We start from the raw sequence: 105,655 nt of genomic DNA, 5'->3' as shown, positions 1-105,655 counted from the left end.
AACCTCTTTGATTTTACCCAAGTCCCTTTTGGTTATTCATTCGAATATTTATTGGCATTGTTTTGCCGTTATTCGACCAAAGCATAAATAAATTAAATTCCATGTTGAAAAATTTTTTTTGCACCAAAAGGTTTTTTATTCAAGTAATTACATTGGTTCAATAATGCTTAACCGTATAAAAAGTTTTTCATAAACTCTATCTGAACATTTTCAACCCGTCGATTCAACTAGGGACCAGAGACTGTTTCTCTTAAGTCAAGAGTCATGTTGTTAAGACTATGTGAAGTGGATCCGAAAGAGCAAAGCTCCTACTCAGTGAGAGGCAAAATATTAAAAGTAAAAAAATACCAAAAATCATAATATTATTATTAATTTTGATTATTTTTTTCAACTTTTAATAATTTGCCTCTCACTGAGTAGGAGTCCTGTAGTAGATGAGTGCGTTCGAACGTATTCAATATACATTCGTTTTGAGTCGAATGGGTTTAATTTTTTAACGGGGTTAAATCTCCTCTCGCCCCTTGCACATTTATTGCTCTGAAAAACAGGCTCCGCAATTTTGTATAACATAATTTTATTTAATCATGCTCCTGTTGTTCGATAATTTAATTTAAAATTACAATATTTTCATCTCGATTCGACAAAGTAACTTCTTGAATGAAATAATTCGAATAAACGTTTCACTTTATAACGCATAGTTTGATATACGGTACATATTCATGTTTATCGGAAATTTCATTGTCGATGTTAATTTCTGCCTTGCATGCATACCAACCAATTTCCATTGTCGATTCGAAAAGCTGGTGAAAATTAAATTGAAAACAAAATGCTATGTCAACCATATTCCAAAAATAATATGCCAAATTTTACAGCTCCACATAAAATGGTCGAAAAAGCCATGGCTTTTAATGGCTCATCAACAAATGCGTACAACAAAATTCGTTTACGTTGAATTAATGCGACACCGTCACTGAAATGTATTGAATAACAACGACCAATGACCATTCTCAAACAAACTATAGCAGAAACTTAATACAAATTCATTAAATTTTACTTCTCTCATTCTCGCTGTCATTCAATACGTTCGCCATGCTACGTTGAAACTTCGTGCGAAATAACAATATAAAAAACGACAACAACAACGCTGTTCAATTTTTAATGGTCGATACTGTTGTTGCATGCCATAACAAAATCAAAAAAAAAAAAAAAACCACCGGCTATCAAATTAAAATAGAGTTCAATAATTTTTTTTGCTTATAACTAGAAAAACCAGGCAACAAATACATTATGAAAATTATATATATTGAGCGAGCGTTCAAAATGTTTTTATTTTCATCATATTAGTGTTTATTTTTTAATAGAATTGGCCACGAAAATGTACGAACATTACATAAAAGAGAAGAATTACCACAAAATAAAGCGCATCAACACTTTGAATGGGTGTTTCAAGTTTTTTTTTTATGTTTAATATTTAGGATTTTATAAATTCCCAAATCAATTGCAGTGAGATGATGAGCAAAAAATGGCATTCTTCTGTCGCATTAAGTCGTGACACTGTCATTCATTCACATAATTTACCTTGCAGAAGTGTTTTTTTATAAGTGACGTATCGTCAGTGACATTACATGTATGTAGTAATTGTATGACTTGTAAGCTACCAACTGGTTCGATATGTAATCATGCGCGACGTATAGTATAGTTAGTCGATATAAGAGTACCGTACACTGTGTGTACAGATAGCACGCGGTTGAGTCAATTAAAATGGATCTTATCTATCTGGGAAAATTTATGTGTACTTTACTATTTTGGTACGACGTATCGAAAGAGCCAACAAAATACTCGTCTGTCTTCCATACAATACATTCTCTGTCACTCTTTTCGCCCCTATTGTCTATGTGGATTTCGTGTGCTTTCATATTGGTTAAATGACGCGCTTAGAATAAATTATAACCACTTTGTTTCATCGCAATATAATTCAAAATTATATAAAACTTTTCAACAGGTAATTAACCATCACATGATAGCGAGAAACAGAGCTTATATATTTTGCGACAAATCATTTTGTGTACGATAAAGTAGATATCAATGTACAGGCAGAGGTGGGCAGAGGGGGTTTCTATGTTTTCTATGATTTGCCCCGGTCTGCAGAACGAGAAAATTGCAACCATCTAAACTTTTCAAATCTTTTGATCTGTTTGGGTTTTTTGGCGAGAACGTGATGACCTTTTTTTTGCTTTTCACTTTTTTCGGATTTTCTTTCGATTTTTGCTGGTCAACCCATTACCGCCCCTCCTGCAGATGATACATGCCCCTTCAGCAGATATGATGAACATTAGTAGAAAATTCTCGGGACGATTGTAATAAAACTCTTTGTTGGATTCCTTGGTAAAACAGTATATTCGCAATATAAAATATATAATTTGATACATACTTGTTGGAAATGGTATGCGAATCAGGTTTTAGTTTGAATGATTCAATTCAGTCGTCGTACATGCTATGACTCGTGGAGAGTGTATGTGTCTGTGTGACTACCAGTCATCCTTGTCTTTTTCGCCATATCAAACCATTTGATTTCTCTGCTGAACATTTTCATTCACATGGTGTTGTTGCATTGAGTTTTGTGTCATGCATGCTATTTGATTTAATTCCATATCAAATAGATCATTTTCATTACTTTTATCTTTCTCTCTCTCTCTCTCCCTCTTGCCCTGGTATTATGTTCAGTCCAATATGTACGCGAGCACGTGAAAACATTGAACGGGTGCAATGAACATTTTGCCATTTAAAAATATGATAGCAAATACTGCCCGTGTAGTATACGGGCGCTAATTTGAAGTCGCAGGCACTCTTATTCGCGCTATCGGCGATTCCTCTTTAAACATTTTCGCATAAAGACACAGCAACAGAATATGAGTTATGCATACAGTACATACAGTCGACAGAGTCACTTACTAGCATAGCACACAATATGAATAGTATGCACAATGTGCATAGTGTGCTATGATATTGAGCGACTCTGTGGACTGTATGTACTGTATACATAACTCATATTCGGTTGCTGTGTCTTTATGCGAAAATGTTTAAAGAGAAATCCTCGATAGCGCGACAAAATATTTTGCGCTCTCGGTCATTCCTCTTCCAAAGCGCAAATAAGAGCGCCTGCGACTTCCATTTAGCGCCCGTATACTACACGGGTGGGATTCGTTTCAAATAGTTCTGCACATATTCTTTTTGCACTTTTCAAGAGGCACTTAATCTTTTGATGTTATGCAAGTGAAATGGATTGAAAGTGTTCTATTTGATTAGCATTAAATTTATGTGTGTACGGTTCTAGAAAATGTGGCTGCTTGATATGCGTTTATTTTCAGGAAGGATAATAAATTAACTGGCCGTTCAATGGAAAATTATAAATAAATGCAATTCAATCGAATGTGAATGGTAAAACCTATTTTAAACGTTATCTACCATTTAAACGTATAAATTCATGAATTCATATTCATTGAAAGCAGTATTCTTCGAAGAAAATTCAACATTTGCAAATAAAAAATGTTATTTGAAATAATTGTATAACATTGTGTGCAATTGCAATATATAATGAAAGTATTTTCATAATGCAATCTCGAAACACAAACAATTTTTCAATAGAATCGGTTTCAATAAAAACAAAAATTTTTGTTACCATTTTCTTTTGTTTCTTTTTATCGCATCGTTGCAGAAGGTTGATTGCACACCCATCGGCTGCAAATGAAATAAAGCTCCACTGTGTTATTCGTTTGATATCCAATTGTTTCTTTATTAGAGGCTGCTTTTGTTAAAGATTGCATAAACCTTGAAGCCCTTTTTGAACTCAAAAAAAAAAAAAAACGGACCGGCGCGGTATTGTTCCCTTCGATAATGAATTTTGCCAAATATAAATGTGAGAGAGCGGCAAAGCCGCAGATATGTACACACTCACCCATCGGATGGATAGAGTGTATGAAAAAAATGGGAAACTCCATTCATATGATAGAGAAAACTTCATTTTCATTGTATGGTTTAGTGGCAGGAAATTCAATTCGGTTGGTTTTTTTTACTTCTATTCTTTACATTGTTGTTTCTTTTCAAGCGCAATTACATTGATTGGCCTTGTTTTGTGACTTAGTTTTTACAATTATTATCTCTAATTTCTTCTTCGTCGTCGTCGACGTCGTTGTAGTCATCGTATGTTTTTATTCTATCATTTATCGGCAATTGTGGACTAAAGAGAAAGGTGGTAATAGTTTGCTACGATGAGAGAGCAATCCTAACGTTCATGTCATTCACACGATTCATAAATCAAGCCAGTCTTTGGCCGTAGGGCTTAATGGTAAATGTGGAGAAACAAACTAGTGTCCAAATGAAATCGGAATTTAAAGGATTTGATTTTTGAGAATTATTGAATTGAATTCAGCCCCGGGTGTTTTCTAATACATCTCTTTTACCACACAATTTAAAACATTAAGTTGTCACATTTTCCCTTCAAAAAGTTACACTTTTCCATAATATAATTCATTTGCGGAGTAATTTTGTCGATGGCGGGACTGTGCGGAGTTCGGCGGAGGTGGCATACAAACGTTGTGTGTACGAACGTAGCAGAACTTCTAGGATATGTGTATCATTCTTAAGTAGATGATTAGTAACTTAGCTGTGTGTCACAGCTACTAGGATGCAGGCTGTGTGTTTTGTATAATTTCAGCAGGCACTGCTATTTCTAGCACGATAGCTATGCTCTGCCTTTAAGTTTGATGCATTGCATACCGCATTGAAATCGATGCTCGTTTACAGTGTGTGTTCATTACGCGGCAATAGCGATACCGTGTATTACGCAGCATACATGCATGTTTATTGATGGTTTACGGTGTCGCTATTGCCGCGTAACGAACATACACTGCTTATAGCAGTCACCGATTTCAATGCGTCAAACTTAGGCAGAGCATAGCAATCGAGCTAGAAATAGCAGTGCCTGCTGAAATTTTACAGAACACACAGCCTGCCAGGATGTGCGTTTGAACAAAATAAATCTACGAACAGCACACAGAAACAAGTATTCGAGTACGCTTACTCGCACTTGCGGTGTTAGTAGAGACTTTACCCCTCAAAATGAGTTACACACTCTATTTTACTCTATTTTTGGTGTAAGTTTCATCGAACGTATGTGACGATACACTTAGCAATCATATTCGTTAGCGTATACACAGACTCATATGCACGCAACGAAATATAACTCGTTGAACGCATGCGGCAACGTACATATGTACTACACATGTATCTCTTTTTTCACTGTGATGCGTTTACTTCGATGAAACTAACACCAAAAATAGAGTTAAATACTTGTTTCTGTGCAAAGAATGCTGTTGGACTCGTACATATAGCGTTTGTATCCTAACTCCGCCAAACTCCGCACAATCCCGTGATCGACGAAATTACTCCGCAAATGAGCTATATGGGTTGAAAATTGACTTTGCCATCATTTCGTAAAACTGGCTCGCATGGGTCTCAAAAGTCAACTTTTCCCACAATTTTCTCAGGTTTCAACCAAATGACCGGCATAACCTACCACCAAACAAGTTTCATCTAGATTCAAAGTAATCAAACCCCTTTTTTATCCATCCAAAATAGTGTGATCGGCGTCGAAATCCGTTTAAAAAGTTTCCAAAACGACAATTTTGGACCACTAAAAACAGGATCAATCAATGAAAAAACTCACTGGAAAGCACTTACAGGGTTTTCCAAGCAAAATGAAATCAACTACGTTTCACATTAAGCACCCACGCGTTTGTTTGCTTGTATATGTATATTTGTGTAGGTACGATTTAATGACCGCCTATTTTTTTGTACATGTGTGCCTACACAATTTTTTTTTTATTCAATGAAGTTATTGTTGTTCAAAAATGATTCTTCTCCAAGAAGTCTTACCTAAATATATATTTTAAACGCTAACGAAAATGAAATGATGAGTACGACGAAGGAGTAAACGAACAAAAAGGCAGTAAACCTATATAATTTCGTATTTTTTTTCTCTATATTTTCTATATTGTTCATTTGAATTTATCGCTTGAAATCGATGGAGCGCAAAAATGCTTTTCCTTATCACTATCGTGATGAGGACAAAGCAGCAGAATAATCAGCAATTCATAAAGAACTTATTATACTGTGCGCACTGCGCACACGACATTGACTCATTCATGCACGTTTAAATGAATTGATCACCGTTGAGAACATTATGTTGAATTTAGTAATGAAAGCGACGCTATTGCACGTTGTTGTATGTTATCGTACATATTACATTGGAGGCACGGGCTTCATTAACAGATGCATTTCTTTTCATATGTTTGAAAAAATGTGTGTCCATTTGACGGTTGGTATCATTGAAATAAATGACCATTGTTACATTTTTCCACTTGGTGGATCCGTTAAACGATTAGCAGCTATGGAATTAGCGATAAGTTGTTCAATTAATAAGAACATTGAATAAATTAAATGGGTGTGTATGGGGATGCATATAATTTCTTAACACAATTCTAAATTATTGAGCTCCGCGTGTGCGAAATACATTGCGTTGCTATGGATTAAATGTAATGACGTGAATTAGCTTATATCATTTCCATTTTTATTATGAAACAGATAATAAGGTGAATAAGAAATCTAAAAATAATAATCATTGCGTTCAATGCGCACACTTCAAATCGCATTACATCGAATCATGTTTATAAATTGAAGGATTTGAATGAATCCTTTATGCTAAAATGATATAACGTGTACAAAAAAAGCAAGTCAAATCATAGATGGGAACGGTTTAAAATTGAGGGGGTCGAAAATCCAAGGGAGAATTTCTCTCGACAAAAACCAGGGATTTTTCTTGTGAGGAAAATGTTTTGACCAAACCTAAGGAGGATCTTCCTCAGCTTTCTTCTCCTCCTCATTTACCTCATCGCTGTTCCTCTTCCCCAGAAGAACAAAAACCATAGGGTTTTTCATTCCACTCGGATCAAAATTAATAACGAGGGGGGAAGAATTCGAAAGAAATTCTCAAGTGAAAAAATTCTCGGAAGATTTAAAGAGGGATACTTTACTCCTGGGGGACGGACACAAAATCTAGTAAAATCTTGTTTCATAGTTTACTGCTAATTTTGCTAATATTTTTCTAATACTAATAAAAAAATCTACTATTATAACTATACAGACATACTAATATTGCTAATATTGCTAATATTAGTTCACTAGTATAAACGTCAAACGTCAAATAGCTGATCTCAAAGTGAAATCATGTATGAATTTTCGATAAATTCTCAGATGAACATTTAACATTTTTTTTATTTTTCCTGGTTTAGAAAAAATAAAATTTATTTCTATTAAATACTAAAACACTTAAAGTGACAAAAAAAGTTTTCGGTGAGCAAAGTGCGCAATACTCTAACAAGCAATGGTGAAGCAAAACAAACTAATTTTTGCTAATATTCCGCTAATATTCTAATATGTATAATGGTGTCCGTCCCCTAGCTTCACTCCCCCTATGTCTCTGTATGAGAATGAGAATTCAACGAAAAATGATCAGAGAAACAAAATCGCATCGATGTTAAAAAATAGAGCTGTCGACCGAATCAAATTTGAATGGATATGAAATTAACCGGCACAATCTGTGCATCGAATTTCTCTTCACTTCTGACCTTCACACAGTTGCGTTCCACACAAAAAAAAATGTTGGCAATGAACATTCAACCTTTTACTCCAGTCAAATTTGCCACATTTGCACGCTTTCCACGCTCTAAATCAGATAATTAACTTTGAATTTGGCACATCTGGTTTATAAGCAATCAAAAGCAATGTCAGCCTTTATCTAATTTATATGTCTGCAAGTAGATGAAATTAATTTGGCATTCACAAAATGAACACGAATCACGTTACAACACTAATTGTATATATAAGAAAGTTAAGTCGTTTGCTACCATTGGATTCAGATGAAAAAAAAAAAAAACATTCCGTTCGCTTCAATCGAATTGTATGCTTTTGATTAAGGAAGCTTTGGGAAGTCTGAAAAGTTGCCATTGACCTATTGACAGTTTACTTATAGTTTGTACTAGCAACTGCTACCACCATCCAAACAAGTGCTCGTAGATTGTATTCATCTGACTTCTTTATGGCGTATTTGAGCTGCTCACATTGGGCATTCACTTATAGTTCATAGAATATACAAGTAGTATGTATAATATAATTTGGTAAAATGTAATTTTTAAATTATGTAAATTGAAATGGTTTTAATGTTATACTGTGCGAGAGAAAGAGAGCGTGTCCTAAATAATTAATTTGGAAGCAAGAATACCGTCAAAATTGCGAAGATTACATTTTTGAACTACCGCTTCACAAGCGGTTTAAAAAAATTTTTAATATTAAGGCGAATCTTTTTAATTAAAGAACAACACATTTCCTGTATGTGTAAACAGGAACACAAAAGCGTTCATAAAACAAAATGTTCTACAAAAGCGGCGACGATGAAACATTTGTTTGTTTGATATATTTTATTTATTCATCGTTCGAATCGCCACCGTGGTCGCAATCGCCGCTGTCATCGTCATTTTTATATGGTGTGTGCATGTATTTTGGGATTTTTAGTGAGCATGCGAGCGTGAGCACTACGTGCGTTCAATCATTAAGTCATTCATATACAATCATTAAGTCATTCATATACCTGTGTAAAATGAGAAACCGGCTAAATGCGATATGTGTATGTCTTTTTGTGTTCGCATTGAATTAGTAAAGTTTTTTTTTCTCTTTTTTCGAGAATTATTTATGTATACGTACGCTGCTAGCACGCAAACACAAATATGAGTGAACCAAATAATGTTCAATAAATCGATAAAAATTAGAATAAACCTATAAAATCCATGCACAAAAACATCTGTGTATTTTATTCATGCTTTTGTAGTCGAGACTATTGTCACTTATATCATGTCCATTTTTGGACACAAATCACATACTCTTTCATTTCAATTTTCTTTAATGTAAAAAATATATACTCAATGACATGACATATTTTTATTGATCATAGATTGAGCCCATCAAATTGGATCAATAAATTTGTATGTCTCTCCGTCTCTCTCTCTCTCTCTCTCTCTCTCTTTCTCTCTCTTTCTCTCTCTCCCTCTCTCTCTTTCTCTCTCTGTATGTATGTGTGTGTGTGTGCTAAGCGTCTTGAGATGGAGTTAGTAAAAAAAAGTGTTTTAGGCATGTTGGTTTTTCTTTGTTTCGTTATTTTTGAGTCATGTTCTCATTACGTGCAGTCTGTTAAAATGACGGCGGCGACAGCCTATAGGCGGTTAAAATGTAGTCAAAACTCAGTTGTCTCACTGCACATCGAATATTAAGCATATTTCATTAGGTAATATATGGTTTCGAAGTACTGTGCAGTAGAAAGTCTCTCTGTGTGCAATTCTGTGTAGAAAGAAAGATATCTAATTTTATTATGAAATTTTTTCTCTCTTTATGGATTTCACGTATGACCTAATCATTACACGTTTCCCACATGTACATTTACAATTCAATAGAATGTAGACTTAAGAATCTCCAACATTTACACTGAAGGTTCAGTCACATAAAAAACCATAAATTTATTATATGTTATCCAAACACCCCCTGCAATAACTCTATGCAACTGTAATTCTAGAGCGCTAAGCTAAAACCACTTAAAATACATCCAAAAAATGTAGCGCCGATTGCTATTGACATTTTCCATAGTATACGCATCTACAGGATATCACTATAATAAAAACAAGGATGGTTGATAGAAGGCTCAATAGAGCGCAAAAAGATCTCTATTTATTGTATTTGTAAACTAATCACCACTTATTAATTTGTGATAAATTTCGTTCTGTCTCATCGCGTTCGAGGTGAAGTTTCGTCATAACATATACCTATATTATAAAACTAAAATATCACCATCGTAATCAATATCTATGAAAATACGTCATCGAAATGTATGTACAGTAATACAGACATGGGTAACGAAACAAAAAAAAAAACAACATTACGCGCACACAAAAGCTTTGAATGTCTGTTCATAATAACAACAACAAACAACCGCAATAAACTCAAAGAAAGGCCGATATAGAATGAAGAAAAAATAGAAGTATGTGGCAATGGAAACAAAAGGTAAAAACTCCTTCGTCTTAAATGACGTTGATTTAGATTTATCGATTTCGTAATAATATGAGAGAAACAACAAAAAAAATTGCATTTGTGGTTGGAAATAGAAACAACGGAGGAAAAAAAATTTCAACGCGAAAGAGTAACAAGAAGACGCAAAGCAAGCAAAAGCACTAAAAAAACTGTGAAATAAGTATAAAATACAACAGCGAGTGTTAAGTGAAGAGGGATACCGACCAAACGGCAAAGGAGTCGCATCAGTTTGAGATGAAGAACAACAACAACCGCTGACACAACTGCACCATATCAACAGAGACAAACTGAATAGTATGCAAATCTAGAAATAGTACAGGTTATAAATATAATAGTAATCATTTTGTTGTTGTCGGCTGTCGAGCGCTTTTTAGCGATTGGTTTGTGTGTACGTTCACTCACTGTCTCCCAACCTTTCTATCACATTTTATTGATAGAATACATTGTTCCACTTTTTTTTCATCACAATTTCAAACCGCTGTGCAGTCGGTACAAACATAAATAAACAGCACACGGAAAGCGACAAAAACTTATACTAGAACCTGTGTGCCAGGCATGTACACACAATCATTATGATTTCGGACTGCATTTGTTACTAAGCAGGCTTTTGGAACGAACTACCGCCGTCAATACCACCACCACCGGGCGCACACTCTTACCTTCTTCTCACTCTACGTTATTTACGCTGAATTCTATGACATAGCATTGTTCGCCATTATTGAGTCGATGTTTACATACTTTTTACCCTTGTGAAAATACACAAAAGTAAAAAAAAAGGAAAAATAAATTATCACAAATGACAGCACACAGTCATGTAGTGCATACTTAGCGCATTAATATGTATTACCATTGAACTGACGTTCATATTATTTGTCATTAGTTCAATGAAGTGCTATTATTGTAGCAAATTGGTTATTTTCTATGCGCATCGAATGCATGTTTATTGACAATAATTCTTTTTCCAGTTTTTTTTGTTTTTGTTTAAATGCATTTTTGCTTTCAAATTTCTATTCAAGTTCATTTCATTTGGCAACGCACAAATTCTCTGTCGGTGTGTCTTTTTTCCACTCTCCGTTTTTGCTGAAGCGATCCCATCAAATTGAAGACATTTATTATTACGTTTCGGTTGGAATTGGATTCGAAGTACATTGCTGGGAAGCGAAAGCAATTCCAATGATTTCGATAAATACGAATGTTTCGTCATGGGACACATTTTGATGATTTCTGCATTTGTACCGAGTTGTACTCATGAGTTTAATAAGTTTTAGTTGGTTCCGTATATCATACAACCAAATGGTCTCTCGACTCTTGTCCACTGCAACGATGGAATTTATTTGGTTTTTCTTTCATTTTTTATTTATTTTTTGACCTTTATTATTAACAGCTTTTCGTTCTTTTGTCCATAAAAATAATTTGATTGACAGAGAAATTTGACACAGTGCATAAAAAAGTAACGCAAAAAAAATTGATGTGTAAACCCTCGAACCCAAATAAACAAGGAACATTCCTGATGTTGACAAACATATTTACTGAGTCTACGATGACACATATTTTCAAAGTATGGATCATCGACTAAAAGCAAATAGTATACGATATTTATCTCGATTTTGTTCTCTTTTCGACTGATGGCCATACACTTGAAATTGACTTATCAAAGAGAATATTTAATAAGAACCATGACATTTTGTCGTATTGTTTTTTTTTGTTCTCATTGATGAAAGGAAGAATAGTTCAAAGACGAAAAAAAAAATTGATCCACTCACCGTTCGCCATCATCGTTGAATGAAAAATCGCCCAAAAGCAGGTCCCGAAATCGATATCGTGTTGTTATTTTCGGTAAATTTGTAAAACTGCTGCTGCTGTGAAATGCCGTTTTCTTTGGACTGGTTGGTGATCCGGCTGATTCTTGTGATGGTAGTGCGGTTGATGCTGCTGCTGCTGTGGTTTCTGTGTTTGCGAGTGCTGCTGCTTGCATTGGTGCAATGTTAATTTTTTGATGTGCATATGAGTATCGTGATGCCGATTCGCCGGATGTTGTTGATCTCGCAGCGATTTGATCTTCATCATGATTGGTTTCATCGCTCGAGCTGCTCTCCACCACAATTGAATGATTGTCATGATTGTATAGTGGTTGATGTGACGGAGGACGACGATCGATATAAATGCCATCGAGGTCATCATCCGAATCATGTGTTTCGATGGAATCGATCTCACGACCGACTCGACCCAAAATATAACCTCTACCCGGGGCCTTTTTCGGCCGCGGGAATTTCAGTAATCGATTCAATACTGCGATTTATTTTACACTTCGGTCACAGCACTTTCTTAACCACTCTATCGATTTTTAATTAATCGTCCGTATCGTTGATTCTTTTTAATTTTCTTGATTCTTCTCTTTTTTCAATTAAATTTCAGTTTGTGTTCTTTTTTTTTGTTTTCACTCGATTTCAGTTACGTGCACTATTTTCGATTTGATTCACACACTTTTTAAATTGCTGTTGAATTAATTAAACGAAATTCGGCATTCGTGTCAATCTTCATTCACTATATAATTATGTGATAATATCCACCTTTAGCCTAAAGTGCTTTTTTGTATTGTGGCAGAAGTTGGTTAAATTAAAAAAAGAATGTTCATTTCGTTCGTGAATGTTGAATTGTTGCTATAATTCATAGCATCGAAGAAGATGCAACAACAGGTCGTTTAACAGGAATTTTACATTAAATAAACGTCATCACTTCAATTCCGAAAGTACGGATTTCTTTCGCTTTGTTTATTGATGTAAAGGAACGTTTATATCCCCGTTGACTATATGGAACTATACTCATTCACATAAACGCACGCATATTTGTCCACGCATATCACACTAAATTGGAAAATAGAGAAAGCCATAGCCAATCAATGTCTTTGTTTGGCTCTGATTTACTGCTTTGATAAATCGACAGTGAGTCCATTACATACAAAAAAGACCGTATCAAGTTTATGCTGCTATTTGAATGTACCGTTGAAGTAAAATTAGCTTGAATAAAGAGAGAGAGAGAGAGAGAGAGAGAGAGAGAGAGAGAGAAAAAAGTAAAGAAAATGAAAATGGGAATATATTTCATTCGAAATTACATTAAATTTCTTAAATCAACTTCGATTCCGTTTAACAAATACTTACCCAATGACTAAAGGCCACATTGCGGAGCAAAGTGCTTTAAATACGAAAGAGAGAGAAAGAGATGACGAGAGAAATACTCAATGCTGTTGAAGCGTGCCCGATCGTTCAATCTCGTCAAATTGAAGTATTTCGGATGATGCGTTGCCTTCAGGATTATGTAACAATTTCGGTTAATACACCAATTCAAATTTAAAGTGGCACACAACCAATGAGCGAATGTCAAGCGTATATTGCGTGCATTGCATCGGATGTAATAACCAAACGACCGAAGAGAAGACGAAAAAAAATAAACCATACACTTGACTCTTTATTTGTCCAAGTACCAAGTTTCATTTGGTTTTCACATCACGTTCACAAAATCCATCGAATGCATGATTTCCTTTTTTTTATTCCATTCCATTTGTTATTGGTTTATGTAAAAAAAAAGAACTCAATTTAAACGAACGATCAAATCAAACACCAAAGATCTTGTGCAAAGATTATGTTCAGACTTTATTACATTCAATTGATGATTAAATTAATCAATTAAATCGACATCACGAATGTTCACTAAAAGCGTACATAAACTTATTGGCGCACAATTGCGCCAAATAATGCCACCGAAATTGTCTGTTGACACATACAACACTTTTGTTTTTGATTAAATCGAATTGCTTTTGCACTAAAGAAACATAAAATTCTCAATGTGTACCCCCAATCGCTTGCTTTTTAAAACACAATACTCAACATTTTGCTTTATCACTTGACGAATATGCGTATGGTTATCAATCTTACAAAACATCGACCGAACAAACATCGAACATTTCGACGTCTTTATTCAAACTCGAAATAAACAATAGAAAATATTTTTTCGACAATTTGGTTTGATTTCCGCGCGAGGCCACATTGAAAGAAGAACTGTTTGAAATTTCCCTTTCATTTGATGGTAAACGGTACACAGTGGCGTGTAAATCGTGCATAGCCACTCACAATTGGATAAACTTCGATTGTGTATGGAAGAAACGAAATGATATGTATGTGAGATAGAGAATGTACGATGATGCATTTGTGTTGGTAGCGACAACGAGTGTGTAGCATAGACAACCGAACCCATACACCATTATGAATTGCGATACTGATTTTCGATTTAAATTTTCGCCGCCAACGCCGTATGCGATTCGATATGCCTGTTCCTGTTTCCATGTGCTTTTACTCGGCTAACGAACGAATGAAACAAAAACGGGGAAAATAATATGAGTTTCGATTTGATCAAACATTTATGACATCAGTTGCGCAGTTTCATTCATGGAATAGAGAGCTGGAGAAAAAGATTTTCCACCACCAACGCTTTTAACGACGCCATCTTTTGAAGGATAGATATATGTTCTGGATTAGCAAAATGTCGAACCAACACACAAATTGGAATTTCTGTAAAAATCATGAGAATAGTTAAGGTCTTTACTTGATTTTACACGACAAAAGCTAGTTTTTTTTTAATAAAATGCAAGATAATAGAGAAGTTTCGCTTCGAAGGTTCTATTTTTTGAAATATATGGCTAATAGCCACTTTTTAAAGAGAGTAATTAAAGTAGTCACTTCGAAAGCTATTGCTGAAGCTTCAGTGGAATTAAAGGAGAAAAATTGTGTTCCTTCCAAAATGTGTTCCCTTTATACGCATCAGATATGCGACGACTCACCATGCACACACAGACACACACACTCTTATAGTGATACAAATGAATATTGGTAGGGGACGTGAATAGGAACGAAATAAAATCCGTTGCGCCTCATACAACGGATGAGATTAAAGATGTTCTTCTCGTATATTTTAATTTTTAATTTCCTCGATCAAATTCGGCGACCTGTTTCGATAGAAGCTTGTAGCACAAATAAAATTTGCCCAACAAAAAATTGCAATCGAGAAAAAAAACCAATTTACGAAAGTTATTTTGTGATGAATTAATTCAATTTCACACCAGGAGCTTTTCACAGTTCGAAATTTGAATGATCACAACTACATACCAAGACCAAGATAACTACACACCTGATGCCAAAATGCGGATTTTATTCAATTCGTCATCCATTCCTATCCATCACGGTACACATAAAAATATATTCTATCCGCTTCATTTTACAGTTTTCTCTGTGGATTTTTCCATGTTGTGCATCAGCTTCGTCAACATGACACAAAAATATTCAATTACATTTTCACAATAATTTGGCTGAATAATAAAACAAAAATAGAGAGAATGAGATTTATTCAATTAGATGAAAACGTGTAAAGTGCATGGTGGTTTGAAGAATGTGACTTTTTAAATGAGCGTGCTCACGTGCGATATACATTTTACTTTGGAATGGATAATACTTTGAGTTTGCATTTTCCGCTTGATTAATTTTGTCACATTCACCGTACAATAATAATAAGAATAACAACGATGTCTTCAGTCGGTCGCATTTGCAACGCTAAATTAAAAGATTTGCATGCCACAGAACCACAGAGTGCCGGAAATTGTGAATTCACTAGTTAACTAGTTTTTGCACGACTCATCAGTTCCAAAAGTTTAATACGGAAATTGTTCGATTTTATTTTAAGAGCGAACAATCGCATGTACGATAAAATAAAATGCGATTAAATTATTATTAATGTCATATACACATTACACAGTTAGATGATAATATTCTTGCTGTCATCTTGACTTACTATTTTCGTTAGTCAAAGTGACACACTTTTAGCCGAAAAACTTTTTTTCGCTTCGAAGAAAAATGATACTTTAAATTGCAACTGCAATGGTAAATAATTGGGTTTTTTGGGTTAATAAATCATATGACAGTTTTTTTCTTCTCATCATTGATCATTGTATTGTTGCTTGTACTCGTACATGAATGCTAAACAATTTGAATAACCAGATCATATGTAAACATTAATGATTTTTCTTTCTTTCTCTTAAATCATTTTGAAGTATATTTGGAAATGGCTTATCATGGAGCTTTCAAGTGACGCATTACAACATATCGCCAGAAACTTTGAACGTAAGTGGTTTAGGTATGGGGTAAAAAAATTTGAATTTTTCATCAAACTGGCATTTCGGAACATTCAAAAGGTACTGCAATCATCGTTGGAAAGCTATAAGAGTCGCCCTTAAGTATCTAAGGTCAAAATGATTTTTTGTTTTTCAAAATCGTTTTTAGATATAATTTTTCAAAAATTTCCGCTTGGTTTGTGCTATTTTCTGGCAAAAATGATCTCAACTCTTTTCACATGGTCCAAATTTAATTAAAAAATGCGTTTCATAAAAATAAATATCCACATATTTGAATTTAGTCCCCAAATTAATCAAACTAAAGCATCGAAAAGTGGGGCAAAGTTAATGATAAGTCGAAAAATATCGTAATTTATCCTCGAAAAATGTTGGATTAGCCGGCGACACAATAACAACATTTTCTATGTATCTAAAAGAACATGTGCCTAAAAATGTATATCATCCGAACGTTATTATATCTGCTGTATTGCGTCAGATTGGAAACTTCCAAAAAAGTGTATTGTACTTATCATTGACACATTTAGCATGAATTTAACCACATTAATTTTAATTTTATTGACAAAGTTCGCAATTATATCAATTGGCAAACATAAAAGAAATATTGTGCAAAACTGGAGCTACATCAAAGTAGATTTCTTCAACTTGATGAATGTCACATGCAATAGCATCAGAAAATGTTCAACAACATCAATTATCATTTAGAATTTGAATGTATACATAAGTGCGTAAATCTTTTGTTAAGCGATTCGTAACGGTAAAATGAATTGCATAAACAACCAGCCGATCAAAGTGTGGCATCCAATGCTAACAAACTTCGAAAATAACCAACAAATAAAACTTTGATAAACTTTGAATGGCATTCGTTTGTGTATACATATTCTTTTTCCAATCACTGGCTTTACATTTTGTCCAAACACCTAACAGTGGATAATTTACGATGTGCTTGCATTATATTTATGGTGTGTACGAAATTAAATAGAAAATCGAATTCAATTGGGAATGAACGAACGTTCGGTTTCGGTAAGCGAATGAATCGAAATTGAGGGAACATCGACTACAATTAAGAAAATCAATGCGATAGCACACAATCTCAACGTACTTTCTCTTCCCTCTGTTATCAAAATACCCAACAAAGATATGGGATTGATGCGTTACACCACAATCATAAAATGAACGGAACAGAATGAGAAATAAATACCGTCGGATAATTTCGACGCAACTTTGCGTATTTGGTGAAATGACACGTTTCTCCTTCGGTCGGTTTGGTTTACTGTAACAGGATCGAGGTGATTTAGAATACATTTAGCGGCATCAACATTCAAAATAAATCGACCGGCAACTGACAACCAACTGATTGTTGCGTTTTTTTATCTAATCACACAAGGCCGCTTTTCGGTATTTACTGTAGCCGCATAAGGTGCATGGCCACAAATTTAGATTCACAACAACGCACATTTTACTAATCGTCAGTTAAAGTTTGAATATTGTTCGGCGACAGACTATGAATACCAATTATCTATTCATTCAAATGTCGATTTTCGTTTCGACCTTCTATTTTTTGGCATATTTATAGCCAGCATCCATGCTATTTTAAACGCACATAAATTTGATAAAGAAAACATCAACGTTTTATAACCTGATGCTGTGGCGATAAATTGTAAAACAATATCGCTTCCGAAACTCTCTTGTCAATATCCGCTGTAGCACAACATTTTCGATTTGAATTCACGATTCTCTTTTTTTTTTCGTTCTGCTTGTCTTCTTGCGCGTGTATCATTCGTTTGTGAATTTAAAATAATTTGGTCGTGCAATGTCGTACATTTGATATTGTGATAATCGATAATTAAAGAAGACGAATACGCAAACTTTGGCCATCAGTATTCAGTTAATGCGCAAAAAGTTCGAATCCATGCAGTTTTTCTTTTCATGTGATTCAGTTTTGGGGAATTGTTTTATGAAAAACAATAAAAGAAAAGACGAGATATCAGGCAGATAAATAAAGTGTATTAATGACACAAAATCGAGAAAAAAAACCACTTGAAAGAAAACATAAATATCCCAACTTACTGGGGTTGGCATTGTGTTGTCCCTCTTTTATAATCTATATAAAAAGAGCTTTTATTTCGCTTCATTCACTTAACTGGCTTATGATGTGATTAAAAATTTAACGAGGTTTTTCTATCAACCGCACACAAACCATATACATATCATACATAGTTTTCGTTATTCGGAATCGTATCCGACCAAAAAATATGTGCATCAGCACAAAAAAAACGCAATTCAAAATGGAGATGGAAATAAGAAGATTAAAGGAACTGTCGACCTTAATTTTATAATAATATAAATCAAAAAGTATGCGATTACTCTCTCGAAATAAACGTAATGGATGTGATTTTATTGCTCATTCAATTCAAATAAAAAAAAATTATAATGTCAATAAAATAAAATTATATATATATAGTTTTTTATATATTTGAATCAACTGTCACTGCTGGTGATATTGCTGATTACAAAGAATTCAGCTACAATTTTATCAACGAGTGAGACATAGAGCTTCGTATTTTAATTTAACGATTGAACGATTTGTCTGTCATTTTTCTCTCATTTTCAATTGAATGGAATTAATACAAATTATTCACGTCGACAAATGCTAATCACAATAAAGCAACCGCATCATGTGATTTTCCCTATTTAAATACACATCATTGCATTTTTTTTCCAACTGTGTGTCGCATGTCGCATTGACCATATAGTCTATTTATCGACGTCATTCAATTCACATTCATGTGGAAAATCGTTGAAAGACTTTTTTGAATTGCCTGCATGTACAACCTTTTTTTTATTATTATGATATTTGCACACAACAATTTCCATAATTATGACAGTTTTGTATGGTTTGTTGATTTGAGCAAACATATTTTTTATAAATGAATGAACAAAAAAAAAAATGTTTGGAAACTACCAAACACGTCTGATTAATGAGCAAAAATAAAAAAATGTATTAACAGAGATTTTTCTTTATTTCTTTTTTAAATAATGAATTTACTTCTCTTTCTCTCTCTTTTTTGTGTGTTTGTTCATTGTATGCGGGCCATTCCTATATGATTCCATGTAAAATGCATTTATTGATGATACATTAGAAATTAAATTTTGGTCATTTCCATGATATATCGACAAATTACTGAAAGAAATAAAGAATGACTTTTCCAGCTTTATACTGACACGAAACTTGTAACTACATCATCTTCTATTTGTTTCCAATTGAAGAATAAAAGCAAGATATTTACTTTTCTCTCTTTTCAAATAGTAAGTATTTTTACTTCCATAACAATATCTCCCAGAAAAAGTTCAATTTTAATTAAATTTCCATCTCTTTTGAAATTGAGTTTAATTTATAAAAATGGAAAGTTTCAAAATTCAAGTGAATACAAAACATTTTTCCATCGATCAGTCAATGTTTAAAGTTTTAATGTTCGAGTCAACATCTGAACAAATAAGAGTAAAATATTCAAATCCTCGATTCAAATGAATACAAAATATTTTCATTACGCAGTGTAAACTTTCTTAATCAACACATGAAAAAAAGACAAATTGGCGAATTTCGATATAAAAGGCTTACCGATACCGATAAAAACACATAAAACTAAACGAATTCACTAGGATTTTGTGTTTGCAAAGATGTTGGATCGAAAATTAATTATTTTGATGGTCATTGGAGTTTTCATTACGGCTATAATTGAGGCTAGAAATAGTCGAAAGAAAAAAATCACCACTGTTACATTTCCAGCCAGAGATAATGCTACCAATCGAACTATTGAGTATCGCATTGAGTTTTTGAATAGTTCAAAATATGATGAAGCAGTAGAATTATTGACTGAATATGATATCAATTCGCCATATGGCATTCGGTATGCTTCAACCTATAAATTTTTCCAATTTCTTGATAAAAAAACACTGAATAATTCGTTTAGATGTTGGCAGCGATCGTGCATCTGTTAATGAAGGCTTACTGGAGGCTTATAGTCGAAGAAAATAAGTCAATAGCTTGCTTCAAAGAAGGGTCAGATGACATAATTGGCTTAAACCTTTTGTATACGCAAGATTATATTCCGAAGACGGCGGTTGAAAGCTTAACTAAAGCGGTAAAAAACTGCAAATGAAAAATGAATTTTCATTTAATTTGATCGAATTTTCCATGATTTTCAGCCTAAAACCAGAAAACTAAAATTGATATCGGACGTTGTTGACTTAGTTGATATCGATGTTTTTGACGAATTTGGCAAATATCTGGGCAGCGCTGGCATTTTTGTTCGCAGAGAATATCGTCGCCGTAAGATTGGTGAACATTTGTTGAATTTTAGGTCAGTTTCATTGTTTTTCTATGTCATAAAATGGTTGTTTATAAAAAAAAAGAAATTGGAAATATTGATGGGAACATTTCAGAAAAGTGCGATTTTTCGCTTTACGACCGATGCAGCAAATGCAATGGCTGAAAAAGTTGGATATATAGACGACAAAATTAAAACGTAACCATAAAGAAAATAATGATGATGCTCATTAAATTAATCATTTCAATTTATGCGATTTTTAGCTATGCTGAAATTGCCGCAGAATTTCCAGAAATCGATTTAACAAAAATCGATGGCACATATTTGTCACATAAAACCATCAGATGTGGTAAATGAGTGTTGATCAAGTGATGGTCGATGGGAAAAATGTGAATGTTCTTTGGAACCAACATAAATGAAAGCTAATTACTTAGTAACCATGTATCAGTTTTACACTTTTTCTACAATATACGAATGTGTGTCAAAGTCAAGAATGTACCGCTTCTTAGCTGAATTCTGTTTCTCTTTGAATACTCTTTGAATAGTACTTGATGATATTTTGCTATTGATATAACCTCATCCAGCTTAGAAAAGTGAATCAATTTGTTCATTGAAACAAATTACTAATTTATTTTACAAAATTTCATTTCAAGTTTTATATTAATTTATTTTCTTAATTTATGGCAAAATGAACGTATTTATTTGCGTCATTTGTCGTCTGAACTAAAGACAGCTATTATTCTTTAATTATTATTGCTTTGTGGATATATTATACTAACACTTTGCGTCAATATTGGATATTAGGAGTAGACTTACCTCTTCTAACCTTTCTCATTTTACCAAGGGGGTAGACACGAATTATAAAACATTGAAACATGTGAATCACAGTGAATCAAATGAATCATTCAAATGTCAAACAAGCATCATTTATGGTTTTACTAACATGATCGTTCAACAAATTCTAAATATTATCGTTAATTTTTTTCTTTTGGAATTTACTAGAAAAACACGAAATAGATAAAAATAATGAGTTAATACATTTAAAAAAAAAAAACGTCAAGAAATCATTTTTTCGAAGACAAATAATTTTAATTGTGCAATAAATATTTCTCGTATGACACACAAAGGACATTTCAAATGTCATCTAAACAATCTGAATCTTTTGAATCAGATGAATCATGTCTACCCTCTAGCATTTTACGATCGTTGAATACTCATGAAATAATAAACATTCCTATAGCGTTGCGACTTGCTCTGCTAACCTACTAACGATCTGTAAACAACGAAATCGCTCACTGCTAAAGTACTCTGCTGTTATATTTTGAAAATGGTTAAAAATGGAGAAAACATCGATTTTCTATTATGAAATTTTCACTAAAGTCCACGATTTCTATAATTTATGAGAATTCAAAATTCACACGTCTACCCCTGGCGATATACGATAAGAAAACAAGCAAAATAGGAAAAGTAAGGAAAAAATAAATAATAAATATTTTTCGTGACGTACACTGTCATACAAATCAATGACCGAACAATTATAAAAGCGAAAATTGCAAAACATGTATATGTAATGATTAATTTCAATGATGTCCAGTGCAGTCATAATAAAATCGTACTAAATTGTCGTATCCGCAAAAGCTGACGTAATTAACCGGCAAAACAAGTGGATCGAAGACGCTGGCAATTGGTTCGAGTTGGTCGTTTTCACCATAAATGCGGACGGTGCCACCTGAATAGTACAAAAAAAAAATACACATATAGATTATCCAAAAATGGCAATAAGACATGTAAAAATGGTACATGCAGCGTCATTGAAATTGGTGACTATATACATCAAGAACTGAATATTCACCGCAAGGTACATGACGCTGATTGTCACATTTTCTAGGCCCCTTAAAAAGGACTGATTGAGAAAAAAGTAACGTACTGTTTGCAACTTCAACGATGAACTTTGTCGGTGTTTGAGCCGATAGAATAGGCGGAACAAATACTTGTTGCAATGGATTCGGATCACTTTTTTTGCGTCGAATTAAAACTCCTAAAGGAAGAAAAAAAAAACATAAAACAAAAAAAATAATTTTTACACTTTAAATTGAAATTGATTTTTGGTCGACAACTGAAGTAGTTCAGTACTTACGTGAGTTTACCCATCCACCGATGACTGTCGATGCGGCAAGCAACAGTATGTGAAACATTTTTCGAAACGGAAATTTTTCGTATTTGCAAAAAAGAGTTGGAAAAAGTTTAGTTTGTGTTTTCGATTGTATTCTGGTGAATGAAGGCAATAAAGATTTTCTGACCGAGGTCAGACACAATGTTTTCCGTTTCTTTTGCGTACATTCAACTTTCCACCCATCATCAAACTATAAATTAATTAAATAACTTACTGAACTCGTAGACAGGCTCGTTGATCAAGTCAGGGGTAGGTGTTCGTGACAATAGTACATGTGCGTTACGTGTGCCTTTAAATGAAATTACATGCAAAATGTAATACCCGTTCTGCATTTTTTTTGTACATATTTTTTTGCATTAAAGTTGAACCTACCTTGTGCGTAGAACGCCAATCTTACTACATAGCCGTTTGGTTTACTATCACGAATATCGCTTAGCTTAATGAAATCTTTGTACTCGTATTTGAAGTTTGAATAGGTTTTACAACGACTGGTTAACCCTTGAATAAATTATACAGAGTGTTGATTTTTGGTTCTTTTTTTGGTTGCAATATGAATGAGAACTCGTTTTTTTTCTCAATAGACTTTCGTCGTTTGATGCAACATGAGAGTGCTTAGTTTAAGGAATGTCATCATCGTTGTACAGTAACTTACAATTTCGTTTGTCGACTGGTGTATGAAATGATGGATCCTCCAAGAGAAGTGGATGACCGGGTGAAGAATATTTCGTAGCCACTTGTGTATCGATATAAGATGGTGTCATTGAACAATCATAGTAAAAACTCATCGATGCATTATTAAAAGATGCAAAACTAATGTAATTTAGTTGAATGGATGATTTATAAGAGTGGTCATCGACTGACAACAGAAGTTTGTATTGTGTATGATCATGTTTGGAGTACAATTCAAGTTTTCCCGCTGTAAAAATAAATATGGAATGTGGATGTCAATTACTGAACTTGAAACAAACAAAATAAATGTGTTTGAGTATCAATATATAAATTTCTCAGTAGACTCCTACATCTTGTGATTCGTATGATTAAGTTGAGCGCTTCGTCATTGGGCAAGAAAATGTCGGCACGTCGGGTGTCAGCCAATGTGGTTGTGGATTGATTTCCAATTTTATAAATCGAAACACGTCGATTCATATTATCGCCAATAACTGTTTGAAATAATAAATTAGTACATAAGTGTTTTGAGACACACATCTTCAAAATTCGCACCAAAACAAGGACAGAAACAAATAAATGCCTTACCAAATTCATATCCATTGTGAATTGTATTAGATGAATTATCGGATGAAAGTAAAATATGTGCATCATGCTGAGCGGCCACATACAAAGGAATTTCAACGTCATATTGTGTCGTGTCGGTAATTGAATTGTCTGGTATGCGATGGAATTCGGTATGTTCAATGTTTGTTGTGTTTACATGTTGACAGCGTGAATTTAGTTGTGATTTTGTATAAGCTTCATCACCGCGGCAATCGTAGAAATACCGTGCCAACGATTGTCCAAGCGATGAAAATCCAAAATATTTAATTTTCAATGGATTCGAATCTTTAAACTCGATAATTGGTTTTAACGAGTGTTCAATATATGCACGGATGTCACCAGCTGCTCATGTAAGCGTATTTGCATTTTTTACCATTGGTCGCCAATGTCAATCGCATGTGGTTTTTTTGTTGGTGGTGTGTGTGTGTGTGTGTTCCAACGAGAATATGAAAATCATTAAATCACTGGTATAAATATTGCATACAAGGTGTTTTTCCACATCGCGTACTCATTACCAAGTATTTCTTGGACCCAGACGAGTAAATAAATACTTCCAACACAGAAGCTGTCTTACGAATATTGTATGGCATCTCGAACATTTTTGGCCAAAATTCTCGGTGTTCGAGTAATTGACATACAAAAATCTGATCTGGCTGGATTTTCTTAGAACTTCATGTCTGGAAAAATCGATGAAAATCGCAATTTTTCACGAAAAAAATGTAATTTGCATATCGTTGTTATGTCATAAATAGAATTTTGGGGTCGATATGCACATTTTGACACTAAAAAAATTTACGTTGGTAAGAATGGGATGAAAACTTGCTTTTTCGAGAAATTTTCTTGGATTTTTCCGAATTTTTCGATTGTCTAACTTTACCGCCACCGCTGAGTTAAACTTTTTTCTCATCTCCCTTGATTTTATACATTAAACAACTTTTCCAACGAAGTACCAGTCTGCAAATCCAACCTGAGTAGCCGCTTGTACGCTGCTCAGACGAATTTTGATTAAAAATGTTCCACCAACCGATAAACTCCTTGGTGTCCATGTAATACTTGGTAATGAGTACACGGAATTAAAAAAAACCACCCTGTATAACATTAATTTGGGTTCATAACGAACAAATGCGTTCGCAAATAATCATTAGCACCACTAACCGGATGTAATTTCAATTAATATTTTCAATGGACAGTTTTTGGTCAATATCTCATCAGTATACTGAAATATAAGCTCCTGATCCTGACGTTTTCGACGCAATGTGGCACGTTTATTTTCCCAACCGGCAAACACTGTGTGTCATACGAGAATTATCAATATTATTCACAAAACTATAACAAAACGAAATGTAATGGATTGCTCCATGTGGAATGTAGCAAACCAATCTAGGATTTGCAAATGTTTGAACATTGGATTTTAATTATTTTTTATTTTATAAATGGAAAGAATCGATTAATTATTTTTTTTTTTTTGCAAACAAATCAAAATGACATTAAAATAAATTAAACAGTTAATTGGATATTCCACATTTTACGATATTTCACAAAAGTATTTGGTATTTCCCCATATATAATGACATGTGCAATGAGCAAATCGAATATACGCTATGTTTTGATATTCGGTTTTTTTATCGAATGGAATTCCCCATGTCACTAATGTATGTACATAATTGTACAAGCACAACGGCATTACTTTGCAATATCAGTGCGAATAGCTTCTTCTTCTTGTCTTTCTTCTTTCCGTTATAGTTTACACCAGATTAATTTGAATTTCAAATTTAAATGACAAAAGAAAACAAAAAAATGCCTTACCAAATTCGTAAACTTCGTCCGAAAACCAATCGGGATTTTCGGTTTCAGTAAAAACAATATGTGCATCTCGTTCGGCTAATGCATAAAATGGAAATCGTACTAAGTAACCGTCTGGTTGTGATCCACTCACATCGCTTAAATTCATCATTTCCCGGTAGTTATCATCCCACTCTTCGTATTGTTTGCATTGCTTCTTCAACCCTTGTTTAGATAGTCATTAAAATGAATGTTCAAAAATCTAAAATGGCTCTGTTCATTCACAACTAATTGGATTAAGTCGAATTTTTTTTTCATCTCCATTTGATAACAAGAGCCATGATCTAACAAATTGTATAAACAAAATCAAATCAATTTTTTACTGTTGACTTACTGCAATGAATTTTGCTTCGCTCGCGAAATGTTCGCTTTTCACTGTATCCCTGGATACATTGTTGATATATCAAATTAGTCAAAATGAACACGATGAAAATTGATTTCATTTTTTTTTTTTTCAAATAAAAAAATTAATTTAAAGCAAAATCAGCAACGGCACAAACGAAAAACAAAAGATTTTCCAAGGGAAAAAAAACGATCAAATAAATCTCAGTTCACGAAGATTGTAAGTAGAATCCCAACTGAATCGCATAAAATTACAAAGCCGGAGTGTGGAACGGAATTTTTTTACGGTCATAAGAAGAAACACCGCATTTACACATATTTGAACATTTTTGCACAAGTGTCTTTGCTATATTATTGAGCATCAACAAAACAAAAACAAACATACACAACGATAAAAACAAAGAGTGTAGATAATTGGAATCATGAGATGATATCAAAACAATTCAGCTGTATTCAACAACAAAAAAAACCAGTTTGGTGCTGGTAAAATTGGTGCCGTGGGTTATCATGAATTAACACAGAACACATTGACATCGGTCTACGGTCGTTGTTGTCGCCGTCGTCGCCAAATAACCAAGAACAATCAAAGCAACACGAGAGAGTCTCATTCAACTATATATGACTTCGCCGACAGTTGAAAAGAAAAAAACACAAACAAGAACACACACACATTCGCTTGCGTACACCAGTATTGCAATGATGTGCTAAAAGTGCTTTTAATCCATTCGATGCCGAGTACTTAACACTTTGCCTCGTCATACATGTACGGAAACTTATGATTAGTGTCGGGTATAAAACAGTAAACCGAGACCATACGTGGGTATTTGGTGATACTGTATACATGTGAACATTGTATGCGTTGCAAGGTATCAATGTGCTATCAATTGTCGAACAGGACAAACTTGTTTCAATATTTGCACATTGATTTCAGTATGAAAGAGTCACCTTTTCTCTTAATCACCGTTCTATCTACATAGAAAATATGAACCAGAATTCTTTGCAAATTACAATACAATGACTTTTATTACAAGTTTGCAAATAACATTTTGTTTTTGTGTACTTAATTTCAATTTACATTTCTAATCGACGAAAAATGAACGAAAAAAAGAATACTTATTTGTGTAAAGATCAGATATTTTGCGCAGTAATTGATGGAATTATTGGTTTTCATCTTTTAAAAAATGTGTTTATTGTTTGCACCAAATTGACTTTGAAACTAAGTGATTTGATCGAAATATCACCAAAAAAATGCGATTATTGCACTCGAAATACTAATTTAAGAGTTCATATTACGTTTTACTTTCGATGAGTGCCAGCCGACAATCAGGCCTTTTCTCCGAACTAATTGTTTTTTTTTTTTTTGGATGGAACTAAAATCTAAATCTAATTTCAAAAATTCAACATGAACACAGTTACATAGTTTATGAAGAGGTCACTACATGAATTTAATACTTTTGTTCATTTATTTGATTTTCTTCTTTTTTTTTAATTTGCTTCGATTGTATAAAGCATTATCTAATAATTTTTATTAAAGTGAAAAAAAAACCGTTAAACGGCTTATTTGTTTTTGTCGCTATTACAATTTGTCGTTTTGAAAATTCTATTTACAAATTGAATGGGTCTTGATTTTAATTTTTTTTTTTTTTTTGTAATTGATCGATCGACTTTACTATTTTGACGTCACATTCACAAATCGAGATGCACATTTTACATCTGTCTATCGAATTTATTAATTTCAAATTTTCGAGTTTTGACCACAATCGCTTAAAAATAATAATAATTATGCAGAAAGGAAAAATCACGACTTTTTTTCTCTCTACGATAAAATATTGATAATTGAGTTCTCGCTATCGGAAACAATTGATCTTTGATTTATGATACCAAGCCCATTGGCTTCAATACTCTCGCTCTCGTGATATTTTTCAATTTGTATCGTACACTGTTTGACATTATATCCTTTTTGTGCAATCGTCGTCGCAATATACAGTACGTCCGATGACTTCACAAATGAATCTGTGCGATGGAAACAAAAACAACATTTTAGTTGAGGCAGCAAATGACGCTAAATATTCAAATTAATTAAAACGATTTACATACCAATAATTATATGCACAGACATCACATGCCAACCAACTGTTAGACTCCATATATTCAAGCTATGGATTGATCTGGAAAAAAGAAGAGTTTTTACAATTTTATTGTGTAACTTTTTTCAGAAACGGTTTCTCTGAGTATTATTTGTGTATCGCGCTGAGGAGCGGTGCCTTTCCTCAGTGCGGAGCAAAATATTAATTTTTTTGAAAAAATAAATAAAATTGTTAATATTGTAATTTTTGATAGTTTCAGCTTTTAATATTTTGCTCATCACTGATGCTCTGAGAGCATCTGATTTTTTTTCACGCACCTAACGCCTTCAATGCACTTCAAATCATCCTTGAGCCGTTCAGTGTTGATGGTGGTGGGTACAGCTTCCAAAATGATTCCAATCGAATCTTTCATGATGCTGAATGTCGTAACCATAACGATAATTGAAAATACAAAGGTACACAGTGGGTCCGCTATTTTAGCATTTGGCTGTAAAATAAGGAAAAATATTAAATGTAAAAAAAACATGTATTCTCTTTCATATTTGTCTGTCCATTGTAACTTACATAATTCTTTATGATAATTGCTGATATAAAAACGCCAATACTTTGTATGAAATCGCCTATCACGTGAATCACAGCCGCCTGAATGTTAATATTTTTCGTGGAAAAATCATGTGAGTGACACGAATGATTGCCGTGCAAATGATTAACCAAACTGGAACGATGTTGATGATGTTCGTGTAAATCTTCACTGTCACTGCTCGTAATTGGCGTATGCTCCGAACTATCACGATGCACATAATGATGAATTGGACAAATTGCAGAACCATTCGAAACACAACCACCACCGCTAATCACAACATCGTCCGTACAATTTATTGGTAATTTATCATCGATTGGCACATTATCCAGACAATCATTGTTACTCTGTAAATCAATAACATCTTTGATTTTATTTGAGGTTGACGTTGATATGGTATGGCTACTGCGTCGAATCATATCACTTCCGATTCGATGACCATTTGAATACGGATGCGATCGATTCAATGAATTTGATCGGCTGTGATTTGGTGAACGGGACGAGCATATGCTGTCACTTGTCAATGTTGTTGTTGATGCACGTTTCGAACCTAGCATCGGACTCCATACATTTTTATTATTGGCACTGGAACGTTTTTCGGTCGCTTCATCGATCAACGGTCGATATTCAAATTTCATTTTATTATTATTGTGATAAGTTTGATCATGCTTTGGTGAATGTGAATGGCAATTGTGACGATGATGATGGCGAACATTTTTAAAACAACACAATCCTTCTCCATGCAATATTAAAGCCATTCTGGGTGAGTGCAATTTACACAAAAAGATATACAAATTTTTCGGTTAGAAATGTGTTAACAGTTGTCATAAAACATTTAATTCGGTTTGACTTACATGACATTTATTAGGATTCCAACGGCTGATACAATCATCATAGTGTCAGCATCAATATCAAAATCTTGGTACATCAAACGATTTACAGCAAAATAAAATAGGAATGTTGTCAGCAACCAGATACCGAATATTGATATAATTGCACCCAAAACCTCTGCAAACACACACCGAGAAAGAAACAATTTTATTTTTGTTGTTGTTGTTAGTTTTATTGCATTTAAACTACAAGAAAAGTATATGTAATACTCACCAACACGCTTATAACCAAATGTCATGTAATTATTGGGTGATTTTTTTGCCCAAATAATGGCCAATAATGCGACAATAAAGCTTATGCAATCGGATAACAAATGTGCAGCATCAGACATTATTGCCAAACTTCCTGCCAAGTAACCGCCCACAATTTCAGCAAACTGAAATGAAAAACAATACTGTGTCAAAACAAGATGTGTCAAAAAGTGTAATAGTGTGGAGTGTGGACAATCAAAAAATTGACAAGAACATTTGAATATGTTTGTGTGAAACCGTGGTTGTTTTTGTTTTTACTGTGTCCTCAACAAACAAGAAAAACTTTTGCCACTCTCAATGAATTGAATGTTAAGCCACCTCTCCGTCTTATGAAAACTTGCTGACCACTTACCATAAAAAAGAAGCACAACGTTGTCGCAATAATTAATTGCCGTTTTTCCTTTTTGTTTTGAGCGTCGTTCCGATGCAAAGAGCCTTTCGACGGGTTTGGTGCCAAGAGACAAAGCGAATCATCCTTCTATATCCGTCACAGATGAGATGAACGCCGACCCGAAAGAAAAATTGAATATAATGAAATAAAGGTTAATTTGAGCAAATTTCATTTTTGATTTGATGAACAAATTTAATTTTGTTAAGTGTGTTTCAAAGTGATTCACTTGAGCATTGATTTCAATCTTCAATGTGGAAAAAAAGGAGTGGTGTACGAAATTGAATTACGGATGACCATGTTTTTTATCCCCACTTTTAGCTTCTCACTTCTCTTTGAGAGTTCAAAACGTTTTTTTTTTTCGGTGGAAACAATATGTTTGTGCTTTTTTGCAATTAAAAACTCATACCCTATGGGGCTCAGTCTCTCTCTTTCTCTCCCTATCTTTCTATCTCGCTGTCGCCCTCTGTATTTTTTATTTTAAATTACAGAGCAACAATGAATGCGAAAAGAACACTTCAAATTCCCCACAATAGACGTTATCAACAGCTACCGACTTTTTATGAACCGATGGATGGATGGACGAAGATAGCACAATTTACAATGAGTTTTTTATTTTTCGTGTTGTACGGCCGTCGTTATTGTCGCTGTTTCACAGTGCAAAACATTTTTTTTGCTGTTGCGAAATGTCAATGTGATACGATAATCGTTTGGCTGAATTGACACCAAATATAATAATTTTCTTGGCATTTCTCCAGTACTGTATAAGACCGAATCGGCAAGGTCGAAATTATCAAGTAATTTTACCGCATTCAACTAAATGGTTCTCATGATATCAGCGAAAAATGCTGTTGCTAGTTTTTTTTGTGTGTCACTGAATATATTCATTTTGGGCATGCAGTAATAAATACTTGGTATGGAAAGCGGACGTTCATCGAAACGCTATGGAAAAGAAACCTAGTACGCTCAAACATCCAAATGATGGCAAAGCAAATAGCGATTTTTTTCGAGGGTGTATATTTTTTTTTGGTAGAACAGCCGACGCAAAGAAAAACTACACAAGCACGGACGAAAAGAGATAAAAAAAATTTGACCGAAAATCGAAGTGGTAGTCGAAGTGTACAGAGCACACTTTGAGAATGAACCAACGGCAGATATGCGATTAATGTGGCGTGTTTGATAGCAAGAGAAAGCAGTGAATACAATTGTTTTTTTGGTTCAACCAAATTGCTTCTTCAGTTCCACATTCGAAATTGGTTTCGATTTCTGTGCCCGTGAGTTCGACATGCCTAGTCGATTATACAATTTTTCCATCTGCAGAAAATTAATAGAAAAAAAGGAGACACGATAGTAATTGTTCATTTCACCGCTCACAGTGCAAGTATGAACATTATATCACATTGTATTATATTGGCTTTTCTTTGATCCCCCAGTTTCTCTCTTTTCGTTTATATTCTATTTGAAATATGCTTGTGGAATTGCGGAAATTACTTCACTCTGCGACATTTTACAAGCAAACATGCGATTGCAAATGGCATTTCAAGCAATCGCATCTAAATGACCGAGTTTTTTTCTTCTTCTTCTCTTTTCTTTTGAATCATTTGGTTGAAATCATTTTTCAAATTCACACAAGTATGTTCGTATAACATTAGCGATCATCAATCAATTCGTTTGAAATTCTGTGTTCGACATCTTCCAATTCACAATGCATTCGATATGATTCGTGTGATGGCACGTATTTAATGCACTGAAAATGTGATGGTAATTACAAAACCAGTAAAAGAAATATGACCTGGTATGTGCGCTCTAATTAGCAAGAGAGCATGAGACTAGGGGGTTGACAACATTTATACTTTGAATCGTTTGAAATACAGTGGACTGCTTGAGTCATCCAAATTTTAAACATTATTTATTGGATTCAGAGTTGTGGATGTGCGAGCACTTCTCTTGTAAGTGTCGCTGTTCTTGTATTCAGGTGAGGCGCATAAAATGGTTATATGGATTAAATATAGGCACTCGCTAGAGCCCGAATTTCTGAGGTGCGAATAACAGGTGTCTGATTTCGAACATGTTCCTTCAACAAATTCCAAATATTTTCATTCGAACACGAAAAAAAATGATGGGCGATAAAAAAACTTGAATAAAATCATTTTTAAAGAAAAAAATTATGTCATTTGTTCCATAAATATTTAGTTGATGGGACACAGGTGACATTTCAAATGACAGTAAATCAGATGTATTATGTCTACCCCCTAGGCACCAGAGATCAAAATAAACTTAACAATTGTGTTTGATTCGTTTAACTGTGATTGCATGCGAGGGAGCATGCATCCCTGTTTTTAAATGACTCTCATTCAACATTCTGCAATCGTTCATAATCATGATTTTCCCGTCATTTTTTTCCCGAAAATTTAACGCAAACAATACATACAGTGTGTTCATTGGCCGAGATAAAAAAAAAAACTAAAAGTAAGCGAGCATAAAGGCGCGCTATGAATTACAATTCTTTATAAAACAAACAAATGGAGAGACAAATAAATAGAGAACGAGAAAAAATGACTCAGCTAGTATACAAAAAGGGAAAAATTCTGTTCTGAGGATTGGAATGAGACAGAAACAAGAGCGCTCGCTGGATTCACTTCGCTCGCATCAATTTTTTTTAGCACTACATGAAATGTAGTTAAAGGAGTAGGCTACATTAAAAAAGTCGATTGAAAGAACATACATTACGTCAACATTAGATAAAGCGAAACAATAGTGTCTCACTCAAAATTATTGGGCCAAGGTGCAACCAGAAAAATGCTATTTGATGAAGCAACAAAGGATCGAAATCGACCCATAAAATTTGATTTCAAATCCGACACAACATCTGATTACGACATTTCTCCAATAGAACAAGCATCCATGGACTATGTACAATATTCCAGTAACTATAGTTTATTAAATAACGTGCTTTATTTGTTTAAACTGAATATTGTATGAAGGACCGTATTCTGTGTGGTAATAATCGTTGAAATGCAATGTGTACATTTAAGAAAATTAAGTGAAAACAATTCGCATCATCCAATATCTCAACTTCATAAGAAAAAAATATTTTAAGAAGAAACTTCTTAATCATAAAATGTATAGAATCTATTCTGGTAAGAACCAAACCACTAGTTTACATTTCATGTAGCGCTAAAAAAACGAAACAATGTCAAAGTTCTTGCAAGCGCATCATTTTGTTAATTACAGACATTTTTACAAACGAATGTTGAAAAGGGAGAAATAACGATACAATATAAATCTTCCGTGTGTAGTGCGTGTGCGGCAGCATATCGTCATCATACATATATCGTTTTCTTTTTTTTTTGTTTCGATGTGAACTATATTGTAATGAAAAATGCGCGTTGATAATTAGCAAGCAGAATAGGTCTACTTGCGTTTTATTCTCATTGTTATGATAATTAACGGACGGTTTCCTTGTCGCAATGAGAGACATCGACAGAACACCACCGTGTTATACAACATTCATCTTGGTTGGATAACAAAAGTCTAATTTAACGCAAGAAAAAAAACGGATATTTGCTCCGCCTTGCAATAACAATGACTGCAAACTGCTCAATTTTTAAAATATGGCCATCAACCTCAATATTATTGCTATCTTTCTTCTCACTCTTCGATTTTACAATTCAGTTTTTTTAAAATAACGTTCACCTTCTATTCGATGCATTTCAATTAAGAAATTTTTGCATCGAATTTTATATTTGTCATTGGCTTTAGCCTTGTCGCGTGAAAAACTCAAACCTTGCAACGATAGCGTTTTTTGTTTTCATTCTTCACATCAGATACTTCAGAAAAAGAGAGCGAGACACGAGAAAACAACAAAAAGAAGACGTCGCATCATCTTACCCGAGATAATGAAATGCTGAATTAACGGAATAGAATGAGTTGGAAATGAGGTACTTACATCGGATGTAATTGAAATAGCATTGTTGATATGTTCAGCATCAAGATGCTGTTGCTGTCTACTTTGCAGTTGCTGATGGTGATGGTGATGATGGTGATGGTGATGTTGATTCGATTTTGATGCTAAATCTATTTGTTTTGGACTGTTGATGGCGCTTGATGAATTTGATTTTCCAGTATAACTACAAACATCGGTGTCACCATTTTCGGCCATTACATTTATCATTTGATAATTTTACTGTACGAACTAATGTATATATATATATATGGAATTTATTTTTTATTTCTCTTTAACGCCTCGATAAATTAAGAAACAACCGAAACTGACGCATTGACAAAATAAGAACTTGGAAATTTTCGAATTTTTAATCAATTTGAGACTATCACGGGATTTTAAAGGAATGCACTTTACGCACGCACACATTAAATCAATCTTTTCTCTCTATCTCGCGTATTGATTGTATTTTGTTTTATATTCATTATCACAATAATCGATTTTGACTAAGTGCTGAGGTACATAATTCACTGCACACCCTTTCCGTTCAACGTTTACACTGTGTACCGGTATTATTTATAATGCTGATTATTTTTGTTGTTATAATCTTCGGTGTGAATGCGATACGACACGATGTTGGTTTTAATCTGAAACGAAGAAAAGATAGACAAAATAAATTTATTAAAAAAAAAAAAAAAATGTAAATGTATGCGTTATTCAGTGCCCAAACTATCGGATGAATGACAATACAGCAGTTGGATAAACGTTTTGAATGCTAATCAGGTTGGTGATGTGCGCGCGACTTCCAAACACCAAACATGTCATTCATTCTCCAACTGAAAATGGAAAATTCAAATGAATTCTTTGAATTTGGCCAAACGAATGAGGCATTTGTTTTGGTTTTTGTGCTATACTCTTGATCATATCATCAACCGCAAATCCAATTATAAATTATTATTATTATTACATATTCGCAATGTGAATTTATGCAAGACAAAACAATAACAATGACAAAATTGGTGTTATATGTACATCTCTCACACTCTCTCTCTCTCTATTGTAGTGCTCATTTTAAACCACAAATTTAATGAACTACACTGAACCAAACAAAAAAGTCGGCTCCACAACAAAATAATCGAAATATGGAGTATCGGGTGATTTCAATTGATGGAGCCAATATGTTTTTGTTTCTGTATGTGTATGTGTTGTGTGTATTTATGCTATTAATTTGAAAACGCACCATACACAAACATGCATGGTTAATCAAACTTCGCGCAATTGTCAAAACCAAAAGAGCTCTCTAGAGTTTTTGTTCGTATTGTGAATTGTTTTTATTCAGTTTTCGTTTCCGTCATCATCATCGTCATCGGCGGTTACTGTTTCAGTTTGGTTGGTTTATTTGCTTCAGGACAAATACGGCAAAACATATACGTAAAACTAAATATTGACGGCTATTTGATTATTTGCATTGTGGCCATTTTACAGTGTGTTTACACTGTTCACACTCTGTTTGTTCATATGTCAAGCAAAAAAAAAATGTATGGGTTACAAAAAAAAACAGGCAAACGGGTTAGAAACACATCAAACTAATTCAAAATAGATGAACAATTTTCTCCCCCTTGCGCTTTGCATGCGTGCTTTCGGCCGTGGCGCTAACTTATTGTTTCTTTTTCTTGACAAATACAAATTGCAATTTCTCACATTATATGCACGACTGTATGCAATTCGATACCGTAAACATTCGATTTGTTTTTGTATTCAAATTGATTAAATAATAGTTACCGAGCAAACAATTATAATTAAATGCTACTTCAAAGCGATAATACATTTTATTAGTGTGTCGCGGTTGTTTGTAAACAAATGCCAATAATTTACGCAAGCCAAATTCCGCGCACTCAACCAGCTATCACACGCAAACCAACCTTTTTTCTCTCGAATATACAAAATAAACAAACCAAAAAACAAAAACGAAATAATATTATTTCGGCGCTTTGAAATTTCAACGTAATAGGCTTTTTGGCATTTGTTTAATCAATTTTTATATTTACCATTTGGATGAAACACTTATAAGCAGCAAAAAAAAATCCGTCTCGTGCACCCAACGCAAAACACACGAAATAACACAACACTTCTTGATACAACACTCAACACAACGTGAATCTCAAACACTTTTTTATCATTCTATTCGTTTCGCTTTTCAAATGAAATTTATTTGTTTTATATCTGTGTGTGTGTATCGCCGTTCCGTTCGGAGAATATCAAAACGTATCTACTTCACCAAATATACGTAGCAAATCAAATACAAAAAAAAGATGAATGGCATTTAAAACCATTTAAAGAGAAGATAAAACAAAATTACACGAACAACATCTATATGCAATATGAAACTATAAATGACAAATTAGTGACAAAGTTCGATACTGTATATAAAAAATATGAAACAGGAAGGCTGAAGCCAGAAGTAGAAATTTTTGTGTTATCACAAACGAAATAGAACCAAATGTCGACCGTATAAAGCACACTCGTCAAAGCACTGATAAGCAACACCAACAACAAAATCTAACATTTCTTTTTTTCAAAAAACAAAACACTCTCATTTCATTCGTTTTTATTGAAGTGAGCACAAGAGCACAGAATAGAAGATCAGTGAAAACAACATCAACAAAAAAAAGAAAAGAAATAGAAACTAATGAACCAATTCGAATTGTACGATTTTGCTGTACATTACACAGAATGAATGTAAAGACAGCGAACGCGGTGAACGAGAGAGAGTTTTTTAAGACGGTGTGCGCGCTGAATGCAAAAGAAAGCTACAGCAACAAAAGAACCTATCTAGGCGAATAATGTACATCGGATGTTAAAATCCACTGAGTTAGAAACATGGATAAATTTGCGAGTGTGATACATTTCGATACGGATGATATACGGGTGATGTTGTATTTGGGCATGTGTATTTGTGAGTCTGTGTATCGAATGGGAATAAAATGAAGCGCGCTTACAAACATTGAAATGATATTTTAACATTTTGGTGTGTGCTGCTTCGACAATTCGAATGGGCTTTTGTTGTGACATTTATGTGATTACGAACGGCTACCATAAAATAAAACAACATTTACGCATACACCGAATTTGTTTCGCTTTTTTCTAACTATAAACGATTCCAATGTGACAGATTTGTGTGATGCAGTGCACGGTTTACACGACACCATAAACGTTACGCTTCGTTTAGATTCATGATATTCGAATATTATGGGATTAGATTATGTGGTTTTTTACTACTTTTGAGCATCATTTGGATTTATGGTATTTTTTACTTGCATCTCTTCCATAAATATGAATAGGGTCCAATATTTTTTGTCTCTCTTTCAGCTTCGTTGAAAAATCCAACGTTCACTTTCGACGAATTGCTTTCCATTCAAGAGAAATGTCAAATAATGACAGTTCCGACTGAAATACATATCTTGAAATTTTTGTAGTGTTGACGTTGTCACTTGTTTGTTTTGGTTGGAATTTTTTTTTATTCGATAAAATTCAATCATTTAACAAAAAAATTAAAAATAAGCGGCTTCGAAGCAAAAATGGCCAATCTCATGATTGAAGAGGGAAAACGTGAAACAGATGAAGATAATATTACGAGGCGGCTGAATAAGGCGTTTGAAAGTCGCTTAGACTTAGATCGGGTTCGTTTTTTTTTTTGTTGTTGAAAAAGTGTATCTCATCAAATTCCCTAAATTCAATCCAAAGTTAAAACGTCATTGTTTGTTTTTAGGAAACTTTGGAGGCGCTCAGTGACTTATCATTCTTTTTCACCGAAAATACATTGCAAACTCGCCGAAATTTGCGCAGTAAAGTTGAAAAACGTAGTCTTACGATCAATGAAAATTTTCTGCTGGCATTTAAAGAGGTGAAAACAACGCTCTATGGCATTTGTGATGATATCGATGGAATGCGCAAAACGGTCGGTGCAATGAAACAATGCCTGTCCAAGACCGAAGCACAAACACATGAATTAATTCAGCAAACAAATGCATTGCAAGAAGAGAGTAAAAAATTGGAGGTGCGACAAGAAATAACGAGCGCATTTTTGGCACAATTCCGTTTGAGCGTTGAAGAGCATCAATATTTGTACGGTGCAACACGTGATGCACCGATTACAAATCAATTTTTCGACGTTCTCGAACGTATTCAGGCGATTCATGCCGAATGTCGTATTTTATTGCAATCAAATTGTCAAACATCGGCACTCGACATCATGGAAGAGATGACATTGCATCAGGAGGCCGGTCTGGAACGTTTGTATCGTTATACGCAGGCCCATTGTCGGAATATTGATTCCGATATTAGCGGACTATTGCAATTGGCTATGAATAAATTACAAGATCGACCGGTGCTATTCAAGTATGTTATCGATGAATATGCAAATGCACGACGATCTGTGTTTGTGCGACATTTTATCGATGCGCTCACAATCGGCGGTCCAAATGGCAATCCAAAACCGATTGAAATGCATTCACATGATCCAAAAAGGTAGGTTCATTTTTTTCTTCAAATCAATGACAAAAAAAACCCGATCTGAAACAATTGTAACATTGGACAAAAGTCTTATTCCAAGAGGATAGAACATTGTTATTGTTTTGGTGTCATTAAAAAATGTACATCGCCTCTTTTAACGTTTCTTTTCTTTCGACTCTCTGCACATGATTTAGATACATTGGTGATATGTTTGCATGGCTACACCAGTCCATACCAATTGAACGAGAGAATTTGGCATTGCTTCTGAAAGATTGTGATAAAAATGATTTGAGTGAACAATCCCAGGCGGCCCTAACTCATATTGCCGATGGTGTTTGTCATGCACTCAAAGTTCGTGTCGAAACCATTCTAAATGGCTGCACCGATGTTATAACATTGTATTCGGTGTCAAATTTAATACGATTCTATCAGACCATTTTAAAGCAGGTTAACAAGTGGTTAATTAACTTTTTTATTAATTCCAAGAATTGATTTGCATTTAAAAAAAAAATTGTTTTACCTTTAGATCATAAAAGGGGGCACACTTGAAGAATGTATAAGCAATTTGCAATTGTTTAGTGAGTCAACGTATTTGAAAACGTTATCACAACAGGTGAAAGAATTGTTGTATGGCCAACCGGGTTCAAATATTGGACTAGAGCCACCAAATAATGATTTAATTCCGTCACACAGTGTGACACGTTTATTAAGCATTTTAAAAGAAATATTGTCGGTGGCCAGCATGGTCGAAAGTCGTCAGACGGACATTACGAAAATTGTTTCATGTGTTATTGATCCACTTCTGCATTCCATTACGGAGTCGGCATCGCATTTGCCGACCGTCGATATGGCCGTTTACATTTTAAACTGTTTATACCATATGCAGAGCACACTTGGTGAGCAATGTTTTTTATATGAATGCCAATGAATTTTAAATTAATATGGAATACTTTCGCCAAAGGTATGTTCGAGTATGTTGACAGCAGAATGGAGCGATTACAGGCACAATGTGATGCTCAAATCGATACAGTAATTATCATGTTTTTTTTTTTTTTTTGCAATTTTAAGAAGGAAAAAAATTTCCATTCTCTGTAGTTAACTTCGGAGCAGGCATCGTCTTTAGTGGCAAATTTGAATTTGGGACCGATTTATACACTGTTGCAAAGTTCATCGAAAGACATTGATCCGAATCACCTGAAAATGTTTATGGTAATTATAATGGAATATGGGTTTTTGTTCATTGTTTGGTGTGTTTTGTTCACACCTTTTGTTAACATTTTTTTTTTATTATTTTATTTCAGGTAAAATTAGATTCATTTTTAGAGATGCCCGATGTTCTATTGCTACCACAGGTGAACCTTTTGCAGAGTAATGCACATCGTTCAACAGTACAGAAACGTTCGTTTAACGTCATCATTGCAATTTATAAACAAATTTATGGTTCGTATAATGAGAAACCAAAATATAGTTCATTTGCACCTCGGTGTGGTTAGCATCCTTTTGTTCATATTATTTTCATTTCGTTTTCAATTCTCAACAGAACGAGTTCACGATCCGAGCAGCAATTTAGAAGCACAACGTTCCATTCTAAATAAAACGCCAGAAAAACTCAGTGAATATTTGAGTGTTTAAATTAAAAAAAAAAAAAATCAAAAATAGTAAACAATTATTGTATATATAAAAAATATGTTATTTTGATCAAAAGTTATTTAAGTTTTTTGAAAAGTAAACAAACAAACGTTATAACATTTATCTTGAAAATAAACAAAAATTAAACGATTACAAGAGAAATTTTTCAATATGAAATACCTTTTGTACTTTGCACTTTTGTTACTTGTAATTCGATTGAATTTTGCATTTCCTGTCGGTATGTATGATGAATACAACGAATTTGAGGATAATTATGATTACGATGATGATCCGTGGTATACTTATGATTTACCTAAATCTGATACACCCGATGTTCATTCTATTCATAAGAAAGACAATATCAACAAACCAATATTCAATCCACGGAAACGGCGAGACCGACGCAAACAACTTCGAGGTAAGTTTTGGTTCACAATAATGGAATGGAGAAAATATTTTATAAAATGTGATTTTTGCTGTTAAAATCTATCATAGTTCGTCTTGTTTGAATCAAAATGTGATAATTTTGTTTTTGTCTTTTGCAGCATCGTACACTGAGCTACACACCTTGCAATATTGTTGGAATCAGCATGATAGTTGCGATAGCATCGGTGCACAAGATACTAAATATGGTCTAACAAATAGCGAAAATCGTCGATTCTGGCATTGCAATTGTGATATGGAATTTTACCATTGTTTGCATCGCGTTAATTCAACACTTTCAAATAATATCGGTGAAATGAATTTTAACTACAATTATCGTTGCTATCGTTTTGATATGAAAATTAAGAAATGCAACGAATATGCCACAAATCCCCATACCCTGCAAGAACGTTGTATCCAATATCAATTGAATTTAAATTCACCGAGAAAAACTCAATGGTTCGATTTACCGTTTTATTCAGGAAAAACATTAAAACATCCGTTGTTTGTTGTAGGTTAAAAAAAGTTTCATGAATTTTCCACAAAATAGATTGTATTTTATCCCAAAATTTTACAAATAACATCGATTTAATAAAATAATTGTACCAAATCTGCAAAGCAAATTTTCATGTTTTTTTTTTTTTTTTTTTTTTTTTCAAAATAATAATTTACTGAACTGATTGTGCAATGAATTTTATTGACACAAACTCGAAACATTAAGATTCAGAATAATTTCGATAATAGTTTTCAAATTGAGTCGACCTTACTTGCATACAAATATCCCATCAAGCGGTCACCGATCAAAAAATACTAAAAACCACCACAAACCTACAGTAATAAAAATCGGCCAATAAAAAAAACGCTTAATATTTGTAGTACGAATGGTATTTTTATTTTCCATTTGTTTTAAGTTCAGTTTCGTTTTAGTTCTGTAATAATTTTTTTATTATTTGTTTTCAATGTTTCTTTGTAAGCATCATGACTCAATATTTGTACAAAGTCTTGCAATCTCATTGTATTATTTATTTTATTAGTGTTTTTAATTCTGTTTGTTTTTATGCCATGCTTTCAATTATCAATGTGATCAAAAAAGTATAGCCAGTCAGTTATAATTATGAAAAAGAAAATTGTCTGTTATTACACAAAAAGCGTATTGATTTGTCTGTAATAATTGACATCCACACATTCCAATAGATTCAATTAGTTATTTTCATCAATGCTATCATTCACCGATGCATGTTCACTGCATCGACTTTGAAAGCAGTGTTCGTCCAAATTCCAATCACAACGTTTTGCGCATGGTACATGCACTTCATTATTACAATTTCGTTGCAAGCAACTCAACATGGCACCATATTGTTTACAAATACCGCATTGATGTCGAACGCTACCCCAAACGGCCGTTTCCAGGCCAACAACTCGTGAACCAATGATATGCACACCAGACGCCCAAACGATACAATCTTCATGTGCCCACACCTCGTATGAAGTGTCGGTGGCCCGTGTCATACCGTAAAAAATATCAATTTCATTGTGTTGTGCATTGCATTCAACAGCATGTCCAGATGAATTCGATGTTGTGCCATTATCAAGTTGATTGAGTTTTCGTTTTTTCTTAACCGATGTCACCGGCTGCTGAAATGAATGGAATTTTCGAGAATGAATTTTTGTTTGCAATGATGACAAAACAATTGATACTTACATTTCCTGCATTTGCCGTTTTTGTGAGTGATTTTGCTGCAACGGCCGATATGTTTTGCATGAATGCCATATTGTTTCGGTTTCGATGCCATGATGATTTGAATACATCATTTTTCGGATCGATTTGTGCCAGCTGAAAATCTTCACTTTCGGTTGATAAAATGAATGGCCCAAATAAATCGCCCAAACCATATTTATGCGGTCCCAATTTACAAAATACACACATCCAACTAATATCAGTGGTAATCGCATCATATTTATTGCTTAACGTACTAACATGCAAACCGCGTACTCTATTCCGATCGGCCGGCCGTTGACTGATGTAATTCTTTTTAAATTTACTTTGCTTTTCGGCAATCTCTTCATTCAATGGTGCATTTATAACATTCACCGAACCATCACGGTCAACATGCACATATGGACCACGGAATTTATTGAGCGTTTCACTGGCCAATGAATCATCTTTTGTTTTCGTTTTTTTAATATCACTTTTCTTTTCAGACTTTTCATTCGATTTTGCATTCTTTTGATTGGTTTTATTATTTGTATTTGTTTGTTTGCCCATTTTACCATTGCATCGTTGATTGGTTGCTTTCTTTTTTGTAGCGGTGGCTTTATTTTTTGGCGTTGGCGATGCATTCGATGGCTGTGATTCACTTGACGATGCAGATATCGTACATTTTGCAACATCATCGCCATTAAATTTATTGGTAGTTTCATTATTCATTGCATTATCGACAGTAGTAGATGTGGCGTTTGGTTCGACACTGACCGAACTCACATCAATATTTGAATGATTATTAATATCATTGTTGGTTTGTTTATCGTATATTAAATCAATTGAATTGGTTGCTTCGAATATTTGTTCCGTTTTATCCGATGTGATGCATGCAATTTCACAATTTTGTTCCGAATTTGATGGTGTTGCAGTCGACATTTTCACCTCATCATGGCAACTATTTTCATGCGTTTTATTTTCAATTTTATCATTTAAATTGGTCTGTATCATTCCGGGTATGACACCATTACCATTACATTTAATCGTATTTTTGTTTGCATGCTCAACAGTATTGTTTGGCGATTTAATCGTTTCCATTGATATTCCATTTGCTATTCGACTATTTTCATATGCGTCCGAAACCAATTTATTTGTATTGCTACCGAAACCATTTTGTTCATTACATTTCACTAATTCTTCCACTTTTTTCACCAAATCATCTGTATTCGGAAAGGTTGCAATGTCATTTGTTAGATTTGCAACCCTGCTCAAATGTCCAAATGCTCCAAATAGATTTAAACCATTCATTTCATCGGTTTGCATTAAATTCGCATCCTTATCACATCGTTCGCCGACCGTTGAATTTGCCATATTTAAATCGTTTGCTTTGCTATAATTCACTAGACCATTTTCAAACATTTCCGGATTCGTACAATGATGACTTAAATCCATTGACTGGGTTTGCGGTGGTTGTACAATTGTTGTTGTCGACGGCGGCAATGGTGACGGCGTTAAAATGTTAGCGGTTGCATCGGAATGAAATGTTGGAAAATTGATGCCGTTTGTTGTATTTTCACTTTTGCTGTGACAATCATTTTTAATGGGTTTTTCACTTTCCAGCGTTGAGGTTTCGGCGGTGGCATTCATTTCATTTGACATGCGAACCGTTTTTTGAGGTTTTCGTCGACGATACCGTCGTCCAATACCATCATCACCATTACATGTACCAGATTGTGAATCTAAACTGTCATCGTTCGATATGTTTAAGCAATTTTTAGCCGTACCTGTGTCCGGCTGACGTGTATGGAAATTCGATTGTGATTTTGACGATATTAACATTGGTGATGGCGATGCGGTATTATTGAACATTGATAAAAGTGATTTTGATAAATCATTTAAATTTGGCGTAATACTGGAAGTGATGGGCGGCGTTAAACCCAATAATTGTTGCAGATGGACAGAATTTGTTAGACTTTCATTTTCAAAAAGATTTGCAGCTGCATTGGCCTCTCTTCCCAATTCCATTGGTTCATTTCGTTGCTTTGACTGCTAATTAATAACGAAAAAGAAAAAAAATAGTATCCAAACAATTATACAAATTCAACTGAGCACTACTGAGCATATAATGTAAAGAAGATCACGTCCAGTAAATTCGTTCGGTCTTCTTCTTCTTTTGTTTTCATAAATAATAAACACAACAAAATGTAGCTTTCCATACCTTTTCATTACCGCCATTAATTCTAAAATTAGGCAAATCACTGTTTAAATTATTTGTGTCACGTGGAATTGTGCTTGATGTGGCTAAATTTCGATTTGTTCGCATCGATGCTAGTTGCTCAGACATTTCGCTTAAAAATGCAATTGGATCCGTATTTAATTTATTATTATCATCAATTTTATTGTTTGTGCTGTCGTCCGGTTCATCGGCCGTTGATTTGATGGCAAAACGATTATTCGATGTGCTTGGACTGGATGAAACTGGATAATTTCGTGGTGATGGTGTCAAACTATTTCGATTTGTATTCGTCGTGGTTGCTGATAAGCTTAAATCAACCGAACTAAAGGGCATTGGATTCGTTGGCGTTCGTACAAATGGCAACAATGGATTCATATCTAATGTGGTCTGGAAATGATGAAGTAAAAAACAGAGAGTAGAAAAAAAAACATATTAGTTATTTTCATTTTTGAAAAAAAAAATCCACAAAAATCAATCACAGAAAAAAAAAAAATAAATCAGACGAATAAGAATGAAAATGATAAAAACAAAAAATAAAAACGAAAATAATAAATACATTTTTCGGATTAGAATTGGCTACAGCAGCCGCTGCTGTAAGTGCCATATAATTGTAAAATGCATCAGCTGGATTGGTGTTTGGCCATATTAATGGTGATGTTCGAAGTGTTCGTTCGCTTGACATGTGGGCCAATTGTGGTGGTTGACGCGGCATATATGACGACGGCACTTGTAAATGATTCCATGAAGACGAATTAACAGGTTGACTCAGTCGACTGTGCGGATTGTGACCAGACGACATCTTGTATACTTTGTTGTAGTGTCGATTTTTAACAATAGCATCCAATGTATTTTATTTTATTTTTTTTTTTTTTAATAATAATAAAGTAAATATACGCAAATCCCTTAAATTCATGTACACACACTCTGTATCATTCGTTTTGATTGGTGTTGTTGTTGTTGAATGCAGCAGCACGCGCACTACGCTCGTTATATATTTCTTTCTCTCTCTCTTTTCTCTAATACAGGCTTGTTTCGTATTTTCTATTGGTCGTAATGTTGTCTCGTAATCACTAGTAATTAATTCATAGCCAAAGACTTTTTTCTCTCTATTTTCGACCAATCGCGCTGAAAACTGTAAAGTTTTTTTTCTTTTTCGTTTTTTAATTTTTTTTTATTCAAAGATATAGAATGAGATAAAATGAAGTGAATCGATCATTTTTTATGCGAGAGAGAGACAGCAAATGAGACAACATGAGACAGAAAATAGAAGGAAAAAAGAATGTAATCAAATAATATATTTCGTTGGTTATTTTCCGCTTGAACTTCTATCATACAATATCTATGTTATGTTTGTTCATTCGATGATTCGCAACACTTTTAACATTTTCATCAATTGTGACTGCTACTGCTTCTGCTTTAAAAGTACACGCACCAACTCACACACACACATAAATAGAGCAACACTTACTAGTTTATGCATCACATTAATAACATCGCCCCTAACAAGATACAATTTTTCAGTATATATGTGAAATGCATTTGTGAATATTGGCGAAAAAAGTGTCTCATTTTCAATTTTCTCTTATCATCTCGCCATCATCATCATCATTGTCATCATGACCAGCAGATGCATGTGTGCTATATCAGTAACCGTTCGAGTCCTTGTTCATTTGCTTAAGCGACCACCATCTCACACAGTATTTTTTTTTTAATTTTATTTCGGTGATTCTGTCTTCACTATTCTGTCTTCCGTGTTCTTTACACTCACACAACCATATGCACTCACTCTATTGTTTATGGATGAAAACACTTGTAAAATTTCGGATAAATTTACAAATATATGCATGTATCACAATAAGAAGTATTAAAAAAAAATCTGTTTAAAGGTTAAATCGACCTTTTCGAAATGTTTTTTTCTGCTTTTCTTAAAACGAAAAATGGTTTTTTAACGAGTTTCTTTGTGTGTGTTTGCATTTATTGTTGTTGTTTTGATGTCTTTTTTTCTTCTTTGTTTTATACACGGATGTCGCTCTTTTGTGTAATTAGAACCAACCACTCTACTTGCGGCTACTTCTTGTTGATTGTATTCTGTTGATTTGAAAGTAAGGCGTTTTGTGATGTGCGCGTGTATTGTACGATTGAATGTGAATGTATTGTAATATCTCTCAGTCAAAAGATTCTGTCAATATTTTTATATTACTGGACGATAAATCTTCGTCACATAAGAAAGTTCAATTTAGCAACAGTGGAATAAGAGAAGAAGAAAAAAAAATTGTCGTTTTAAAACTTGTTATGCTATATGAAACAGTTTTCCACAGACACTCACACACAACACAACCAAATGAATTAAATGTTTATCTTTTCTTCTTCGGTTTTTTTTTTCGTTGGACTAATTCAATATATACACATGAATGAAAGAAAATCACTTCATATTATTTCTTGATTTATTTGTGTGTTTTTTGTTTTGTTCGCACCCCAAACGAAAACTGTAAACTTATGCTCTCTGTGCCTCCAGCACATTTACACTCACTCCAGCAAATATGCTCATGAACTCATAAAAAATACTACTTCTCTCACTTTTTGGCTTTTTCTCTTCTCTCTTTTGTGTGCATATATCCATATATCCATATATCTATATATACATATCGTGTGTCTGCTGGTTGATCTCCGGTCTCTCTAAACAATATTTAAAACATTTGTTGTTTGAATGCATGAATATTATTATTCCACGTAAATTATGACCAGCTATGTTTGAATGTGTTGTTAATTTTTTTTATTTGTTTTCGGTTTTCTATGGCTGCTTGAAATTCAATTATAATAATTTTGGGATTTAACAGAGTTGTATGGATATAAATTATGTATATAGTTAGTTTGTGCAAAACCAACACACATACAGACTCAAAACCATTGTCATTGTGTACTAAATGAAGGTAAAATAAACGTCCTTGTTTCGGCACCGAAACATCCACACACACACAAACGTCTCATACGCACGCACAACGACAAACACAAACCCACATACAAATTCACATGTATTCGTCGTTTAATTTGTGTTTTTAGTACCAACTGACAGCTGTGTGGCAACCAGAAATGCGATAGGTAATAATTTTTTTTGGAGAACAATATGTCGCTGAATAAAATCCATGTTGATTTGACTTTTCTGATTTTTTTTTTCGTTTCGCTTGTCAATTTCAATCTACTACTTCTCTATGTCATTCAATATGTTGTCGAATGAAGTGAAAAAAAATGATCGTTCTTCGTATAAAGAAGTTAGATAATTTTGTCAAATAAATTTAAAAAAAAAGGTAATACAGACAGCTGAATCGCTGAATGTAAAAAGTTGAATATGACGGGTAAAATTGGCGGCAAAACATGACGGCTTCACAAATACTATCTTCATCGTCTCGATTCGTGAGCTGTTTTGTTCATACAACACGAATATTTCAACGAGATAGGAAATCAATCGAATTTTGTTCGCATATTAATTTAATAATAAATAAACAATTTGCATCAAACGCTAGCAATATGTGCAAAAAAATACCATTACGTGGAGCATTGATCGTTTTAGAAGGATGTGATCGATCTGGTAAAACAACACAATGCAAACAATTAGGTAAAATGAGTTTTTTGTTCGTTCGTTCGTTGTTGAAACGCAACCATATTTATTTTTGCGAACGAATGTTTTTAATGGTATCATTTTCGTACGTAATTAATTAGTGAAAGCGCTAGTGGCAAATGGACGACCAGCAAAATACATTAATTTTCCGGATCGTACGACCGAGTGCGGTGCACTGATTAATTCATTTTTGACGAATAAAAAAGATTTCAATGACGAAACCATTCATTTATTATTCACACTGAATCGATGGGAGGCCAAAATGAATATGGAAAAAATGCTACAGGACGGCGTCACACTCATTGTTGACCGATATGCATATTCAGGTGTTGCATTCAGTGCAGCTAAAGGATTGGATATTGAATGGTGCAAAGCTCCCGAAACTGGACTTATAAAACCCGATTTGGTTTTATTGCTAACTATGACTGCATCGGCCATTTCAAAACGTGGTGGATTTGGCGATGAACGGTATGTATCGATAACCGGTTATTAATGCAACTGAATATGATCACATGATTTTGTTGTTTTTTTGGTGACCTTTACGATTATGTTTTTATTGATTGTCTCTTTTTTTCGATTTTTTTTTTCGTCTCTTATGTATTATGTTTTTTACCGGTATAGGTACGAAGTACCTGAATTCCAACAACGTGTCATGAAAGTATATGATGAACTCAAAGACGACAGCTATTGGAAAGATATTGACGCTGACAAATCATTCAATGACTTGCATGAAGAACTATTGTCACACTGCAATCAAGCCATTGACAATATTTCAAATGAAATAATGGACAAACTATGGTGATCACCGTAACTTGTGTTCAAGTGACGAAACAAAATGTAAAATTAATACAATTATATTAATTTATATTATAAAAAAAAGTGTTGAATAGAAACCATTTATTGAATATTGTTTTGTAAGAAATGAACAGATGAAAAATGTTAAAACATGAACTTATGAAAGAAAAAAATTGTTAAAATTAGGATAGTAATTTAATTAACATTAAGTGCATAGTATAAGTCATCGACTGTTGCATTTAGAATGATCTTTTGATATAGACCGGTTGAACTATCCTCTGCAATCAGTAGACGATTGGCTGCCAATGCCATACAAATAATCATTGCTTGGTCTATAATATAAAAAATGATGTATGAATAAATGTGAATGACAATAATAATAATAATAAAGTACAAAAGAGACAAAATAAAATCATGTATTTTGAATATGTACCTTCAGTTGGTGGATTTTTAATGCCCAAAATCGGTGCGAGCGTTCCAATTTGCCAAAAGACACGATGAAATTCGACTTCTTCAATGCCGGTACGTTGAATTTCTGAGGCGACCGCTTGTAAAAATAGCTTTTCAAATTTTGTGCAATTTTTAATGGCTCGCACCTTTGGACTGGCAAACATTTCACTTAGTGCTTGATTAATGTGAGCGAAATTCACTTCAACCGGAACGACACCGTTGCTCTTTTCTTCGGCAATTTCAGTTGCACGCCGACAAATGTCCAATGCACGTCGACAATCACCTGATACAGACGCCACTTTTCTGTTGAATGAATTTCGAATTAATGAAAATGGTCTTTATTGACATGAAATCTTTGTAAAATACCTTGCAACCAGTTGAACTGCATCGGCCATGAAGCAATTCGAGCCAGCGAGTCGTGTCATTACAACCTCTTGCAATTGTTTGAATGAATACGGTTGAAATGTGATGCGTGTTAGACCCAATCGAGAGGCAACTTTTAATTTTAAAACACGTTCGGGCAAATCCATCGTATTTGCGATGGTGATTGCAATTAATCGAGATCCCTTGCGCACAGTCCAATCGAATAAATTGTAAACAACATCCTGTTTTCGATTACATATTATATCAAGCTCATCGACTAGTAATACCTAGAGTGACCCGGAAAAGAGATTCAATTTTATAGAAGTTTTGTAAAAATCCAAGTGCAAATTAAAGCAATACCGTTGGTCGGATGGCTTTTTTCGATCCAGCTGTGAAACGACTTTCAAGCAAATCACGTGCCTGTGCCCATGCCATTGTTTTGCCGGTTAATTGACGATAAATTTGAACATATGCTTGACGTGGTTCTGTCAGTCTCATACCATTTATATCAACAAAATCAAATGCAGGCACTTTTTTCGGTTTCGACTTGTTTTGAATGGTTTTTATTACTTGAGTAACAGTCGCTGTTTTTCCTGTATAAAAATATTGCAATGTTGAATGACATCAGTTTCGTTTCTATCGAAAGATCTTCGAATAAGCTTACCGGTGCCAGGAACACCTGATATATAAATACAACCACCAGATCCATCGGTTAATTTTCCTATGATAAATTCATAAATGCTTGAATACTCTTTTTCACGACATGGCAAACTGGTGGGAACGGCTGACACTTGAAGTCGTTCACGAATCATTTCCAGTTCAGTTTGATCGCCACTTATCACTTCTTGGCGGCTTTGAATCGATGGTGTAAGACCACCAGATCGATAGAGGCTTCTTGTTTGTTGTGGTGTCCTAAAATAAAGACAACATCGAGTTATTTATTTGTGGATTTTCCAAATGAAATGTTATAAACTCACATTGTTGTGCCTTTTGGAGTTTGTGGTGTATGTGGTGTTTTTGCCGCTGTTGTTTGTCGTTTGGATACCGATTTCGGTGTTGTGGGTTGACTGAGTAAAAGAATTTTACACGAATTTTTTTTAATCAGATCAAATTAAATGATGAGTAGAAAATGGTAATTTTTTACCTAATCGCCTTTCCGGTGCTCTTTCGCGTATTTTTCGATTTTTCATTCTCCGGTGAATTATCGTTCATCACAGTGGCGCTAATTTTGTTCTTTGTTTCTAACATTGAGACACGTGTTGAACGGCGTGGCGTTGATTCCACTTTTTTGCTTTGTTCATCAATAATCGGCGGCACCACCATCGTAACTCTGCGAGTCGATTTATTCGTTGGCGTATCTAGATTAATCATCAATAGTAGTATTAGTTTTAAAAAATTAAAAAAAAAATGGTTAAGAATCATACTTTTTGCGCTGTCTGTTCTTAGAATGCTACGACGTTGTTTTGGTGTTTCCGTATTGGAATTATGTTCACACAACACTTTTTTAAATGTCATCTTTAAAGAATCTTCTTTAATTTTTGTCTCAAATGCACCTTCCACTCCCGTAAAGCTATCGTTTAAATTTTTGCGACATTTTTCCATATCTTTCGGTGCTGGTGATGGAAATGTACCATTTCGTGTGGCCGATGATTCCAAACTTGGCGTATGACTGAATTTATTTCGTTTGTTTGGTGATACATCATTATTATCATTTGCGTTATCGGGCGATGCACGTTTATTTGATGGTGATATGTGATGTCGACTGCGTGGCACTTTCTGTACAGATTTATTGACAATTTTAATTGGTGTTATTTTTATGTTATTCACTTCGTTGCCATCATCGGATGTAAGACTTAAGTGTAACTGATTAATGGTCGTGCTTAAACTAACCACCGCTTCGTTTGTATCCTCAGTATCGGTATTCAAATCGGTGTCATAGATTTCACCCAAATTCTGTTGTTCTTCTTCACCAATCTGCCAATCGACTGGCACCAGTTTGTAACATGTTTTTTTCACCAATTTATATCGACATACGTAAGCCATTGAATTTGATTGAAGAAAATCCGTCACCGAATCATTTTCTTTTGCTTTAAATACGACGCATGGGCCGATAATTTTTGTTAATTCAATATTTTTCGACTCAACGATATTCTCGATTAATTCACGTTTATGAAGTTTGATCTTTGAACCATTATCCGATTTCAATTCGATACCCGGCGGCAATTCGTTTTTTCTATTTAAGTAAGTTAAAACAAATTTTTAATATTTCAAATGGTTCAGCGCAGAAATGAATGAAATGTACTTACCGTAGATAGAAAATAACATGAGCACGATTCTGATCGATGATGTGTTTGATTCGAGCAATTCGCAGTCGATTATTCTCATCTTGTTCATCTGCAACCCAAATAAAATCGTTGCGTTTGGGCATATAACCAAGATTCACAACACACTGCTTATTCGCTCTAAATTCCAAAACAAATATAAAGTATCCAAAGTTTTTTATGCTGTCAAAAATTTGCTTTACACAACGACTTATATTACTTTACACTTACAATTGATTTCGAATTTCGGCAACATGTTCCATTTTCATCGCTTTGTTTTTACCTCTCTTTGTTTTTTTTTTTTGGTTTTTTTGTTCTATTTCGTCAACAAATGGTATTTTCGGTGAATTTTTGTCAACTCGGCGAAATTGATGCGTAAAGGAAATAGAACACTCACCTTACCTGTGTGAAACACAATGCCCTCACTTATATGATTGATTGCAATGAATTTTGTTGAAAATCGCATACAATCAACGTTAAAATCAATGATTGTTCTTTCTTAAAACAAATAAAATATGGATTTTTTAAAAGGAATTCTCAATAAAATATCCAAATTAGAGAAATCGAACCACTGAGGTCGATTGGTGTGTTGACAGTTGTTTCGTTGACAAACAATTTCGCGCCAAATATAGCAGGGTTGGATTATGTGTAGAATTCGTTGTGTTTTGTACACCCATGATTCAAATTCAGCAATCGGCACATTACTGTTGAAATACACATATTTTAATTTTAAAAAAGAAGATTTTCGACATAATGTATAGAACAATGATCAAAAAGTGCGCCTTCTGATTTGTTGATGCCACTTTTAGCTGGATGCATCCAGATCATGAATTTATGATGGCTTAGACTAGATCTTTTTAAATGATCTTATTTCAACATCTTCTCTTAATTTGAAAAATATTTTAAAAAATTTATTAAAATTGATTTTTTCAACTTTTGCTTCAATTTGCAATACAAAATAAGATAATCCACCTTTTATTCCTGATGAGGTTCATGAAGTCCGTTAGTCATTGGATCGCAGTATTTAATTTTTCCTTTCGTTTTTACTTTGGTCGAACGATTTTGTCAATGTGGCTTTTAACTTGTTCACACATAATAATGGAATTCGTATAACTGAAAAAGGTAATTGAATTTATTGGCCCATCTTCATTACATGCTAGACACCTTTACAAACTAACATGTAAAATCACTTGAAGACATCACGTGCCTTTGGATCAATATTACTACTCGAAAAATCACAGTCCATAAAACCCACGTAGTTTTTTATGTCCCACAATACAGTTGTTGTTGTTGTTCACATCAAGCACAGAACAAATAACTAATTGTTGCGAGAACAATTCATCAAGTTATACCTGGCACTTATCGTAAATATTAAAAGTGATTGTCAATTTACACGTGATACTTACTTTTTGCCATTTTTTGATTCAACATGCGACTTTTTACGAAAAAAAATAAATATCAAAAAACCATTTAAATGCTCTTTCTAGACCAATATGTGTGAAGTTAATGAAAAATTATCAAAATTCATTAGATCACACTTTGAAATAATGGCAGAGATCTTTCAAAAATTACTTTGGTCACCAGACAATTTGGTTATTCATTTGAAAAATAAAAAATATATATAAACAAAAAAAAAACAATTGTATGTTTTTTTCTACTTACCATTTTACTATTTCTGGAATATCTCAATGTTTTTAATCTATGTTGAGGCATTCTTATTGGAACTTTTAACATTCGATTTTGGATGATTATCATATGTATTCAAAGTTTATCTTAATAACGCTAATTGATCACTAGAAAATAGTTTTTGACAAGAAAATAGAAAATTTCATGGACAATCAGCATTACTAGATTGTGCAACATCGATATTTTCTGTTAAAAAAATACTGTCGCTGGATGATTCATAACATTTTATTGGCATGAATAATTGATGTTAGTTTACATCAACTAAATCGAATTCGCCGAATTTTCAGATTTTTTTATGATTTCCCATATTTTTGGCAATTTTTAAATAAGCAACTGACATTTTATATAAATAAAATGAAACGCAAAAAAAAGAGACGAAAAGAAATAAAAAGAATTTCTTCGAAACTTTACCAGCGAAGGAGCGTGACCATAAATTAAATACATTGTTTATACAATTGTTTGCATCATACCACCGCAAAGAAAAACAATAAAAATGAGATTATAAACAATTAGACCGAAAAGTTGGTTAGCATAAAGACTTTGTAATCGGATTCGGTAGAATTGTGCGCACACAGCATCGGCAGGATCAATTCTTTTAATTTTGTTTTTCTCTTTGTCGTTTACATATTTCTCTTAAATGTATCCAAGAACATCGGACAATACGGATAGAACGAGAGAGTTTGTATAATTTGATTAAATTGGCTTCAGAAAAAAAAACCACTCAATTGATTAAAACACACCAACACAGTGCTATGCAAACAGTTAATACTGTGCGGCATGCAAAGGGAAAAGTGAAAAATTGAAAGGCCACTATAACGACTAATTTAAGTGATATTTTGTCGTCGATCTGTTCGGTTGGGCTGAGCGCGCCGAGTATATGTGTTCTTTTCGTAACGAATATATATGACAAAACGAATTGAACTGAAAAAAACTCAATTGAATGATTCAAAAACATAACAAACACAAGTGAACATAAAAAAAAAAACAAATAAACAGCAAAACGGTAATACAACGGCATTCGGGCACTAACAGAGACATACATGTTAACTGATTAGTCGCACAACGAAATTCGTATCGAATGGAAAGCTTCGTTGACATGCACACACTCATCAAACACATTCTAGTCGAAAGAAGATTGTGCGCGCAACCAACTCAATTACACAGTCATTCAATGTTAATTTGGCTATCGTTAGAATCGGCTAGATTCTCGATTGTGAGCGGTTACAATTTTAAAGTCGATTTCGAACAGGAATAACGAAAACTCGTCCAAACGGATGAGAACGCAAAATGCATCAGCATGAGAAATGATGTTCAAGATTTTTTTTCTCTCGATTGAGTGAATTAAATGCGAAGACGTTATTGTGAAGTGAATATGATTGGTGGGTGCTTTTAAATTGTGTCGTGCATTGGGATTAAATTAATTTGACCGACATAGTTTGACCAACATGTGAGTGCCATTGAGTTTCTCAATTCAAAAATTGATTAGTATTTGCGACATTTTATTCTTGTTCGCATTTTTATCATATTCTGATTGTAAGTGATCGATGAACTATAACGACAAAAAAATAATAATACCGATTTTGATCTGTGCAGGAATGCAAATTAGTGAATCTAGAAACAAATTAGCTGCTGATTGGAAAAATTCTAATTAACAGTGAATCGAATGAAATTGTGAAAAAAAATGTACATTTCATTCTCTAATCAAACCGAAATAGTTATTTTGATCTATAGTTTGAATATGCCGTCGACTATCAGTAGCTAACAATTCACAACGTTTACATAAGAATAGTGTGCGTGTGGTGACATTGAAGAAATATCATTCGGAAAAACTCTTATCGATATCCTGAATTTGTAAAAAATCAACAACAAGTGATTTCAGGTAGGTTTTATACTGTGTGGTCTTCGTCTTTTTGGTTCGGTGAATTTATTCCTTGAAAACAGTTTTTATCCCTTTTATTGATCAGTGCCGTTGATATTTTACAAAATGAAACATTTGAAATTGCATGCCGTTTTTGTTTTGTTAAAAATTAAATTGAGTTGCTTGAACTTTAAATGCATTTGAACGTAAGTTGCGTTTGCAGCATTTAAAATTATCAATTGACAACAATTACTCACGCATTAATTGAAAGATTTAATAGAAGACATTATTTATCTTATCACAAATGAGCACAAAAACAAATTGAGATAATGCAGTTCGGTTTCGATTCGTTTTCATGAGGTGTCATAGTTTTATGGTTGATTGTGTGATTCAAAAGAGAGGAAAAAAAATGGTTTTATTTGAACGAACAACATTGTAAAAATATTAAAATAAATAAAACATTTTGAAACTAGCTTGCACACCCGAAAAAAAGAGTATCATCGAAATATCTAGAAAGTGACGAATTTTAGTGTCATCACAGCATAAGAATGAGAGCAAGAATATCATCTTTGATAGAAATGTCTTGAATTTTTTCGTTGATTGAATGAATGGAAGCCAGTTTCATTTTTTATCAACTGGTTTCACAAGCAATATGAACATACAAAACGAAAACGGTACTCGTTACATTAGAGATAATAAAACTTTTAGTGATTTCGAAATTGATTTGGTGTATTTTGAACGACGAATAGTTGGTTTTATTTGAACATGATTGAGTGACATGCGATAGGTGCAAAGAAAGGGGGGTTTTACCCCCTCTATCATATAGGGGATACCCGAGTATACCGGCGACGCTCTTTACAGATGAAAAATAAGGTTTTCCCTTCTGAACTTTTATCAGTCAATATGCTAGTATTTTTTTGGTGATAAACTGATGACCTTCTGCTTTTCACTTTTTCCCTCTCAAATGCATTTGCCTCAGTCTAAATAATATCGAAAATCACATGCAAACATTTCTTTTCGTCGTTTTTCCCTTTGCAAAAGTGAACCGAGTACTTTTATAACAAAATAAATAGAATTTTTCTTTGTGGATGACCATATTTTAGTGAGTGGCAATAATGTGACATTGTTTTAACAAATTTATTATGTTTTTCCTTATCGATTGTTCTCACAGAAAAAAGCGGATATTTTAAACCCAGAAATCGGTTTTAATCACAGCGGAAATATTTCTGGGTTTTAGTTAACCGAAAACCCGAAAAACCAGATAAGACTAAAATTTGAGGTTTACATTTTTTTCGTCTTTTCTACTCTCTTTTTGCTGATATGAAACTCTCGAAGACTCGGTACAATGCAAAAAATAATGAATTTTTTTTTTTCGCTTTTTCGACTCTTTTTTGCTGTTACTATGCATATAAACATATGAAACTCTCGGTATAATGCGCAAAAATATCGGCTTTCCGATTAACTAAAACCCAGATATCATTCGGCTGTGATTTAAACCGATTTCTGGGTTCAAAATATCCGCTTTTTTTCTGTGAGTTTGCTCACAAAAATATGTGTGCAGTATTTTTTCCGGTTTTTTAAAAGAAGCAATTGATGCGCAAACGTCCGAATGACTGCGTGAATGAATTTACTGCTACTGCAATAGCGGCAGCTGAACAGCTTGAAGTGAGTTCAATAAAAGAAAAATTTGCATATTTAATGAGTTTGATCAAATCGAACAATCAATTAGATCATCGGATGAGCGAGCAAATCGTTTTCGGTTCCGTGTCATCGACAATTTCAATTCTCTGTAGGCTTGTTGCGTTTTAATTTATTTATTTTCCGAGTGTGTTGTTGTTTTTTTTTTGCGTTGTTGACAATATTTCGGCTTCAATTTGTCGAAGTTCTGCAAAGCTATCTAAAAACGATCGAACTATTTATTGAGCCCCCAATAAATGGGCTTGATCTCTTGTGTGTGCGGAAATAAATGGCATCGAAATGCATCTATCTGAGTTGAAAAAAAAAAATGACCGGCAACCGGAACAATGCAAATGCAGTTGATATTTCAGCCAAATATACCACCCAATCAACCCAACCTTCGGACACACACAAACACATACATATTTTTCGACTGCATTTCTGTTGCACTCACAAAACAACTATCTCATCAAATGTTTATAAGTGCATTCTATTCAAACCGATTATTGTTAAGTGACAAACAATCGATTTACGCTCTTTCATTCATACAATTGTCACTGCCGAAACGAACGAAATTGCAATTGCCGTCACTCAATTTGTTTAGCTAAATGTGAATCGATTTCGTTGTATGCATACGATTTAACTGCAATTATGGCACATTTGTTAAGTCTAAACCTACCTGTCATTGCATTCATTATTAAATAACATGAGTTTGTGGAAAAAAAATGTACAAAACAAACGATGAAAATAAATCTATCCCAGATTTGAAACATGTCATACAATGCAAATGATATGTTTGCTTAAATGATCAAATGTCAGACTTGACCACCAAATTGCATGCATGCTAATTTGAAATTCGTCAGCAAATTGAATCAAATAACATGAAAAATCAACTTACTGCAGTTCCCTTTTTTTTGTTTCTTTATCGCGTAATTGAAGATTCTAAGAAAATGTTTGTTAGGCTTAGTTATGGAATTTGTTCGTTTAATTTTTAAATTCTTGATTTTTTTTTTCATTTCTTTCAGGATGAATATCGCTGTAGTTGCCTTTGTTTCTCTAGTTTATGCGACATCATTTATTGATGGCACGTACGGATCTGGCATGGCTATGCCTACAGCCACTGACAAAAATCTGTTAAAGAAAGAATATTGTGAACCCGGAGCTGCATATAAGTTGTTTGGCTACGATTGCTCCGACATGGGTTTGGTAGATGTACCACAAAATCTACGAAGCAGCGTTAAAGTAATTTATTTTGATATTTGGAGAAAAAAAAATATTCAGCATGACTTTTCATTAAACTATCTCCCGATCCTATATCGCACGCATTCATTCTCTTTATGTTAATTCCACTAGATCACGTTATAATAATATACATTTATTACATTCGGCATTGTCTATGCGATGACTCTCCCCATATTTAATATGCATTCGAAATGTGCAACCAGAAGATGTGTACGCAATGATCATTTTCGTATTTCGAAATATTGTTCTTAATTGATAGGTCAATTTAAAAAATGTATATTTCGTACAAACAATTACAATTCAGACACAAATCAAACGACATAAACATATAGAAGAAGAAAATAAACCAACATAGACGCACACATACACATACACACGCAACCAAGCAATTTAAATTAATTTAGCGTTCGGCAAAGGAAAGTGCCATTCTCAAATTAGTCGTTTAATTTCAACGCATTCGAAATAAGAGACACAAAGACGGTCAAGAAATAAGATTCAATTATATTGTGTCAGTGAACGGGACAGAGAGAGATAAAGAATAATATGAATGATTTCATTTCATCTGTTCACATTGTGAATTGAAGCAAAATATTTATATATATAACATAAATGTCATCTTCAAATTCCCATTGTCTAATGTCCAAAAAACGGCGATTTAGAAATTTTATTTATCCACTTTGAAGCATAATTTGCTTTTAATGTAACACAAAGAAAAACTGAAATGTAAACAAAAAAATTTAGAATCAATAAACATTATGAACACATCGACCATTGCTCGAACTTTGCTTAATAACTTTTACATATGAAAAGATGTGAGGGTTTTTAATTAAAGGCATGACGATTGTTTCTATCATCCGTTCCCACTTGATTCATTTTGTTCTACATGGTTGACATCAATATAACAACGTGTATTGATCATTTTTCTACTTGAATAATTTGTAAACAAGTAGTAGTAAATATGAAAATTACATATTTTTTCCCATGTAATCTACAAAATTTGTAGATTATTCAATTTTGGCGAAAAAATATATTAAAACCACCAGAAATTGTATCAAAATACCAAAAATTGAATAGAATTTTTAGGGTAATTTTTATTGAGAACGTGTCAATTATTTTTATTGGACATTTAACATAACAAATAATTTCAATAGAAACACATTTTATTCAGTCACCAACTTCAAACAATGTTTTCAGTGGCAATTTGTCTCTAATTTTGAATAATCTACAATGTATTGTAGAAACTGTGGAGTATACATCAGTAATGTGCGAAGGGAGGGGAGGGGGGGGGGGGCTTTTCCCCCCCTGTGATTTGGATGGGACAAAAATTTTTCGTGAAAATTATTCGAATTTGCTAGGGTTTTTCACGAAAAAAGTGAAGACCTTTTTTTTTTTTTTTTTAGCTCATCAATGTAGAAAATTGAGGAGAATTCTTTCAATTTGCTAAGGTTTTTGGTTCCGAGAGATTTTTTTCCGATTTGCTAGAGTTTTTCGCGGAGAAAATTCTTTCGATTTGCTACGGATTTTCGCCTCAAAAAGTGACTTCCAAAAAAAAAAAAAAAATAAATAAAACGAAAATTTGTCTGATTCGCTAGAGAATTTTTTGTTTTTGAAAAATCACCCCCCCCCCCTGTAAAATGTAGCTCGCACATTACTGGTATACATATTGTACGTAAATTACATTTTTTTTTGATAATCGTGTAGATTTGCCAACCCAGTGCGCTCCGAATGGAATTTTTTTCTTTGATAAATGCAGAAGTTTCGATTTTTGTTTGGCTCTCATTGTTTTAAGATTTCAATTGAATTTTATGCAAAATCAATCAATTCTATATATTATTGGATCTTATAGATTCTGGACTTGTCGATCAATCGAATCAGAGAATTAAAGAAAACATCATTCAAACGATATTCCGATATCAAATTATTATATTTATTTGATAATAAGATAAAGAATATCGAAGAAGGAACATTTGCCCATTTGACAAATCTCGAGGTAATGACACAAAAAATTTCACGCAGAGGATTCTCTAAATTGATATTAATAATTTATGATTCATAGGCCATTGACCTTTCAAGTAACACCTTAGTAACCATTTCAATAGAGCTATTCGAGCTGCCACGTCTAAGGAATTTGTACTACAGTGACAATCCACTGTCGCAGGACCGCATCGAGGCTGATTTAAAGGTAATGAAGATAAATATTATCTCTTTGAATATTTAACCACTTTTATCCATTATTTCACTCAATGTTCAGCATTTAGAAAAACCGATAGCCGCTCCGTTACAGAAACTATTTATGGCCGAATGTAGTTTAACATCGATTTTAGATTTTGGAATATTACCCGATCTTGTCCATTTGAATATTTCATTTAATGTTTTAAATGAAATAACGCCACAACAATTTTCACCATTTTGTAACTTGCGAACGGTTACAATTCAAAATTCAACCAAATTAAATCCGTGCACGTGTAAATCATTGCAAGCATACTTTGATCGAAGGCTTATCTTTTTAAATCACACATTCGATTGCCAAACACCCCATGAAGGTATGAGAATTTTACTTTTTAAAAAAAATCGAAAATTTATAAGTGCAGTAAGATGAGTATGTGTCTTTTTAAATTGACAATTGTTTCAGAAGAAGTATATTGTTCGGAATCAGTGAATGCAACAGTCGATTCGGACGAATACAATAAATGCTTGGTCAGAGTTGAAGAGAAGATACGCGAAGAAAAATCCAGAGAAATGTGGCTTCGAATCTCAATTGGTTTGGGCGTATTTTTTGCCATTTTTATTTGTAAGTTTTCAATCATTTTTAAACTATATTCGAATGGATCTTATTCAAAATAAAAATAAATTTTATTTCAGTTGTACTATACTATTTCCATCGACGCAATGCACAGCGAACCAAACAGTTAGAAAAACAATCAACAAAACTACGACACATTCATCAAACTCAAAACGGTAATGTCGAAGTATTACTTACCAAATAAATCAATCGATTCTGATTTCTGTAAATAGTTCCGTTCATCTTTTGATGTTTTTAGCCTCTAATTAAAAACAGCACCATAACACAAATTTAATATTACCATTTTTATTGCGTATCACAAACAATGGGAGGAAATGACACCAAGTTTTAAAATTGGCGCGCTGTTTAGTTTCGATTTGAGTTGTTAAATTACATTGAGGTCCCCTTTGAAATTCGGGGCGCCACCGTTGGCTCAAAGAGACTTGAAGTCTTCACATCCTTCCATTGATCACAAATATTTGTTTTAATTAATGTTTGTTTCAAAATTATGTTGTTAAGTGTGTTGTATTCAAGCAAATGAAACAAAAATTTTGTTTGATTTTTTTTTTCAATTTTCCAAAACATTTTTTGAAAAAAAAAAAAAATCAAAAGAAATTCTAAGTTAAGTTGTGTGCAAACCAAATGTAATGACATTATTTTAAGATGCTTTCTAGCCATATAGCCAAAGATTGCATTTATAAACTCAACCAGCTGGCAACGGCATCATCATTTCCATCAATAGAATAAGAAATAGAAACCAAAAACCAATGAAAATGACAAATGTTAACATCTCTTAGAAATTATAAAGCGCAGAAATTAAGACATTTCATTGTGATAAAAGAAAAACTAGAACTTATGCGACAATAATAGATTTTATAGTCAGCGCTGCATTGAGATTTTTATATTAACTTAGTTATAAGATACATAATATGTATGAGTCCATAATAAAACCGAAAAAGACAAACTTTTTATTAAATTGTTTTAATTGAGAAATTTTTCGTTTTTTTACCTTTTCTTATTTTTATTTAGCAATTTTATTATTTAATTTTTGAAGATTTAATTTTATTTAAAAGAAGAAAGAGAGAAATAAAAAAAAATGTTATCAATTTTTTTTTTCAATTTATCAAGGCATTGTAACAGATTTTCTTTTTGTTTTCGAATTGAAAATTCTTAAAAAAGATCATTGTTTGAATCGAGAATACAATCAGTAGCTGGATTATCAGTTAAATCACGCTTTGTTTCGCTTTACTTCTATCGAAGTATCCAAAAGCTACAGGATACTTCCTACACAAACTGCATTTAGGAAAAGGTTCGTGAATACTGACTAAAATCATTTCATTTTTCACCTTTTTTGTCCATAAACTTGAGACACATCCAATAAACACTAGTTTTCATTTTTTTTGCTAGAATGGAAATCCTTTAATTAAAATTAAAGCCAAATATCTTAGAATCATAAGTCAACAATTGAGACTTTATTAATTGAAATTTTATGTCATGGGTAAGAAGTAATCAATTTCATTAATTTCCTTTTTATCAGTGAGTCTCCTGGCTCTTTGCCTTGTACGCGTTGCTAACAGCACAGATTACTGCAAAATAGATTGTGGAGAAAGTAAACATGTTGGTTGCAACGCTAATGATGTAAGTCAACAATCAAGTCGAATTCAGTTAATTTTGATGGATTGTTTTTGACCCATCACAGGAATTGAATGGGTCAAAATAAAAATCGCAGGGTCTATAAAAGTGGAACATGGAGCTTTTTTACATAGTTTATTTGATGTAATACAACAACAATTCAACAATGTAAAAAAACGCTGTGTTTCACTTTTATAGACTCTGCGTGCAAGTCGGATTTTTATTCTGACTCATTCGATCGAAAGAAGGTTGTTCAAGCGGAGCAAATATTTATAGATTCAATTCGATAGAACGTCAGTACATTTTGGATAATCGTTATTACCGAAATGCCATCAGCAACGGAAGCATTCAAGGCATCGATAAATATTTCATTTAAAAGGTTCTAAAATATTTGTAACTCATTTCAGGTTTGGGACGAAGATCTTGGTTGGCATAAACACACGCAGTTGTTTTGAAAATAGGTGAGATAACGACGATTGATAAATTATCTTTATTGTGTTATCAGTGAAAAAGCAGTTGGTCATTTCACTCAGGTTTGGGAAACAAATTGGTACGACGATGATGGAGATGAAACAGCGTTTTTTTTCACACAGGTGGTATGGGCAAATGTAACGGCAGTCGGATGCGGAGCGACAACCTATTTCAAAGATGGATTCAATATTTTTCTTATGACATGCAACTATGCAGCTGGAAATATGCTTTCATGGCCAGCGTATCTCACTTCTCACATAGGATCGGGCTGTCAAACCGGAACTGACTCAACTTTTAAGGCATTATGCACCGACCAAAAAAATATTAATTCCAATAACTACTATCAACCATAAATTATCTTTTGTTTCACATTTAAATGCAGAGACTCACAAAATGCTACTGATCGTTGTTGATGCGGTCGCGTTGAAATAGTTATTGTTGATTACGGTACGTTGACTTTTATTCACGTTCGCAACCAGTGTCAAGTATTCCAGTCACCAGTCTTGGAAGAATTCAAATTTCGAACGTGAATGAAATGATTGAACAACTGCGTTAGATTCAACGCGTATGTAGCAATGACGGTCAACAGTAAATGTGAATCTCTGTTTAAATGTAATGACGATTTTCGAAACAATTCATAATTGTCTTTTGCAAATTACTACTTATTTTCAATTGGAAGCAATAATGTAAAAATATAACTGAGTAATAGAGAGAAAAAACAGATATTTGAACGCGTTTCTTGACACCTCTAACGGCAATTCAAATGTATATACATTTGCGATTAGATAAATGTGTGCGAATGTATACGTGTTGCTCAGAATGAAAAAAACTTTAGATCACATCTACTGCTCTCTCTCTCTCTCCCTCTATATATTACTGACAGCTAAAAGTGTCAACCGAACAAATCTTGTCCGTTCGAACGGTTCGAAAGCCCTAGCAAATTCCCGGACGTCCGAACCGATGTTCGTATAATGTACATTGGTTTTCGGACGTCCGGTCCGACTGTCCGAAAATGGGAACGGACATTCGGATTTTTGCTCGGATTGTGACGGAACACATTTTCGATAAACTCCGTTCGCGTTTTCGGACAGTCGGACCGGACGTCCGAAATTCAATGTACATTATACGGACGTCCGGGAAACCACTAAGGTTTTCGGACCGGACGGGCGGACAGAATTGGACAAATTTCTGTCCGTCTCTGTTCGGTTGATACTCTTTCTGACAGCTAATGCTTCATATTCAGTACTATTCCAACAGCTCAATAAAGCGCATATTAAACCAGAGCTTAGCCATTATTCATATTAACAGTGTGTTCAGAGAAAAAGTTATAGCATTAACGTTTAGAAACGAGAAATTTAAAGACTTCAAAACCAACCATGGAAAATCTCTCAAAACCTTCAAGTGAAGAGAAAACAGCACTAAAATGGTTCAATACACATTTCCTTGAGAAACATTTGCAAAATTATTTCAATGACAAACAGTTGTCGGTTGCTAGTTTCGATATAAATTCGGGCTCTGGCAAACGGGATAATTTTGCCAGCGCTCTCTTTCGACTAAATGTTGTGATTAGTAATGATTCAAATTGTTCATCGACCAAAGTACGGTTTGATTTTAGTTTTCAAAGATCGACTGTAGACATTCACTTATATTAAAATTTGCAGATTCTTAAACTTATTGTGAAAACCAACCTCGAAGCTTCTGGTTGTCTATCTCAGGCCATTTCGGATTTCGATATTTATGGCAAAGAGATCGAATTCTACCGAGATATTGCTCCGCAAATACAAAATTCATTGAAAAAATTGAATGAAAATTTTCCATTGACTGCCATAGCTTATGGTGTGGATACGGCGGAGACTGTGATGTTACTTGAAGATTTAGTTGAAAGCGGATATCGTTTGACTTCCGTACATGAAGGTTTTGATGTGGATGGTGCAAAATTGGTATTGAAGAGGATTGCAACATTTCATGCGATCACTGCAATTCTTCAGCAAGAAAATCCAAACATTTTCAACAATTTCAAATATGGTTCGAATTCTTCAATTTTGATGCCATTTTTTTTAAATGAAAAATATTGATAGAGTGATTATTCATTTACAGGAATGGTGACTCGTCACACAGATTCATACAATACATTTTATACGACTGGACTTGAAATAATAATTGAAATAACTTCAAATTGGCCGGAATTCACAGTATACACCGAAAAGTTGAAAAAGTTACGCGAAACTTTAATCGAAAAAGCTCGCTGTACTTTTGATATCAAACCGCAACACTTCAATACATTGATCCATGGTGATATGTTCGTATATTCAAAGTTAAACATTTTCAATCAAAATGTTGAAAAACTGATTTCTTCTTAGATGGATCAACAATCTGATGTTGAAATTCAAAAAAAAGCCCACCGAGTTGGAAATTGAGGATGTAATTTTAATTGATTTCCAGTATACATGTTGGAATTCACCAGCAAATGATTTGCAGTTTTTCTTCAATTCATCGCTGAAGGAATCGTTGCGTCCAAATTGTTTCGATGAACTGATTGAGTACTATCATCAGCAGTTGGTGACATTTTTGAAGCGGCTGACATATAAAAAGTCCATCCCAACACTGGAAGAGTTTAAAGCACAGTTCTACGAGAGAAGTTTCTATGGTAAAACGAAATAATATTTCATAGAGAATTCTGCTTACCTCTCACTTTTTCGAATAGGTTTTATTGCTTCATGCTTCGAACAGCCCGCAATGACCAGTGAAGAAACCGAAGAAGCAGACATGAGATCATTACTAGGTGTCGATGAAAAATCTATGAACTACAAACGATCCATTTATCGATCACCTAAAGTTCAAGACAAATTACGCAAACTCATTCCAATTTATGATCGCATGGGATTGTTTAATTAAATTTACAACAATTGTAAAGTCAAAAAGACAAGGTTCTTCTTACCTTGAATATTTTTGTTTTGTTTCATGTTGCTTGCACTCAGAAAATTTAATCTAATCTTGAGTACAGCTTGCTCTAATAATCAAATAGTCAATATATTCTGAACAGGCATGACAAACAAAATAAATAACATTTATCAAAATAACGAAACTGCCTTTCATTGTATGAATAACATTTTGAATGCATATTATACAAATATAGATTCGTTTAATTAACTGAAAAAAAAAACGATTTTTGCTACGTGTTTTTTTTCTGTTTACCAAATACGTGTTTTGTCAGATTCGTTTGGCTTCATAGAACACTCACTTGTTCTATCAACTCTGAATTAATTGTTATATCACTGTTTCGAGAGGAATGTATTGGGGATAAATTTTCCTGGAAATTTATACAAAAAGTTAAGACGATAAACTTTCGTTCAGGTCATTTGTTTTATTTTTCATTATTTAACAAAATGTCTGTCCATCTATATATCTAACTCTTGCCGCTTTTCTTTATTGATTCTAGCGATATTTCTATAATTTGGTGAAAAATTGCGTATTTTTTCCTCTTTGCTTACTTCAATAGGAGAACAGAGAATGTCATCGATGGTCTGAAAATACAAAAAAAAAATTATTATATGTATCATTAAAAGAATTCCTTGAAATTAAATTTACTTTTTTCGATGTGAGTTGTGGAATTGTATCCAACAATTTACAAAAATTTGTTTTTTCATCCGTCGATGGGTACTTTTTCGAACATTCATTAATTCGTTCAACCTGAAAATGAATTACAGACAAATAGAAAAATATTTAAAATCATCCACAGTGAATGGAATGGAGTGAATGTGTGCCAATGGAAATACTTACCACACTAGGGTATATATTAAATTTCGGGATATCGCTTTTACTTTGTTCAATGAGTGATGCTGCCTCTGCAAAATGACCATAATCGGCTAGTGCAATTAGCCAAATATTCACTGAATCATTGAAAAGATGTGATTTTTTGGTGGATCCCAAAACCTCTAGAGCAGTTTCTGGATGACCCAAATTTATTGCCAGCATACCTAGGGATGATCAGAAGCAAAAAATGGAAATTAGTTAATAAGTAATGGAAAAAGAATCAAAGGAATGGATCATATGCATACTCAAAAAATTTGCACTATGAACAGGGGAAAGTTCTTTCTCTTTTGTTTTATTCCATAGCTCCAGGCCAAATTTTAGTTTTTCTTCTGTATTCTGTAAGCAACAAAATTGTATTTGTTTTTCTCTTTTCTCGTTCGTGTATTTAAGTTTCTTTAAAATCTTACCAGTTTATAGCATGCTGCGATCGCGAGACAGTTTAACTTAGTACATAACTCTCTGCCAAAATTTATCCGGTTCTCAATGTCCATAGAAATAATATCGAGCATTTGATCATATTTACCATGATTGAAAAGTAGATCGGCTAGAATGATTTTCGAATTTAAATGTACACACATATTTGGCATTTTATCATCCTTGAAGATCTACAAAGGCATTGACTCAAATTAATTTAATTGTCGAACGGAGAAATATCAAAAAAAATTTTTTTTACCTGCAATGCTTGATCCGGCAAATTCAGGTAGTGACACATCCGCATTACCAATGGCCCAAAATTAAAAGCCTTCATCTGTGCCGGATTGTTATGAATTAACTGAAGGTTCGTTTGTATTTCAGAAAATTTCTCTACACATTCATCTTTCTTTAGCACATGCATCCAATATTTCATAAACCTGACCAATTTTGCCGCTTCCGTTTCAAATGCCACATTCGTTGAATCAAACGGTAATTGAATCGATCGTTGAATTTCATAATCTTTGATTCCTAGGTAACTTTTTGAGAACAACGTTCTTGTCGATGCGACCATCCCTACAATTAAAATTTAATGATAAAGTTATGGAATACATGAATTTAGTGTATATGATACATACATTGATGTTGCACTACCCGTTGCAACAAAGTTGATTTCAAACACACAATATTCATAATAATAAAAAATTATATAAGAATTTTCGTTTTTCTGTGACTCGTGTACTGAACGCATTAAAATGTGACGTTTCTATAAGCTTTGCTTTGGTTATTGACAGAACTGTCAAAAGTACAATTGTTAAAAACAATGCACGGTTATGTTTTGATTCGACTGATTTTATACGAAATATTAAACAAAAAATTGTGTCGGCACCAAAAATTTAATTTTTCTTTTTATTCTATTATTTTATCAAAAATCGATACGATACCGCTCTTTCAGATCAGGCACAAGCATGCTGTGGAGTACAAGAAAACTAGAACTTATACGACAATAATAGATTTTATACCGAAAAGACAAAAATTCTATTAAATGGTTTTGATTGAGATATTTTCGTTTTTTTTTATCTTTTCTTATTTTTCTTGAGCAATTTAATTTTTGAAGATTCAATTTTATTTAAAAAAGAGAAATAAAAATGTTCTTTCAATTTTTTTCTTCTATTTATTAAGACTGTGCGCAGTGTAACAGATTGTTTTCTTTTCGAATCGAATTTTTTTTAAAAAACATCATTGTTTTTCTCATCATTGTTTAAACCGGGAATACAATCAGTGGCTGGATAATCAGTTAAATCACGCTTTTCCTTCGCTTTGTTTCGCTTTTCCGAATAACGGCTAATTCTTTTTTCGTTTGACAGTTTCTTGCTGTCATCACTTTTGGAAGATTCTTTTGCATCGCTTCGTTTTCGATTTTCATGACTTTTTGATGGTTTCTCCAAATTTATGGTGGTGCTTTCATTTTCAGGTGTCGTTGGATCTTCGGATGTTGTTAAACTATTTGTACGACGCTTTCCTGGCTGATAAATTTGAAGTGATGGCCGATCTTTGTTACGTAAATTGGTAATTGAACGATCCTTTTGCTCTTTTTCGCGTTGCTTCGATTCGGCGTTGTTGCCTCTGCTATCATCATTGGATCTACAATCAAAGAAGATTTTATGAATAAATTATGATTAAATTGTATTTGTTATTCGAATGTCTGACATTGCCGGTATATTTTTTCATATTAATTTAGTAGTTTAAATGAGTTTGTTTTTTTAAGTTCACTAAAATAAAAAGCTAGTCATCGTAGGGGCGCAAGAAGATTCGATAATTAATATGCTTGACGAAATTGATGAAATAATATTTACGTGAAAAAGTAGTTTGAATGCTAAAAATAAAAATTATCTTACGTGCTCCTTGGTGTTGTATCTGCTTGAGAATCTTTAGCTTCGTTGGATTCTTTCTGTTCACTTTTCGACTGTGATGACTTAACGCCCGAATTCGATTCGTTGCGCCGTTTTCTATCACGTCGGCTTTCGCTGTATTTTTTCACCTTTTCAGTGCCATCTTTATCATTTTTTGAGTCTTTCTGGTCTGTTTCAGCTGCGGTTGCGATCGTTACTTTCTTTTCGTCTTTTATTTTTTCACGTTCTTTTCGATTGCGTTCCCGTTCCTCCTTGCGCCTAGCCTGACGCTCTTTATTCCTTTGTTTCTCTCGTTCGGCACGAGAATTTTCAGACTTTTCTTTATTACCATCAGAATTCTTATTTCGATCACGATCCAATGGTCGAGATTTTATGGTACGCACAATAATTCCGTCATCATTTTCCTATAGTAATCATCAATTAATCAGAATATTAGTAGTATAATAAAGTGATTTTAGTTTTATTGTTCAAATCAAACCTTGGCATCTTCTTCAATAGTTTTTGGCATTGATTTTGCCAATTGTACTTTTTTGCGTTGTTTTTCCTCTTCGCGTTGTCGTTTTTTATCTTCAATTTTTCGTTTGCGTTCATCTCGTCGCTCTTGTCGGACATTTGCCAAATATTCCAATAACGGTGTTGATGTAATCTTTTGATCTTGACGTAAGTAAAAACAACAACATTTTTAGATTATAAAATTTTCCAATGTGAAGGCCAAAAATGATGCTTACCATCTTTGATTTGAAACGAGTATTCCATTTTGAGTTCACTTTTGCCTTCAGTTTCGTCCTCTTTTAACGATTCCAAGAATGTCAAATAGTGTTGTTCATTTTCAATGGTGCTGGCCTTGTGGTCTTTTTTCCTTGATTTTCCTTTGGGTAAACCTTGGAATGGAGCAAACTCAACGACAGCTGGATACTCGGTACCTTTATTATCGACAAATACATAACCATCGAATTTATCACGAAAGATGAAAATGTCGTTTTGATTGCAAAAATTAACATAAGCTCGGCATGTAGCATTCACACCCAACGACCAATCAGCCGCCACAAAATAGAAATAATCATGATCGGGAATTGGTTCGATTTGTTTCACAAATTCATCTTCGGTCATCGTTGGCGGAAGACGACGAATTACAACCTAAAATACATCAAAATAAAATTCCATTTCGCTTCATATTATTTGTTTCAAGAAAATACATTACCTTCGCCAGTGGTTTTACTTTATCTTTACGACTTTTTCGATCTTTCAATTGTTTGGTTTGATTTTCGGTTGTGTTTTGAGCCAATTCTGGCTCTTCTTTCGAATTCTCTTCCAAAGACATGTTTGCCACCAATTTTGACTTTGTTGATGATTATAAACAACAGCAAAAGAAAGAGAATGAATGTATTAAATCAAAAATTGATTAATTTTGTTTTTGTGAATGTGGCTTTTGACGAGTCGAAACGTCAAAATTAGTTCGGATGTCGTTTAAGGTTATGTTTCGATTGTCAAATGTCAATTTTCAAAAAGAAATGTATATTTTTGATATTCAAAGAAAGAAAATGTTTTCGTTTTTATTTTGAATATAAATTTTATTTCTAATAAATCATTTGAATTCGATGCTTTAGCTTGACTTCACTGGTGATGAAATTAAACCAATTAATTTACAATCAGCTTCTAATATGGTTAAATCCTTTTCTTCGCCCAAAAATCGTGATGATAGCTCGAGCTCTGTCACACGTAGCTTTACTTTGGCTCCACGAACATATTTTCTGCAACAAAAAATGAAAATATTAAAATCATCCAAGCGATATCGTGACGATTCACTTACTCTCCATTCCTTTTTGGTCGATTGCATACACAGTTGAATTTCCATCCAAAATCAATGTATAAATCATCGTTGACTACTTGCACAATTTCACCTGACACGACTTTATTCAATGGATCGCCCAGCTAGAAATAACAAAACAAGTCTCAAATCATTAAACTGTTTTTTTTTTATCTTCTTCCAATTGATTAAAATTGAAATCCGGCAAAATTTAGTACACTTACATCAATAAATTTGGAATCTTTCAGCAATTTTTTAAAGGGCACTTGAACAACTGGAGCCGGTTCTTTTTCTTCGTTAATCTTTTCGAGTTCTATAAATGCCTTGGCAAATGAGCCCAATTTATTGTTTGTCTCAACTTTTTCCTCATTTGAACTGGTATTTGCTGCTGCTTCGTCAACTTTATCACTAAAATGTTTTACTTGTGAACAAACTGTCACTCGTGGATACTGTCGAAGTACAACACTTCCAATTTGTGTTGATTTCACTATTCGGGCCAACATTTTGAATTTATTTATAAAATAGTTATGGAAAACTTCGAAAAAGTACCCAAAAAAAATTGTTGAGGTTTTTTTCTTTAGCACATCGATTTGAACATAACCATAAAATAAATGGATGTCAAAACATTGACAGTCTCCACTCATGAAATGTCAGTGGACCGCCTTCTATTCGTGTGAATTATACATGTAGTCGGTCCATTTCGAGTCGACTGTTCCATGTGAAGACATTGAAAATCAACATAGCTCCAAGTTAAACAGAGAATATTTCGAAAAAATTTCAAAAAATTTCTCTAAGCGAATTTTTTATTCGAAAAAATGATCATTGATAATAGATGAAATTGATCAATTCCATTGATTTTAATGCTTTGGTAAAATTAAAAAGCAAAAAAAAAACATGTGAACATCACCGTGAAAACCACGTGGCGAACATGAGGTAATATTTTTTTTCATTTTTGAATTAATTTTTTTTCATTGTTCAACTTTCATTGATGGGGAATTTTGAATTCGCTAATTAATGAAATGCATTTACCTGGAGGGTATTTTCTTTTAGTCGATTATATCCTAGTTACAATAAATGCAACAACAAACCGCAAGGGAATTTCACAATCGAATTGAAACCAAAACTGGTTCGGATCACCTGGGAATTTCTTGCAACATTTTTTTTTCTTTTGCTTTACTTTCATTGTTTCCAATGACACACATTGTTTATAAAACATAGACACCATTAATAATATAGAATATTCCAATTTTATTTCAGGTGAATTTTGTTACCATCATGTGAATGGCATTGAACTTGAGCACAAACAAAAGAGAAAAACACCGTTTTACATAAAGGTAAGCATAGTCCCTGACCAAAAAAAATTTCCAATTCCGGCAATTAATGTATCTATGAAACATGACGAATTTACGAAATGTTTCAATCATTCGATTGCCAAGATCAATCACCGCTGACTTGTGTCATAGTGCCTGTTCGATGCTTTTTTCTATTCGTTCTGGTCTCCATATAGTTGGACAAAATTAATGAAAAAAAAATGTTCACATTTTATTGTGATTTGACGTTTACAATTAAAAAATTCTCTTATAATTTTTATCACAGATATGCTCGCCATTCAACCGCCTGGCCGACGGAGCGTTGATATTTTGTGTCGATAAGGCCGATGAAGTGCCAGCGAGAACGAGTCATTTGCACTACACTCATTCGAGAAAATAATTCCAAAATAATTGTTGAAATTTATTGCTTGTTTTTGATCTTGAATTATTCAATCGAATTGTGAAAAACTGAGTAAAAACATTTTCCGGATGCTTTTTTTGAATAAACACATTTTTGAATCAAAAAATTGAAAATAAAAATCGAAAATACGTGTTTTTCAATTGATTTTGAATAATTTCTTTGTTATTTCTGGAATTTTAATAATCACATCATATTCAAGTTATAATTTAAAAACTATAAAAAAAATATCAGAAATAACCATCTAATTTGGTGGAATTGTACATCGTTGAGCATCTTTGTTTAAGGCATTGGCACTTCCGGAGCTGGTGGGGCGACTGGAATATGATCACCTGTTGCTCGGAAACCTTAATTTAAGAAAACAAACGATAATATTATCAGAATCATACCAATTTATTGCCAAGCATTAACTCGATACATACCATTCTCATCGGCAATCTGTATTCGGTCACGTAAATAGAAAGAAAAGAAAAAATGTTTAATAAAAAAAGTTGTTCTTCATCGCCACAACAACTCTAGCTGATTCTCTAACCAACTTACCCATTCAACTGTGTATTTCTTGCCATCCGTTCCATAAAAAGCGTATATACCGCGTTGTACGTAAATATTTTGTTTGCCATTTTCAGTATCAATAGTTTTTAAAGCACCTTGTTGTGAGACCCCGTAACCTTTATCCGATGAGTAGCTTAATGCAAATTGATTGAAGTCATCGCGGATTTCTGAACGTGTCAATACTGCATCTTGTGGGAATGCCATTGCAATTCCCAAAATGGCGACAAGTGCGATGATGGTCTATAAACAAAATTATTATAATTATTTTACAGTTTGTTTTGGATTGTGATTTTCTAGCTCAGGTATATAAGTCGATTTAGAAAAACTTGATAAAACACCCAAATATTCGAATAATAGGTAAATTATTTATATTTACTTACGATTTTGATCATTTTGACTATTTTTTTTTTCTTTGGATGATTGCTGCTGTTTGAGTGAAGCAAACGGAACTGATAATTTTTCAAATTTATTGGCCCCTTTTATATACAATTTTGAAATTATGATGAACTATTGAAAGTACCGAAATTCAAGTTTTTTTTAATGCTTCAAGCACACCGAGATTGATCAACTGGTTTCAAATTTTGGCATAACGTTTACTGAAACTAGGTAAACCGAATAAATGGATCGTGTTCAACACGTATCCGACGATATGTTCAATTTTTAGATAATACAAATGGAATTACATTCATGACACACCGGTAATCAAGCATTCAAATCTCAAGGCCATTTTGGTATTAGAGGTCTCTGCATTGGATAAACCCAAATTATTCACAACGACAAAAACCTCGAAAAATACATATACATATTAGTTTGATTCATTTCGAGTGGATGAATGCATTTTATCGAAGATTTTTGAGTTTTTTTTCATCATAAGTAGTTTTTCTGAAATATTACAGTTTTTATTTTTTCTAAAAAATACATTAATTTTGAAAAAAAAAATCGTTTCCCCAGAATACGAAAATTACTGGAAAAGCAAATAATAGAATTTTTTAAGAAAATCACAAAAAGATCACGGTTTCAATGACCAACATTATTTGATGAAAATTAAAGAAGAACGAAAAACGGTGTTTTTGCCCAAATAACGAATAATGGGAATTTCTAAAAAAAAGTTGACTTGTTTCGAAGAACGGCAATACCAAACTACTTTCACCTAGATAAAATGTATTGATTTAAAAATAGAATTTTAAAAATAGCAAAAAAAAAAAACATCGAAATGGCTTTAATTTAAAATCCCAGCTACTTAATTTGACTAATTTAAAACGGAGTTTAATTGATTTAGTAATTGTGCATAATTCGATTTTAAAAATCAAATGAGTAGTGGAAAAGGCGGTTTCAAACCGAAAAAGTAGAAAGAAAAAGAAAAGCACTTTATTGATGTACTATTTTATCAAAATAGTGTGCCATTCAGACACAAAGTTACATTTATGTTCCATTAGTTCTTTTTTTTATTTCTATAATTAGAAAAATGATGTATTCTTTTATTTATTGTAATTTTTAAGTAAACATTGAGATGCATAGAACGATTTCTTCTGTATTTATTTTATTCAAATCACAATGTAAGAATAATAGCACAAAAATCAATTCTAATTGAAGTTTCTGCGATCGACAAGAAGATTAAAACATATCTTGGCGTTCTTTATAGTTTCTGTCAATAGCAATGCCCCCACACGTCCATTTTCAGTGTTCAATGCATTTGAGGTAAGTTGACGGTTCTCCTCAATGTGGTTTAATAGCAAAGTGTTCCAACCTTTGGACGCTTAGAACAAGATAAAGAAACGATTTTAGTTAATTTAACTTTAAAAACGAATACAATAATCGAACATGAGCAATACGTATACAATATACTTACAAATTTTCATTAAATTGCTTTCACTAGTGTCGCGCTCTACTGAAAATTGATTCTCGTAGTCCTTTTGATATTTTAGAACAAGTTTAACCAATGACAAGAACGATTGACTATATTTGACCAGCATTCTGGAATCTTCCGCATTTCGCATGCGACGCAATGCATCCAATGCAGAATCGTATGTTTGATAGATACGCAGTTCATGGTGAGCCTTCGAACCTTTATCAGAAATTTTATTCTTAGTTTTTCAAATTACGATGTTTTTTTTGGACGATAACAAATACTAACATGCGAGAAAGTCCTTCACCTCACTCAACTCATCATTTTCCTCTTGTTTGATTACCATTTCTGGAAACAGTGTTTCTGTTGAATATATAAATGAATAAATAACCCAAAACAAGCACAAAGACAAAACGAAACAATATTCACCAAATCGAACATATTTTGTGGAAAAAAAAAAATCTATATTATCATACCAAGAACTGATGCATCTCCCGACAACATTCTCATTTCCATGTTTTTCTTTAACTTTTGCGAGATTTTAATTTTGTTGTTTGATTCCAAAGCTTCAGCTGCCAAAACAATTTTCATGTGTCAAATACGCTCATTAGGCATTTGAATGAAGTTGGCTCAGAAAATAAAATCTTTTGAACAATGCGCTTGTGTTGGTACGAAATGTCACAACACAGAGGAGAACTTCATATCGTTCATATCGGCAAAATTGAATAAAGGGTTTAATAGTAAAACGAACTTTTCCGCACTATTATTTGGAAGCATTATTTCATTTTCCCAGTCATAGAATAGAATAACTGATAGGGTGAAAATGAAAATGGCATATTTTTTCCCATCATATTGAAACAGAACATTCTAAAATAATTTCATTGAAGTAAAACATTTCAACAACGTTTTTTCAACGTAAGACATCCGAAGAATTTTGATTTAAGCTGAACATTTCAACAAATAATTTTCAAATAGAAACATAATCAAGCTCACATAAACATAAAACAACATAAAATCACCTTCAACCATTCGCTTATTCTCATCTTTCTTCTCTTTTTTATCTTTATACTTACTCTCTTTTTCTCTTTTAATTTTGCAAGCGAAAATGCAATTATTTGGTCACCATTTCATTTGTCAAAGGAAAATGTATACATTGGAAGGCTCTGTATGAAAGGCTAACGAAAACATATAGTAACCAAGCAACAAGGATTTGGTTACAAAACCCATCATTTTGTCTTCATCGCATATGATCCAAAATAACATCATTTATTACCATTATTATTTCATTGTATACAGAGTTTATTATAAATTTTTTTAAACTTCATTCAATATATGTACCAAGAATGCAGTTTTTGCGGTGAAACCAAACAATTTAATCTTGAAATAAGAGATTTTATATTTTATTTATTGAGTTGCGTGTTTAACATTCGATTGAGGTGACAAGTCTGGTTGTCTGTTAATTCCATCTAAAAAGGATGCATATGAATATGAACTATCAATATTTGTTGTTGAATTTTCAGCAAAACTCATCCAATCAATGCTGGTTTGACACGGTGGAACAGAGAACTCATTCAAACGCTTTTCTTCAATTGAAAATAATTCATCGTCAATGCAGCAATTTCCAGTTCCAATGAGGCTTTGATGTCCATAAGTGCTCGACAATTTTGTAGATGTCGACAATTTTCTTCGCGTACATTGTTAACTTGATTGTGTTCACCTTCACGAAGTTTCTTCTCGGCCTTAAGAGAGATTCTTCTAAAACATTAATACGATTGTTTGCGTCGTTGAGTTCTCTTTCTAATTCCATATTTTTTGCACAAAAAATATCGATTTCATTTTTTGAGCAATGACAATTGATCTCAATGGAGTGAACTCGATCAATGAAGCAAGCCAAACGATTATTAAGATTTTGCATGGCTACATTTTCGGCAATTAACGTTTCTATTCCTGTATGATCTTCGCTGTACATCGTATTGGGATTTGACTGTACGCTAAACAGTAAACACAGTACAAATGACGAAATGAATTCTAAAAGAAAATGCAAAAATTATCATTTATACTTTTTTTTCGAAACATTTCTGTTGCATACCTTATCTTTTGATCTCTCCTCTGACCATAAATTTTGAACCGATCGTTCCTTATTGTTGACTTCTTTGAACTGTATTTGGAGTATTTTTTTGGAATGGAAAATTTAGATGAAATGCCATGCAGAAATCGCAATGACTATATGATTGATTTTGAAGTTCATATTGTAATTTGAAAAAAAAAAAAAAAAAAAAAACGATTGCTTTTATGAGCTGAACGCTTTCAAAAGCACACACAAATAATTATCCAGATAAAATCCCAGCTACTTAATTTGACTAATTTAAAACGGAGTTTAATTGATTTAGTAATTGTGCATAATTCGATTTTAAAAATCAAATGAGTAGTGGAAAAGGCGGTTTCAAACCGAAAAAGTAGAAAGAAAAAGATAAACACTTAATTGATGTGCATTTTATCAAAATAGTGTGCCATTCAGACACACAAAGTTACATTTATGATCCATTAGTTCTTTTTTTTTATTTCTATAAATAGAAAAATGATGTATTCTTTTATTTATCACAATGTAAGAATAATAGCACAAAAATCAATTCTAATTGAAGTTTCTGCGATCGACAAGAAGATTAAAACATATCTTAGCGTTTTTTGAAGCTTCTACCAATAGCAATGCCCCCACACGTCCATTTTCAGTGTTCATTGCATTTGAGGTAAGTTGACGGTTCTCCTCAATGTGGTTTAATAGCAAAGTGTTCCAACCTTTGGACGCTTAGAACAAGATAAAGAAACGATTTTAGTTAATTTAACTTTAAAAACGAATACAATAATCGAACATGAGCAATGCGTATACAATATACTTACAAATTTTCATTAAATTGCTTTCACTAGTGTCGCGCTCTACTGAAAATTGATTCTCGTAGTCCTTTTGATATTTTAGAACAAGTTTAACCAATGACAAGAACGATTGACTATATTTGACCAGCATTCTGGAATCTGCTGCATTTCGCATGCGACGCAATGCATCCAATGCAGCATCGTATGTTTGATAGATACGCAGTTCATGGTGAGCCTTCGAACCTTTATCAGAAATTTTGTTCTTAGTTTTTCAAATTACGATGTTTTTTTTGGACGATAACAAATACTTACATGCGAGAAAGTCCTTCACCTCATTCAACTCATTATTTTCCTCTTGTTTGATTACCATTTCTGGAAACAGTGTTTCTGTTATATATTACAAGCAGGTCCGTTGCCATATTAGTAACGGTTGATGTAGCTCAGCGAGAGAGAGAGAGAGAGAGAGAGAGAGAGAGAACATATGTTTGGGAAATAATTAATGCGGGATAAAACCCGCTTTTTTACACTACTGATCTATCAAAGTGAAAACAATTCTGCACACACAAGTTTTTTACTGCGATTAAAATGTCGAATTACGTTCCAAAAAAACAGCATTTGCGGGAAGCAATGCTTTTGTACTTTAATCAAAAGAAAAGTGCTTCTGAATGTCATCGTTTGTTGTCGGAAACGTATCCCAAATATTCGATTTCAATAAGTGTATGTGAAAAATGGTTTAGAAGATTCAGAAGTGGTGATTTTGACACGGAAGACAAAGAGCGTCCAGGCCAGCCGAAAAAATTTGAAGATGAAGAATTGGAATTGTTACTCGATGAAGATCCATGCCAAACGCAAGAAGAACTCGCTAAATCATTGGGAGTAACTCAAGCAACCATTTTACAACGTTTAAAAGCATTAGGGTTCATCCAAAAATTTGGAAACTGGTTGCCGCACGAATTGAAACCGAGAGATGTTGAAAGGCGTCTTACCATCTGTGAAATGCTGCTCGCAAGACAAAAAAGCAACTCATTTTTGGATCAAATTGTTACGGGCGATGCAAAGTGGATCCACTACGATAACCCAAAGCGAAAAAAATCATACGTTCGACGCGGCGAACCAGGACCATTGCAAGCAAAGGAAGATATTCATGGTAATGCTCTGTGTTTGGTGGGATCGTGTATTATGAGCTGCTGGAACCGGGTGAAACAGTCACAGGAGATCGCTATCGACTACAACTGATGCGATTGAAGCGACCATTGGACAAAGATCGGAAAGAATGGAGGGAAAAACACAACGGGTTAATTCTTCTTCATGACAATGCTCGGCCACATGTCGCAAATTTCGTCAAACAATACTTGGAAACAACTAAGTGGGAAGTCCTTCTGATTACTACTTGTTTCGAACGATGCAAAACGAATTGGCAGGCAAACGCTTCACTTCTTCGGAGGAAATCGCAAATTGGGTCGGTTCGTGGTTTCGTTCAAAACAACAACCATTCTTTTGGCACGGAATCCATGAATTGCCTGGAAAATGGGAAAAAGTAGTGGCTAGTTTTTCTGAAATATGACAATTTTTATTTTTTCTAAAAAATACAGTAATTTTGAAAAAAAAATTCGTTTTCCCAGAATACGAAAATTACTGGAAAAGCAAATAATAGAATTTTTTAAGAAAATCATAAAAAGAGCACGGTTTCAATGACCAACATTTTTTGATGAAAATTAAAGAAGAACGAAAAACGGTGTTTTTGCCCAAATAACGAATAATGTGAATTTCTAAAAAAATTGACTTGTTTTGAAGAACGGCGATACCAAACTACTTTTACCTAGATAAAATGTATTGATTTAAAAATAGAATTTTAAAAATAGCAAAAAAACAATCGACATTGCTTTAATTTAAAATTCCAGCTACTTTATTTGACTAATTTAAAACGGAGTTTAATTGATTTAGTAATTGTGCATAACTCGATTTTAAAAATCAAATCAGTAGTGTAAAAGTCGGTTTCGTCGCCAACTCTTGTGTCAACCATGCGGTAGCATGAGTTGGCGACGAAACCGCCTTTTCCTACGATTCAAATTTTTACAAATGACACATACAACAAGTCTCTCAAAACACAGATAATAATTTATTTCAATATATAATTCAAAAGATTGCTTTAGCAAAAGCAATATTAAGCCAACAATTATTGTCCATTGATTGCTTTATCTTAATATAAATATATATCTTGATCAAAAAACGCATTTCAAATAATTTTTTTGTTGTTTAAAAATCGGAATGGTTTAGTTTGGTTGTAGGCCAAAAAACGTTCCTGTTTATGGTAATGGTGACGTATGACTCGGATGGCTTGGAAATGGATTTGATTCATTTGATAACGGTGATGCCGATCTGGTGCTGTTTTCCGATTGACCTGAATCCGATTTGTTTGGCGGTTTATTTTGCCAATTCCTTAGGAATTCCACAACCTTAAAAATACACATTAACATTAATTTCATCGAATAAAAATAAAAAAACACGTTTGGTTTACCGTTTCATGGCCAAATGTTTCAGCTTCATCAATTGGCATGTTGCCTAAGGGGTGAATCACAAAAGAAATGAATAGAATTAATTTAAAATAATCGAAAAAAGAATCAAATCGAATTATTAAATAATAGAAAGGCATGTTACCCCATCGATCTTTTGGATCAAATGGAACATTACATTGTTCCAATAAAAATTGAACGCAATCTAAATGACCTTCGGATGCGGCCAGATGTAATGCAGTCCGTCCATCATAGTCCGATAATGTTATATCCATGCCAGACAATTTATGACGACGCAATGCTGTTACATCACCACTTGCCGCCGAAAACAATAAATTTACAATCGATAGACCCTTTGTTTCATATCGATGTCGTCTCGGATCTTTCTTATGACTTGCATGCTTTAAATTATCATATGGATGGAAGTTAAAACCGCTGACCAATTCCTATAAATACAAACATTCATTGTTATATAACTAACATGGCACAATTTCTATATGGAAAGAGAACTTACCTCACAAAATTGAACACCACGACAGCTATTCCTGTATATAACAAACAAAAGTATATCATTAGTTATTGTTTTCAAGTTCAGGAACAATGAAGCAAACTGAAGTGTGTCATTTCTTCCCGTTCTTCGTGCAAATTTTAATGAACGGAGAATTACGTCTACTCTTCTTAAACGATGACTCTTTTGCACGATGATATTGTACGGTGGTACATGAGTGCATCAAGTATGCGACATTCAGGCGCTAATTGAACACTTATTATTCTTGCTTGAGATTTATCTGTACGCAAATTGTGCTAAGCACCATCATCACCGTTTTTGCTAATTATAGAGAATCTTACCCTAATGGATCCAATGGTGGCGACCACGTGAATATGCCCATTACATTCGGAATCACAACAAGCATTCCACCGCAAACACCAGATTTTGCCGGAACACCAACTTTGAACGCAAATTCACCCGAATAGTCATACATTCCACAGGAGTGCATAAGCGATAGTACATCACGAACTACATCCGGTCGAAAGACTTTCTCTTCGGAAAGTGGACAGATGCCACCATTCGCCAATGTAGCGGCTAATATTGACATTGTATCACATGTCGCTTCCATCGAACAGCACTATACGAAAAAAAAAACACATTGATTCATTAACACATTAAAAATCTTCATTTTTAGGCCCAACAAGATGTATATCAAATTAACATCACCAATTACAACAGATGACATATTCAATATGTGAATCGAGCGCCTTCTTTCATTGGAACTATGTTTTTATTTGATTTTAAATATCTTTCAATTTAAATACCATTACTTAATTTTGTCATCAATGTAACCATGATTATTTTTCTCTTTTCAAATTTGTTTCATATTTTAAACATCAACTAAATTTTCTAATTTTAGTAAACATATGACATAATTTTTGTACAGATTTCAGTTTTATAGCTCGCCTGATGAGTTTTACAAATTAAACTTGTATCAGAATAAGAAGTTTTTTCACTTATTTTTTCATAAGATGTATATATCAAAATTTAGACATTCTTTTTTTACACAAATTAATTGAAATAATTTACCTGAAAATAAAAATCCATGCATTCACGCAAATTACACTTATCGGGAAAGCATTTATTTTCACGCATATAAAATCCCAATGCATAATTTCTGTCAGCCGCTTCGCGTTCTGATAAAAATACCGCATTATTGAAACCAAATAATTCACCGCCGGACATTTTCTGTAAAAAAAAATATTTATTGACACAATATTGAGAAAAAACCAGCCACAATCGCATACTCACTCGAAAGTATGATAAAGTGTAATCAAATTTCTCGGCCAATGTCATCTCTGGTTTTATTAGTGTCTTTACCAACGAACATATTATGATTGCACCTGCATTTATCATTGGATTGTGTGGCTTTTCTAAATAATACAACAATTTTGTGATTAATTTTTTTTTTCAATACATTATTTTGTGGTAAATTTGTGATTTGCTCAATACTCACTATTATAATCCAAAATGAGTTCATTGAAATTTCTTCCGCTTGGTTCTTGTCCCACATATTGATGAACCTATGAAATTAAGATTTTCGTAATGATTGCAATCTCACTTTAAACGTTTTCATTCTGAATACAAACCACCTCTTGTCCAAGTTTCTCCAATGCAATGGCATACATCAATGGTTTGCTGCAACTTTGTAATGTAAACGGTACGTTAACATCGCCAATTGAAAATCGTTGACCATCAATTGTGCATACGCTAACACCCCAATAATCAGGATTGACACGTGCCAATTGTGGAATATAAGCAGCAACCTTACCATCTGTATTGCTTTTACATTTCCAGTAAATATCTTCAATGTCTTTGGTGAAATTGAGAAAATCCGGAACGACAAATTGATGACGAAATGCCTTCGAAATCAGAACAATATTCGGAGCAATGACACTGCACAAAATATTAACAATTAGTTGATTATCATTAATTCGATTTAAATTAAACATACGATTTAAATGTTTCTCGATTTAATTTTTGTGTTTCCGGTGTTCCGCTTTCCGAATTTGTTAGCCGATGAACTTTTCGCAGATTTTCCATCATTTCCTTGATTCGCAAATCATTCATTCGTATTCCCGATGTCCGAAGAGCCTATTGAAAGCACATTTTCAAATCAGAATCGAATATTGAAAATTCAAATGCGATATTATCTATAATAAATCAAACACACTTACAGCGAGAAATTTACCAATCGGAAGTAACTCCGTGCTCTCATTACAAAACATGTCAAAGAGAACATCGTCGGCATTTTGAGCTTCGTTATCACGTTGACTACAGTTTTAAAAACGAAACAATGAAAATCTCTTTGGTTAAATCCATTGAAGAGGATGGAAAATCATTTTCTTTTTTTTCAATCATTTTTTTTTGTTGGTTCAGTCATATATATTTGATTGCGTCATCCACTTTTAGTAAACGCATGCACATGAAACAAATGTAATTGGTTTAATAAATGATTTGGCACACCTAATAAATTTTGCTAACATTTTCACGAAAGCACGTTTTTGTTTGGGTGGTAAATCGTCGTCACGATTGGATTCGGTGAAGGAACATTCGGATTCACCACAATCCGTTAATGTACCATCATTATCTCCCTCCATATTTTTTTCTTCTTTTTTTCTCAAAATGATTCTCGTTTTGCTCAAATTATTCGACGTATGTACGATTTTGTATGTTAAAATTCACAAATTGTCGGAAGAAAACCGAGAAACCAAAAAAAAGAGTTATGAATGAAATGTTCTTAATTATGCACAAATTCTTTGAATGATTGTGAAAATAAGCGATGACATTGCTTTTATATATAAACCAAGAAACAAATATGCATAAATATTGTGCACATGATGTTCATACACTGAAAAAAAATCATGAACGCGATGGCGATGGTAAGAATCAGCATGTGCACGAATTCACAAGTTTTATTAATAATTTGGTTAAATAATTTGTTCTTTGTTATTATGAATGTGTGTTAAATGAATCTAATTTCAAATTAACACTCTTTTATTATTTTTTATTTATTTATCAAGGGATATTTAATGTGTGCGACTCTTGATCTAGGGGAGATACATAGAAAATGCATCACAGGCTTCGGAGACATGAATCTTAGTACTGCACATTTTTCGTAGTTTTTTTTTCTAATGATGATTCATGATCAAATAAGTTCTAGTTTTTGAGTTTGTGTCTACCCCCTAGTTGTTGATGCATGGTTGTTTGTTATTCTATTTTGAAATGAAATCAGTTTTCGAAGAAAAAAAAAAGATATTTTTCGTAAATAACTTTATTTACATTGTACGAGATTTGGTGCATCACAACGTTTATGCATGGTTTCAATGAAAATTAATCATTTAATACGAGAATCTGGCATCTTGGCATCGTTTCATTCTAAATATAATGCCCATTCCCATGTTATATATTCTATTAATTAGAGAAATGCAATTTCGAACGAAATCTCACCGATCAAACGATAAACACACACTTGTACGGTTTCGGACTTATCGGTTGAGATGTTTTATCCGTTCCGGTACGGATTCACTTCTTTGATTTGTTTTCCTTTTGTAATTAATTCGGCATCGTGATCAAAATATACACACAACACCAATGGAAAGACAATCAAACAAAAACCAAAATTATTTGTATGAAAAATCAGCGATTCAATCATAATGCTAATTTTTTGCCATTGCATCGATCAAATTAGTTGAACAAACAAATATGCCTTTTATAGTCGGTGTGTTCTAGTTCAAATGAGCCAATATTAGTTATTATTTTTTTCAAATTCGTTTTACAGCTATATTTAAAAGGTAATTTTCGTGTAAATTATTCACACAATTTTCACCTATAAAGTGGCACGTAAACATATATATTGATATCTTGTTCAAAGAAATCTTAGCAAATGACATGGCGCAATTGTAAAATATATTGCGTTACTTTGACAATAACAAACGATGACGACGGTGGTGGCAGCGGCGGTGGCGGCGACGACGACAATAAACACGCCTAAGCCTACCGTTCTTATTGTAAACATAGAAATATTCTAAAAATATTTATTACAATCGCATTTGGTATTGAAGGACAAAACAACATATCGACACAACATCAGCTGATGCAACATCCTGGTCTGATTGACAATTGGCACAAAATTTTAAAATAGCAAACACACAATTGAATGTACTCACTCTGGTTGTCCGTTTATGTCATAAAAAGCATATTTTTTGCTGTTGGGCTTTGATAGAATCGGCTATGTCATCCGAAAACAAGGTCGATAACGTTTGTTTTAAATATACGTGGTAGAAAAAAAAATTGATTGATTAAAAGGGATACAAAAAAAAAAAAACAATTCGGAAAAGAAGTCAGAACGCACAAACCTCATCAATTGAATCCGAAAAAAATCGGCGGGAATATGTGTTCACATGTCGTTCATTTGTCCAATGGTAAATACTTCGGCTCGGAAGAAGTGTATTTGAAAATGAATTCTTGTCTATGGAAGCAGTTAATCGACCTATACTCAGTCTATGCCGTATCAAAGCATTCATTAAATAATGTTTACTCCACATTTTTGTTTTATCAAATAATTCGAACGTGCTTTACCAATGGGTTGGGAATTTGATGAATAAAATGAAAAATTACTTTGAAATTGAAGTCTTTCTTATCGGACGAAATTAAATGCAAAATAGAAAATACAAAGATAACTCCACTCACGACTTTCCCACATTATACCATTGCACATTTAATAAATATATATATATATATAATTTTTGGCAATTCACACAACCAAATAAATGTGAGCACAGTGTAACAAAAACGAAATGTTCACGCAACAGCACAAAGTATTGAACCATAGATATATTCTCTCCTTGCAATTGATGGCAGATTTGAATTAATTTTTTGACCTGCGCACTGTCAAAACATTTATGGTTCACACTAGTAACATACAAAAAAAAAGACATGACTGTATGTGTTGTAATGTACTTTGAGATTTTTTTTTTATTCTTTTCGATGCGTGCGCGCGTGTGTGTATGTATGTCGGAGAATGTCGTTTAACAAATCACGATTTCACGTGTTAGATGCCTGAGATTTATTCTCATATAATCTATTATCGTCTTGAAATAATTGAAACAATATATCACATAAGCCGATAAGTCAAGTGATTACTATGCAACGGTTTCTATGATTAAAATTCCAATTTTTATGGATTTTTATGTGAATTGAAATCAATAAAATATCGAGTAATAAGTAGATTTCATTGGGATTCAACCTTGGTCACCCCTTTCCGTGCTCACCTCTTTTTTCGATGTCAGAAATTTTCTATTTCGAACACCATCACAGACAATTTATGTTATTTAAAAAAAAACGAAAATAACACTTAAACTAGTGTACGTGAATAAATATTTGATTTATAATCGCGGTAGAATTCCATTTGAATTTTTTTTTTTTTTTTTTTTTTTTTTTTTGGAATAATTCAATTGAGAAAAAAGCTTGACTTTTGAAGAATCGATTATTTTTGAGAATGTTTTAATTTAGTTTTGTTTTTTTTCTTCTTGAAGTTAAAATATGAAGTAAAGGACAAGTGTAAATGAAGCCAGTTCAATTGAATGCGAAAACTCTACAGGTGGTTTCCTGTGATATTGAAACGTACACCGATGTCTACGGTGATGACGAACGGAAACATTTCACTGACCTAAAAAATTACACTCGCTTTTGGTTTTAAGAAACAAAACTCCAAATTGGAATATTCAATGAACGAATGGCCTTTGAACATTTTCAACTGTAGTTTTTTGACAACAATTTTTGTCAGTTGAAAATTCAAAAGAAGAAAATACGAGAGACACATAAATGCTGGCGATTTTTTTTTTCGTCATGACTTTCATCACTTGTTGCGTATATGCTTGATTATTTGGGTCCTGAGAAAGCTTTAATGAGCCATCACAAAGTTTTGAGCTGTGACAACCAAAATTCTTACTGAGAACTTTACTCGAAAGTGGGTTTCTTCTTCTTCTTCTTCTTTTTTCGAAAGCATAATTAACGAATAACATTTTAGCATTCGTATATATCGAATATTGCAAGTCATTGGCAATAAAACAGCGCAAATCTAAGGAATGGAAATTTAAATGAATCAATCATAACGAGTATATCACGTCATCGGAAGTTTTATCGGAACATTCTGTTGTTTATTTCTTGCCCTTTTTACGATATATGTCTACTACAATGACGATGTATGAATTTTACATTTTGAAATCAGCACACATTTTTGATTATGGTATTTTCTTGAATGTGTTTTTTTTTTCGGGGATAGAGTCAGAATCGAAAAAAACCCAACGACATGGAAACATCGTCAATAAAATTAAGCTTACTGAACTTTAAAACAAAAGAGAATAAAACTTAAGTTTCATGTATAGTTTTCAAAAGGTAACTAATTAACTTGTGTCAATTACAAGGAATTAGTTGAAGCAAGCATGTTCGTTATCTATAAAATAAAAGATCAATATCAGAGTTTCTACAATCCAATTCGTTTGCAAATAGTTCAGCCATGTATTGCTTTGCCAACTTGCTTTTATATTTTTCTGTTTTTTCATAAATTCTCTTTCTCTTTCTCTCTCATTCGCTCTTTCCACGCTCTCTCTCACACACACACACATATTTATATGACATTGTGTGTGTTATGTGTCTTTCCCTTTTCTGCCTTCTTTTTTACATACCGTTCTCTGTGTTCGCTCCCGTTTTATCGCTCGTTTGTTAAATGCCCCTTTCAAAAAATAAATAAATCTAAATTGCATACCGAACAGTCAACTGTACGCAACAGTTAGAAAGAGATTGGTTGAAACAACACCGAAAAAGAGATGGAAAAGGCAAGACCTTCAACAACATTTTGGCATATGTGTATTGAAAGTGTTTGTGTCAATGCTGCTGTTGCCGTTGTTCGCACTGTTGCTCTCTGCTGTTGTTGCTGCTGTTGCTTTTGCTTTTATTACGGCCAATGAAATCTGTTCTGTAGTCAGTTGACTGAGATTCGTTGAACGATTTAGTTGATGGTTTGATAGAAATAGCCGTACAACGTGCATGTGTTCAAATATATACCCTACATTTACCATAACTTAACCATCCAGTTTTTTCCATCTAATTTCGCTTTTTTATTTTGTTTATTTCGTGTTTTGTGTGAATAGAAACGGTTCGAAAATTCCGAATATAAGTGCAAAGACAGTTTCTGATTTTTTGTGTGTGTGTTTTTTTTTCGTGAGTGTAAAACGTTCTGCCACGAAATATTTTACACCCGATTTTTTGAACGGAGACTCTGACAACGTTTTTGAAAAGAAGTTTTCGTGAAAATCCAAAAAGAAGGGAACATTTTCATCATGAATCGCTCGTTCGATGAAACAACACCTAGTGAATTGAATAACACCATTGACGATAAAAATTCATCAAAAGCTCGAAGCACAACATACTCATCGCATGGAAATGGTGATGAATCAAATGCTAATCAAAATGGAAAAACCAACCATGCAACAAGTTCGCTTAACGGAAATGATGACAATAACGATAATGCCCAACAACATTCAACCACCGAATCAGCGACCACCAATGGCAAGGGATTTATAAAACGAGCTCATCCAGCACCATTGAAAATGGTCGCATTCAAAGGCGATTCAAACGACGTACCAGGAACACCACGAACACCAAGAACATCAACCACACCAGGTAATTAAATTGATACATTCATTTCAAACAATCAGCAGAGATGAGACACAAAGGCTTTTTGTGCTTATTATTCTGGCGAGAATCAAGTAAAAGAAAATTAAAAATGCGAGGATGATATAAAAGAAACAATGCTTCCACTTGTTGCTTCACATAAGATTTATGTATTTTGAATAGAATCAAACAAACTCTATTGAAAAATGAGTGCGCCAGTGAACTAGATTAGATTAGTTAATGTTTTTCCTATCGACCGATATTAGATAAGTTCAAAAGTTGATGGATTTTTTCACTCATTGAAAGCCAAACTAATTGTTATTTCGTTTATGCCAACGTTTCGAATATGTTTTTATTCTTCAGGATTTTTTTTCTAAAAGACTAAATTCATGAATACAATATCTGAGTTATTCTGATGTTCAGTCATTCATTCATCATTGAATACTACTTAAATAGTCGTCTCAAGATTTTCAACAGTTTAAAGTCTCAAAAGAATGGAATTTACTTTCGATGGCAGCAAAATAAGTTCAAGTACAGAATATCGTTTGAAAAGTTTGAGAGAGAGAAAAAAAGAAGTTGACATTCTGTTCTGTATGTATGTATATTTTTTGTTGTTGTTGTTCGTTGTGGTTTTAAAATAGTATCATAAAAAATATCTGTAAAAACTCGTTGTCACTTGTCTCGTTTATTGGCGTCATTGAACCGAGTCGTCAAACTAGACATTGCAATCATTACTGTATTGATATTACGGTATGTGATTTGGAATCGGCCATAAAATTGAAAAAGGTTAAATATTGCACAAACCGAGAATAAAGTTCAATTCATCATTGCTTGGGGTAAACCCCCCGCAGAGTGTCGTTTTATATATTCATATTTGGTCATATTTTATGCAAAAACCATTATTAACACTTATGTCGTCGACGATAATTAGGCAGAATTTAGTAGGTCATTTTAAATGGCTAAACAATCATTCAAATTCTTATAAATTTGACAATAGAAAATGATATACGAATAACCGAAAGAAAACGAAACACGCATTGCTATAATTAAATGGCAGTTGTCTGCTTCGTTTTCATAATAGGATTGATCATTTATTTTTCCTCAATTGTGACTGGGCCCAAATGGAATTCCAAATGAATGAATAAAAAAAAAAACGTTAAAAAGGTTACGAAAAGTTATCAATGAATTAAATACACAACCCTATTTCAATTATGATAAATGCGTACGATAGCGTGTGCCATTTCGTTGGAAAAGCAAATGAGCAAAAAAAAGCGTGATAGCAATTAAATAAGCAATGAAAGTGATAGCCAGTTAATTTTTACTTATGGATTGGGTTTTTTGCTGTTTGTAAATGTCAATACTCATTAGCAAATCCCAATGAGTAATTAAATGACAGTCTAGTTAATCTACATAGTGAACATTGCTTTATTGATTTCACTTTTTTCGTTTTGGTTTTATTTATTACACGACCAATGTAAACACAAATCTTATTGAACATTGTCACACACTAAATTCGTGACTTTTTCTTAAATCATTCTGACACCTCATTACTATATCGTGAATTAAAATTTACATTGAATTCACCATAAATGACAAAGCATTAAATAATCGCTTAAAATAAGTAAAGAAAAACCTTAAATACACACAGAAAATAAGAAATTTAAGAAATCTAAACAGCACGTTAATTACAAAAAGGTTTGCCACGTAGCAGCAGAAAGACAGTCAAAAACGCGAAAAAAATTCTTCATTTTTTCTATTCATTATAGAGAGGCTCCGAGAGGCAGTTTTTTTTTCAATACAATGTTCGATACTTGATTAAATTGATTTTTCCATTCCAAAAAAATTATTAAATTTTTTATATAAGTCATGTAACCGCCATAAAACGGTTGAAAGCAGTTCTCGGACTTCTTCTTTTTCTTTTCTAGAAATAAGACAGTGTGTCAATATTTTTTTCTCAACAATTTGAAAAGGAAGTATGTTCTGATTATAGAATCAATTACCCAAATTCGTTTGATAAAAATAATTGTAATTTGAACAATTGGCAACTGTTTCCATTTATTGTTGATAATTATATTGGTCTTGCTATGTAATTAGCTTAATTTCAAAAACTTGTTGTAAATCAGAAATATCATTTGAGAATAATGATGAGATATCAATTGCAGTGATTGCTTTGAACGTATCGTTGGAAATCTGTCGTGTGTGCCATATTAAATGAAATCCATAACACACACATATATGTATAAATATTTTTTCCATTCACTTGACTATTCGATTTTTGGATGTTGAGTTGCGCACAAATGATTCTTTTATGTGAATTCAAACTCGATTTCAAGGGGATGCAGATGGACAAGCATCCTGTTCGAAATGGAAAGAAAGCGATGCGGCTAGCTTAGAAAGAAAAAAGAAAATGCTGGTGAAAGGCTGTGAAAGGAAACGACGTCGACTCAACGGCGTCAAATGATTGAATTAAATGTTTTTTTTTGCATAAAATTTATCAAATGTAACCTTTGATATGACGATCGATATTATCTCTTGATTAATTGTTTTTTTTTTGTTCTCTCCCAACACAAAAGGGCACGAAAAGTGTACATTTCATCATGATTTGGAATTGGATCACAAACCACCGACGCGCGAAGCTCTGTTGCCAGACATGGCACAGTCGTATCGCTTGCTGTTAAGCAGTTTGGGTGAAGATCCATCACGTCAAGGGCTATTAAAAACACCGGAACGAGCTGCCAAGGCAATGCTTTTCTTTACCAAAGGCTACGACCAAAGCATCGAAGGTGAGACTACTTTTCGTTTTTTTTTTATTATTATTTTAACCAGTGATTTGCTGGATGAATATCGCTGGATATTTTCAGACTCTGATTCTCAGCCGCTGCCAAAAGATAATGCAAAAATGAACCTTTGCACTGATGTTGTGTTGTATTTAACGCGCTGAGAATCAGCGTCTGAAAATATCAGCCGATATTCATCCAGCAAATATACTGCTCTGATCGTTATTTCCTCGAAAAATTGCAAAGATTTCTTCGAGTATTTCGAGAAAAAAAATGAAGATCCGGAAAGAAACTTACTCATACGAAAGCTTAAGAGCTTTGCATTGGCACTTTTACATGCGTCGATTCTTTTCTACCCACTTGTAAAAAAAATGATAGTGATTCAAGTGTTTTATTCCATTTCCATCAATCAATTCACATATGAATAGCACTTTACTTAGCTCTGTGTACATTGTGTGATAAATGATATTCAAGTGATGGAGAACTAATGGAAATTGTTTGTCATTGCCAAAACATTGATTGTTTAAGTCATTGGATTTTTTTCTTCTTCAACGATACTCATTTTACTACAAAATCCTTGACTCAATTTCAGGTAGCGGTTTTCGTGTCACAAATCTTGGTTAGATTTGTGGTTTTAATCAATTTACTACATACATATTCTGTATTCTTTGTATATGGTATTCACAAACATACTTCAAGACAAAAAACACACACACAACATCTCAATAGATGATTGTATTAAGTTTTTGCCTTCTTTAATGTTCACCATCAATCTGTCAGCGTACGGTCAGCTTTGATCAATGTTTTTGAAGTACGAATGCTTGAATTTGCATTTGGCTCCATATTTGCATTTTTTTTTTCGATTGTTTTTCTTCTTCGTTGGTTTCACTTTAAAAATTCGTCTATGTGTGTTCACATATTGGAAATAAAATGACGGTGAATAACAATTCTTGATGTGATTGAGTGACGTATGTAAATTGGTTCAAGTGGAAGGTACACCATTTTTTTGTCAATGGAAATTTTTTTATTACCAACAACACGCACTTCTGTCCATTTGTTTAAGCGAAAGTTTGAGTGCATGATTTATTTATTTTTTTCCGGTGAACCATTAAAAAAAAACTATTTTAAGTAATACAAAGCAGGAAAAAACCGAGAATTATTTCAATCTGTCTAGGTTGACATTGAAAACTAACAGTTATTTATCGAGCACATATTTTGGTGTGGTTTTCTTAAATTTATAGAAGCATTGAATGGAGCCGTTTTTGATGAAGATCATGATGAAATGGTTGTGGTGAAAGATATTGAAATGTTTTCAATGTGCGAACATCATTTGGTACCATTTTATGGAAAAGTGTCAATTGGTTATTTGCCGAGCAAAAAAATTCTCGGCCTCAGCAAATTGGCGAGGTGAGTAAAAATGATTATTTTATTTTGCATTTTTTCCGTTTGGATCCGGTACTTATATCACTTCTTTGATTTTATCAAGCTAACATACCAAAAAGAAAATGAATCAAAATTGAAAAACTTGCAAACATACACGCACACGCAAAATTCGTCTCTTTTCTAAACGACAATAAGCTTTAAAAACACAACAGGTTTCTTTTTTGTACGAAAACTCACTTTAAATCTGGCAAAAAAAAAACATTCGACGCAGAATATTGTGATTTAAACTTATTTAGGGAATCATTCATAAAGTTTTTCCCCAAAGTTGGAATATTTTTAGTCAAATTATCCACACATACGCATACAACAAGTTAAAATGCATTTCATCGAAGCGTTCTTTATGAAATATAATTAAAAACAAACATGAAGCCAGAACTCAATTATAAAAATGTGACTGAAAATAGAAAAAACATACACAAAAACACACACACAACAAACAACAAATTCATTTATCAATTTTGATTTTATTCAATACACAAATGATGATGAAAAATACTATTTTTCTTTTTGTAAAATTTTATAGTCAGCATAGATACGGAACGGACTATAATTTACTTGCTCGGTAAGAAAAACTATACCAACCACACACATCTACAACAACTTACTACAACTAGTGAATTATAAACCAAAAAAAAAAAAACAAACAAATTTCAAGAGCACAAAGTTTACGTAGAGACTAGATAGTGTGTCCACTATAGGGCATAGAACAAAACAAGAACGCAGACACATTTTGAGAGCAATCACTTAATGTTTAAAATCATAACTTTTTTTTTCTCAAGCAATATTTGGCTTTAAATCAAAAGACCACGAATTTAACCAAATAACCAAAAATAAATGTTGTCACTAAATTGTCATTGTTATGCTGCAACAATGACTACATATTATTCGTTTCTCGTTATAATCAATACATTCATTTGGGTGTTTCATACAGCTTGTTCTTTCTCTGTAAATTACGCAATTTTTATGGCACGCATTTTCTTTTTTTTCTTCATCTTTTCACACACATGCACACAAACACACATATACACATCAATCCATTCTCAGAACAAATTTGCTTTTACATTGCCATTTTGGGTTGATTTGAAATTGAGAGGGGAAAAAATACTGTTATGGCTAAAATCACGATAAAAAAGACTCAATTTACCAAATACATGTCTGACTATATCATTTCAGAATTGTGGAGATTTATTCACGACGACTGCAGGTTCAAGAGCGCCTCACTAAACAAATTGCGAACGCCGTAACTGAAGCCGTTCAACCAGCTGGCGTCGCTGTTGTCATTGAAGGAGTGTAAGTAGAACATGTCGAAGTAATTAAAACCAGTAATTACGGAAAAAACACACACACACATTCACCATTCAAAAATAAATTCTAAAAGAATAACCGCGGCTACCATAAATCGCAGCCTTCTTTCTTCTATTCGATTCGAATATTGAAATCCACATTTATGCAATTTGACAGATATTCTAATAAGTTTATCTCTTTTTCAGGCACATGTGCATGGTAATGCGAGGTGTACAGAAGATTAACAGCAAAACAGTGACATCAACAATGTTGGGTGTATTTCGTGATGATCCGAAAACGCGCGAAGAGTTTCTCAATCTTGTTAACACCAAGTAAAAAGAAAAACAACAAAAAATGAACACATCCATTAAAATGATAACAATTTAACAGAGATGAACAACATCGACATGCATTGCAACAGAAAGAAAAATTATCAATGAACACATCTCAATGAAGAAAAATATAAATAGCTAAAGAAGAGTATTTATTTATTTATTTGCTAAAGTTTTTCTGTGCACATTTTTTTTTATTTTCCTGTATTTACCACATTATTATAGTTTTTATATATATATATTTTGTTTTATACGTCATTCGTGTGATTGTACTTATTATTTTGTGTTTTATTTTTTCAAATTCCCTTTCACTTCACGAGCACATTAAAATCTTGGTTTAAAAAAAAATACGGTTGTCTATTGTATAGAAATAAACGACCTTTCTTAATTAAAAAAAAAACATCGCCATCCAATGCAATGGAAGTAGAACTTGAAGTAGGATGATATGCATTTTTGGTCACCATTTTTTAAAATATCACATTTCAATCGCACCGCAAAAGTGCATATCTTCTATTTTTAAACTTTTGCCCAATTTTATTGACGCAATGCTATCGAAAAAGTTGCATTCTTCATGATGGATTTCGCCGTTCTATTTATTAGTATCGATGACAGCTGTATTTAAAACGTATTTTTTTTTTAATTTCTAATATTGTTTAAAGGAATTACGTTTGATTCCGTTTATCTACATCACACTTATCGCAACAATATATATATCATTTTATTTAGATTTTTTAGACAGACAAATAATTTCTCCAGTGACATAAGCATTTACATTCGAATGGTGTGTGGCAATGCAACATTTTATCTACCGGTTTTATTTGAGTCACTTGTAAAGTGTAAACGGACAGGTTACCACGAATTTAAAGTAGAGGCAGCGCTTATGGTTCTTTCGAATGAGGGTGTACAAACTACTCAAAACGTGCATTGAAACCATGCGTAGCCAAAAGATTTGGAATCAGGGATTGTCCCTCTGAGGAGGAAAAATGGTGAGGAGGAGGAGGAGATACTGCTTCTGAAGTGAGTTTTTTTTTGGTCAAAATGCAATTTTTATCACAAGAATATCGTTTTTGGTTAAAAACATTTTCCTTCTCCTCAGAGGAACAATCCCTGTTTGGAATGAATCTTATAAATTATCGGCTTTAAAAAGTTTTGCACCATTTTTAAGAAAAAATTCATCAATAACAAGATAATATGACGACGCCAATAAAATATACGAATAGTAGAATGCCCTATTTTTGATCAATAAATATTTAAAGTGTACACAAATGAAAACAAATAAAAGGAGCAATAAAAGACAGTGATCGTTCCTATAATGGATGAATCTATCTACGTGAATAAAAACAAGTTCTTTCTAAATGTTAATATATTCTTGATTTGTTAAAAAAAAATCGCCTATATAGTGTGTTTTGATATATTCAACTACGCATCGAAAGTTTCTTCAAAGTCGAATAATGAAATATGTCGTTTTTCAACAGATAGCGCTATCTACTGTACTCTCCGTTGCTACTTAAAAATTCTTTGTAAAAATTACAAAACCGTCCACAAATGGTTATATAAATATTCATCATTTGCAAATTTACTATGATTTCCCGTCGTAAATTTACAAGAAAAAAAAAACAAATCGTGCGAATATTTAACGAGATATTTCAATATTTGACTCTGAAGAAATTGTTTCGTGCGCAAATGAATATAGTAACGCACAATGTATAGAACATTTATATTTTATTGCAAAATTTCTAGAAAAATGAAAATATTTTAGATACATAAATGTACTGGGATGCAAATAACATCCGATAATACTGCAATTGAATCGGTGTGGTGAAAAAATACCGCTTATTTTGTTTCGAATAATATTGCAACATAAGATTTTTTAACCGCAATGATTCAATTGAAACATAAAAAAAATCAAGAAACAAGGGACCAACTTTGCCAATAATTTTAAGATTTAAAGACAATATATATTATACATGCAAAAAATGTATTGTAGTTTATGATGATGACCAAAATACTATCGAGATCATGCTTTAAAATTCCAGTTTTTACCATTTTACACATATGTTCTTTTTATATAAATGTATTTTATTAGCATTTTCCGAACAAAAGATAAATCTGAAGTTCATTCAAAAAATGATGTGTACTTTGTTTTTATCGAGAATAATCTTTTTCATTGGGCTTCGACGAATGTTAAGTTTAATTTCAATCGACTTCAATGGCTTAAATTCTTTCTGTTTTCAAAATGTTAGTTGAGTCATTCAACATACATGGCATTAAAAGTGGAAAGAGTTATTTATTGCAATCGGATCATAGTTATATTACCAAATCAACCAAATCATGAATAAACAACGAAAGCAATTCAAAAGGATTTTAACTTGATATTTATGCAATGAATTCAAGTTTTATATTATATTTTGGCCTAAACCATCAAAAGTTAGAGGATTTGATTTTAGTGTGCATTAGTTAAAAAGCTCATATACTCACGGCCAGTGTTGGGTAAAGATACAGATGTAGATAAGATTGTATCTTTTATCTTATCTTAATCTTACAGTAAAATATCTCATCTTATCCAGATACAAATTTTTTAACGTCATCTTTTAAGCAATATCTAGATACTTTTTAAGATGTTTTCACATTTTTTCGAGGTATTTTGAAATTTTTTCCGAAAATTTTCTAATTTTTTTTGAAAATATTTTTTTCTATTTATAAAATTATTTATATGAAAAAATGATGTATCTAGATACTCTTTGTGTATCTAGATATCGATTGATTATTTAGATACTTTGAGTATCAAAAGTCGAAAGAAATGTCTGAGCAAAAATATCTTTTAAAATATCTCAGATACACCCAAGATATTATCTCATCTTTGCGTTTTTCAAGATAAGATTTGGTATCTTATCTAGATACTATTTTGAAAATTTTAAATTCATATTATCTTGTATCTAAACATTAGATAGTATCTTTACCCAACACTGAGTCGTGAGTCACAGCCATTTAGCTTTTTATTTACTAAAAAAAAACAAGTTTCATGTTGTTAAAAAAATCATGAAAATATCTGTCGCAGGAAAATATCTTATTCAGATGTGTGAAAATAGATGAATTGGGGACCAATAAATATTGTTTTTGTTTATTTTTATTGATGACAATATTAAATTTATTTTATAGCTCTTTGGTAATGTAGATTTAAATTTAAAGTGTACTCAGTATTTTTTCAGTCCAATTATAATAAAGTATAGAAATTGTAGCGTTGGACTGTATTGAATAAAATGCGTTTCGTTCATTGGCCAAAATTCCAAAAAGAAAAAAATCAAGTTGATGTTAAATTTTTTTTATGATCAAAGAAATTTTTACAAGTTCTCAAAGTATTCGTAAATGTAATCGGTTTTATTCTCCCAAAAATCAGTGAAATATTTGTTGAGTTTTCAACTTATTTTTAAAGTATATTGTAAAAGAGAAACTGTTAATAAAATATTCTTCATGTTGTTTAAATTCAAATTATTGACAGTTTATTCATTTTAATTATTCAATGAGAGAAGGAAAGGTCGGTACTGTCGCCGCTTTTATGACTAATTGTCATCAATGATCTTCTCAGGTGACTTTATGAAAATGGCTTTCGTTCAGTTGGTTATATTCAGAACGAGCCTGTACCTTATTTTTGAACAGTTGATATGCTGTTAAGAGTTTAAAATTACCTCTGTCAGAACGACGTTCGGAACTTTTGCATTTTAATTATGTTTTATAAACAGTTTATAGATTATATATTTCATTTTGTTGTTAATGATCCTGTTCACATTTGCTAGTTGCTCTCTTTTTCTTTGTATTTTATTGCGCTATAGGATAGGAAATCAAATAGTTCGTTATATGGCTAATACATCATGGCCAAATTAAATTTGCATATAAGTTTCTTTATGGCAAAACAAGTTACAAAGCGAAACATTATCATCGTGACCAAATTGAACGAATTCGCCGAATGAAACTTAGAGAGAAAGAGAAGATTCAAGAATTTTTAAAAACAAGATCAACTACATCAATTAATTCATTCAGCGAATTTAATAAAATAATATAAATCACATTTTCATCATTCAATAAAGTCTACAGAATGTTAAATTAAGCGAACACATTTAAAACACACCTTCTTCTGTTTTACAATTTCTCGAAATGTCAAATTCATTTGTCATTCTGGTAGAAGACAACGTTCGTTTTTCTCACCGAGGTATTATACAAAGATTTGATTACTTGCAAGAGCTGGGCAAGATTTGATTACTTGGGATGATTGATTTAATATAAGTGATAATGTAAACGTAATAAACCTAATCTGAGAATGTTGAGCGTAAAAACCAAATGAATACAAATTGCGAGCGTATTCGTGTTTCACTCATACATATTTGTTTTTTCTTCCGATCCTTTCATTTATAAATCTAAGCCATCTGACACATATGTGAATATTCATAACAAATAATATTAGCTGAGTGCTACACTAATACAAGCAGATGCAAGCATAAACTTATCATAACCGCGCGCGAGAATCGGCCAATTATATGTAAGCATTTGATATGCTGTTATGAGTTAGTCTGATTTCATCCTTCGAATCTTTAACAGCCAATACTCTTACATGTACTTAAATAGTGAATTGTGAAATATATTAATCAATTTTGGTAAAGTTGTTTCCATTTATTGGTTGATTACCTATCATCGCGTATAAAATACATATTAATTGAATATTTATATATCGAACACAAGCAAATTATGAAAACTAAAAACACTTTCCGGTTAATATGCATCGGAGTTATATTTCATATGGTCGACTTGGCTGTAATGCACAATCAAAATGTGACGAAACGTTGTCGACGCATAACAAACGAATTCGATGATAATGGCATTGCTGGCTCACAAAAGGTATGTAATTCGCAGACAAAACTTCGAGATTTTTTCCGAGACCGAGAAGATTTGCTTAAATATGAAGCGGAAACAAGTTTTGCGGCTGACATTAAACTGACCGACAACGAACAGCTTGCAAACAAAATTATTATGAAAGCCAAAGAGGATGAATTTCAAGCGGGTTTATTCCAGCCACACCAATTCAATCCAGCACGTCATATTTTCGAAGCTTTGAATGACATCAAACAATCGAAACTGTTTCAAATCATACAAAAAATGCCAAAGGGTGGCATTTTACACGCGCACACTAAGGCTTTATGCTCCACAAGCTATGTGGTTTCATTAACTTATTGGCCGAATTTGTGGCAACGGACGTCAACCAACAACAGCAATGACATTTTGGAATTTGTATTTTCGCGTAATCAACCGACAAACGATGATAATGATTCGACATGGCGTCTCGTTGGAGATGCCCGAACTGAAATTGGTGCTGAGAAATATGATGAAATTATACGCAACATGTTTACGCTGTTCGATAAAAATGTCAACCCACTTATACAATTTAAAGACGTTAACGATGTGTGGAGTCATTTTGAGGGTATATTCAATAAGTTGTGGCCGATTCTTGAATATGCACCAGTTTTTAAGGCCCACTACAAGCATGCACTCACAGAAATGCAGGCGGATGGTGTTCAATATTTGGAATTCAGAGGTCACGTGTCCAAGGTATTTTTGTACCTTTATCTGTATCTATATCAAATGATTTTTGTCCAGAAACTTCAACGTAATTAATTAAGGCAGATCGCATTAAATTTTGGTTTTTGTTTGTTTGTTCCTAATTTGTCTACATCGTTTGTTGTGTCGAATATCTTGCTAATTTGATTTAATTCTTTGTTTTTCTAATTTTCTAATTATTTCGTATGCAAAGCTCTACGATTTGGATGGTAATAAATACAATGAAGAGGAAATAATGGAAATGTATGTTGAAGCATTGGATGAATTCAAGCGTGATAATCCATCGTTTATTGGCTCGAAATTCATATATTCACCACTCAAAAAAAATTCTAATAAGACGATAGCAAAATATATTGACATCGTTAGTAGGGTAGCTATGTACGTTCTGGCGCACTATTGACCTAGGTCAGTGAACGAAACGTTCTCTGTAAGAATGAGAGAAGAATGAGAGAAGAATGAGAGAATCGCGAATAAGAAGAGAGAAAAGCGATAAATATGGTTTTTTAATTGCTTTTTCTCCACCATTCGCACAATATCATATATATATGATGATATTCATTTTAAAATATCAGTTTGGTTTCGGTTTGTGTAATTGCAAGTACGAATTGAACAGTGAAAAAAAAAATGTCATCGCTTGAAGTAAATAAAATTATGTGTAAATCGTGTAAAGGTACCGATCACAAATGGCACACAAGCCATTTGTGTCCAAAATCAAAATGGGCAAAGATCAGAATCGCAAAACAAAATGAAGACATAGCTCAATTAAAGGAAAGCTTGAAAAAATTTGAGGATTTCATTCTGCAGAAAAAAATTACGATTGATAAATTAGCGCCAGCATTTTGTTCCAATTGGATGGAAATCGAACGCTATAATGGGAATATACATGAATGGAAATTGGAGTGGGAGTTGCAAAAAACTTTATTTAATTTACATTACGATATCGCATGTAAAGCGTTCTGTACCCCTCTAGTGGATGATATTTTAAATAATGTATCGGAGAGAATAAAAATAATTTACGGTATCGTTGGATCAAATGCTGGAGAAATGTGGCATAGCCGATCATACACTAAAGCCCACTACGGAACAATAGTACTGATGAAATTCTGGGGTGTAACTATTGAAGCAAAAAATGTATTCAAATAAAAATTCGGATTTATCGTTTTTATTTTGTTTTGTCTACGCATATCAACTCGAATTCATATTTTGTGTGGAAACTGAAATAAGAGAAAGAGAATTATGAATTTTTAATAAGTGATCAGTTTGATTAAATTCATCGTAAGTGAAACATCTGAGAGCATGGGGAGTATTTTTCTTGAGGGATATTTGGTTTCCGTAGGTCAGTTTTTTCAATGTCCACTATGTAAGCAAAGAAAAAAGATGGTGGAATTTGCGCATCGAAAAGAATCATTTAAAATGGAAGATATTAGTTGTAATGATTGTTTCCATGCAAAAAATGATGATACAAGTACAAATCAGAAAAAAGAGACACCAATATATCGAAAGGAAAAGAGAAACAAGAACGAGAGGAAGTTACGAAGAATGAGAAAAAGAAGTGAGAAAAATAATTCGCAAATCCGACCGATCTCCGACGCCGACCGAACGTCATTGTAGTATAACACGAGAAACGACGATCGATATACATTTTAGTTTCAACTTTTATTCGCGAACGAGCAAGTGAACGAGCAAGTCGTCTGTTAAAATCAGCATCAGCATCAGTCAAACGCAGTGTCACAAAATAGTGTAAAGAATAAAAAGTTTCAACAGTTAAAATTTACAATTTAAAAAAGTGAAAAAAAAAATGGATGCATTATCAACATTGAAGGGAGCCTGTAACGCAGTGTCTTATAAGATGCCATTGAATGGAAATCAAGTTTCGTTACCTGTGAAATCATTCTCCACTTTAACATCGGGGGAATATATTGTGTCGCATTTCGAAAAAGTGCAGACAAAATTGTACGGGGAAAGAATGCGAATCATTGTCGATGGATTTTATCTCTACCTACCGAACCGATTCAACGAGAGCCTTTCCCAAGCACAGGTGGACGAATTAAACCAGGGTCCAAAAATAATGGTGTATGGTGGTAAAGACGCATCGCGGAACGACCGTCTAATTTTGGACTTCAAGGAACCTGAATATTTCATCCAAAATTTTTTGAATGACGCTGAATTATTCAATTAGATTAAGTTGAAAGGAAAATTGTATTCGAAACAGAACATCCGAATAAAAGACACATAAAATTGTATTTTTTTGCGGAAATAGAGTGCATTTTTTATTTCAGCAATTTTTTTATTTCAGAACTTAATCTAAAGAAAAATGTAAGTAATTTCAGAAATGGTTAATATTCTAAAATCGTCTAATATCTATATATGGCTTAATCTACTTCATCGTATCCGTATCCGTCGATGGCTTTCGGAATTATAGAGAGCAATTTTTCAATCTTCTTTTCATTGCCAATCGGGACATTGAGACATCGCTTTGGATCCATTAGAAATTGGCATTTAGGTGAATATTTATGGTGATCCAGGATCGGGTCATCATCGGCGTTCCATTCGTGTAATTGAATGTTGCAAAAGGCACAGCCGACAACATCTCTTTCTCCGGTGAAATAAAGCCCCGTTTTTGCCAATTTCTTTACGTTAATATAATACTTTTTATCATGTGGCCATTCACGAGATGAAAATGATTCGAGTCTACAGGCTTCGTTCAACATTTTTGTTTTAATGTAAATCGGTACACACTTTGAAAACCATTCCGAAAAATTTGCTCCAATTTCATTTGTAAATGTTTTATCAACACAATGGCAATTAAAATCGAGAATTTTTTCAAAGAAATATGGAACATAATGTTTCGAGTGTGATAGATCCGTTGCATTTTTCAATGTCTTTCCATCATAGCAAAAATGGCTGACCAAATTAAATAGCATTGTTTCACATAATTTGCGTGTTTGTTCAAGCGATGTAATAAAATTTTCAATGTAGGATTTTTTCTGTAGCATCTCAATCAATGACTCTTCATCGATCGTTAAATATTTTTGTCCAATGCGTAAGCTAAATATGCGTAGCTCGGTTGGTTTCAAATCAATTACATATTTCAATCCTTGCTTTCGTTTAACCGTCTCGTATGGCGATTTCCATGTTTCATTAAAATTGTCATTTAAAAATTCCAGCAACTCGAATAGTTCGAGACCGGTTAATATCGTTGAATTTCTTGTTTTCGATTCCACTTGTACCATAACTTCAAAAAAATGTTGTGGGCTACAGCCAATTCTTAATATTGATTGGTTTTTTTCAGTTAAATAAACACTGCGCTCACTAACTAATCGTAATGAATCGTATGTTTTCATATTTCTCTGTGTGCGAACATTGTATTCAAATTTCTTTATGTTTATTTCATTCTTATCATTGTTTTGACTACATTTCCACGCACATTGCTCTGTGCAGCATGCCAATGCAATTTCGGTGAGAAGAGACATCGTAAAAAACTGTTTATGCACGTCCAAGCGATTCAAGTTCTGGTCTCGAACTGAATTTAAAAGAAACGAATCGGCGCATTCACATTTGAAATTTCTTTCAGTTTCAGAGCATTTGAGACTGCACATCGGCATTTTCGATAACTATAAGCATTACAATGATATTCACACATATTATTATAATAATCATAATCTCCATATGATTCGTTGTTCATTTCGTAATCTGTATCTTCAATATTTTTGCAAGTGATGTCACCACATTTGCGGAAAATATATCTTAACCATTGAACTTTCTGGTCTCCTTTCACGATGATAACTTTGTTCATCAATTTTGGATAAACGATCTCAGTCAATTCATTGATATCCATGTCACCGCCTTCGTATTCTATTCCGTGGAAATTTTTTGTCAGCCACTCAACTTGTCGTTTGTAGTGGTAAAGTAATTTCTTATACGGGTACCATGGTTTCACAATCGCATGAAATGTTTCACCATTGTCGATTAAACAGAATTCCTTGCACATAAATCGATTTTTATTTACTTTGAATCCTTGAACATCAACGTAAACCCACTCTTCAATTTCAACATCTCCGGTGTTGACCGAATCAAACTCTGATGCGTCCGTCATGTTTCACATTCAAACTCAGACTGAAGAACAAAGTCGAAATGTGTTTAATGAATAATGCGTCGTTCACGCAACTCTTCGATGATGGAATTGACTTCTTGATCGTGATTCGTATTGCCTGCTTGCTTTGACGAAAGCAGCAATATTAAACGCTCAACCAACTCATTTGGATCGTCATAGTATTCGTATACAATGTTTTCGGTGTATGGAATGAATTTTTTCTCTAATCCTTTTCCATCGTATTTGATGCGCCCTTTGTTCATTCGCAATTCAATTAATTGATTTTTCCGCATCTCAGCCAACTTTTTATCGGTTGTTTCAACTTTTCGCCGTTTCGCATTCACACCAATAAATTCCCCATTTTTATAATCTTCAGGGCTCATTATGATTTTTCGTGCAGGCTTTCGATTTTTGCGTTCAGTTGCAGCGTTCATCATCTCATAATCATCATCATCATTGAATCGCGATAAATTTTTTTCATTTATTCGATTACTTTTTCTTTGCAATGACAATAACTTTCGTGCAGATGTTAAAATGTTAGTCAAAGTCGATGCAGGTTTTTTACTTTTAACTATGTTAT

The 105,655-nt window shown here is 33.2% G+C and overlaps 17 protein-coding genes and 1 long non-coding RNA gene across 29 annotated transcripts; 8 read left to right on the top strand and 10 right to left on the bottom strand.

Moving 5' to 3' along the window:
- Positions 1 to 21,797: 21,797 nt before the first annotated feature.
- Positions 21,798 to 26,699, bottom strand: LOC116345171. Its single transcript, XM_031774329.1, has 11 exons — positions 26,319 to 26,699; positions 25,949 to 26,149; positions 25,298 to 25,429; positions 24,125 to 24,484; positions 23,890 to 24,030; positions 23,523 to 23,786; positions 23,243 to 23,368; positions 23,085 to 23,159; positions 22,835 to 22,858; positions 22,625 to 22,735; positions 21,798 to 22,426 (listed from the first exon to the last, which is right to left on the bottom strand). Exons 1-11 carry the CDS (start codon positions 26,425 to 26,427, stop codon positions 22,278 to 22,280), a joined length of 1,692 nt encoding a protein of 563 aa, XP_031630189.1. The 5' UTR covers positions 26,428 to 26,699; the 3' UTR covers positions 21,798 to 22,277.
- Positions 26,700 to 27,951: 1,252 nt separating this feature from the next.
- Positions 27,952 to 37,298, bottom strand: LOC116343157 (zinc transporter ttm-1-like). Its single transcript, XM_031771075.1, has 9 exons — positions 36,515 to 37,298; positions 34,473 to 35,113; positions 30,488 to 30,613; positions 30,098 to 30,260; positions 29,848 to 30,001; positions 28,978 to 29,752; positions 28,731 to 28,900; positions 28,424 to 28,494; positions 27,952 to 28,339 (listed from the first exon to the last, which is right to left on the bottom strand). The coding sequence occupies exons 2-9, from the start codon at positions 34,695 to 34,697 to the stop codon at positions 28,143 to 28,145; spliced, it is 1,881 nt and encodes a 626-aa protein (XP_031626935.1). The 5' UTR covers positions 34,698 to 35,113; positions 36,515 to 37,298; the 3' UTR covers positions 27,952 to 28,142.
- Positions 37,299 to 37,885: 587 nt separating this feature from the next.
- LOC116343149 (conserved oligomeric Golgi complex subunit 6) lies at positions 37,886 to 40,611 on the top strand. The gene is made up of 8 exons (XM_031771062.1): positions 37,886 to 38,146; positions 38,236 to 38,993; positions 39,173 to 39,425; positions 39,505 to 39,874; positions 39,940 to 40,007; positions 40,074 to 40,187; positions 40,280 to 40,418; positions 40,519 to 40,611. The coding sequence occupies exons 1-8, from the start codon at positions 38,045 to 38,047 to the stop codon at positions 40,608 to 40,610; spliced, it is 1,896 nt and encodes a 631-aa protein (XP_031626922.1). The 5' UTR covers positions 37,886 to 38,044; the 3' UTR covers position 40,611.
- A 119-nt stretch (positions 40,612 to 40,730) lies between these two features.
- LOC116348678 lies at positions 40,731 to 41,550 on the top strand. The gene is made up of 2 exons (XM_031779750.1): positions 40,731 to 41,025; positions 41,153 to 41,550. Exons 1-2 carry the CDS (start codon positions 40,779 to 40,781, stop codon positions 41,548 to 41,550), a joined length of 645 nt encoding a protein of 214 aa, XP_031635610.1. The 5' UTR covers positions 40,731 to 40,778.
- A 369-nt stretch (positions 41,551 to 41,919) lies between these two features.
- LOC116339793 (putative uncharacterized protein DDB_G0282133) lies at positions 41,920 to 47,881 on the bottom strand. Of its 4 annotated transcripts, none has more exons than XM_031765845.1 (4): positions 45,522 to 47,881; positions 44,948 to 45,352; positions 42,733 to 44,778; positions 41,920 to 42,665 (listed from the first exon to the last, which is right to left on the bottom strand). In XM_031765845.1, exons 1-4 carry the CDS (start codon positions 45,762 to 45,764, stop codon positions 42,231 to 42,233), a joined length of 3,129 nt encoding a protein of 1,042 aa, XP_031621705.1. In that variant the 5' UTR covers positions 45,765 to 47,881; the 3' UTR covers positions 41,920 to 42,230. The 4 variants fall into 4 exon arrangements, with proteins under 4 accessions (XP_031621705.1, XP_031621721.1, XP_031621712.1 ...); XM_031765861.1 differs by having other exon boundaries at positions 41,920 to 42,662; XM_031765852.1 differs by having other exon boundaries at positions 42,733 to 44,775.
- A 302-nt stretch (positions 47,882 to 48,183) lies between these two features.
- LOC116339830 (thymidylate kinase-like) lies at positions 48,184 to 49,782 on the top strand. Its single transcript, XM_031765899.1, has 3 exons — positions 48,184 to 48,578; positions 48,683 to 49,049; positions 49,203 to 49,782. The coding sequence occupies exons 1-3, from the start codon at positions 48,338 to 48,340 to the stop codon at positions 49,381 to 49,383; spliced, it is 789 nt and encodes a 262-aa protein (XP_031621759.1). The 5' UTR covers positions 48,184 to 48,337; the 3' UTR covers positions 49,384 to 49,782.
- On the bottom strand, positions 49,464 to 53,111 carry LOC116339817 (origin recognition complex subunit 1). 2 transcript variants are annotated; one of them, XM_031765888.1, is made up of 11 exons: positions 52,742 to 53,111; positions 52,496 to 52,651; positions 52,080 to 52,422; positions 51,614 to 51,965; positions 51,334 to 51,547; positions 51,167 to 51,256; positions 50,854 to 51,101; positions 50,550 to 50,782; positions 50,193 to 50,476; positions 49,810 to 50,129; positions 49,464 to 49,708 (listed from the first exon to the last, which is right to left on the bottom strand). In XM_031765888.1, the coding sequence occupies exons 1-11, from the start codon at positions 52,777 to 52,779 to the stop codon at positions 49,572 to 49,574; spliced, it is 2,415 nt and encodes an 804-aa protein (XP_031621748.1). In that variant the 5' UTR covers positions 52,780 to 53,111; the 3' UTR covers positions 49,464 to 49,571. The 2 variants fall into 2 exon arrangements, with proteins under 2 accessions (XP_031621748.1, XP_031621740.1); XM_031765880.1 differs by having other exon boundaries at positions 51,614 to 52,422; positions 52,742 to 52,826; positions 52,908 to 53,111.
- Positions 53,112 to 55,059: 1,948 nt separating this feature from the next.
- Positions 55,060 to 62,724, top strand: LOC116341914 (leucine-rich repeat-containing G-protein coupled receptor 4-like). Of its 4 annotated transcripts, none has more exons than XM_031769324.1 (8): positions 55,060 to 55,643; positions 55,912 to 56,075; positions 58,757 to 58,973; positions 60,820 to 60,963; positions 61,030 to 61,155; positions 61,225 to 61,516; positions 61,606 to 61,764; positions 61,836 to 62,724. In XM_031769324.1, exons 3-8 carry the CDS (start codon positions 58,758 to 58,760, stop codon positions 61,958 to 61,960), a joined length of 1,062 nt encoding a protein of 353 aa, XP_031625184.1. In that variant the 5' UTR covers positions 55,060 to 55,643; positions 55,912 to 56,075; position 58,757; the 3' UTR covers positions 61,961 to 62,724. The 4 variants fall into 4 exon arrangements, with proteins under 4 accessions (XP_031625184.1, XP_031625176.1, XP_031625202.1 ...); XM_031769316.1 differs by having other exon boundaries at positions 55,790 to 56,075; XM_031769342.1 differs by having other exon boundaries at positions 55,060 to 56,075; positions 61,836 to 61,931; positions 62,015 to 62,724.
- A 2,187-nt stretch (positions 62,725 to 64,911) lies between these two features.
- Positions 64,912 to 66,938, top strand: LOC116344683. Its single transcript, XM_031773343.1, has 5 exons — positions 64,912 to 65,456; positions 65,520 to 65,883; positions 65,956 to 66,157; positions 66,219 to 66,505; positions 66,563 to 66,938. Exons 1-5 carry the CDS (start codon positions 65,235 to 65,237, stop codon positions 66,751 to 66,753), a joined length of 1,266 nt encoding a protein of 421 aa, XP_031629203.1. The 5' UTR covers positions 64,912 to 65,234; the 3' UTR covers positions 66,754 to 66,938.
- A 264-nt stretch (positions 66,939 to 67,202) lies between these two features.
- LOC116345267 (pentatricopeptide repeat-containing protein 2, mitochondrial-like) lies at positions 67,203 to 68,844 on the bottom strand. Its single transcript, XM_031774503.1, has 7 exons — positions 68,721 to 68,844; positions 68,345 to 68,658; positions 68,079 to 68,276; positions 67,917 to 68,007; positions 67,639 to 67,835; positions 67,447 to 67,548; positions 67,203 to 67,382 (listed from the first exon to the last, which is right to left on the bottom strand). The coding sequence occupies exons 1-7, from the start codon at positions 68,773 to 68,775 to the stop codon at positions 67,257 to 67,259; spliced, it is 1,083 nt and encodes a 360-aa protein (XP_031630363.1). The 5' UTR covers positions 68,776 to 68,844; the 3' UTR covers positions 67,203 to 67,256.
- Positions 68,845 to 69,236: 392 nt separating this feature from the next.
- On the bottom strand, positions 69,237 to 71,433 carry LOC116342987 (regulator of nonsense transcripts 3B-like). Its single transcript, XM_031770843.1, has 5 exons — positions 71,197 to 71,433; positions 70,724 to 71,132; positions 70,474 to 70,649; positions 69,981 to 70,399; positions 69,237 to 69,726 (listed from the first exon to the last, which is right to left on the bottom strand). The coding sequence occupies exons 1-5, from the start codon at positions 71,314 to 71,316 to the stop codon at positions 69,312 to 69,314; spliced, it is 1,539 nt and encodes a 512-aa protein (XP_031626703.1). The 5' UTR covers positions 71,317 to 71,433; the 3' UTR covers positions 69,237 to 69,311.
- A 106-nt stretch (positions 71,434 to 71,539) lies between these two features.
- On the bottom strand, positions 71,540 to 72,426 carry LOC116348480 (28S ribosomal protein S28, mitochondrial). The gene is made up of 3 exons (XM_031779503.1): positions 72,027 to 72,426; positions 71,806 to 71,927; positions 71,540 to 71,746 (listed from the first exon to the last, which is right to left on the bottom strand). The coding sequence occupies exons 1-3, from the start codon at positions 72,303 to 72,305 to the stop codon at positions 71,599 to 71,601; spliced, it is 549 nt and encodes a 182-aa protein (XP_031635363.1). The 5' UTR covers positions 72,306 to 72,426; the 3' UTR covers positions 71,540 to 71,598.
- A 58-nt stretch (positions 72,427 to 72,484) lies between these two features.
- Positions 72,485 to 73,616, top strand: LOC116348498. The gene is made up of 3 exons (XR_004201821.1): positions 72,485 to 72,735; positions 73,060 to 73,136; positions 73,399 to 73,616. It is a non-coding gene; the product is annotated as an uncharacterized LOC116348498 (long non-coding RNA).
- Positions 73,617 to 73,673: 57 nt separating this feature from the next.
- LOC116348488 (cuticle protein CP14.6-like) lies at positions 73,674 to 74,589 on the bottom strand. Its single transcript, XM_031779514.1, has 4 exons — positions 74,463 to 74,589; positions 74,071 to 74,322; positions 73,953 to 73,968; positions 73,674 to 73,877 (listed from the first exon to the last, which is right to left on the bottom strand). Exons 1-4 carry the CDS (start codon positions 74,472 to 74,474, stop codon positions 73,813 to 73,815), a joined length of 345 nt encoding a protein of 114 aa, XP_031635374.1. The 5' UTR covers positions 74,475 to 74,589; the 3' UTR covers positions 73,674 to 73,812.
- Positions 74,590 to 75,593: 1,004 nt separating this feature from the next.
- LOC116346481 lies at positions 75,594 to 76,541 on the bottom strand. Its single transcript, XM_031776558.1, has 4 exons — positions 76,405 to 76,541; positions 76,217 to 76,291; positions 75,932 to 76,147; positions 75,594 to 75,838 (listed from the first exon to the last, which is right to left on the bottom strand). Exons 1-4 carry the CDS (start codon positions 76,517 to 76,519, stop codon positions 75,666 to 75,668), a joined length of 579 nt encoding a protein of 192 aa, XP_031632418.1. The 5' UTR covers positions 76,520 to 76,541; the 3' UTR covers positions 75,594 to 75,665.
- A 4,137-nt stretch (positions 76,542 to 80,678) lies between these two features.
- On the bottom strand, positions 80,679 to 86,616 carry LOC116341458 (glutaminase kidney isoform, mitochondrial). Of its 4 annotated transcripts, none has more exons than XM_031768583.1 (14): positions 86,555 to 86,616; positions 86,221 to 86,437; positions 86,032 to 86,093; positions 84,040 to 84,136; positions 83,817 to 83,956; positions 83,455 to 83,758; positions 83,319 to 83,385; positions 83,114 to 83,235; positions 82,892 to 83,050; positions 82,162 to 82,439; positions 81,827 to 81,857; positions 81,458 to 81,758; positions 81,318 to 81,361; positions 80,679 to 81,255 (listed from the first exon to the last, which is right to left on the bottom strand). In XM_031768583.1, the coding sequence occupies exons 2-14, from the start codon at positions 86,407 to 86,409 to the stop codon at positions 81,106 to 81,108; spliced, it is 1,944 nt and encodes a 647-aa protein (XP_031624443.1). In that variant the 5' UTR covers positions 86,410 to 86,437; positions 86,555 to 86,616; the 3' UTR covers positions 80,679 to 81,105. The 4 variants fall into 4 exon arrangements, with proteins under 4 accessions (XP_031624443.1, XP_031624434.1, XP_031624465.1 ...); XM_031768574.1 differs by having other exon boundaries at positions 83,452 to 83,758; positions 86,555 to 86,572; XM_031768605.1 differs by lacking the exons at positions 86,032 to 86,093; positions 86,221 to 86,437; positions 86,555 to 86,616 and adding an exon at positions 84,347 to 84,616 and having other exon boundaries at positions 83,452 to 83,758.
- A 2,121-nt stretch (positions 86,617 to 88,737) lies between these two features.
- LOC116343896 (GTP cyclohydrolase 1-like) lies at positions 88,738 to 95,538 on the top strand. Of its 2 annotated transcripts, XM_031772207.1 has the most exons (6): positions 88,738 to 89,548; positions 92,113 to 92,322; positions 93,558 to 93,723; positions 94,283 to 94,321; positions 94,933 to 95,049; positions 95,250 to 95,538. In XM_031772207.1, exons 1-6 carry the CDS (start codon positions 89,206 to 89,208, stop codon positions 95,377 to 95,379), a joined length of 1,005 nt encoding a protein of 334 aa, XP_031628067.1. In that variant the 5' UTR covers positions 88,738 to 89,205; the 3' UTR covers positions 95,380 to 95,538. The 2 variants fall into 2 exon arrangements, with proteins under 2 accessions (XP_031628067.1, XP_031628076.1); XM_031772216.1 differs by lacking the exon at positions 94,283 to 94,321 and having other exon boundaries at positions 88,742 to 89,548.
- Positions 95,539 to 100,184: 4,646 nt separating this feature from the next.
- On the top strand, positions 100,185 to 101,382 carry LOC116348661 (adenosine deaminase 2-A-like). Its single transcript, XM_031779731.1, has 2 exons — positions 100,185 to 100,973; positions 101,176 to 101,382. Exons 1-2 carry the CDS (start codon positions 100,185 to 100,187, stop codon positions 101,380 to 101,382), a joined length of 996 nt encoding a protein of 331 aa, XP_031635591.1.
- Positions 101,383 to 105,655: the final 4,273 nt, after the last annotated feature.

Source organism: Contarinia nasturtii, unplaced genomic scaffold (genome assembly GCF_009176525.2).
Source record: "Contarinia nasturtii isolate CC-2019 unplaced genomic scaffold, AAFC_CNas_1.1 Cnas_scaffold_129, whole genome shotgun sequence".
Taxonomy (NCBI): domain Eukaryota; kingdom Metazoa; phylum Arthropoda; class Insecta; order Diptera; family Cecidomyiidae; genus Contarinia; species Contarinia nasturtii.
Note: the sequence above shows the minus strand (reverse complement) of the source record. Positions and strands in the feature narration are given on the sequence as shown.

What these genes read in the sequence shown, in the direction of transcription:
- LOC116345171 (XM_031774329.1), bottom strand. Translation starts at nt 26,427, where the DNA reads ATGAAATCAATTTTCATCGTGTTCATTTTGACTAATTTGATATATCAA. An exon ending in ATTAATTGAAATTACATCCG is followed by an intron (nt 24,485 to 25,297) that starts GTTAGTGGTGCT and finishes TTACATGAGCAG; the next exon opens with CTGGTGACATCCGTGCATAT. An exon ending in CGGTGGATGGGTAAACTCAC is followed by an intron (nt 22,736 to 22,834) that starts GTAAGTACTGAA and finishes TTCTTCCTTTAG; the next exon opens with GAGTTTTAATTCGACGCAAA.
- LOC116343157 (XM_031771075.1), bottom strand. Translation starts at nt 34,697, where the DNA reads ATGATAAATGTAATGGCCGAAAATGGTGACACCGATGTTTGTAGTTAT. An exon ending in ATTTGGTTATAAGCGTGTTG is followed by an intron (nt 30,002 to 30,097) that starts GTGAGTATTACA and finishes GTGTGTTTGCAG; the next exon opens with AGGTTTTGGGTGCAATTATA. An exon ending in CAATTATCATAAAGAATTAT is followed by an intron (nt 28,901 to 28,977) that starts GTAAGTTACAAT and finishes CTTATTTTACAG; the next exon opens with CCAAATGCTAAAATAGCGGA.
- LOC116343149 (XM_031771062.1), top strand. Translation starts at nt 38,045, where the DNA reads ATGGCCAATCTCATGATTGAAGAGGGAAAACGTGAAACAGATGAAGAT. An exon ending in GTCGCTTAGACTTAGATCGG is followed by an intron (nt 38,147 to 38,235) that starts GTTCGTTTTTTT and finishes GTTTGTTTTTAG; the next exon opens with GAAACTTTGGAGGCGCTCAG. An exon ending in ATCAGACCATTTTAAAGCAG is followed by an intron (nt 39,426 to 39,504) that starts GTTAACAAGTGG and finishes TTTTACCTTTAG; the next exon opens with ATCATAAAAGGGGGCACACT.
- LOC116348678 (XM_031779750.1), top strand. Translation starts at nt 40,779, where the DNA reads ATGAAATACCTTTTGTACTTTGCACTTTTGTTACTTGTAATTCGATTG. An exon ending in CCGACGCAAACAACTTCGAG is followed by an intron (nt 41,026 to 41,152) that starts GTAAGTTTTGGT and finishes TGTCTTTTGCAG; the next exon opens with CATCGTACACTGAGCTACAC.
- LOC116339793 (XM_031765845.1), bottom strand. Translation starts at nt 45,764, where the DNA reads ATGTCGTCTGGTCACAATCCGCACAGTCGACTGAGTCAACCTGTTAAT. An exon ending in CCAATTCTAATCCGAAAAAT is followed by an intron (nt 45,353 to 45,521) that starts GTATTTATTATT and finishes CATCATTTCCAG; the next exon opens with ACCACATTAGATATGAATCC. An exon ending in AAACGGCAAATGCAGGAAAT is followed by an intron (nt 42,666 to 42,732) that starts GTAAGTATCAAT and finishes CATTCATTTCAG; the next exon opens with CAGCCGGTGACATCGGTTAA.
- LOC116339830 (XM_031765899.1), top strand. Translation starts at nt 48,338, where the DNA reads ATGACGGCTTCACAAATACTATCTTCATCGTCTCGATTCGTGAGCTGT. An exon ending in AACACAATGCAAACAATTAG is followed by an intron (nt 48,579 to 48,682) that starts GTAAAATGAGTT and finishes GTAATTAATTAG; the next exon opens with TGAAAGCGCTAGTGGCAAAT. An exon ending in GGTGGATTTGGCGATGAACG is followed by an intron (nt 49,050 to 49,202) that starts GTATGTATCGAT and finishes TTACCGGTATAG; the next exon opens with GTACGAAGTACCTGAATTCC.
- LOC116339817 (XM_031765880.1), bottom strand. Translation starts at nt 52,779, where the DNA reads ATGAAAATGGAACATGTTGCCGAAATTCGAAATCAATT. An exon ending in AAGAACAGACAGCGCAAAAA is followed by an intron (nt 51,548 to 51,613) that starts GTATGATTCTTA and finishes TGATTAATCTAG; the next exon opens with ATACGCCAACGAATAAATCG. An exon ending in ACTCCAAAAGGCACAACAAT is followed by an intron (nt 51,102 to 51,166) that starts GTGAGTTTATAA and finishes TCTTTATTTTAG; the next exon opens with GACACCACAACAAACAAGAA.
- LOC116341914 (XM_031769324.1), top strand. Translation starts at nt 58,758, where the DNA reads ATGAATATCGCTGTAGTTGCCTTTGTTTCTCTAGTTTATGCGACATCA. An exon ending in CCCATTTGACAAATCTCGAG is followed by an intron (nt 60,964 to 61,029) that starts GTAATGACACAA and finishes TATGATTCATAG; the next exon opens with GCCATTGACCTTTCAAGTAA. An exon ending in GCATCGAGGCTGATTTAAAG is followed by an intron (nt 61,156 to 61,224) that starts GTAATGAAGATA and finishes CTCAATGTTCAG; the next exon opens with CATTTAGAAAAACCGATAGC.
- LOC116344683 (XM_031773343.1), top strand. Translation starts at nt 65,235, where the DNA reads ATGGAAAATCTCTCAAAACCTTCAAGTGAAGAGAAAACAGCACTAAAA. An exon ending in CAAATTGTTCATCGACCAAA is followed by an intron (nt 65,457 to 65,519) that starts GTACGGTTTGAT and finishes TAAAATTTGCAG; the next exon opens with ATTCTTAAACTTATTGTGAA. An exon ending in TTTCAACAATTTCAAATATG is followed by an intron (nt 65,884 to 65,955) that starts GTTCGAATTCTT and finishes ATTCATTTACAG; the next exon opens with GAATGGTGACTCGTCACACA.
- LOC116345267 (XM_031774503.1), bottom strand. Translation starts at nt 68,775, where the DNA reads ATGAATATTGTGTGTTTGAAATCAACTTTGTTGCAACGGGTAGTGCAA. An exon ending in TTAATATATACCCTAGTGTG is followed by an intron (nt 67,549 to 67,638) that starts GTAAGTATTTCC and finishes ATTCATTTTCAG; the next exon opens with GTTGAACGAATTAATGAATG. An exon ending in CACAACTCACATCGAAAAAA is followed by an intron (nt 67,383 to 67,446) that starts GTAAATTTAATT and finishes TTGTATTTTCAG; the next exon opens with ACCATCGATGACATTCTCTG.
- LOC116342987 (XM_031770843.1), bottom strand. Translation starts at nt 71,316, where the DNA reads ATGTCTTTGGAAGAGAATTCGAAAGAAGAGCCAGAATTGGCTCAAAAC. An exon ending in AAGTAAAACCACTGGCGAAG is followed by an intron (nt 71,133 to 71,196) that starts GTAATGTATTTT and finishes GATGTATTTTAG; the next exon opens with GTTGTAATTCGTCGTCTTCC. An exon ending in CTCGTTTCAAATCAAAGATG is followed by an intron (nt 70,650 to 70,723) that starts GTAAGCATCATT and finishes ACTTACGTCAAG; the next exon opens with ATCAAAAGATTACATCAACA.
- LOC116348480 (XM_031779503.1), bottom strand. Translation starts at nt 72,305, where the DNA reads ATGTTGGCCCGAATAGTGAAATCAACACAAATTGGAAGTGTTGTACTT. An exon ending in AAGATTCCAAATTTATTGAT is followed by an intron (nt 71,928 to 72,026) that starts GTAAGTGTACTA and finishes TGTTATTTCTAG; the next exon opens with CTGGGCGATCCATTGAATAA. An exon ending in CGACCAAAAAGGAATGGAGA is followed by an intron (nt 71,747 to 71,805) that starts GTAAGTGAATCG and finishes TTTTTGTTGCAG; the next exon opens with AAAATATGTTCGTGGAGCCA.
- LOC116346481 (XM_031776558.1), bottom strand. Translation starts at nt 76,519, where the DNA reads ATGAAAATTGTTTTGGCAGCTGAAGCTTTGGAATCAAACAACAAAATT. An exon ending in GGGAGATGCATCAGTTCTTG is followed by an intron (nt 76,292 to 76,404) that starts GTATGATAATAT and finishes TATATTCAACAG; the next exon opens with AAACACTGTTTCCAGAAATG. An exon ending in AAGCAATTTAATGAAAATTT is followed by an intron (nt 75,839 to 75,931) that starts GTAAGTATATTG and finishes TCTTGTTCTAAG; the next exon opens with CGTCCAAAGGTTGGAACACT.
- LOC116341458 (XM_031768574.1), bottom strand. Translation starts at nt 86,409, where the DNA reads ATGTGGAGTAAACATTATTTAATGAATGCTTTGATACGGCATAGACTG. An exon ending in TTTCGGATTCAATTGATGAG is followed by an intron (nt 86,094 to 86,220) that starts GTTTGTGCGTTC and finishes CGGATGACATAG; the next exon opens with CCGATTCTATCAAAGCCCAA. An exon ending in ACACTTTATCATACTTTCGA is followed by an intron (nt 83,051 to 83,113) that starts GTGAGTATGCGA and finishes TTTTTTTTACAG; the next exon opens with AAAATGTCCGGCGGTGAATT.
- LOC116343896 (XM_031772207.1), top strand. Translation starts at nt 89,206, where the DNA reads ATGAATCGCTCGTTCGATGAAACAACACCTAGTGAATTGAATAACACC. An exon ending in AAGAACATCAACCACACCAG is followed by an intron (nt 89,549 to 92,112) that starts GTAATTAAATTG and finishes CCAACACAAAAG; the next exon opens with GGCACGAAAAGTGTACATTT. An exon ending in GCTGTTGTCATTGAAGGAGT is followed by an intron (nt 95,050 to 95,249) that starts GTAAGTAGAACA and finishes TCTCTTTTTCAG; the next exon opens with GCACATGTGCATGGTAATGC.
- LOC116348661 (XM_031779731.1), top strand. Translation starts at nt 100,185, where the DNA reads ATGCACAATCAAAATGTGACGAAACGTTGTCGACGCATAACAAACGAA. An exon ending in TCAGAGGTCACGTGTCCAAG is followed by an intron (nt 100,974 to 101,175) that starts GTATTTTTGTAC and finishes TCGTATGCAAAG; the next exon opens with CTCTACGATTTGGATGGTAA.